Raw genomic sequence first — 144179 nt, 5'->3', positions numbered from 1 at the left:
CTTTATGTCTTGAAACTAGTCTGGAGTGAGCTCAGTGAAAAGATAGAGCACTACTGTAGAGGAGCAGCCAAGTGCCCCTGCAGGAAGTCCCGCACCCTTCACACCTACATGCTAGAAGCCAGAAATGATGCCATGCTTGACAACAGCGATTTTGACTATTCCACGTCGAAAGGTATCCACTAAGAAAACCCTATATAATGTATTCCCAAAGACATGACAATCTCTTGGAGGAGGTCCCTGAAGGAATATGAAAAAGAGAGAAAGAGAAGGTAGGTGATGTCACAAGAAACAAGCGTGATGCACTGAGAAGACTGGCTGAAACTTATGATGAAGTAAATAATAAACTTTCATATTCAAAAAGAATATTTCACGTGTGAAGCGCACTGGAGAAAATGCAAATCGTTCAATAGCTATACAGATGCAGTAAGGCAAGTAGACTAAGTGATCATAGAAGCTAGCTATATGTAGTGAATAGACTTTAGGCGGAGCCACCATTATATAGAAGCTGGACATCTGTGTCACAATTTTAGTAAGTTCAACGAATGAAGAAAAGGGCTGAGAGCTGTGTTGCAGCAGAGAATTAGCAGGGAACATGGAAGAATCGAGATGGGCTGTTTGACCTCGTGTCAAGGCTGAAGGCAACCAAGAACTGGGTATCTATTCTTGAAGGCGGTGAACATGAGACGCGGAATCATCATTTGTTAAGGTGCAAAGCAAGAACACCATGCGTGGCAAGTTTATTAATTTAATACAATCAAATGCTGCAAAATGGGCTGAATTGCGATTCCTGTCACGTGAGCCAAGGATGAAAATAGAGTGGGGCATGGACATCCTGAACTATGATAAGTGCATGCTGACCCTCCCATATATTCCTAGGAGAAAGAATACTTTGCAAGGCCACGTTCAAAGACAATCTTCATGGCAGAAGGCATGAGTGATGAGAGATGGTAGGTTAATTGGGTGGGGAGGTACAGTCCAGTCCACCTGCTGTCGCGGTTCATGCCCCCAAACATCAGGTGCAGACCAACCTGTCCAGGGCATTGGCATCCATGGGGGCCTTTAAGGCCCCAAAGGATCCCTTGGGGGCTTCCTGGAGTCGGTCCTGGCGCCGTTGGCGCCAAGCTCATGCTGCCATCACCAATATGGCAAGTTTCAAACAAAGTGAACCACGTGTAGACCAGTCTGAGGCAGGCTGAAGGGACTACTTACCTGGGGAACTATTTGCTAGGGTGTGGTTGCAGGGACTACTTTACCTGGGGACTACTTTCTAAAGGCTATATAAACCACGGCCTCAATACTGAACACGCTTCGCGTTATTCTGCACTCCTGCAGCGTAACGCTCACTGGCCCTCATTACGACCCTGGCGGAAATCGAAAAACGATGGCGGAAATGCAATACCGCCATCGAATAGCGCTCGGTGCGACTATGACCCGTCACCGCAAAGTACGAAGCCATTAGCGACACCGTAGTGAACGCCAACGCTAACTGCACCAAGCACGCGCGCGCGCGCCATGCCAAACCGCAAACACCACCATGGTGCAACGGTACGCCAATTCCGACCCTAGCGGACATGTACCTAACGCCATCAGGCATGGCGGAATGTACCATTCCGCCATGGCGAGAAGTACGGCATCGCGAATCAACCGTAAACGGCCCCACTGAGTGCCTGTACACCGCTCCCTGCCCACAAAGTACAACTCCCGGTAGGTGCAATGAAGTCACAATGCAACCATTGAAATGTACAAAGCACCCATGCATGCCAACGAACAAAAGCAACACAAGAGGGGCCAATGGGAGCTGCAGGTCACAGATGGCACCAATACAGAAGCCATCCCAATGGACATGACCACAGTCCCCCACCAAGAAACGCACGCAAACACAGGCACCTGTGCCCAGCAACATTCCGAAAATCACATCATTCCACCAGTCCACCTGGCTAACCGGCATCTGTCACACAAAACCCAATCCCCCGCCCCTGAGCATGACAACATTCAAACTGTCACATAGGCAGCCCCCATCCCTGACCCCACGGGCTTAGTAGGCAAACGCGCCCAGCACAGTACCACGGAACTAAACCCCGAAGCTGGAACCCAATGCAGATCTCCTCACAATACATCGCCCCCCAAATAGGCATATGCCACATCACTTGCAAAGAAAAACGCTACACGGGCCAAATCAGAATAGCAATTTATGCACATCAAAGACACCAAGCCCATACAGCCATCAGGCCATGAACTCCAAAACACTAACCACCATTGTGGGCTGCATCCGCAAGAAATGACCAGCCACTACTTGTGTGTCGCCCTGTACCCCCATGGTACACAGAGCCACATTCACGTACGAAAAGGCAACATGGAAGCGCACAGAACCGCAGGGCTGTCCCAATGGGGAGGCACTAGTCCAGCTGAAAGGCCGAAATGTTGCTCCGAGACACCAGTACTGCGTAAGGGCATGTGGGCCATTGGCGATCGTCCCATAAGATCGTAATGCTGCTCCACCGATTAACACGAAGCAGCAGGTGTCGGGAGTAAAATCCATCTGCAGGAGTGGCATACAGATGGCAGTGGCAAAAGGGGAGGAGATACCTGTCAACCAAAAGAAAAGAAAAAGAACAGAATGGCCATCAGAACTACATTCGAACAACTCACTCCAATGATCACACGAAATCCACAGCCATATGCATGCTAGCCCACTCAAAAGGATCATCACCACCCCAAAACCACTTGCGACTCATAACCATCTATATCGAGGTGCAAACACCATCACAAACGAGTGTACCTGTGCATGCGTCTGTCAAAACAGAATCCATCAGATGGGAATGTCAACGTGCATGGACACAAGTGTCTGAGGGCGCCTCGAGACAGGGAGGGCTCAACAAGGCCAGATAGACGATGGTCCCACTATGGCAGGCCTGCATCACATAGCGTAGGGGAGGCGGATAGATCCCAAGAAGCCCTGTACATGGCAAACTCTGTATCAAATCACCTGCCCATGCATCCATTCATCATTCCCTCATCCCGGGATCAAAACGCCTGAATATTTACTCACATGACATTAGAAACATCCATTGAGTCTGTGCGTTATGCAGCCTGCAAAATCCACAGTGCCCCAGCCCGTAATTCCAGTGTTGTGAAGTAACATGTATTTGGGAACGGCCGGCCTCATCGCCCACGTAGCTAATGCGCATCCCAAACTATTCATATCAATCATTGCTCCCTCGCCATGGGCCCTGTCTCAAGGACATTGAACAATAGAACGTTATATTTGCAGTCAGACCTGTGGGCATCTCCTCGCCGCCAGCTGATAACCGAAAGCGCCGCCCTTCGAATTCCTCATTTGCAACATCACGTCGAAAAGGCATCTGTGGCCGTTTGAAATCACTAATTATTCCATCGAGTGCGGCTGTGTGTGAAAATGGCAACTGCCTTCACCCACGAATGGGACGCCCCGCCCGTCGTTGCAACTCGGTACAGTGATGCATGAGGGCCCACCGTTACTCGAGTACTACGTTCCACTGACCCTTCACAAGTCTGTTCGCGACTGCACAGATAGAATGGGAAACAATGGGACCATAGCCGAATGAACATAACAACCAATCCAACACGCCCATCGGGTACAAATACATGATAGCAATAGCAAGATACCATTCCCCGAATTGCAGCGTTGTGCGCGTGACGTGCTCGGCCAAAGGGGAGAGCAGTTTGCACAGGTGGAATGAATCACCACAGGTGGAGGCCATACAGCCTGAAAACACATGAATTGCACAGCCAGTCTCCTCCCACAACCACACCGAAATGCTACCGGCAGGACTCGCGATGTTGGCCCTGGGGGACCTGATAGCACTGCAAGTGCTCCAACTCCAAGAGGAAGACGAACACCAACTACAACCGGCCGCACGGAGGAGACGCAGGAGGAGGAGGAGGGCAAGGCAGGGCCAGCAAGGCCCACCAGCACAGCCACTACCACCAAGCAGGCAGCCCGCAATCCCACGCCTCCGAGCACATCCGTTCAACCTCACTGATGAGCAGATCCACACCCTCTACCGTTTGGACCGGGACACCATAGCCGCCATTCTGGACATGACACAGGCTGACCTTGTCAGCATGATAGATAGCCCAACCGCCATCCCACCCCTACTGAAGGTGGTGTCTGTACTCCACTTCCTGGCCACAGGCACCTACCAGCACACAGTCGGACAGTTGCATGGCATTTCTCAGCCACTGTTCTCACGGACACTATTGCAAGTGCTCGATGCCCTCCTGCAGCACGCAGACGACTACATCTCCCTACCACGCTCGGAGCAGGAAATTACAAACACGAAAGTGGGATTCCATGCACTTGGCGGCATACCGGGTTGCATTGGTGCCATCGACTGCACCCATGTGGAATTGGTCGTCCCACATGCCATGGAGGCCCAGTACCGCAACCGAAAACAATTTCATTCCCTGAATGTACAAATGGTGTGTGACTCCAACAGGATCATTACACATTGTTGTGCCAGATTCCCTGGATCAACCCATGATTCTATGGTCTTGAGGAACTCTACAATACCACGCTACATGGAGCGACACGCAGGGAACAGATCCTGGCTACTCGGTGAGTCTCATTACATGCATGATGATGTGGGGTATGTGATGCGGCAATGACCTGGCAGGAAGGGGGGGGGTGTGCGTACGTAGCAATGGCATTCCACATCATACGTTTCTCGTCCACATACAGGTGATGCTGGATATCCACTGAAGAGATGGCTCCTCACACCAGTCCGGAACCCACGGGACCAGCATGAGGAGGACTACAACCATGCCCACTCACGTACCCGTGTAGTCATAGAACAGGCATTCGGCCTACTGAAGACTCGTTTCCGCTGCCTCAGCAGGTCTGGCGGGGCACTCCTGTACCGCCATGAGAAGGTTGCAAAGATGGTGATGGCATGTGTCATGCTCCACAACATGTGCGTACGTAGAAATGTGCCCATGCCCCCTGACGCAGAACTGCAAGCACCTGATGATGGTCATGATGAGGGTGGGGATGTGGCAGCACCTCATGGAGTCTGCGAGGCACCGGAGGCCCGTGACATTCGTCAGCATCTCATTGATGTATGCTTCTAGCACTCACGCCTGGTGGCTGATACATGGACACGGGACTCGTGGCACTGCGTGTGTCTGGGACATGCACAATATGGACTGTATGCCTATGATGGCCTAGTACACAAAGATCAATGTCCACACATCTCATTGGTTGATCGTGCACTTTTTATGGCATATGTGATGTCATGTTGAACACCCTATCGACCCGCCACCCAAGTGAGCCCAACACACCCCCTCCACCCCCCTACCTCCCCCCCGGACACCAGTGTCCAAAGATGCTCATTGTCAGTGGGCTGTCGCTATTGCAAGCCCCCTCTGCGGGTATCAGGGGCACCCCTGCCTGTGGAGCGCAGGTTCCTTCCAGATCTACGTTGGGGGCTGCCCTGGACGGAGCTTGCAACGGATGATGTGTCTGCCTGCTCACGTCCATGCATGTCCCTAAGGGTTTGCGAGAGCTCAGTGAGCACACGGCGCACTGCGGCAAGTTCGGCACATACGTCCTTGGCCGTCGCATGCAGTTCCCCCCTGAGGCTCTCGGTGCTTCTCTCCATTTGGACTCTCAGGCTCTCGGTGCTACTCTAGATTTGTGCCCTAAGTGTCTCAGTTGATGTTTCTATGTCTGCCTTAGTGCCCCCACATTCATCAGCATGGTCCTTGAGGAGCGTGGCCAGTTGCTGCTGTTGTTCGATCAACTGGTCGAGGGACTGTTGCCTCTGCTGGGCCAAGGCCATTTGCGGGGGTGTCACAGAGGGGCTGTTGTCCTCATGTTGCATTGCCACAGGGCTTGTGGGGGATGGCCAGTCGTCGTCTTGTGGGTGCCCCTGCGTGGTATCCTCATGTTGTACGGGATGGGACAGACAGGGGGATTGGGACAGGTCATGGATGGATCTGACTTCGGCATCCCCGTTTTCTGTGTCGGAGCATGCTGCCATCAATGGGGTGTCACCTATGGTGCTGCTGCCACCGGAGGCAGTGCCTTCTGTGGCATCCATTGGGGGGACCTGTGGTGGTGGTGTTGTGGGCATGCTGGCTGCTGGGGTGCCTGTTGATGTTCCCTCCTCTGTGCTGCCACCTGATTTGTGCTGCTGCCGTGTCTTGATGCGTGCAGCTGAGGTGGAGGGTCTCTGGCCGTTGGTCTTGGCCCTCTTTGCAGGTGTGCTGGTAGGGGTGTCCTGTAGCTCGTCGTTTGGATCGGAACCTGTGGTGGAGTAGAGGAGGGCGAGGGTTATTGGTGGGTCTGTGGGAATTGGAATTGCATTGTGTCACATGCATTGGGGTGGTACCTGAGGGTGATTTGGGCCGGGCCCTTGGAGGTGCTTTGATTTGTGTGTGGAGTGAGGGTGCAGTTGTTTGGCAGCCTGCAGTTAGGGTGTGCCTGCTGCACGTGTAGTGCGTGTATTAGGGGTTTTTAATTATTTATGTATTTATTGTGGGTTTTAACGTGCGCTATCAGGCCGATGTGTGTGGACGTTCTCCTGGACATGTGTTTCTGTTGCACTATGTGGACGCATGGTACTTCACATGGATGGACTGTGTGGATTTGGCATTGTTTTTCCTGGCCCACCTACCTGTATCTTCGGATGTCTGCACTCCTTTCTCCATCCCTCCGACTCCCTCTATGCTCTCCATTCCGATGGTGGAGGCACAGATTTCTTCCCAGGGGGTCAACTTGATGGGTGATTCAGGACCTCCCCCGGTGGCTGTGGCAATGTTGCGGTTGGCAGAGAGTATGCTGCGGACGCGTATCCGCAGGTCGTCCCATCGCTTGCGGCATTGCTGTGGGGTGCGGGGTGCGGTCCCCACCGCACTTACCCGCTGTGCCACCAGAGCCCATATGGCCTTCTTGTTTGCAAGTGCCGTCCTGGTCATTTGCGTGCAGAAGACGACGGCAGCATTCTCCTGGAGGGTCTCTGTTAGCACGGTGAGTTCCTCACGGGAGAAGTGGACCTGCCGCTTGCGGTCGCACGCTTTCTTCGCTGCTTTTCCCATTATTCTTGGTTTCGCTAGGGTGGTTGACGGGTTGGGGTGTGTTTCAGGGTAGTGATTTTAGTGGTTGTGTGGTTTTAGTGTATTTATAGGTGTACGCCGGGATGTTTCCCGTTCCGGGCCCATGTTTTAACTTCCGTTTCCGTATATTTCCGGCCACCGTACTTTCCGGTAGGCGCACACTGCGGTGACCGCTAAGAGGGGTGGCGGTATTGCACCTGGGGCGCCGTACGGCGGCGGTGTGGGCCGTTTTGGGGTCATTTCCGCCGTCGCGGACTTTGCACTTCCGCCATGCCGTGGTGCTCGTGCCCGATGGGTCGGAATGGGCCGCACTTTGCTCCTTCGTGCAATGGCGGAAACGCTATTTACGCTGTGGCGCTCCGGTCAGTCGCTTTCCGCCAGGGTCGTAATGAGGGCCACTGTGTCTGTTACCTTCAGGCCAGTCTTCAGCTACGTCCGTCCAGTTCTTCTCAAGCTACCTGCAAGGGAAGGAAGAGGAAGGTGAAGAAACAGAACTAGACTCTTTCCTGAAGCTCTGTGTCTTCGTCTGATGAGCTGAAAAGGAAAAGACATCAGGTTAGCTGCGCAGACCAAGAAATCCACATCGCTATCCTGCGCATTGTTAATATTTACCTGAAAGCTGCTCATTCCGGTGATCCAGCAAAGCACCATCACTCGACCGCCGCCATCATTCGCCCGCTGCTCCGGAGTCGCTGCACCTGTTGAACATAAGAAAAAACACCAGGTTAGCTGCGCATTGGGAAAAGCCCACATTGGACATTTAATTCTTATGCAGCGCAATTACTCACCTGAAGGCTGCTTTTCCTAGCGATTCCGCAAGACTTCACCACGCGATCCATCCCGGAGATACAACGCCTGCAAAATACAAAGAACAGCAGGTCAGTCGCGCAGAAGGACAATATCGCATATAAAGACTTATCACAGAACGCCGGTGTGAACTTACCTTGGAAAAACAACTCTGCGTTCTTCATACTTTCCCACCAAAGGGAAACCTACAGAAAAAAGGCACAGAAGTGAACTTGGCCAATTTGAACTCTACGGCGAACCATATCATTGGTATAAGACTTACCCAGTTGAGTAAATGTTGTCTGGAACTCTATAGGATCAGTGAAGTAACTAGATCCTTGAACTCTACGCACCCCTGCATACTGTTGCAGGATGGAGAGCCTGCCATTCATAAAACTAAGGTGAGGCATAGCAGAGGAGTGTATTAGAAGGCCACGAGAGGCAGGAGTAGGCCTTCCACCTAACAGTTGGGTAACATTTCATTTAACCTTTTAGGCGAACCTTTGTGACGGAAGCGGGATTCAGAGAGGGCACGTGAAACCACTTAACATCGGACCAGCCCGTCCCGTTCGGTGCCCCTGTGGAGACCAGGTGAGCATAACAGAATGCAAAGCCTTGCACAAATCTCTACCTGGGCGCCATAGAAACCTCAGAGATGGATCAACTAGCCCCGCTTTTGGGGGAACTCAGATCAGAGGTGCATTTGGCTCGACAAGAGACTAACGCTCTAAGAAGAGAACTAATTGTGGCAAAAGAGTGCACCGATGAGCTCGCCAGACAATTACTCCAAGCCCAGGCTGGCAACACGCCACTACCCGCGATGGGGGGGTCATTCCCAACTCAGTCAAGTAATCCAGTGCAGGTGGTCCTTCCAGGAGCCATACCCTTAGCTCCACCAAAACGCTTTGCGGGAGACCCTAAGCGGTTTGCGTTTTTTATGAACCAGTGCCGCCTAAACTTCCTATGCCGGCCAGGGGCCTTTCCGAATGATCAAGCGAAGGTGGCCTTTGTACTTTCACACCTCAGTGGCAGTTCTGCAGACTGGTCTATGCCACTAGTTAATCAGGACGATCCTCTTCTCAGAGGCTTCCAGGTGTTTCAGCAGAATATGGAAAAGCTGTTTGCCCGACACTCCCAAGGCCATGCTTTAGATAACAAACTGCTGTCTCTTTGCCAAGGGAACCAGGATCTTCTAACTTATATTGCAACCCTCAACAGATTAGTGGTAGAAACCGGTTGGCCAGAAGACAAAAGGATTACGATATTTCATCGTGGGCTGAGAAGCGAACTGAAGGACGTCTTGGCTCAAGTTGTGAATCCTCCCCGAGACTGTTTGGAATACATCGACCTTGTGGTACAATTAGACCACAGGCTGCAGAACCGGAAAGCTGACTGAGCTAGATTGGAAAACCGAGTGTTGGTGCGTCCAAAAGACATCACCCCCAAGATTACAGACACTTAAGAACCCATGAAAATCTGAGGTATTCGAGGGCCACTGTCTGAGAGAGATAAGAGGAGATCAAAACAACTGTGCTTATATTGCGGAACGGCCGGCCATTTCCTCCGAGACTGTCCTGTGAAACCTCCCAAGAAGGCAGTCGGGGTTGCCGACAAAGTCAGTGCAGAACCAGAGCTGGAAAACTACCCCTCCCCGCAAACGTAGAGGTCCTCTTGTCGAGCGAGAAGGAGGATTCCCAGACCTCACATCTAGCCTTACCAATAATCCTTATTAGTCACCAGCACCCGTCTCGTATGCCCGCATTGGACATTTAAATTCTTACACAGCGCAATTACTCACCTGAAGGCTGCTTTTCCCTAGAGGTCCTGCAAGACTTCACCACGCGATCCATCCCAGAGATACAGCGCCTGCAAAATACAAAGAACAGCAGGTCAATTGTGCAGAAGGACAATAGTGCATATAAAGACTTATCACAGAACGCCAGTGTGAACTTACCTTCGAAAACAACTCTGTGTTCTTCATATTTTCACACCAAAGACTTACCCATTTGAGTCAATGTTGTCTGGAACTCTACAGGATCAGTGAAGTAACTATATCCTTGAACTCTACTCACCCCTACATACTGTTGCAGGATGGAGAGCCTGCCATTCATAAAACTAAGGTGAGGCATATCAGAGGGGTGTTTTAGAAGGCCACGAGAGGCAGGAGTAGGCCTTCCACCTTACAGTTGGGTAACATTTCATTTAACCTTTTAGGCGCACCTTTGTGACGGAAGCGGGATTCAGAGGGGGCACTTGAAACCACTTAACATCGGACCAGCCAGTCCCGTTCGGCGCCCCTGTGGAGACCAGGTGAGCGTAACACCTGCTGCCACCTGGGGTATGAGCTTACATGTTGCTAGTGAGCTGAATGTTTCAGAGGAGCATGAGCGTGCCAACCAATTGTAGAGGGCCATACAACAAAGGGCCTTATAGTTTGAGAGCCAATGATGTACCTTGTAACTTATAACTGATGAAGATGAAATGCATGAGGGGTAGGCATGAGTTGTCCACCTGACTGTAGAGACCCAAACACAACCCAACACCTTATAGAAAGTATAGTTAGATGTTCCCCTTGAGCTAAGCACAACCCCCTGTAGGTTTCGCTTATTTGCCATGTAGTATGACATGACCTATGTCGAGTTTTTACTATGAAAGTATTATTTTTGATGAAATGCTTCAAGAGAATACTTTGCGACATCCGTTGATGTCCATTGTAACTGTGGATTAGACAATTGATAAAATAGTAAAAAAGAATTTGCCATCTTCCTGAGTTGGTGTGATTATTTGGTGTACAGAGTTACTCTGAATCCCATCTACTGCATGACACGCTACCCGCCAAAAGCCCAAAGTTCACTCCAAAGCACTCCAGAGTTGGCTAAAATGTGATTTCCCAGCATGCATGCCCATTGGGCCCTGCCAGGGGTGTTCTGCTGCCCCAGCCTTTCTGAGCCCTTTGGGGATTATGTTTGGTGAACTGCAGGCCTACATGTGCTTAGCGGGTGCTCCTACCCTCCCCACACATAAAGGTCTCCCTAGGGCAGTGTCGGGGGGGAAATTCTGCCGGGGTCGGCCGGGCCGTCCGCAGACCTCCGGGCAGGGAGGCCCCAACTCCTCCCGTATATCCCAAAAGAGATAGAGTATGAGACACACGCAAGAAGCAAGGTGACTCTGCTGTTTATTAGACAAAACGGCAGGGATGGGTCAAGGATCGTACGCGTCCGTCCTGACACACACACAATCGTGGGGCTCGCAGGCCCTTTTTACCTTAGTATGACGCGCTACTTGCGTCACCTTGGAAAGTTAGTCAAAAACCTATCGCCACTCTTAATTGGTTGCTCGAGTGGTAGTAGGGTTAGTATAGCATACGTATAGAGAACAGTGTTAGTGGTCAAGGGTTAGTCAGGTGATATACCTGGGTTGTCCCTACAATTAGATACATGAGAATTGTTACATGAAGACCCCTGATGATTGGTTAATGTTAATGGCGTCAGTGATAAGAGCCCCATGTTCTGATTGGTGCGCTCGCGAGCCTCCCAGTCTGGGACCATCGCTGTTCCCAGCTCGCGGTGCACCTGTCATTTGCAACAATGTTCCACTATGAGTACGTGCAGACAATGTGAGAACTTATTCATAAGCTGGAAGGCCGACTACTCCCACTGTCGCAGATGTCCATTGAGTCTTTTAATTGTATCTGCCTGTGTCTTGTAACGAGGGATCCAGATGCCTCCGTTCTTCTGGCCTTGGCCTCCTGTCAGTTTCGGCTTGGTCACGTGAGGTGGGACCGTGTTTGAGGCAGAATACTGCACAATTAATATTGTTTTTCCACTGTGTGCCTGGTTTAATTTGCAGGTGTGACTTTGACGTTGGTGTGCGGCGTGCGAGGTTGCAACATCGTGCCCTTGATTGTCTGCTTTCGGAATGTGGGTTTGCAACATTGCGACCTTGGCTGTCTGCTTTCGCCGGGCTCATTCTGCAGGATCAGCAACCTGACTCTTGTTCTTTTAATGTCCATGGAAGCTCTTGCTTGCGGCCTACTTAGGCCTGGTGTATAGGTGGAACCGTTTGGTGCACAGGCGCTTTAGGTTATAGTATCATATTGTCTTATCCCCAGTATCGTGTCTTCGTTATATTTCTCATTATGGCACCTGGTTTTAGGAGAAGCGTAAGCAAGCTCTTTAGATGAGTTCATGATGCGTCTTGCGTTTCTGCATTTTGAGAGCCTATGTGGAAAATAATAAAGATGCACGTCCGTGAGTATGTCTGTCGCCTACGTCATAGCACTGAGTATATTCTTCGTGTAGATTGGTGCGGGAGTGTCCGGTGTGTATATTTTGCACAGGTGTGCTGACCGTTGGCTAGGTCGTCATGGCATCTCTAACGACGTGTAGGTTTTAGTCTAGTTGATCCGTGCCGCAGGTGTCGGCATGGACAGGGCGGGCTGCTGGGCAGGCAGATGGACACATCCGTATGTTCCTGTACCAGGGTATTTGGTCGTCTGGTAGATGGGCAAACTCTTCTCGTGGCGGGTGCCTGGGCCGTGATCCTTTAGGCCAAGCGCGAGAGGGGAAGGTCGGGAGCCTGGTCTTCCATTCTCCCACTTCAGTCCCCCCTCTGGTCGACTTGTCGACCACAAACATATCCTTTTCGTTATCTCCTCTTACTCTCCATACCTTAGTTATTCATCCTAAATGTCCATAGTGGTTAACATGATCTTCAAATGACCAATACATATATTCACAGGTTCCTCCAGGAGTACAGTATACCCATTTCCCTATGTAGCTCCTGGGGTTTCTTGGGTTCTCGAGCTTCACAGATGGTGGGTCCAGGTGGTTGGTGATGATCTGGTTGCGCAACTTCTCTGTCTCTTGTATGATTGTGCCTGTGTGTTGGCCGTCATCTGCTGGCATCAAGGGGTGCATACCAGCCATTTCAAGCAACTCGTCTGTGGTGCGTGCCTTCCGGGCCTTCCAAAATCTTATTATGATCAGTGTAGCTCCAGCCAAAATAGTACAACCAACTATAATTTTCAGTCCATCTGACAGCCAATATGGCATCCATGACCATAATATTGAAAACCAGCTCTCATCCTTTTTCACACCTTTACTTTCATCCATCATTTTGGAGTGCATCTGGGCCAATTGTGAAACTGCTTCTGTCAGTGTACCATTGTCAGCATCGTTGGCAGGAATGAACGTGCAGCATGATTGTCCTATCTTTGCGCAGACTCCTCCTTCCATGGCTGTGAGGAGGTCCAATACATATCTGTTCTGAAGTGCTACCATCCTTACAGCTCGCAGCTCCTCTTTTATTGCGTTAAATCCATTTACTGTAGAATTGATGGTCATCATTAGTTCCCATCTAGTTATCTGGAGCTATTTTTTGCGTTTGCGTAAGCCTGCAGTCCCGGATGTATTATTGAGGAGAAGAACATTGCTGCTCTGCTGAATAATCTGTGTTCTAGCGGAATTGAAGTGAGTGCCGTTTCCGACCTTCCCCATAGGTAATTTCCTGTGAGAGGTTCTCCTTGTCTTTTCCTTCTATTTAGGACAGTATTATTGCCGTTGTTCCTGTTCTCTGGCCCCTTCTGAGGTTGTGCAGATCTCTTCTTCCTCTTGTCCCCTTCATCCATTTTGGGGAAGTTCACCACATTCACATGTTTCTGGGGTACCACTAGTGATGGTACATTGACGTGCACCATCGTGCATACACCATTCCACAGAGGGGGCAGTGTGTGGTATGCCTTTTCTCCACAGGCCCAGTAATGGTCCATTATCACTGCTGTTCTTGCTCCCCCCTCAGGTAACTCCATCACGCTTGCACAGTTGGTGTTGTATCCTACGTCCACCTCTCCTTTATGTTGGTAGCATACCTTAGGCGCAGTCAGTGGCAGTATCGTTATTGGGTCTTCATCCTTCTCTATCCACGTGAGCATGGGTACGTACCTGATCCAAGTCGTCCAACATCTGTGGTTGTGTGCATCGATAGTTGAAATAGTTTCTTTTGTTACCATGTTGCTGCCAACCACTCCTATCTCCCATTTGTTGTCCATGTACACCTTCCCCGTTATCGTCACCAGTGGCCTCTCCCAACATCCTGTTTTACCAGCAACTTCAGTGGCGTACCAATCACATGGTAAATACTGCAGTGTTACTTTCTTTGTTTCCCCTTTTTCAGGACCACTTGTTATGTATCTGAATGCTTCAGCATGTAAACTGCTCTTGTGGTAACTCAAATAAGTCTTGAGGAAGTTGTTTTCATATGGATATGTGCCTCGTGTTTTCCACACCAGTTGCACCACTGTCCCTTGAAATCTTCCTTTCGTTTGGAACAGTGCCAAGTATATTATGCATCGTGCTGTCTTTTCATCTATTTCTGTGGCAACGAATGTTCGAGAAGCGCTCATGGCGTATGGTATTAATGAGCAAACGTAGCAGCTGTCTTCTGTTGTCTGTTTACCGATGCGGGTCATGTGTTGGTACCATATGTTGTTTGAGATGTGTGCTGAATCTTGTATATAATTGTCAATACCTTTATTATCTGAGTATGTGCTGCGTTGAACTCTATTTTGCTTGTGTGCAATTTTACTAGTATCACCTGACGTAACACCTGTTGCAGCTGGGGGTGGGGGTGTATTAGGTTTGGGTACAGCAATAATATTGATAGCATAGCTGTACTGCCATACAGAGGCAGCCAAGAAACCGGTGATCATCAAAATCCCTATCATTTTTATTGCAAATGCTAACTTCACCGGCATTTTGCTCTTACCTTGCTGCAGTCCGGCAGCGTATTCTTGCGACGTTAAAGTTGCCCGCCTGGAAATTCTCAATATGCTGGTTATTAATGTTAGTTGTTGTTTTTTAAGCTCTCCCTATCAAATAGTCATTCAGTGCCCAGGCGAAGAGCTGTTCCCACGCTAATCTAAGCGATCTATCTCTTAGGACAGGCAAGTATGGGTGGAGGTGGGGCATTGAATATTCTATGGCCAAGAGGAATGCTGTGTAGTAGACACGTACCCTCCTTCTTTTCAGGTACGTTGGCCTTTTTATTTCATATACAAATTGGTGTGACAATTCTTCCGGGTAGTTATCGTCTGAGGGTACCATCTACTCCTGGGCAGTGAATTTGTTAGTTATCTATTTTCTTAGCAGTACAACAATACGCAGTTCCTGCATGTGCGAGAGAAAAGAAAAGAGAGCATTCACGTGTTTACATGTGTTCGTGTGCAAGACAATGTCCTTCAGTTCAGTTATTACTGCAGTGGGGGTAGGGGTCAATGGGCAGGGGGTTTGGGGCTCAACTGGCGCTCTTCTTCAGTTATTGTCTCTGGGGAATCTGGGGAGTGACAGGGTATGGAAACACTTAGGCCGTTAGCTGTGGTAGAACTCTCTTCCTCCGTTGGTGATGTTGTTGTTGTTCTCCCAATGGACCTGTCGGTGGCGCTGGGGCGGGTCTGGAGTTTGTAGATCTTTACGTCGTGTAGGTGGTTCCAGGCACGCTTGTCCTGTAGCTTTACTGCTCTCGTTGATACCTCCTCTACCAGATGGGGGCCAGTGAATCGTGGACTGTTCCACTTCCTGTTGAAATTGCGAAGTAGTACGTGGTCACCTTTAGCAACTTTACACAGTCTTTCCTTTTCCAATTCTTTATCCACGTCTTCTTGTTGATTGCTGTTAGACCCGCCCCGCGTGCGCTCGAGCTGTTGAGACACAAACACTACACTAGTAATCAAAGAAGACACATATTGGTACATTTCATCACCAAGAACACTTGCAGTACTCTCGTGGTCGGTAAATGCTCTTGATGTTGGCGTTAGGGGAAGGCGCATTTGACGTGCGGTAACCACCTCGTGAGGGGTGAGGTGGTGGTCGGACCCTGGTCTATTCCTTAGCTCAAATAGGGCTAATGGAAGGCAATATAACCAACTCTTCTTTGTTGTTTGCTGTATCTTTGCAATTGCCTCCTTTAATAGGCCATTCAGGCGTTCACATACACCGTTGGCCTGTGGGTGGTATGCACATGCAAATTTATGCTTGATGTTCAGCAAGGATGTGATGTGCTGGAACATTTCGTTTGCGAAATGTGGGCCATTGTCTGACCTTAACACCTCGCACACTCCCCACCTGGGGAAGACCTCCCTCATTAGGAATTTAGCTGCTCTAAATGCATCTGGGTGTGAACAGGGCCCTGCTTCAATCCACCTCGAGAATGGGCATACTACTACAATCATATACCTATTTCCTTGACATACGTTGATCATATCAACATAGTCAATATGGAGATGCCAGAAAGGTCCCTCTGGCCGGGGTATAGTACCTCTTATCACCTTCAGAGTGTGGCCGGCCGTAAACTGTTGACATGTGAGACAATTGCTGATAAAATTTGACACATGAGAATTTAACTCGGGGAAGAACCAGTCTTCCCTAATTCGTGCTGCAATTACTTCCTTGCCTGTGTGGGCTGGGTAATGTAGTTGGCTCAGGGCGGTGTTCAAAAGTGCCAATGGTATTACAACCTTTCCAGTGTCACCCTGGCGCCATAGTGCGTCGGTTGGTGACATTGTGCATCCTCTTTTTACCCATATTTCTTTTTCGGCCATTGGTGCAGCCGCTTGTAGCTCCATAATCTGTGTGGCTGGGAGATGGGTGTACCCTTCTCTTATCAACATCTCCTTAGCCATTCCCCTCCCTCTCCCTCTCTGTGACTCTGGGGGGTTCCATATCTCACCAAAGTATGCAGCATACTTCGCATGTGCGTCTGCTGCTGCATTCCCTTTTGAGATGTGGTCTTCACCATGGGTGTGTGCGGTGCATTTTACTAAAGCTAATTCTTGGGGGTCATTTATTACTTCAATTAGTTCAGCCAATAGGAGGGCATGTTGCACTGGAGTGCCATCAGCTCTCCTAAACCCTCTTCTTCTCCATTTCGACAGCCCTGAGTGGACAGTGGATGTAACATACGCGCTATCGGAGTATATGGTCACTCGTTTGTCAAAGCTTTCCTTCAACGCCAAGATCAGTGCAACTAATTCCGCTGCTTGAGCGGAGTAATGCTGTGGTAATTGTACACATTTCATGGCCACACACACCGGTACCTCCATCATTTTTACCACTGCTGCCCCAGTCCTCCTTATACCATCCCTTTGGTGTATAGTTGATGACCCATCAATGAACAGGAGCTCACCTCCCTCTAGTGCGTTTTCTTCAACCTTTCTAGTACATGAGTACATTTCAGTTATTTGCGTACAATCGTGGGCATAATCTCCTTCCTCAAGTACTTCTGCCAGGAACCTTGCAGGGTTGACCGTGCTACATCTAACAATTGATAGTTCAGCTCTGGATAGGATGATCTCATAACCTGATGCCCTCTGCGTGGTTAGGGTGGACTTAGGTTTATTCAATATTGCAAATAGTGCATGCTCCACAAACAGTGTAGTTGGGCACCCCATGGTTATTGCTGATGCTTTTTCTACCGCAAAAGCAGCTGCGGCGAGACCTTGTTCGCAAGGGAAATAACCTAACATCACAGGATCTAAGTGGCCACTGTAAAATGCTACTGGTTTGTAGCCCATGCTTCTTTTTTGAGCCAACACTGCTTTCATTACTGCTGAGTCGCAATGTGAAAATATAAAAAATTGTCGCTCATAGTCTGGGGATGCCAGTACCGGAGCAGTTGATATCACATCTTTCAATTCATCAAAAGCCTCTTTCATTTCCATCGTCCACCCCAGTTTTTTCTCCCCTTTATTAGCTTCCCTTAACGCCTCAAGCAGGGGTCCTATGTATGAACTGTAATCAAATACCCATGCTCTACAGTAGTTGCACAGCCCCAGGAACTGCTGCAGTTCCCTCACTGTTTGTGGCATTGGAGTGTTTGAAATGGCCTGTGCTCTTTGTGGTGCAATCTTCCTTCCATGTTGGGATATAAGCTGACCAATGTAAATTACCTGTTCTTGACAGTACTGTAGCTTTTCCATGTCTACCTTGTAACCTTTCTCAGCCAATATTGTCAACATCTTTAAGGAGTCCTCTCTGCATGTTCTTTCGTTTGTACTGCAAATTATTATGTCATCCACATACTGCAACACTGTGCTTTCCACTTCAATGTTACCCAAATCCATCTGTATTACTCTGTTGAAAATTGAGGGTGATTCGCAATACCCTTGTGGCAATCTGGTGTGCTTCCACTTTGTGTTTCTGTAAGTGAAGCTTGTCAGATCTTGTGAGTCTGGGTGCAATGGTATTGAGAAAAAAGCATTTTTAAGGTCGATCACTGTAAATCGCGATGCTTCTGCTGGAATGCCACACAATATTGTGGCCGGGTTTGCTGCTATGGGATATTCTGCTTCTACTATGTTGTTCAAGGGCCTGAGATCCTGTATGAAGCGCCAAGACCCCCCTTTAGCCTTGCGCACTGGGTATACAGCCGTGTTACATGTTGATTCTGAGGGGACCAATATGCCATTATTTATAAGGGCGTTATGGTTTCATATATGCCCTCATCTGCCTCTTTTGATAGTGGGTACTGTTTCACTCTGGGGAGTATTGCACCTTTTTTCAATTTTATCCTTACTCCCCCTATACTTTTTATGCACCCCACGTCATAGGGGCTAGTAGTCCACAATGATGTGGGTACCTTTGACATATCCTCCTTAAAGAAGGGGACTGGGGTGCATGCGGGTGCCTCAAGTGCCATTGCAATTTTCTGTGCTACTTGTTTGTAAGCCACTCTTAGCCATATTTCTACACTCATCATAAACACCATTTCACCTTCCTCCTTTTCTTCTGAGAACAGCTCCTCATCTGACACCTGGGTGAGCCTACATCCTTCTGCTAGTGCTATCACTGCCCTCCATGCTCTTCCTTCTCTGTCTTGGGCATGTACAGCAATGTAATCAGCTGTTTCAATAATGCTCTCAATGTCCACTGGAACCACCTTTCCTTCTTGTTCATTAACAGGTGTTTCTGGTCTGAACAGATAGGCTGCTGGCCTCCTCCATATTTTTCCTTCTATCCCTGGCATCCATGCAAATGCCATATCTGTCCCATACTGGAATAGTTCGCCATCTACTGGCTCCGCCCTAATCGCTGTCTGTCCGCAGTATGCTTGCATAATCTGTCGTGCTGTGAGCATGTTAATCCCTGGAGTAGAGCAAATTATGCCGTCCTCAGTAAAGGAGATCGTCATATTCAAACTGTTCATTATGTCTCTCCCCAGTATATTTACTGGTGAGGCACTATAATATAGAAGTGGAACTGACAGGTCATAATCTCCAATAGATAAGGGAATGTTATCAGTAAAAGGAACCAACCCTCTAGCCCCAGAGAATCCTTGGGTGTTCATGGCTTCGCCTGACATCTTAAATTTACCTTCCCTTATGCAAGACCGGGTCGCCCCGGTGTCAACAAGGAATGATAATTTTTTGTCACCTATCGTTACCTCTATGCGTGGTTCCTCCGCACTATTAGGTGTTACTGACAGGATGGGACACACCACGGCCGTCTGTGGGCTGTCCTATTGAGGGTACAACGATTGGCCATTTCCTGTGTAAGGGTTGTGTCCCAAGACCGTCACCCTACCCAGTTGTGTTTGTTGTGCTTGGGGTTGTTGTGTTATCGCTACCTGTTGTTGTGGCAGTGAATATGTCTGTGGCTGTTGTTGTGTTATCAGTTGTTGTTGTTCATTTCCCTGTTGCAACGTCTGCTGTTGCTGTATGCCCTGCTGTTCCTGTGAGGGCCTTGGTTGTCCCTGTTCACTCCATGATGGTGTTCCTGGTCTAACTCTACACGTGCGTGACATGTGCCCTAATAATCCACAACTCCAACACACCGGTGGTTCCCTACTCTGCCATGGAAAGCTCCCTGTGTTGTCCTGGTATACTGGTTGCCCTGTGGGGTAGGAATTTCTAAGTCCTCCCACCTGCTGTTGGGTGTTATATCCGTATCCTCTCCCTCTCATAATTCCTCCTCTCCCCCTGTTATAATTATAATACCCAGCTCCTGGCATTGGGTGTCCTCCTCCCATGTTGGTCGTGTATGGTTGGAGTGGCGGCACCTGTTGTGTTATAGTCTGTGAAGGTGGTATTTGGGAGGAATCTTGTGCAGCCACTACTTGTGTGGGGCTTTGGGTCATTGTTGCAGGCGTAGTTATTAGTGCCCCTTCCATTGTGTATTTAGTAAGCTTTTTCTGTACTAGTTTAGCCTCTTCCGTTTTCCTGTCCTCTTCCTTTTGTTTCATTTTTCCTTGCCATGTCCTGCAATGATGCACTATAGTCAGTTGTATTTCTGGCCATGCTTTTGCTTCCATTCCCACTACTTTCTTTAGTTGTTTCTGAACTCCTTCTGGGAGCCCTTGTACTAGTATATGATAAAATATTGCTGGTGTTTTATCCCATTGTTCTCTAGTTTCCATGCGCCACTTCTCTTGGATTTCCTGGATATAATCAACAGGATCTTCGTTCTCACGCATCTTGCGGGAGGTAATTGCTCCTATGTCTGATGTGTCTGGGTACTGTACCCTCAGTGCCTGCCATAGTGCATGTCTGCAGTTTGCGAATGGTGCCCCATCATGCGACGTGTTTGTTATTGTTACCCCAGGGAATCCCGCTCTCTTCCAAATGTCATCCGCTGTATCCCCTAATATCGATATTAGAAGGCCCTTTACATCTCCTACTGCCAGTTTCTGTCCTGCGGTGTGTTTTTCCATTTCATATATCCACTTACCCGCACCTCCACTTAATGATGGGAGCCTGCATTTTATATTTTCTTTGTCTGTATGCTTCCAAGGGACATACTGTGGTCTAATCCCTCCTCTCTCCAAAAGTGGCATTAAGTTATGTCTCGTTTTACCCTTTGTGTTCCATAAGATCGAGTCCTCACACCCTTCCTCCTCTTCCCTTTCTTCTACATCGTCAATTTCATCCGTATTTCCCCTGCTCGTAACTCTTTCTTCTCCATCTTTTCCCCTTCTTCCATCATTTCCTGTATTTAATGTGGGCATGTGTATTCGTCTTTCCTGCCTGCGTCTAGGGAGGTCCCTAAGCCGACATGCATAGGGTGTCAGTTCGTCTGTGAAGGGCGCAAGTTTTATTGTGCGTAACGAGCGTGAGGTGGTTGAGCATGTAGGGTGCGATGGGAGAGGGCGTGATGGGGACGGTGCGGCCTCATGTGTCTGTCTTTCCGCTATTCCTTGCTCTCCCTCCTCACTTCTCTCCAGCTCATCCTTTCTCCTACGGATCCATGGTGAGTCTGTGTTGGTCCGGGTGATGTATAGTTTATCTAGGCTTTCCCTTTCACTGTTTCTTCCTTCCTTCTCCACTCCTTCTTCTTCCTCACTACAAAAGTCAGTCATAAATGGCACCCCCCACTCGGTCTTTTTCCCCTTGATTGTTACTGTTTGTAAGTCTATTAGGTCCAGTTCTCCTTTTTCTCCTTTATCAACCGCTCCCCTTTGTGCTGATGTTGTTGCTACTTCTGTGTCTCTATATACATCCCCCCATACTTCACTCTCCCTTCTCCTATCTTCTCTTTCTCCTTCATTTCGCTCCTCCATCTCCCTACCATTTTCCTCCCTTTTCCTTTTTAATTCCTCCATTACTTCACTACTCATCTGTTCCATTATTCTTTCATCCTCTTTCTTCCTTTCCCGTTTCACCCTTTCCCTTTCTAATATACTCTCCATCCCTTCTTCGTATTTCTTAGTCGTTTCTGATAGTAATCTCCTCTTCCACATTGCCATTTCTCTTTCTTTCTCTTCTTCTTCCCTTTTCTTTTCTCGCAGCACTACTCTTGATACTCTTTCTGCTGCTGCTTTTACCCTTTCAGCTTCTCTCCTTTGCTCCTCAGTTCGTTCCCTTATTTGTTCCAATTCGTTCTTACCTTCTTTGCTTTTCCTCGGTCTCTCTCGTTCCACCCTCTCGAGCTGTTATATCAATTCATTCTGCTCATCCCTTAACTCTGCTAGTCGTTCCTCCAAAATCTCTTCCTTTTGTCGTAACAGCTCTTCCCCCCTCATTTCACTCTCCCTGGTATTATCCTCGTCTGTTTTCTTTACTACCTCCTTCTCTTCTCCTGTTAATGAACCTCGTAATTTTAATAGTATCTGTGGAGCTACCCACTCATCATTTCCTACTTCCACAGTTTGTTCTTCTCCAGTCCTCCCCTCCCCTGCTGGCATCTTCCTATGAGCCACATATGGTGGAGGGCTGTATGCCGGGTTCGAGTACCCCTCAGCCGCCCTTAACTGACCTCTTCCTATCTCTCCTAACTCCCTTAAAGGGTACAACCCCCATCCCTCTGTTTTCACTCCCTTTGCCAGGGCTATATCGTTGCTCCGTTCCTTTTTTATTTCATCTGATGTATTATTCTTTTCTCCTCCCTCTTGTCCGTTCCCCGTGTTCTTTGGGTCTCACTCTCCTTTTTCCCATCCTCTCCTTCCTCCTTAATCTCTTTTTCTTCCGGTATTTCCCCCACAGTGAACATTCCATTTGGTCCTGGTCGGGACCCTTGGAACATCCTCCATAAGTTAAACACCTCCACGTGGTTTGCCAACTTCTTCCCTTTGTATGTATTGTGCAGATGGTTTAATAGTGAATGTTGGGCATATGGATCGAAGCTACCATTAGGCGGCCACGGTGTTATCATTTTGTTATCCGTCCCCTGGGTCCATTCTATGCTATACTTAATCAGTTTCTCCCTATGGGGTGGCAGTGTTGTACATATGTGTATGTAGTGGGGTAGTGAGGGTGTTCCCCCACCCTCCCGATCCTGTCCCGTATGACATAGTAGCGCTCCACTTGTTACCCTTCCCCTATCTGGTAGCGGTTATCTCACTAGCAGTTTACAATATACAGCCTTATATCGTTACCTGGCCCCGTAAGTTTGGGGACTTGCGATAGTCCGCTAAGGAAAATTATAAAAATATAGTATTTTACATTTGTATATTTTCTTCTGTCTTTCTCTCTTTACACAACACCCTTACGGCCCCCTGCGGCCCAGGCGCACGTAGCCCCCTGTGGCTGCGTACCCCTTATGACGTTCTTATACAGTCGTCCTATTTTCACTTGCTCCTCCTCCTTCTTCTACACTTGCCGTGGCCGGCGTTCTCCGTGCGCAGCCACGTCCCCCGTTTCACCTTTCCCCGATCAACTCATTTACCGTTTATCTCCGTTTCCACTCCCTTACCACAGTTCTCTTCCCCACCACTCTCAGAAAGGAAGATGCCTTGTGCTCGGGATATCCTATGAAAGCCCTACTGGTGACGTCACCGATCTCTTCGAGCTACTGGTAAGTTCTTCATATATTCTTTAAGTTCAAAATACACGTGCAATCTACCCCCGTTAACCTTACAGCTGTCTTCCTGTCACTCCTGGAACAAGGTAATCAATAATATAATCCGACTGCGCACCCTGCGTCGCCTCGCGTGTGATACGCCCCTCGACAGGAGGGCTTAACCAGCCAATTATCTTCTGTATTGGGCAACTAACTAGCTACCGCCTACAGGGAAACGTCATCTACCTATCGAGTTTCTTGCTCGAACAATAGGGATCCTCATCTACTCATTGATCAATAAATGCCAAATCGTAGGAAACCACACACACACCCACCCTTACACGTAGTCGCGACCTAGGCCAATCAGTGTCTACGAGCGGCCGCATGTGATGTTTTCGTGCTCCACCCCCCCTCTCTCGCGCAACGTAGCCGACTGTTCTCGCACTTGTTCGGCTACCATTCATTCCATTGCCAACACTAAATTGCCGAACCTTCGCTGCGCACCTGTGCAACACCTCCCACCTCCCGTATTTAATTCCTCCCCCCTCCCTCACAATCTCACATTGCTTGTTGTGCGTGGCATGCTCACCAAGTTCTCTTGATGCGGGGCCGCTCGACTGCGTGCACCCCTCCAAGCGGCTCGCCACCTCCCCTCGTCTGGACCACGTCTGGACACTCGCCAACCGCGAGCGGGATACTTCTCAACCGGCTCCCGAGGGCCAATATCCGGATTGCGCTGTCCGGTCTTCTCGCAGCTCCGCGATGGTCCTGTAGTCCTCAGAAGGGGGCAACGGCAGAGGGGGCCGCGCCGCCGGGCCTCCTCGCAACGCGATTACCTGGAAAAAGTAAAAATAAAAAAGCAGATCTTAAACAGATCTCAGCAGTGCCTCCAACTTGTCGGGGGGGGGAATTCTGCCGGGGTCGGCCGGGCCGTCCGCAGACCTCCGGGCAGGGAGGCCCCAACTCCTCCCGTATATCCCAAAAGAGATAGAGTATGAGACACACACAAGAAGCAAGGTGACTCTGCTGTTTATTAGACAAAACGGCAGGGATGGGTCAAGGATCGTACGCGTCCGTCCTGACACACACACAATCGTGGGGCTCGCAGGCCCTTTTTACCTTAGTATGACGAGCTACTTGCGTCACCTTGGAAAGTTAGTCAAAAACCTATCGCCACTCTTAATTGGTTGCTCGAGTGGTAGGGTTAGTATAGCATACATATAGAGAACAGTGTTAGTGGTCAAGGGTTAGTCAGGTGATATACCTGGGTTGTCCCTACAATTAGATACATGAGAATTGTTACATGAAGACCCCTGATGATTGGTTAATGTTAATGGCGTCAGTGATAAGAGCCCCATGTTCTGATTGGTGTGCTCGCGAGCCTCCCAGTCTGGGACCATCGCTGTTCCCAGCTCACGGTGCACCTGTCATTTGCAACAATGTTCCACTATGAGTACGTGCAGACAATGTGAGGACTTATTCATAAGCTGGAAGGCCGACTACTCCCACTGTCGCAGATGTCCATTGAGCCTTTTAATTGTATATGCCTGTGTCTTGTAACGAGGGATCCAGACACCTCCGTTCTTCTGGCCTTGGCATCCTGTCAGGTTCGGCTTGGTCACGTGAGGTGGGACCGTGTTTGAGGCAGAATTCTGCACAATTAATATTGTTTTTCCACTGTGTGCCTGCTTTAATTTGCAGGTGTGACTTTGATGTTGGTGTGCGGCGTGCGAGGTTGCAACATCGTGCCCTTGATTGTCTGCTTTCGGAATGTGGGTTTGCAACATTGCGACCTTGGCTGTCTGCTTTCCCCGGGCTCATTCTGCAGGATCAGCAACCTGACTCTTGTTCTTTTAATGTCCATGGAAGCTCTTGCTTGCGGCCTACTTAGGCCTGGTGTATAGGTGGAACCGTTTGGTGCACAGGCGCTTTAGGTTATAGTATCATATTGTCTTATCCCCAGTATCGTGTCTTTGTTATATTTCTCATTATGGCACCTGGTTTTAGGAGAAGTGTAAGCAAGCTCTTTAGATGAGTTCATGATGCGTCTTGCGTTTCTGCATTTTGAGAGCCTATGTGGAAAATAATAAAGATGCACGTCCGTGAGTATGTCTGTCGCCTACGTCATAGCACTGAGTATATTCTTCGTGTACATTGGTGCGGGAGTGTCCGGTGTGTATATTTTGCACAGGTGTGCTGACCGTTGGCTAGGTCGTCATGGCATCTCTAACGACGTGTAGGTTTTAGTCTAGTTGATCCGTGCCGCAGGTGTCGGCATGGACAGGGTGGGCTGCTGGGCAGGCAGATGGACACATCCGTATGTTCCTGTACCAGGGTATTTGTTCGTCTGGTAGATGGGCAAACTCTTCTCGTGGCGGGTGCCTGGGCCGTGATCCTTTAGGCCAAGCGCGAGAGGGGAAGGTCGGGAGCCTGGTCTTCCATTCTCCCACTTCAGCAGCATCAAGGAGGTCCGTCAGCTACACCATGAATGCCCTCAGGAAGCAAGAGGGTATCTCTGCTTCCTGATTCCTATGAAATGTTTCACAGGAGTCGGTGGCTATTGTGACGGTCGGGATGCATGTCAGAAAAGCAAATGTATATACTGATATATAGTTGTTTGTATCCATGTATGTGTGCATGCATGGATTCAAGTGTTTGAGCCTAGAAGTGTGCAAAAGTGAATGAGAGAGTGTCTGTTGTATGTGTGCACAATAGAATGAGAAAAATGAATGGATGTATGAATGCGTGTGTAAACGAGAGAAATAAATGGATGTATGAATGCATGTGTGTTGGAGAAATGACCTTTATTTGTGTGAAGCAGTTCCAGGGCATGATTCTCTTATTGTGGCTTGGCATTTTTTACAGGGACTCAAAGGTAAAGCAAACATGATGCGTTATTAGTTGGCTAGACTGGCCTACATCTAAAGCACTAGTCTAGACATATTTCTGTACTATAATATGACATTTTATTTTACTAGAAATCAAGGGTGAGGCAAACATGACAAGTGTTATTACATGGCTGGACTGGTCTACATTAGTGGCACCAGTCTGACCATAAAGTTTAACTGTGGTATGCATTTGTTATTGGGAGTCAATGGAAAATCAAATGTGATAAATTGTATTACTTTGCCAGACTTGCCTATTGGGTGGTGCCAGGCTGCCCATAAATGCTTACCTTTGCATAACATTTTTGACTGGGAATAAGAATAAAGCAAACATGAACTATGTATTATATGGGTTTCTCTGTGCTTTCCTTGCGGTTAAACGTGGTTCAAAATGTTGTGAGTGACGTTGATCCAGGAGATGAGCCCTCATTGAGTCTGCGTCGAAAAACATGACTCTGTGGGGCTCATGATCCATGGCCGACGTTATCCCATCAGACCACACACATAGGTTGGAGAAGGCTGTGCTAACGAGCACCTATGGCCATGCAAACTTTGTACTCAGGGAAGGCGCATACTCTGGGCATGGCACACAATCGCTGCTCCCAAATGTTCAGGTACACGTTTCTGCTGTGGTGGATCAAGGGTAGTGTGAGGACCTTCTAGAAATCTTTGTGAAGGAAATCATGTTGACCTTTGATATTTCCTTGGACATTATGAGAGGTGTTGCCTTAGGTGAAGTCTCGTGAACTCTGCCAGAAGGAATTATGGGATAAGACCATGGCTGGTGGAGGCCTCCATAAAGGCCATCTTGTTGTGGCTGCCCTTACTGGGACAGAAAATCTTCGACTCCCAAATTAACGAGCTGGTCAATAAATCCAAGGAGGAAAATGCCCAGCCTCAATCCAAGTCTAAGGAGGCCTACGCATCCTACAAGTACCAATCCAGGGCCAGTTAAAGAGTCTGGAGGGGTTCTATGCATGAGAGGGGTCTAAGCCCATCAAGCCCAAGGCAAACTGTTTGACAGCACCTAGGAACAACCCCACATGCCACCTCCTGTGTGGGGGCCTCATCCAGCTATCCAACAATGTTTGGGAAGTGGAGGAATCAAGTCGACTTTGAGGGCATCTGGAAACTCCTGGTTAAAACCCTGTGGGGTATCTAGCTTGGACCCCCATCTTGGGTCAGACTCCTTGTTTGGCTCCTTCTAGTCTTTGCTGATAACGTCCCGAATACTCTGTAGCACATGCAGGCCAGTCTTAGGTTCCGGAACATATCGACTGTGAGAGTCAGGGATACCCTCAGGGGACAATGTTGCTTTAGCATCTTGTGTGTCTAGGTTATGCAGGAGATGTGTGGCCTCATTCATAATCTCCTTCTTCATGAGCTTACTTTGTTCCCTCATCTGTTGGTCAGTAACAATATCCAGCAGATGAGGGTCCTGGGGAGTTACAAAAGGTGTGGGCATCGGAGTAAGTGGAGGTTGAGGAAAGGGCAGCCTTGCCTCGATGGCTGCATTGACTGCAGGGTTGAACTGGGAACCAAAAGAGGCCGTGGAAATAATGTTCAAAGTGGAGGAAAGGGCAGCCTTACCTCGATGGCTGCATTGACTGCAGGGGTGAACTGGGAACCAAAAGAGGCCCTGGAAATAATTTTCATAGTGGCCCCATAATACATATTTTCAGCAAACCGAACCCTTTTTTAATGAAAGAAATGTGGAAATGAAATGGGTACCACACAAAAGAGGCCCAGGATGCAGAGGCCTACTGGGAAAAATCCAGAGTTCTCCATGGGCCATTCCATTCCTGATTGACTGTATCCACAATCATGCCCTGAGCTGTGGTACTGATGCGCGGATTGATAAATCAAGCTCTGTTGGCATAAGCCCAGACATGGGGGAGCCTCCGCCCACATAGGCTTCTCCTGTGAAAAGGGGTTCTGGAGCGATATCCCATGCTCCTGCAACTTCCTTCCTGCCCTCTGGAGAGGGAGTGGGCATGTGACCTGTGCCAACTTATTACAGGGGTTATATAGTGCCTCTGCCCCGTAGAAGGGCTGAGAATTCCTGAAAGAGTATGACAAGCACCCCCATCCCATGCTCCTTATCTGATCTTCACGGCACCTTTGGAATGAACCCAGTGTATGCTCCTCCTCCAGCCTCGATCTGACGCAGTTCCATCGCTGACCGCCCCGTCCAGGGAACAGGGAAGAAGTGGTCCCGCAACTGCAACCACCAAGCAGGGCATCTAACCGTGACACCATAGGGATCAAGATCCCGCCCCAATCATCCTGATCAGGCCAAAAGCTGGTCGGGGTTAGGGGGTTCCTCTGCCGGAACTGCATGCAAAGCGTTCCGGTATATATCTTTAAAGGTGTATACCTCTGACAAGCGCTCTGTTGCTTCTCGAAGCTAGGTCCGTGCTCGATAAATACAACAATAATAATAATAATAATAATAATAATAATAATAATAATAATAATAATAATAATAATAATAGGCAAAGGACAAACAAATTGATTAGAAAATGTACTGGAAGTCCGCCTGCCAGAGACAGAACAAAACAGAGCAATGATTGGTAGGGTGATTTTTATCCGCTTCCCTCACCAGGGGGGGCAGGGTCACTACATTCAGGGGGATCTGATTGGTTAGAAATTCTGGAGGTTCTTTTCTCATGAGGCATGGAAGCCACGGGCTGTAAATACTGGGGCAGTGAAGAGGGAGGAAATACACAGTCCTCATAGAGAGAAAACAACAATTTAAGACTGGGCTTTTCTATTGATGCCCAATTGATAGAGTTTGCGCTGCCCTGCTGGCAACGTCACCTAGCAACAGGTTTAAACATACTTGCCTAGTGTACACCGGTCGCATAATTGACCTACACAGGAGTGCACTTGAAATTGTAAAACACAATACCCTTCAGCTTGCATAGTGAGATTGATTGCTGCCTAATGCTTCTGCCACTCCTTTCACACAGACGGAACTTAAAAGCATGTAATGGGAGAGCAGACGAAATCCATTAAAAAAGAGGATGCAGGTGATTTGCCGCGAAACCACTTTAGCCCTTCTTCATATTGAGTAACTTTATCCTGCAAATAACTTGCCACTTAACTTCAAATAAACACGTTCTGAACTAAAGGCCCCCACCACTGCAACACACTGTTCTCTGAGCATCATATCCTGGAACCATTACTCTCCCGTCTGTGATCAAAAGCAAAATACGTCTACACAGTTTTGGTGCTGAAGTGTGCACCTCTGGTGGATATATATGAGTTTAAAGGTCCGCAGGGGCCCTTCCTAGGCCAAAGAAGGTCCCCCTATTGGAACCGATAGAAAGTATCCTGGACAAACTAAGGCTGAGATGCCATAAACTATGTGTTCTTTGCTGCGCCACACGCATTGGTTGGGCCTCCCCTCACGCCATTACACTGGCGACGAGGCAGGTAGCCTTCCGGAGTGAAGGTGACTACGAAGCGGCGAGGCCGCTCGAGTGTGGCGGCAGAATGCCCTGATGAGCATCTGTTCCACGTGCGGCAGAAAAGCACATCGGACCACTGAAAGGGTGCGCAGCACCTGGTAAGGACGCTCGTGGACGGCGTGGGAGCGCCGAAGGAGCGTTGGAGGCTCCACATGGGTGGAGAAGTGAAAGAAGTGCAGCGGGAACACGCTGCTGGCCACCCGGGGTCGCGAAGGGTGAAAAGGCAGAACAAAGAAACACGGAAGGAGGCAATCTGTGCCCTGCACTCCAAAGACACTGTGAGAGCGCACATCCAGGCACTTCATGAGGTAGGAGGGGCAGAAACTTTGTCAGTCATGGATGATGCTCTTGCCCACTAGAGGCGGCCATCCAGGTCCCCAAAGAGTAGAGGGACATTTCCTTGAGACCCCAATCTACGCAGATGGTGCTCGTGCCCAAGGAGGCGGCCATCAATAGTAAAGGAACACCGGAGGTGTTTGACACAAGCTGATTGCAGAACCCAGAACAGCAGGAAGTTCAGGACAATGTCAGGCCAGGACAAGGACCAAGGTGCCGAGGCACAGGCCCACGGACTGCAGGGGCCAAGGACCAAGGTGCGCAAGCACAGGCCCAGTGACTGCAAGGGCAGGGCCCTCAAATGGTGGATCAGACGCCGTACAGGCTCCCGGACATACTAGCGGCACAAATGCCAGGGGCTTTTGATGTCTCTGACACGAGCAACATGGGTCCCAGGTAGACCAAATGGATCAGGGAGTTTGAATTGTATATGGGGGCGACAGAGCCCATAGAGGATGCACGTCAGAAATTCCTGTTGAAGTTGGCAGTGGGCTTCTCGACAAGGAACATCATCGACAAGTTGCCCCTGGACTCCATTGACTCCCTTCAAGAACTAAAAGATGCACTAGCCGCTTATTTCACTCCCCACACCAACGTGGACTACGAGAGGCATCTCTTCCACAGTACTAAACAGATCAAGGGCGGGACCATGGATGCCTATGTCATGCGGCTCCGTACCAAAATGAAACACTGTGACTTTGCAAATTACTCTAACATGGAGGCACTCTGATCCCAAATAATAGTGGGGTGCGAGTCGCAGACATTTCGCAGGAAACTGCTCCAGAAACAACGCATACAGGGCTGAAAGGGCCATAGACTCACAAGTAGAGAGTTTCAATAGCTCGACTACAGGGGAGAACATCCACAGGCTGCAGCAAGAGAGAAGATCGAAGGAACACTTCTGCTACAAATGCAGGTTTGAATACCCTCATGAAGGGACCTCCCCAGCTGTCGGTCAGCGCTGTGACACGAGTGGTGAAGAGGGCCACTTTAAGTCCGTGTGCAGGCTCTTCCGAGACAAAGGGAGAGAAAGGACCAGGGAGGCACCATCCCGACCCAGGCCAAAAGCCAGCTCATCTGCTCGGACCACCCCACCGCCGTTCCCAAGGGCCAAGGCAACAAGCTACCCCAGACACCAAGGAAAGAGATTTGGGGGAAGACAGACAAAGGAGAGAGAGGAGAGATAGAAGGAGATACGTGTTGCGCACGAGGCCTGAGTGCAGTTCAAGAAGTCACGTGCGCTACCTTGTCGAACAATCCCCGTGTGACTCTGACCCCAGCTCATCAGGGAGTGATCAAAAGAGAAAGGCCTATGTATATGCCCTGGGGAACCCCACCGTGACAGCACACAGCCCCACCCTAATCATTAAACTGAATGAGCAGCCTACAGAGTTCCTCATCGACACTGGGGCCACAGTCAATGTCATCAGTGAAACCGTCCTCAAGGACCTGCCCACACCTCCAAAACTGTGCCCGGCTACAGTAGACATCTACGCGTACGGGGCCAAGACACCCCTCAAGTGCTTAGGGCAGTTTGAGGGCATTTGCAGACACAAAGGCCATGAAAAAAAAATCCCCATTCACGTCTTAGCAACAGAATCTGATAGTGGATGCGTGCTAGGTTTCAAGGCAGCTGCTGATATGGGACTCATTCATATCATAGATAACATCATGGTCCACAAATACATCGACCCGGTGAACGTGATCAACAACCTCTACCCACGAATATTCAGGGACATCGGGAAGCTGAAGAACCGACCCATCAAGTTGCACATTGACAACTCCATCCGCCCCGTAGCACAACACTATCGGGGAATCCCAGTCAACATCCAGAAGAAGGTTGAGGATGAACTCGACAAACTGCTCGAGCAAGACATCATCGAGCCAACCACCAGCACCACCACCAGGGTGTCCTCTATAGTGCTAGTGCCGAAGAAGGGGTCAGAAGCCATTCGATTGTGTGTCGACATGAGACACCCCAATCAAGCCATACGAAGAGAAAGACACCTAGCTCCACGCATTTCGGACATGATTCATCTTCTAAATGGGGCTAAGGTGTTCTCCAAGTTGCAGAAAAGATACCACCAACTGGTCCTGAGTCCAGAGAGCCAGAACATCACCACCTTCGTCATGCATCTAGTCCTTTTTCGCTATAAAAGGCTGAGTTTCGGCATGTCCTCAGCCGCCGAAATCTTTCAGGCCGAGGTACACAATGTCATCAAACACATTCCGAACTGACTCAGCTATAGCAATGACATCCTGGTCTTTGGCTCAGACATTAATAAACATGATAAGGCTCTCAAGAAAGTATGCAAAGCGCTAGAGGTGGCCAATCTCACACTCAACAAGTGTGAGTTCCGGAAAAGCACATTTAAGTTCTACGGTCACATATTTTCTGAGGCCAGCATCACCCCAGATCCGGACAAGGTCGCTGCCCTTAATGACACCGCACCCCCAGCCAAAGTCTCAGAGTTACAGTCTTTTCTGGGCCTCGCCAGCTACTGCACCAGGTACATCAAAGACTTTGCCACAGTAAGCAAACCCCTAAAACTTCTCACAAGACAGGATGGCACGTTCGGCTGGACGGAGGAGTGCCAAAGGGCTTTCGAGATCATCCGGGAAAGGGTCGCCAGGGCAGAGAACATGTCATATTATGACCCAAACCGCCAAACGGAACTGACAGTGGACGCCAGTCCTGTAGGTTTGGGGGCCATTCTGGCTCAGGTGGACCTGAGAGATCCCACAAGAAGGTAAGTCATTGCATATGCCAGAAGCAGCCTCTCCACCACCAAAAAAGCTTACCTGCAGGCAGAGAAGGAAGGGCTTGCTGTGGTGTGGGCCTGTGAACACTTTCACCTGTTCCTGTATGGCAAGCCATTCTGCGTCATCACGGACCACCAGGCCTTGCTGTTCCTATATGGGAACCCTCAAGTGAAAATGCCCCCGAGGATAGCCTGACTGGGGCTGCGGCTGCAAGACTATGCATTCAAAATTGTGCATCGACCATGGAAAGGAGAGAATCCGGCAGACTTTCTGTCCAGAAGGCCTCGGGAGGGGTGCACACCAGAACCATCAGTGGCCGACAGATACCTCCGATACCTCATTCACCAGACCACTCCCGAAGGGATCGATATCGGGACCATCGCCCAGGAGACAGAAAATGACTCAGCGTGTCAAATCATTTGTGAAGGCCTCGAATTGGGCATTTGTAGGAGAGCCAAAGAGAGAGGGCGAGCAGCGGGGGACCCAGTGGAACGTGAAGTGGATTGACTAAGCCAGGTGAAGGATGAACTAGCCCTGTTGGATGACCACCTCCTTCTGAAGGACTGCAGGCTGGTGATCCCGTCCTCCCTACGGGCCAAAGTCATCAAGACCATCCCATGAGAACCACCGAGGGATGGTGTCCATCAAACGCATGCTGCACAAAAAGGTGTGGTTTCCAGGCATGGACTCCCCAGTGGAGGAAACCTTAAAATCCTTTCCCACATGCAGCCTCATCACACCCAACCAGCATCTGGAACCCTTGAGAATGTCAGAGCTTCGACAAGGAATGTGGGAGGCTATCACTGCCGACTTCTTTGGGCCTGTGGAAGGAGGGAGATATGTGCTGGCGGTGATGGACGAGTACTCCCACTAGCCGGAAATACAAATCATATCCTTCACAGCCGCTCATCATGTGGTGCCGGCTTTGGATCGTACATTCTCTGCTTACGGCATCCCAAGAGTGCTCAAGACAGACAATGGGCATCAGTTTGCGCAATTCGCAAACTATCTTGGTTTCCGCCATAGGGAGATAACTCCCCTTTGGCCACAAGTGAATGGCATGATAGTACGCTTTATGCCAATCTCAAGCGGGCCCTCCAAATTGCCAAACTCACGAAGCAACTATTTGAGCAAGTCCTAAATCAGCTTATACGGGACTACCGGGGCACTCCACATAGCACCACGGGGAAAACGCCTGCTATGGTCATGTTTGGGAGAGACATTCAGACCCGGACCCTGCAGGCCACTTGGTGAGGACCCCTGGCGGACCGTGACCGGGACTTGAGGGACAGAGATGGCGCTGCCAAGGAGCGCATGAAGGAGTATTCTGATCAACGGAGAGGGGCGAAATAACCCCAGTTTGCAGTGGGGGACGTTGTCGCTGTGAACCAATCTCAGACTCATAAACACACTTCAGTCTTCCGTGAAGAGCCGTTGTTAGTCATACAGAAGAAGGGCTCCATGATCACGGCCCAGGGTGTGGAAGGGTCTGTCACCCGAAACTCTTCACACTTCAAGGGAATTCCCTCCTTGGGATCTAGCTGCCTAAGTGGCAGAGGAGTCGCTCCTCTTGATTACGAGCCAGGTGATCCTTATCTAGGGGACCAAGGAGAACGGAGGTGTCGGACATTGAAGGAAGCCCTGAGGTGGAGGTTAGTGGAAGCCCGCCAGGGTCTACAAGGGCCTGGCCTCAAAGGGCTCGGAACAAGCCCGCCGATGGGTCGAGGAAATGGGTTAGCAAATCTCGTCATCTGCTCCCCTGTTGTGAGGGACCTGTTAATGTTTAAAAAGGGTGGAGATGTCATGTTGACGTTCCAGTGTTTGGCCGGGGGGGGTGTGTGTTCAGGGAAGGAAGTGACGGGTGGTGGGAGGCGGGATCAGTTCAGTTCATCCGTGTTAAAGAATAAAGTAGAAGTATGCATCCACGCTCCGTCTCTGGGTGTTCTTTGCTGCGCCACGTGCGTTGGTTGGGCCTCCCCTCACGCCATTACAAGAAGGCAAATCTGGAGAATATTCCTTTTCTCTGGCCATAATAACTAGACACGATGACATCAATGGCAGCGTGACCCGTCCCGGATTCTGCAGCATGATCCATTTACGGAACACCACTTTGGTAACTTACAATAATGCATGCACAACTGCCCTTCCATGCAGTCCTATTGTGTAGAGTTGTTTAAAGAGCTTCACCAGGTCAACCTCGCCTGCAATTGAGTGAGCCCTAATCAGCTGGCTCCCAGGTTTGATCTGCACACCATTGCTACATGTAATGCATCATCAATGCATATATATATATATACATATATGTTACACGGGTAGCATGTATTGAGTATGTATGTATTGTTTTAATTTCTGTTTGACTCTCATGATTTGTTCATTTATTGACATGTGTTCTGTGTTTTGGGTGATGGAAATAAGCACCAGAAGTAAGTGCTCAACACCTAGGCTATCATGTTGCCCCCAGCATGCCACCTACCACGCCAGGCGCTGTCTGCCCCTCTGCTCCCCGCCACCCTGTACAGCTGTACCTCTCTCCTTTGTGATCCTCGGAATCCTACCCCTGCTGTATATCGGTACTGTTGTTACCTCTGAAAAGTGCTCTGTTATACACTGGTACTATTGTGTACCTCTGTAAGGCGTTCCATTGTGTATCTGAATTGATGGTTACCTCTGTAAAGCGCTCTGTTATGCACCGGTACTATTGTGTACCTCTCTAAAGCGCTCCATTGTGTATCTGAATTGATGGATACTTCTGTAAAGCGCTCTGTTGCTTCTCGAAGCTAGGTCCGCACTCAATATAATAATAAGAATTTGAATAACAACAGTAATGATAATAATAATTATAATACTAAAAATAACAACAATACTGATAATGATAATAATAATCATAATAATAAAAGTGCTGTTGAATGTGTGCAGTATATATGGAGGTCATGGGGAATATGTGGAGGTACTAGTGTACATACAACTCAAACAGGAATAATCAAATGTGCAGTAATCTTCACAGTGGACCCAGTACTCCACTTTATTACATTTATTTACTTTCATTTATAAAGCACTCACACAGCCCATGTGCAATGAATAACTGCAAGGTCCACCCAGAACCAGGTCCCTTAAATCAGATAGGAAGGCAGGGGGCACGATACCGTACAGTGTTAAGTAGAACCATCAAGCCACTTATTCACGGCCTATTGGCATGTTCAGCCAGGGCAGACAGCAGCTACCAATGTGAGCAGGTGGCAGCACTTAGCAGGTGACCAGAGCTGATCGAAGGCATTGCAGGAACGTAACTTCTCAATGTGTGGGGGGGGGCATCCTCAGCCCACCTCAATGGGCATAGGAAAGCAAGAACACTTACTGGAAGAAGAGTTCTTCTTAGAGTATTTTAACTCAAAGGTGTATCCATGAACATAAATGCAGCGTTGAATGCAAGAGGTTTCGAACTTGTGCGTCTACAACGCTACAACACGCGCAGTGCCTGGGATTAAACACATTGACCATTGAACGGCCTTGGCCAGTTAAGGATAATGTATCCATGACTGACACACACAAGAAGGATTAATGCAACCACATCAGAGAAACTGAACATTAGCGATCTATTGACCCTCTCAAAATAGCAACTCCGATGCATGGGCACCACCAGAGGCGTTGCTAAGAGGGGGGGGGCTAAGGTGCTATACCCCATGGTCTTTTGGTTGTAGCCCTGGATAGATTCTCAGGAGCTACAACCAAAAGGCTAGCTATCCCCCAATCCTGACAGTTCCAACATCAGTTTATCCCCGTGTCTTTTCCAGACCTAGCAACACCCCTGGGTATCACAACTATGAACAATTGCCTTGATAACGACCAAGTGTCGAAGCACGTGTTGGCTGACCATATGGAAATTAAACTAGCCTGCATAACTCTAATGAACAATTTGCGATCATTTCTTATTGTATTGAGGAGAGTTCAATTTTTGGCAGAGCGCGGGTTACCAGCACTAACTTGCAGTCTAATGTGCCTCTGTAACAGCAGTACCCAGGGGACGCGTGCCCTGCCTTTGCGGTAGAGAGCAGTGACATTATATACATATCCTTTTCAACCCACAATGCATCCTTTCACAGCTGGTAGAGGAACTGGGGAACCTATGATTGGTGGGTCCAAGCATTTGCAAGCATAAAGTGGTAACCGATATGTATAATGAATGAACTTTAATGCAGCCTTAACTTTGGCACACTCCAACACAATATTCCAAAAACATTAAATGAGTCATCCCTTTCCTTTTGAATATTGCTGTACTCGGCCGGGTTCTGCAACCCCCATCTCTCTAGATATTTTGGACTATGTCTCCCATGATCCCTCATCATTGATTATGCTGGCTCGGGCTGATGGGAATTGTAGTCCAAAACATCTGGAGAGGAAAGGTTGCATCATCTAGTCTAAGAAGTGGATCTTTTTGCATTTCCCATGTGTACGATGCTCTTTCCAGGCTCTTTCCAGGTGTTAAATATGTAGACGCTGTGTACATATCATTTTTTAAGAAAGTTGGGTTCGAGAACATTGCATTTGCTGGGCTGGATCTAAGGTCTATCATCTTTGTTTAACAAGAGACCAGCCTGTTAAATATATTTAACTCCACTACAACTGGTGACAGCCATTTCCTATGCAGCACCTATGATGGAGGTTAGAGCACAGCTACAAGCAGGGCTCCATGTAAGATTATGAAGGGGGAGTATTATACTCTGCATTTTTTTATATTGGGAGTAATATGCATTTTTTAAAGTAAAAAGGACATTCCCACTCCCGATTGTCATCTTTAGGCAAGTGAAAATATATGTTAACTCTAAAACAGATATCTTTCTGTAACCCATACTTGCTTGGAGCTGGTAATTGACGCCAATTAAACGATGCATCCTTCCCTTAATTCCTCTTCAGAGCAGGCCGTAATAATATTAGAGCCCCCTCCTGTAGCACTGCTCTGATAGGGCCACTGATGTAAACATAACAGCAGATCATTGTGTGTGTAAGGGGGGGGGCTGACTCCTATGTGTTGTTGTTTCCTATTTTTTTGAGTTTTTTCACACCTTTTTCATTTTTGTTATGATATGATATGATAAGGCATTTATAATGCACCTATACACACGTGTTTCAAGGCGCGACAAGTCAAGGGAGGGTGAACAGAGGGAAGACAGACAACGATCCTACTAGGCCAGGTGTCATTCAGATCACGCAAATGCATGGAAGGGGAGGGGACAGTGCAGAACATGGGATAATAGAATAAATAACAATAAATAAAGTACGGCCAGCAGGTGGCAAGTGCAAGGGTAAGCGAAGACAACAGGTGTCAAGTGCTGGTAGTGGGACTGTAGGGATACAGAAACAGCACCAAAGTGCAGGGGTTGCCAGGAAGGCAGTGCAGGTGTGCGACTGGCGGGGTGGGACCTGGGCCCGAGATCAGAAGGTGGCCAGGTAACCAGTGTAGTTTCAGGTTCAGCCAGGATGTCAGCAGGGGAGAGCACTTTTTGGGGAGTGCACGTGACTGCCATGAGGTTTACCTGTACCGCTCGCTGCATAATACATATGATTACACATAAGCAGCATGCTGACACTCTAAATCTGAAACAGGCTGAAAGGCCCAGTTTGTTACACCTCACCAATCATTGCCTAGACTTGATTTTCTTCTGAAATGAGACCAGTATTTATAAACGTTTCTTTGATAGATGTCGACAAACAAAAGAGACAAAGAGTACCTCACACAGTTGTGCAGTACTGGCATTGTTGTGTTTGTTTGTGTTCGGGGGACCTGTTTTTTTTGTTGTTTTTTTGTCCCTGGCTTTTCTTGTTTTCTTTTCAGCGGGATGTGAGTGCGCCTGTTCTTGGAGCCGACTGAATCCATCCAAACCAATTTCCTGCGCGCCTTGTTATTACCGACAGCGGTGACTTCCGCCTGCAGCCTTTCAAGCAGAACAATTGCGCCCATTCTCACGTTCATATCGATTGCCTGATTGATAGCTGGAGTTGTCAAATTTTTTTTTTTTTTTACAGCTTCACAACCTGGGAAAAAATGAAAAATGATCGTCCAGTTGGGATATGCTTCACTGTTTGGATTCACGCGTCACTTAAACTTGAATGCCCGTTCGCCGAAGAGAACATGCAGGCATTCTGGCAGGCGCAAACACCCGAAGCACAAGTTCCTAAGGGCCTCATTACGACCCAGGCGGTAAGTTACCGCCTGGGCCGTGACTTTACCACCATGGCGTAAACTACGTTTACGCCATGGTGGTTGGCGGACTTACCGCCCCATTCCGACCTTGGCGGGGCGGTAAGTCCCCAATCCCCATTTACCCTTCCCCATTCCCATTTTTGCCCCATAGGGCATAATGGGAGTGGGGAAGGCGTTAATTACGCCACCGTAAATTACGGTGGCGTAATTAACTCCATGGTCCCTTAGCGCCATGGATTTTAACACCTGCTAAAAGCAGGTGTTAAAAGCGCCATGGCGCTAAGGGACCTCGTACTCAGGCGGTAAGGGTCGGCGCTGTTAACGCTGCCGTAAACCCCTTACCGCCTGGGTCGTAATGAGGCCCTAAATCAGCTCTGAATATCTAGAAATATTTTTAAGATTATATTTGAGTGCCACATCTTTCTGAAAAACCTAAGTGCCAAACGCCCACCCTGTCCGCTTAGCAGACGGGTCTGCAAACTGCGGTTCTCCACACGTTTCGAACTACAACTCCCATGATTTCTCACCATAGGCTATGCTGACTAGGTCTGTTGAGAATTGTAGTTCAGAACATCCTGGATTCCAAGGTTAATTTAAGCAAACGACAGACTGTGTTGGAGGCATTACGTATTCCACCACCATTATTCACAACCATCAAATCCCTTGTAGGACATGCTACACCGGTAACCATGGGGCATGGGTGGGAAAGGGTATCTAGTCATTCCATCGAATGTAATGAACCCCCCACCCCAACATACAAAAAAAACATTTAAACGTTGCTAGGAGCTCCATGTGACGTTTTAACGTTACAAAAAAATGCATTGAAATGTTATCTTTTACATGTAAAAGTGCATTTCCATTGAAACCAGTCCATTTATATTTTCGATGGACTAGTTTAGATGGAAAAGCACGAGCCTGTCAATGCATTGGAAAACAATGCTTTGGTTTCGATGCTGTGGCATTTCGATGCTGCAGTTTCGATGAAATGACTAGGAAACGTGGGAAAATGACAGCCCTACTTCTCATGACAAGCCCGTTTGCCAAGACTGCTTCTTGCCTCGCCTGCTGTTGCTGCTACAAATAAAGGGAAACACCCCACATGTGTGTACCCTGCCTGCTATCACCCTGAGTTTAAATGGAGACAATGGGGGTCGGGGGGTGTACTGTTTGCAGAGAGTACTGCTTTAATATTGAGGACCCCACTGCGGCCCCAGCTTCTAAGGAATGAACTCAATAAACTCATCCGAGCCAAGGGATTCGCTATAAATAAGAAGAAAACAAATTCCTGCACAAATAGTCCAAATCAAACGTTTGTATTGTGTTGAAAGAGTACTTCTGGGCATCAGGTGTGTGCTAGGATGAGGACACCATTTTAGCAATCCTCTCGCAAGACTCTAGTCTCTTTTATGCTTCTATCCACCGGTCCCTCTGACCCTTCTCATAATGCCAGCACCTCCCGCACCACAAACAAGCCTTCCTCTCCACACATAGTGAGCATTCAGCACTTCCTAAGCCATGTGTTATGGTATGTGATGTTTTTTGTTATTTGTATAGTGCCTACTGCCACTGTTATGGCTTCCAAGAGCTGTGGGGTGGAAGGCCCTTTGGAAGACTGCAGTATGCCAAAGCATGGGTATCAAAAAACCGTTACATTGCATTAGAATACTAAATAGAAAGAAGTGACCATTCACTTACTAGCAGAGATGACTGGTTTAAAATATTTTAGAAATCATGCAGAGGGTTGTGTTCAGGTGTATGGATGGCTGCTATGTGAGTGACTAAGTGACAGCTGTACCACATATGTTGTGGGACTCAGCTGTATTCTATGGATTGGAGAACGGGTATTATAAGTAGGCTATCCAATGCTAGGGCAACTGTCTACATTTGAGGGCTCCACTATACTTTACATGCGCAAGTCATGCACACTGAATAACATGCAGTTAAGGCAACACAAACTGCAAACGTGCACGCCATAGGTCTCATCATTTCTCCGCGGGGGGAGCCCTTTTCTATGAGGACAGGGAGGTGAGGCTGCTACCCAATAGTCCCCTAGGAATGGTTATATGTAGGAGGATCTCATAGAGAGGGATATCCATCCTGGGGAAAAGGACATCCACCTGGGGAAGAGCCTCTCAAAAACCCTGTCATATAACACCCTACACCCATTCATCCCACCATTGTTTGTGAATCCATGTGTTATTGCAAATCCACAACTGTGACAAATGTACAACATACAGGGATTAAGAAGAACATGAGAAGCATATGGAATAACCACATGCACAGACAGCCAAGTACTGTAACGAGGTGGCCCCTGGAAAGCATGAAGAATACTAACGAGACTTTAGTGAATGGCGTTCACGTTACACAATGGCAGAATCAACAATATCAAGCAGAAAGCAAGAAAGCATCAAGGGAGACTCATTGCAGAAGTCTGCAGTATGCAAACCAAACCCAGGAAGTTCAAACTGGGAATAACAAAGGCGAAGCAGGCACATCTCACCATGACAGGATGCTGCCAAATCGTCCTGTGAGCGGGCAGGGAACCGACTCACTTGGCGGTGGTGGACCGCAGAGAGGTGGACTTTTGGGTCTGTTAAAGACACTGAAATCACAAGCCTGTGAGCCCTAAACTCTGTCACTTAACACCCTACCCTCATGGTCACCCATTTCTCCCACTTTTGAGAGTGCAACCATGTGCTATTATAAAGCCATGACTGTGACAAGTGTAAAACATAATGGGATGAAGAAGAACATGTGAAGCATTTGGAATAACCACATGCAAAGCCAGCCAAGTACTGCAACGAGGTGCCCCTGGGAAGCATGAAGAATATTAAAGAGACTTTAGTAAATGGTGTTGATGTTACACATGGGCGGACTCAACAATATCAAGCAGAAAGCAAAAAAAGGAGCAAGAGAGTTTAATCGCAGAAGCCTGCAGTACGAAAACTAAACCCAGGAAGTTAAAACTGGAAAGACCGAAGGTGAAGAAGAAGCATCTCGCCAGAATGACAGGATGCTGCTGAGTCATCCTGGGAGCTGGCAGGGAGCCGACTCACTTGGTTGTGTTGTGACCGTAGAGAGGTGGACTGTTGGGTCTGGAAATGATGCCAAAATAACCAACTTGCTGTCCCAAAACCCTGTCACATAAAACCCTACCCTTATGGTCGCCAATTCCGCACACTATTGATAGTCTAACCATATGTCATTGTAAAGCCATGACTGTGACAAATAAAAAAATAATGGGATGAAGAAGATCATGAGAAGCATATGGCATAACCACATGCAAAGACAGCCAAGTACTGTAACGAGGTGGCCCCTGTGAAGCACGAAGAATACTAAAGAGTCTTTAGTGACTGGTGTTGACGTTACACAAAGGCAGAATCAACAATATCAAGCAGAAAGCAAGAAAGAACCAAGAGAGCCTCATTGTGGAAAACCTGCAGTACGCAAACCAAACCCAGGAAGTTCAAACTGGGAAGACGGAAGGCAAAGCAGAAGCAGAAGCATCTCACCATAATGACAGGGCACTGCTGAATGGTCCTGGGAGCCAGCAGGGACCTGACTCACTTGGTGGTGGCGTGACCACAGAGACGTGGACCATAGGGTCTGAAAATGATCCCGAAGTCACCAGCCTGCCAAGGAGCCAGACAGGAAGTAGGAAGAAGGAATAGAGGCTCCAGCGACCCTGTGAAGAGCTGGGGCTGTGTCGCAAGGATACCGCAGATATCGGGAATGATGGGAGGTTCAGATGGGGTCTGGGAAGTTGCCGGCATAGAAAAAATTGCAGCAGCAGTCATCTCCCTCGGTGCAGTGGCCTCACAAATACCACTGATAAAACAGAGTACATCAGGAGGCATCTCCCTTGTCTCAGTGGTCTACATAGCACCACTGTTCCAACAGAGTGCCTCAGGAGTAATCTCCCTCGTCACAGTGGTTCATCTAATGCCACTAATAAGACTGAGTGTAATGGGAGCCCTCTCTCTCATGGTACTGGGACATTAAATACAGCTGGAAAACCAGAGTGCTTCGGGAGACATCTCTCGCATCAAGTTACTACTTTTGGAGAAACCCGTTAGGAGACCTATGGGAGAAATACAGAGAACTCTGGGAATAATATCCCTCACCAGAAGGTCAAGAGTAAAACCAAATAAGTCTGTGAGCTTCAAAACATTTTAGCAGGAATAAAAGAGACTAAGTCAAGTTTCTACTCAGGTGCTTAAAGAACACTGTGTGGAGCTTTTACACAAGGAACAGAAGAAGAGAGTCATTCCCCTGGTCCACTGTAGTGGAAGATTGAAGGAATTATTCCTACATTGCTATACAACTGAAGTGTTAACCAAAAGAAGGGAGTCGGTCTCCTGAGGAAGGAAAAATTAACATTATTTTAGTTAAAAGCGTGTGTTTCTAGTGTTAGGTTGATGTTGGATGGTTTTCTGATTGAAGACGGGAAGAGCATTTATTTTGACAGACATTTTGAGGGATCACTATGTTTTCTTAGGTTGAGTCAGTTTAAGCTCCTTAGACATAGGGGCAGGTAGATTTCTTTATTGATATAGGTTTATAGTCCACACCATAACCCCTCCTTGTCAGTTTCCTTCTTCTACATCCCCACATAGGTGTCAGGAGTTTGATGCTGGCAACCCGAAAAAGAGTTGTCCCACATAACCTTTTCTACCAGCCTACTATCCCCTCTAGAAGCCAGGACCATTCCAAACCACTTCCTAACAGATCTAGGACCCCAAAGCCACAATCAGGCAAAACCCTGTGAGCCAATCAGCAACCATGGCACTAGAATAAGACTCACCTTCCTCCCACTAACATCCCAGGCAATTCTTCTGGTTAGGAAGAATGTGGAGAGGAACAACTACCAGTGTTTTAGTCCTCGTGATCGCTGGATACCTGGCAGCAGAGATAAGGCAGTAATTTCCTTAGACATGCAGGTGGCCGTCCTTACCAGAGCAGTTACATATGTAACCCCTCCCGAAAAACCTTGGAAGAAGAAGTGTTTGAAGATGTTACCCCTGTTGACTTGTAGGAAAGAGATGAAGATTATTTGATTGAGTTTCTGTTAAAGTTAAAAGGGACGAGTTGGAGGGGCACCTAATATATGAAGCTCCATAGGAAAAGACCCCACCTAAAGAAAACAGAGAAAGACACATAAAGGGCCCATAGAAACAGCCTATTAAGGAACAGACCCAAGAGATTTTTTTTTTGATTGCCCTAAGTTTGGGAGTGAGTTTAACTCTGACATTGAGAAGAATGAAAAAGGGAGTGTCATGTATTCGGAATATATGGACCATTTCCTTAGCACCCCAGTAAATCTCCTCCCCCATGGAGACAGAAAACCCTGAAGATCCTGAGTCACGCACCAGGATAGTATTTCTGTAGAAACTTAGGGTCACAAGGGTAATCCAGACATGGAACCCTTGCTCACTGTTCTACGAAAGGCACAGCTCCACCGCACTGACGAGGCCCAAACAGGCTGAAACGCGTGTCTGGGGTTGCTGTTGGTACTTTTGTTCAGAAGAGAATTTCCAGGCATTTTGGTGCTGGACAGCCCTTGGGAAGGACAAAGACTGATATGTAGTGAACATTCTCTTCTGTGAACGGATGGTGAGCTAAAGACTCTGGTTGAGACTCTAACCCGGGATATAGGCCAGTAGTAGAGAAACTCCCAGAACCCCCCTTGTTTTTGCATGTTAAGTAACTTTGGGTTTTCACTCTAAGTTACAAGGGTAATCCAGACGTGGAACCCTTGCTCACTGTTCTTAGAGAGGCTCAGCTCCACCTCACTGATGAGGCCCAATCAGGCCGAAACACGTGTCAGGGGTTGCTGTAGGTACTCTTGTTCAGAAGAGAATTGCCAGGCATTTCGGTGCTGGACTGCCCTTGGGCAGGACAAAGACTGATATGTAGTGGAAACTTCTCTTCTGTGAACGGATGGTGAGACTCTAACCCGGGATATAGGCCGGTAGTAGAGAGACTGCCAGAACCCCCCCTTGTTTTTGTAGTATTTCTGTAGAACATGTAATGGAGGAAGAACACCTTAACTCAGAGAATACCATAAACTGATTAGAGGGGATCAAGACCTCTGAACAGCTAGAGGAGATAGAACCACCAGAAATTCCTACTCATAGTGATGTCACCTCCCCGATAGAGGAGGAGACAGAGCCATAAAGTATAGAGAACTTTGCACATGGTTCAGAGAAGTTTGAGACGTCCGAGTCCTTCGGGGAAGTAGAGCCACAAGAGATTCTCGGAAGTAGTCAATTATCTGCTCTCAAGGGAGACATCCAGGAAGAGCAGATGATATTGTTGCTATCCCTATCGTCCCCTGAAGGAAAGACATGCTATTTCGTGTAGAGCAATAGGGCATTCCACAACAAACTGCCCTTTAAATTTAAAATCTTCATCCCCATCACCATTTAAGCAAAATATCAAAACTGCCCAAGATGTTCAGACAAAAGGTCCTCAGATACCGTTTTATACTACCCTCTATGCCCAAACATCAGCTAAGAATTCAGATTCCGGAAAAGAGCAATCACATTTTCTCTTCACAAAGAGAAGACAAATTAAAAGAAAGACAAATAAAAACACTTTTCTCTATGTAGGGAACAAAATAATTTATAGAATGCCTGCTACAATTTAAGGGAAAAGAGCATAGGCCCAATTGGTAGTGGATGTAAGGGGTGTGCTAAAAGACCTGAGCTAATACCCTGGGACTGGAAAGAAAAACAAAGGGAAGACGTCTCCAGTACCTACGGTCATCTCGAACCGTACGCCTCTGTACAAATACCAGTTTCCATCCTGGGGAAGGAGGTATGGATCAAAGTGGCAGTACTTACTAAACTACCTGCACAATTAATCATCGTTAGTAACGTACCTCAATTCTAACAATGGAAGTCCCAGATTTCCCAAATAGACCTCAAAATAAAATCCTAAAAGAGAGAGACATCAGGAATAACGAAAATAAACAGTTCCTCTCTAAGTTATTCTCCTTTTATCATCTGGGAAATGGGGGCTTTAAAGTAAAATCCCCAATTTGGGTTTGGGACAGAGTTGAACAAATATTCCCCATCAAGATTCCGGGCATAAAACACCACCACTAACTCTAGCTGGAAAATGCACCTCTATTAGAGGAAGGGTATGTGACTATTTGCCAAGTCTTGTCACTTCTTCCCAGGGGGAGCACTTTCCTATGAGGCTAGGGAGGTGAGGACGCTATCCAATAGTAACCCGTGGGGGTGGTAATATGCTGAAGGACCTTATCTGGAGGATCTACCATCCTGGGGATCAGGACGTGGACCTGGGGGAAAGCCTCCCTAAAACCTGTCATATAACACCCTACCTTCGTGGTCACCCTTTTTTTTCCCACCATTGATAGTGGAACCATGTGCTACTGTAAAGCCATGACTGGGACAAATGTAAAACATACTGGGATGAAGAAGAACATGAGATATGGAACATATGAAATAACCACATGCAAAGTCAACCAAGTACTGTAACAGGTATGAAGGCATGAAGAATATTAAAGAGACTTTAGTAAAAGGTGTTGAAGGCAAGGCAGTCTCAACAATATAAAGCAGAACGCATGTAAGGACCAAGAGAGTCTCCTTGCAGAAGCCTGCCGTATGTGAAACAGACCTGAGAGGTTCAAATTGGGAAGACTGAAGGCAAAGCAGCAGCATCTCGCCAGAACAACAGCACTCGGCTGAATCCTCCTGGGAGCCGGCAGGGAACCAACCCACTTGGTGGTGACATGAATGCAGAAAGGTGGACTGTTGGGTTTGGAAATTACACTGAGACCATCAGCCTGCCGAGGGGCCATACAGGATGAAGGAAGAGAGTTGTCCGCGACCCCGTGAAGGACCACAGCCATGTCCCAAGGATACGGCAGGTAACAGGAACAGTGGGAAAACCGGGTGGGGTCCAGGATGGGAACCAAATAGAACAAATTGCAGTAGGAGTCATCTCCCTCAGTGCAGTTGTCCAAAAAATACCACTTTGAAAACAGAGGGCCTCATTACGAGATGGCCGGTAAGGGATTACCAGCACCAGTAAGGGCACTGGTGCCGGTAATCCCTTACCAACCTAATACGAGGTCCCTTAGCGGGTCCCTTCCTTAACGTCTGGTTTTACCAGGCATTATGAAAGGGACCCATTAAGGGACTTCGGAGCTAATAACGGTACAGGGCCTGTCTTGGGCAGGGTATGAAGGTGTTTGTCAGGTGGTCATTGGGCATTGGCTGGCCAAGGGCTAGTATCCCTGCTTGTTTCCTCATAGGTTTACTTTGCTGTCTCCCTCAAGCTCCAAACATGTCTCACACAGTTCACAGTGAAAATCACCCCTCCTCCACCACCACCAACACACAATAGCTCACCAGGTTTTGATATGGCAACATCTATTAGGTAGCAGTGATGCTGCAACCTTGCAGGGGATTCTTCATAATGAAACACAGAGCAGAAAAGATGGAGAGTGAGATGTGGATTCCTCAAAAATGTGCTGCACCATGGTCTAAAAAAGGTGATGGAGATGGAGAGGAACAGAAGCTACTGTGTAAGCTTGGATCTAAGGTCATTGAATGCTGTTGTAAGAGCTCCTTAAATCTATTGTGACACTTGTATAGGCATGCACTTGCACGTGCACACACACACATGCACACACACACATTTTTGAGACACTGACATATCATTGTGTATTTGCACCCTTTTCCGGCTGTTTGCTATGTCACGGCTAGGTCCGAACGGTGCTGCTTTGCAAGTGTCTATTCTTTGATTCCTAGCTGCTGCTATCATGTAGTAATGTCAAAGTTTGCATTCTACATGACCTGCCCGTGTTATTTGTGAGCTGTCTTCTGAGATTGAATGCCTCAACAGTGCATGTACATGAGTTTCTGTTTTAATTAAAATAATCCAAGTGTGTACCCTTACACATGTTCCTTGCACTTGAGTCCTGTTAAAAACAAGTGCTAACAAGGCCAAAAGTGTTGGCATTTGTACAGGTAACATTCAATGTAAATGGTCTTGTATGGAGCACAGCTGACACTATTGGTGGCCTTTCTGTGATTGGCTCAGGTTTTGACGTAGCACCAGGACTATGGTATCAGTGATGCTGCAAACTTGCATGGGATTCTTCATGATGCAACACAGACCAGAAAAGATGGAGTGTGGGGTGTTGATTCCTCAAACATATTTTGCACCCTGGTGTAAAATAAGGGGATGGAGAGGTATGTAAGCCACATGATTGTGAAGAGCTGTGTGTTGTGATAGAAACCAAAGGGTGTCTCACCTGATAGCCGCCAGGGATCTCTCTCTCAGTTAGCCAGGGCACAGCCATCGCCTTTGGATCTAGACATTGGGGGTGGACCAGTGCGGGAGGATCATCTGGGTGAGGGGTCTTTTGGGGAGTTGGGTTGAGGCAACTGATGGTGAGACACATTATTCCCATCTTTCCCATGACCAATCCTATTTTGTAGGATTATCCAATGTCCCAAACCCATCCCGCTTTCTGCACAAACACTGGGCTGAGGAAGAGGCTGACTGTGAGTAAAGAGGCTAACTGTTACATATCTCATCACACTTGACTTTAATCACATACATGTGATACCCAGTAGTTCTCCCCACATGGATAAAAGACAGAACATAGAGACACACTGAGCAAGGTGGAAAACGAGAAAGAGCGGATCTTCCGGGGCAAAGGCAAACCCACTGGAGCAGAACGACCAATCGAGGGATGGGAGATTAGTGCAGGGAAACCCAGCAGATCCCTGCAGGAGGTCATTGCCTCTGAGGAGCCATGAAAGATATGTGGAGAAGGCCAAATCCCAGACAAGAAGACTGCATTGTGTATCAAGGATGCCAGAAACCCTCCGGGGTGAATGATAGAGTTGGGAGGCGAGGCCAAACCTGTGGTATTAACCTTGACTCGTGAATTAAAGCTGCAAATACAAAAAAGGAATGCACTCACCCGATGACTTAGTGGACAATATGAAAGTCTGGTGTGTGTTAAGGAAAGACTGAAGTGGCAACAGTATGGGGGTCATTACGAGGTAGGTGGTAATGGATTACCAGCACTGGAAAGGGGACTGGTGCCGGTAATCCCTTACCACCCTATTCCGAGGTCCCTTAGCGGGTCCCTTCCCTAACGCCTGGTTTTACCAGGTGTTATGGAAGGGACCCGTTAAGGGACTTCAGAGCTAATAACGGGCCCGCTAATAGCGGGTCCGTTATTAGCTCCATCCCCATTCCCATTCAGCCCTATGGGGGTTCAAATGGGAATAGGGAATGGTTCCCGGGATGGGGACTTACCGGGTCCTCCAAGGTCGGGCTGACCCGGTAAGTCCCTATCCCGGGAACACAGACCCGGAATGCGGTAAGGGGGTAGCCATGGCACTAATAGCGCCATGGCTACCCCCAACCTCGTAATGACCCCCTATATCTCACGATAAAAAGCAGTTGTCCATGTGCTGATGAGATGTGTAGGAAGGTAGATCTGTGGTGAACTTTAAATTACGGATAACTGTGAAACCAGTGATACAAAGTAGTGGAGTGGTCAGGCGACAGGAAATAGCCCACTCGAATGTCCCCGCATAATATGTGATATCTTGTTATGAAGCAGAAAAGTGAACTAACTACTTTAAGAGAAAGATTTGTATGAACATGTGTGCTTATGATATTGAACTACCAAGACTAAGAGACACTGGGCAAATAACGCAAGAGTGTGAACTGAAGAGAAAGTTGAAGTGGTCCTGCGGAGGTCCATAGTAAAACCCTTGCACATTCAAAAGTCGTTTACATCCAACAAAAGTCTGAGCTCGACTGAGGAAGATCGGAAGTGTGAAAAGTTAGGGGAAGGGAACCCCTAATGAATGTGAAAAAAGCGTGGGTCAGGGAACCCCTGCAAGTGCTGTGACTGCGAGGTCCGAGCCCAGCTGAGGGAGATGTACATTAAATCAGATACTTTTTGCTTGAGAGGTCCGAACCCAACGAGGGAAACCTACATGAACATTTGCTTTGAGAGGTCCGAGCCCGACCGACGGAGACCTGTGTGAACTTTTGTTGAACTGTGAAAGAACTTTTAAAAGCAGGAATCCGTGACTTTAACGTGAAAGGCCACGTGGGCCTCGATCCACGTTTTAAAGTGCCTTTGTTTTGAGAACCTGAGCCAGAGTGTGTCATCCTGTTTACAGGGGCTGCTTTCTTCGTGCTCTCCAATGTGGCAAGGAGAGCTGACTAAGCCACATTGATTCTTTATGTTATACCACTGATTTTCCTTTGCATACATATTCCCCTTTACACAATTCTTTTATAAGAGCTAGGGCAGGTAACAGATTGTGTAAGTATACACCATTTTGATTTGACATAGACTGAATAGGACTGTATTTTTTTAATTATTTTATAGTAGAGTCTTCTCCCATCTTAGCTATAGGGCCAAGTAGGAATTTATCCAACTTAAAAAAGATAATAAAGGTTTTGAAACTTTTTGAAATGTCTAACTTTTTTGTCTTGTGTTGGTGTCTTACTTGTGATACCATGCCCTTATAGTTGGCAATGACATACTGGGGTTATGGGGCTTTCGCTCCCATGCCACACAGTCTCTCCTTATTTTTTCAGCTGCCCAAAGCATCCCTTCCAGACTTGGACAAGGGCAAAAGTGGTTTGAACCTGTTCTGGTCAACAACGGCTTACCCCTTAGCCTGCACACACGACACTGCCACATGTCTCACGTCCGCCACTGATTCCACTTTCTCCTCACTTGCTGGTAATTGTAGACATCCACACCACTGACACATGGACTGCACATCATGGCTAAAAAAGTGTCACACTGCTATACAGCCAGACTGGATGGTTCACACCAACACCCCAACCCATCACACTGGCATGACGTCAAACGACCACGGAAGCAATCATCCATCTGCTGTGTTCTTCCCAGGACTTCCCTACAGAATCTCTTCAGTAGACTAATGACTGTCGGCACATGTAAGTCACAAATGACTCAAACAGTGAACCTTGTCAAAAAAATGTTATACTAAAGCAACTAATCCTGATAGGTGGGGGCATTACTGGCTCAGGTAATGCCCTGGGGCTGAGTAATAGGCCAGAGCGAAGAGAGTGCCTTAACGTTAGCCCATGGGGCATTGCCAGACCTAATAAAACTCTCTACCGGAGGGGTTGATTGCTATTAACATCCTGGCCTATTTTACTGGGATGGTAATAGTTTTTTTCCAAGTCTTGAACCAGCATGTTTGCCAAAATTGGCAGCATTATCACTGCCTTAAATTCCAGCGAAATCCTGATGGAGCCCTATGAACTCCAAACAATTGGGACTTACACCCTCTACCACCACTTGTAATCCTGCAGTAAATCCGCAGCTCCATGTGGCAATACGGGTACACCCTTGTGGTCGTATTTCCGAAAGATTGAGTCAGTTATTGCATTTAGTTCTGTACTGGTTGTTTGAGCCACAACCTCTGCCATATGCAGCTGTGTGACAGGCAGTGTTCACACTTCAGCTGCCTCTGGATCTGGCCTTCATCCTAGACTTAACAACTACAGGAAGAATTCACTATGCCTGGAATGGTTTAATCACCAGTCTTTCATCATCTTTTTAATTGATCACACCATTCCAAGCCCACCCAGTAATTTATGGTATGCACATAGTGTCCCTTCTATTGCTTGTAAAATGCACATTCCAGAGATTGCTAAGTACATCACTGGGGGGAATTCTATCAGGAAACCTTTAAGGATGTAGATGCTGGCCTTGTTTAATAATTCAGAGTTGTAAAGTGGCTGAATAGCTGAATACAGTTATAGCCCATGCTGTATTTTTTTTTTGTTGTTTCTGCGTGCTGCATCGGAAAAAATAGCACTTCAAATTCCAGACGCGGTTGGTCATTCGGGTAACATCATAACATTTTGAAAAGGGCTTAAAATCTTGCCAGGGATTACATCAGATAATCGATGCAACCAACCGCTTTAAAAGTTAACAACAGTCAACAAGAAGCGGGATAAAATTGGCAAGCAGTATACACTTCTTTCTCATTTTAAATTTCTTTCCTCCTTTTTTCCCTGCTCAAGTCATATTACTAAGTGTTTATTATCGGTATTCCACCATGACACCCTTAGGCCCAGTTCTTCAAAGCCCATTACATCAATGCCTTTTAACACATTTCACTGTATATCAATGTAGATAGTGGTTGGGTTAGGGTATTAATTAAGGTGGGGGGATGCAGATGGCGAGGGCTGCTGGGGTCTCCCCCTGAATGGATGTGTGGTAACATTTGTTTAAAAAAAAGAATCAATGAAATGGGCTTCGAAGAAGTATTCTCAGGCAAATCACGTAAATCTGTATTATCCAGGTCCCCAGGGGTCTCCAGTGAGTCTGTCTATTGTGACTCCTGTGTCTTTCGAGCACGATCATGTGCTCACACTAACAATAGAAAAGAAACATGTATAGTGCAATCCATTTCTGGCATGAAAGTCGTCTGTGCCTTTATTTCTTTTTTTTTTTTATATATATCCAGCACCATCTTGTACTTCAAATCACATTTTTCCTAGCTATTACGTAGAACCCCTGTGTATGAATGTATACTTTTTAATGTCTTACATTAGAAGTATACATTCAGTGGTCAGACCGTGCACTAGAAAGAGGATATCCAGTGTGAGGCCTCCTACAACAGAACATGATTTTGTAATATGTAATGTAAAGTGGTCTTGTATAGCGCTCTTCTGCCAAAAATGTTGGCCTTGCTGCGCATGGCTCTGTAAGAAAGGAGGGCCGGGTGTGATAATCGGAGAGCAGGAAGGCAGGTGCAGAAACCTTTTGTGTTGATGGATACCCGTTCCCTATGTGTGTATATATGAACATCTTTGTGTTGTTTGTGGTTGGTACCGACTGGGCAGGTTTGCTATTTGGGCATCCCCTAGATTGTGGAGATCAAACATTGCAGCATAGTGTTGATAGAAGATGGCTAGGGTCTGAATCTGTAAAGTACCCCAGACGTAGGAGGTCATCTGCAGGAGTGTGGGAGGTGAAAGGATGCAAGATTTTAGTAGTGAGGAGTTAGTTGAGGGATGAGGAGGTGCAGAGTGGGGACGTGGGTGTTTTCACTTCCTTGCTCTTGGTGGTAGATTTCACTGAGAATAAAAATTTGGACCAGTACTACGCAGGAGGGGTTTCATGTGTCAGCTTGGTATTCGCAACAACGTGAGCAGGAGGTTTCAGGGCGCTTCACCACCCGTGCATAGAACAACCATTCACACGGAAAGGGTAGAGGATTCCAAATAGTGCACACAACGCTGCCATTTCAACCAAGAAGGCATATAATCCGATGCCCTCTATATAGCCCTGAGGAATGTGGCCTAGCTACCTTGCACCACAGAAACCGATCAGCGTAAAGAATAACCTGATCTAGTGCCCAACATATACTGCACAGAGTCAGCTTGTTCCTGATAAGGATCCTTCTTTGAAATTAAATCTGAGGATCCAGCAATACTAACAAATTCTAAGAGAGGAACCCACTGAAGAATCCTCTCTTCCCTGTTTTTATACACATCTGCACCTGCCTGATGGAGAAAACCCAAGCTTTATTCATTTAATATCATTAAATGCAAAGAAAGGAGCTCAAACACGGTCTCCTGTCACGTGGGATAGATGGAAATAGAAAATGGGCAAGATGCATTGAGACTTGATGATAAGAACGTGCTCACACTCCCTTCTATTCTCAGGAGCAGTGATAATTTGCAAGGCCGAGTTCAAAGACAATTCAATGGCAGGCTGCATGAGTGATGATGGATGTAGGACTAATTGGGTATGGAGGCATAGTAAAGTCCACCCACAAGAACCTGGGGCAGTTAGCGAGTCAAATGTTCAATAAGGTTACAAGCATGACAACCAATTATAGATGGCCATGTATTGAAGAGCCCTATAGTTTGAGATCCAATGGTGTGTATATCTAACAAATATTGAGGATGACTTGCACAAGGGGCGGGTATAAGGTATCCACCTGACTATATAATCCAATCCCCAACAGCAAGTATACCTAGATGTTCCCCGTAGACCTATCACAATCCCAAATAAGTTTTCTTAGTTTGCCATGTCGTATGACATCATTTATAATGAGTTTTTTTCTATATAAGGATGTTTTTTCATATGATGCTCCGAGATTATGCTGTGAGACCTCTGTTGCACTCCCTGTTTTACACAATTGAAAATAAAACAGTTTTTGTTTGCTAACTACCTGAGTCGGTTTGGTTATTGATGTGGGAGATATTCTGCACCCCCCATCCATGTAGTTGCACGCTTCCTCATTTAGAAATGACCTAACGGGTAAGGTGCTAGCATGTCGGATGGTTACTGGCCCAGAATTACTCCAGATTTTCAAACAATCGAGCACCCTTCACTATCTAGCCAGGAGTACACAGGGTTCTGAAGTGGGACAATGGAAGACCAGGCTCCCGTCCTTCACCTCTCGCGCTTGGCCTAAAGGGTCACGACCCAGACACCCGCCACGAGAAGAGTTTGTGCATTTACCAGACGACCAGATGCCCTGGTACAGGAACATACGGATGTGTCCATCTGCCTGCCCAGCAGCCCGCACTGGCCATGCCGACACCTGCGGCACGGACCAACTAGACTAAAATCTACACGTCGCTAGAGATGCCATGACGACTTAGACAACGGTAAGAACACCTGTGCAAATATACATACTGGACATTCCCGCACCAATCTACACGAAGAATATACTCAGTGCTATGACGTAGGCGACAGGCATACTCACGGACGTGCATCTTTATTATTTTTACATAGGCTTTCAGAATGCAGAAACGCAAGACGCGTCATGAACTCATCTACAAGGCTTGCTCACGCTTCTCTTAAAACCAGTTACCACCATGAGAAATATAATGAAGACACGATACTGGTCACGAAACTATATGGTACTGTAACCCAAAGCACCTGTGCACCAGACGGACCCACTTATACACCAGGCCTAAGTAGGCCTCAAACAAGAGCTCCCGTGGACATTAACAAATAGAGTCAGGTTGCTGATCCTGCAGAATGAGCCCGGCGAAGCAACCAGCCAAGGTCGCAATGTTGCAAACCCACATTCCAAGAACAAATCATCAAGGGCACGATGTTGCAACCCCGCACTCCGCGCACCAACGTTAAGGTCACACCTGCAAATTAAACCAGACACACAGTGGAAAAGCAATATTAATTGTGCGGAATTCTGCCTCAAACACGGTCCCACCTCACGTGACCAAGCCGAAACCTGACGAGATGCCAAGCTCAGGAGACAAGAGGCGTCTGGATCTCTCGCTACGAGACACAGGCAGATACACTTGAAAGGCTCAATGGACATCTGCAACAGTGGGAGCGGTCAGCCTTCCAGCTATGAATAAATCCTCACATTGTCTGCACGTACCCATAGTGAAACATTGTTGTAAATTGCAGGTACACCGAGAGCTGGGAACAGCGGTGGTCCCAGGCTGGGAAGCTCACGGGCGCACCAATCAGAACATGGGGCTCTTATCACTGACGCCAGTAATATTAACCAATCCCTAGGAGTCTTCATGTAACAATTCTCATGTATCTAATTGTAGGGACAACCCAGATATATCACCTGACTACCCCTCGACCACTAACATTGTTTTCTATACGTGTGCTATACTAACCCTACCACTCGAGCAACCAATTAAGAGTGGCGATAGGTTTTTTGTTAACTTTCTGAAGTGACGCAGTTAGCGCGTAATAATACAGTAAAAAGGGCCTGCGAGCCCCACGATTGTGTGTGTGTGTCAGGACGGACGCGTACGCTCCTTGACCCATCCCTGCCGTTTTGTCTAATAAACAGCAGAGTCACCTTGCTTCTTGCGTGTGTCTCATACTCTATCTCATCTGGGATATACGGGAGAAGTTGGGGCCTCCCTGCCCGGAGGTCTGCGGACGGCCCGGCCGACCCCGGCAGAATTTCCCCCCGACAAGTTGGAGGCACTGCTGAGATCTGTTTAAGGTCCACCTTTTTATTTTTACTTTTTCCAGGCACTCCCGTTGCGAGGAGGCCCGGCGGCGCGGCCCCCTCTGCCGTTGCCCCCTTCTGAGGACTACAGGACCATCGCGGAGCTGCGAGAAGACCGGACAGCGCAATCCGGATATTGGCCCTCGGGAGCCGGTTGAGAAGTATCCCGCCCGCGGTTGGCGAGTGTCCAGACGTGGTCCAGACGAGGGGAGGTGGCGAGCCGCTTGGAGGGGTGCACGCAGTCGAGCGGCCCTGCATCGAGAGAACTTGGTGAGCATGACACGCACAACAAGCAATGTGAAATTGTGAGGGAGGGGGGCGGAAGTAAATAAGGGAGGAGGGAGGTGTTGCACAGGTGCGCGAAGGGTTAACAACTTAGTGTTGCCAATGGAATGAATGGTAGCGAAACGAGTGCGAGAGCAGTCGGCTACGTCACGCGAAAGAGGGGGGCGGAGCACGAAAACATCACATGCGGCCGCTCATAGACACTGATTGGCCTAAGTCGCGACTACGTGTAAGGGTGGGTGTGTGTGGTTTCCTACGATTTGGCATTTATTGATCAATGAGTAGATGAGGATCCCTATTGTTCGAGCAAGAAACTCGATAGGTAGATGACGTTTCCCTGTAGGCGGTAGCTAGTTGCCTAGTTGCCCAATACGGAAGATAATTGGCTGGTTAAGCCCTCCTGTTGAGGGGCGTATCACACGCGAGGCGACGCAGTGTGCGCAGTCCGATTATATTATTGATTTGATTACCTTGTTCCAGGAGTGACAGGAAGACAGCTGTAGGGTTAACGGGGGTAGATTGCAAGTGTATTTTGAACTTAAAAAACATATGAAGAACGTACCAGTAGCTCGAAGAGATCGGTGACGTCACCAGTAGGGATTTAATAGGATATCGCGAGCACAAGGAACCTTGGTTTTGAGAGTGGTGGGGAAGAGAAATATGATAAGGGAGCGGACACGGAGATAAACGGTAAACGAGTGGATTGGGGGAAAGGAGAAGGGGAGAGGGGCGTGGCTGCGCACGGAGAACGCCGGCCACGGCAAGTGTAAAAGGGGGAGGAGAACGGGGAAACAGGACGACTGTATAAGAGCATCGTAAGGGGTACGCAGCCGCAGGGGGCTGCGTGCGCTTCGGCCGCAGGGGGCCGTAAGGGTGTTGTATAAAGAAAGAAAGACAGAAGGGAATATACAAATGTAAAACCCCATATATATATATTTTTTTTTTTAAAAAACATTTTTAATTTTTTTTTTTTTATTGCATAATTTGTCAAAGGATTGTCGTAAGTCCCCAAACTTACGGGGCCAGGTAAACAATATAAGGTTGTATATTGTAAACGGCTAGTGAGATACACTGCTACCAGATAGGGGAAGGGTAGCAAGGGGGGCGCTAGTATGTCATACGGGACAGGGTCGGGAGGGTGGGGGAACACCCTCACTACCCCACTACAACACATATGCACCACACTGCCACCCCATAGGGAGAAACTAATTAAGTACAGCATAGAATGGACCCAGGGGACGGATAACAAAATGCTAACACCATGGCCGCCTAATGGTAGTTTCGATCCATATGCCCAACATTCACTGCTAAACCATCTGCACAATACATACAAGGGGAAGAAGTTGGCAAACCATGTGGAGGTGTTTAACTTATGGAGGATGTTCCAGGAATCCCGACCAGGACCAAATGGAATGTTCACTATGGGGGAAACACCGGAAGAAAAAGAGATTAAGAAAGAAGGAGAGGATGGGAAAAAGGGGAGTAAAAGCACAAAGAATACGGGGTACGGAGGAGAGGGAGGAGAAAAGGTTGATAAATCAGATGACATAAAAAAGGAACCAAGCAACGAGATACCCATAACACCGGGAGTGAAAACAGAGGGAGGAGGGTTGTACCCTTTAAGAGAATTAGGAGAAATAGAAGGAGGACAGTTAAGGGCGGCTGAAGGATACTCGAACCCGGCATACAGCCCTCCACCATATGTGGCTCATAGGAAGATGCCAGTGGGGGAGGGGAGGATTGGAGAAGAGCAGACTGTAGAGATAGGAAATGATGAGTGGGTAGCTGCACAGATATTATTAAAATTACGAGGTTCACTAACTGGAGAAGAGAGGGAGGTAGTAAAGAGGACAGACGAGGATAGTGCCAGAGAGAGTGAAATGAGGGGGGAGGAGCTAGTACGGCAAAAGGAAGAGATTTTGGAGGAAAGATTAGCAAAGCTAAGGGATGAGCAGAATGAATTGATGAAACAGCTCGAGAGGGAGGAAAGAGAGAGAGTGAGGAAAAGGAAAGAAGGTAAGAACGAATTGGAAAAATTAAGGGAACGAAATGAGGAGCAAAGGAGAGAAGCTGAAAGGGTAAAAGCAGCAGCAGACAGGGTATCAAGAGTAGTGCTGAGAGAGAAGAAGAGGGAAGAAGAAGAAAAAGGAAATGGCAATATGGAGGAGGAGGTTACTATCAGAGACAGCTAAGAAATATGAAGAGGGGAAGGTAATAGAGAGTATAGTAGAAAGAGAAAGGGTGAAATGGGAAAGGAAGAAAGAGGATGAAAGAATATTGGAACAGATGAGCAATGAAGTGATGGAGGAATTGAAAAGGAAAAGGGAGGAAAATAGTAGGGAGATGGAGGAGAGAAGTGAAGGGGGAAGAGAAGAGAGGAGTAGGGAGAGTGAAAAATGGGGGGATGTATATAGAAGTAGAGAAGTAGCGACAACATCAGCACTAGGGGGAGCAGTTGGTAACGAAGAAAAAGGAGAAATAGACCTAATAGACTTACAAACAGTAACAATAAAAGGGAAAAAGACAGAGTGGGGGATGCCATTTATGAATGATTTTTGCAGTGAGGAGGAAGAAGGAGTGGAGAGGGGAGGAAGAAAAAGTGAAAGGGAAAGCTTAGATAAGCTATACCTCACTCGAACAAACATAGACTCGCCATGGATCAGTAGGAGAAAGGAGGAGCTGGAGAGAAGTGAGGAGGGAGAGCAAGGACTAGTGGAAAGACAAACCCATGAAACCACACCATCTCCATCTCCATCACGCCCTCCCCCATCGCACCCTACATGCTCAACCACCTCACGCTCGCTGCGCAGAATAAAGCTCGCGCCCTTCATGGACGAACTGACACCCTATGCATGTCGGCTTAGAGACCTCCCTAGTCGCAGGCAGTACAGACGAATAAACATGCCCACATTAGATACAGGAAATGACGGAAGGAGGGGAAAGGATGGAGAAGAAGGAGTTAGGAGCAGGGGTAATAAGGACGAAATTGAAGAGGTAAAAGAAACGGAAGAAGAGGAGGGGTGTGAGGACTCGATATTATGGAACGTAAAGGGTGACACAAGACACAACTTAATGCCACTGTTGGAGAGAGGAGGGGTTAGACCACAGTACGTCCCTTGGAAGCATACGGATAAAGAAAATATAAAATGTAGGCTTCCATCACTAAGTGGAGGTGCGGGTAAGTGGATATATGAAATGGAAAAACACACCGCAGGACAGAAACTAGCAGTAGGAGATGTAAAGGGCCTGTTAATATCAATATTAGGGGATAGAGCGGATGACATTTGGAAGAGAGCGGGATTCCATGGGGTAACAATAACAAACACATCGCATGATGGGGCACCATTTGCAAACTGCAGACATGCGCTATGGCAGGCACTGAGAGTACAGTACCCAGACACATCAGACATAGGAGCAATTACTTCCCGTAAGATGCGTGAGAATGAGGATCCTGTTGATTATATCCAGGATATCCAAGAGAAGTGGCGCATGGAAACTAGAGAACAATGGGATAAAACACCAGCAATATTTTATCATATACTAGTACAAGGGCTCCCAGAAGGAGTTCAGAAACAACTAAAGAAAGTAGTGGGAATGGAAGCAAAACCATGGCCAGAAATACAACTGACTATAGTACATCACTGCAGGACATGGCAAGGAAAAATGAAACAAAAGGAAGAGGACAGGAAAACAGAAGAGGCTAAACTAGTACAGAAAAAACTTAATAAATACACAATGGAAGGGGCACTAATAACTACGCCCACACCAATGGCCCAAAGCCCCACACAAGTAGTGGCTGCACAAGATCCCGCCCAAATAGCACCTTCACAGACTATAACACAACAAGGGCCGCCACTGCAATTACACGCACCAAACATGGGAGGAGGGTACCCAATGCAAGGAGCTGGGTATTATAGTTATAACAGGGGGAGAGGAGGATTTATGAGAGGGAGAGGATACGGATATAACACCCAACAGCAGGTGGGAGGACTTAGAAATTCCTACCCCACAGGGCAACCAGTATACCAGGACAACACAGGGAGCTTCCCATGGCAAAGCAGGGAACCACCCGTGTGTTGAAGTTGTGGATTATTAGGACACATGTCACGCACGTGTAGGGGCAGGCCAGGAACACCAGCATGGAATGAACAGGTACAACCTAGGACCTCACAAGAACAGCAGGGCATACAACAACAGCAAACGTTGCAACAAGGAAGTGAACCACAACAACAAATAACACAACAACAGCCACAAACATATTCACTGCCACAACAACAAGTAGCGATAACACAACAACCCCAAAAGCAACAAACGCAATTGGGTAGGGTGACGGTCTTGGGACACAACCCTTACACAGGGAATGGCCAATCATTGTACCCCCAATAGGACAGCCCACAGACGGCCTTGGTGTGTCCCATCCTGTCACTAACACCTAATAGTGCGGAGGAGCCACGCATAGAGGTAACGATAGGTGACAAAAAATTATCATTCCTTGTTGACACCAGGGCAACCCGGTCTTGCATAAGGGAAGGTAAATTTAAGATGTCAGGCAAAGCCATGAACACCCAAGGATTCTCTGGGGCTAAAGGGTTGGTTCCCTTTACTGATAACGTTCCCTTATCTATTGGAGATTATGATCTGTCAGTTCCACTTTTATATTATAGTGCCTCACCAGTAAATATACTGGGGAGGGACATAATGAACAGGTTGAATATGACGATCTCCTTTACAGAGGATGGCATAATTTGCTCTACTCCAGGGATTAACATGCTCACAGCACGACAGATTATGCAAGCATACTGTGGACAGACAGCGATTAGGGCGGAGCCAGTAGATGGCGAGCTATTCCAGTATGGAACAGACATGGCATTTGCATGGATGCCAGGGATAGAAGGGAAAATATGGAGGAGGCCGGCAGCCTATCTGTTCCGACCAGAAACACCTGTTAATGAACCAGAAGGAAAGGTGATTGTAATGGACATTGAGAGCATTATTGCAAAAGCTGATTATATTGCTGTGCACGCCCAAGATAAAGAAGGGAGAGCATGGAGGGCAGTGATAGCACTAGCAGAAGGATGTAGGCTGACCCAGGTGTCAGATGAGGAGCTGTTCTCAGAAGAAAAGGAGGAAGGTGAAATGGTGTTCATGATGAGTGTAGAAATATAGCTAAGAGTGGCTCACAAACAAGTAGCACAGAAAATTGCAATGGCACTTGAGGCACCCGCATGCACCCCAGTCCCCTTCTTTAAGGAGGATATGTCAAAGGTGCCCAAATCATTGTGGACTATTAGCCCTTATGACATGGGATGCATAAAAAGCATAGGGGGAGTAAGGATAAAATTGAAAAAAGGTGCCATACTACCAAGAGTGAAACAGTACCCACTATCAAAAGAGGCAGATGAGGGCATATATGAAACCATAACGGCCCTTATAAACAATGGCATATTGGTCCCCTCAGAATCACCATGTAACACGGCTATGTACCCAGTGCGCAAGGCTAAAGGGGGGTCTTGGCGCTTCATACAGGACCTCAGGCCCTTGAACAACATAGTAGAAGCAGAGTATCCAGTAACAGCAAACCCGGCCACAATATTGTGTGGCATTCCAGCGGAAGCATCACGATTTACAGTGATCGACCTTAAAAATGCTTTTTTCTCAATACCATTACACCCAGACTCACAAGATTTGACAAGCTTCACTTATCGAAATACAAAATGGAAACATACCAGATTGCCACAGGGATATTGCGAATCACCCTCAATTTTCAATAGAGTAATACAGATGGATTTGGGTAACGTTGAAGTGGAAAGCACAGTGTTACAGTATGTGGATGACATAATAATTTGCAGTACAAACTAAAGTAAATGCAGAGAGGACTCCTTAAAGATGTTGACGATATTGGCTGAAAAAGGGTACAAGGTAGACATGGAAAAGATACAATACTGTCAGGAACAGGTACTTTACATTGGCCAACTGATATCCCAACATGGAAGAAAGATTGCACCACAAGGAGCACAGGCCATTTCAAGCACTCCAATGCCACAGACTGTGAGAGAACTGCAGCAATTCCTGGGGCTGTGCAACTACTGTAGAGCATGGGTATTTGATTACAGTTCATACATAGGACCCCTGCTTGAGGGTTTGAGGGAAGCTAATAAAGGGGAGAAAAAGTTGGGGTGGACTATGGAAATGAGGGAGGCCTTTGATGAATTGAAAGATGCGATATCAACTGCTCCAGTACTGGCATCCCCAGACTATGAGCGACGATTTTTTATATTCTCACATTGCGACTCAGCAGTGATGAAAGCAGTATTGGCCCAAAAAACGAGCATGGGCTATAAACCAGTAGCATTTTACAGCGGTCACTTAGACCCTGTGATGTAAGGTCACTTCCCTTGCGAACAAGGTCTCGCTGCAGCTGCTTTTGCAGTGGAAAAAGCATCAGCAATAACCATGGGGTGTCCAACTACACTGTTTGTGGAACATGCACTATTTGCAATATTGAATAAACCTAAGTCCACCCTAACCACGCAGAGGGCATCGGGTTATGAGATCATTTTGTCTAGAGCTGAACTAGCAATTGTTAGATGTAGCACGGTTAACCCTGCAAGGTTCCTAGCAGAAGTAATTGAGGAGGGAGATTATGCCCATGACTGTACACAAATAACTGAAATGTACTCATGTACTAGAAAAGTTGAAGAAAACGCACTAGAGGGAGGTGAGCTTTTGTTTATTGATGGGTCATCAACTATCGATCAAGGAGATGGGATACGGAGGACTGGGGCAGCAGTGGTAAAAATGATGGAGGCGCCGGTGTGTGTGGCTATGAAATGTGTACAATTACCACAGCATTACTCTGCTCAAGCCGCGGAACTGGTTGCACTAATATTGGCATTGAAGGAAAGTTTTGACAAACGAGTAACCATATACTCCGACAGTGCATATGTTACATCCACTGTCCACTCAGGGCTATCAAAATGGAGAAGAAGAGGGTTTAGGAGAGCTGATGGCACTCCAGTACAACATGCCCTCTTATTGGCTGAACTAATTGAAGTAATAAACGACCCCCAAGAACTAGCCCTAGTAAAATGCACCGCACACACCAATGGTGAAGACAACGTCTCAAAAGGGAATGCAGCAGCAGACGCACATGCGAAATATGCTGCATACTTTGGTGAGATATGGAACCCCACAGAATCACAGAGAGGGAGAGGGAGGGGAATGGCTAAGGAGATGTTGATAAGAGAAGGGTACACCCATCTCCCAGCCACGCAGATTATGGAGCTACAAGCGGCTGCACCAATGGCCGAAAAAGAAATATGGGTAAAAAGAGGATGTACAATGTCACCAACCGACGCACTATGGCGCCAGGGTGGCACTGGAAAAGTTGTAATACCATTGGCACTTTTAAACACTGCCCTGAGCCAACTACATCACCCAGCCCATACAGGCAAGGAAATAATTGCAGCACGAATTAGAGAAGATTGGTTCTGCCCCGAGTTAAATTCTCATGTGTCGAATTTTATCAGCAATTGTCTCACATGTCAACAGTTTACGGCCGGTCATACCCTAAAAGTGATAAGAGGTACTATACCCCGGCCAGAGGGACCTTTTCGGCACCTTCACATTGACTATGTTGATATGATCAACATATGTCAAGGTAATAGGTATATGATTGTAGTAGTATGCCCATTCTCTAGGTGGATTGAAGCAGGGCCCTGTTCACACCCAGATGCATTTAGAGCAGCCAAATTCCTAGTAAGGGAGGTCTTCCCCAGGTGGGGAGTGTGCGAGGTGTTAAGGTCAGACAATGGCCCGCATTTCGCAAACGAAATGTTCCAGCATATCACATCCTTGCTGAGCATAAAACACAAATTCGCATGTGCATACCACCCACAGGCTAACGGTGTATGTGAACGCCTGAATGGCCTATTAAAGGAGGCAATTGCAAAAATACAACAAACAACAAAGAAAAGCTGGTTGTATTGCCTTCCATTAGCCCTATTTGAATTGAGAAATAGGCCAGGGTCCGACCACCACCTCACCCCTCACGAGGTGGTTACCGGACGTCAGATGCGCCTTCCCCTAACGCCAACGTCAAGGGCATTCACTGATCACGAAAGTACAGCGAGTGTGTTAGGTGATGAAATGTACCAATATGTGTCTTCTTTGATTACTAGTGTTGTGTTTGTGTCTCAACAGCTCGAGCGCACACGGGGCGGGTCTACCAGCAATAAAGAAGAAGGCGCCAATACAGAATTGGAAAAGGAGAATCTGTGCAAACTTCCTAAAGGTGACCACGTGCTACTTCGCAATTTCAATAGGAAGTGGAACGATAAGAGATTTATTGGCCCCCATCTGGTAGAGGACGTATCAACAAGAGCAGTAAAACTAAAGGACAAGCGTGCCTGGAACCACCTAAATGATGTAAAGATCTACAAACTGCAGACCCGCCCCAGCGCCAACGACAGGTCCATTGGAAGAACAGCAACAACATCCCCAACAGCAGAAGGAAGTTCTACCACAGACAACGACCCAATTGTTCCCTTACCGTGTCACTAACCAGCTTCCCCGGAGACAATAACTGACGAAGAAAGGGGTGATCCCCATACTGCCCACCCCATGGTCACACGCTCAAAGAGTAAAAATACTCCCGCCAACTGAGCCCAAACCCCCGCCCATTGACCCCCAAGTATAGTAATAACTGAACTGAAGGACATTGCCTGCACAAATACACATGTAAACACGTGAATGATCTCTTTTTCTCTTCTCTCGCACATAAAGGAACTGCGTATTATTGTATTGTTAAGAAAATAGCTAACTAACAAGTTCACTGCCCAGGCGTAGATGGTACTCCCAGACGATAACTACCCAGAAGAATTGTCACACCAATTTGTATATGAAATAAAAAGGCCAACGTACCTAAAAAGGAGAAGGGTATGTGTCTACTACACAGCATTCCTCTTGGCCATAGAATATTCCATGCCCCACCTCCGCCCTTACTTGCCGGTCCTAAGAGATAGATCACTTAGAGTAGCGTGGGAACAGCTCTTCGCCTGGGCACTGAATGACTATTTGATAGGGAGAGCTTAAAGGAAACCAACAACTAACATTTAATAACAAGCATTTTGAGAATTTTTAGGCGGGCAACTTTAACGTCGCAAGAATACGCTGCCAGGACTGCAGCAAGGTAAGAGCAAAATGCCGGTGAGATTAGCATATGTAATAAAAATAATAGGGATTTTGATGATCACCGGGTTCTTGGGTGCCTCTGTATGGCAGTACAGCTATGCTATTAAATTTATTGCTGCACCCAAACCTAATACACCCCCGTCCCCTGCTGCAACAGGTGTTACGTCAGGTGATAGTAGTAACATTGCACCCAAGCAAAATAGAGTTAAACGCAGCACATACTCAGACAATAAAGGTATTGATAATTATATACAAGATTCAGCACACGTCTCAAACAACATATGGTACCAACACATGACCCGCATTGTTAAGCAGACAACTGAGTACAGCTGCTACGTTTGCTCATTAATACCATACGCCATGAGTGCTTCACGAACATTTGTTGCCACAGAAATAGATGAAAAGACAGCACAGTGCATAATATACTTGGCACTGTTCCAAACGAAAGGAAGATTTCAAGGAACAGTGGTACATATGACATGGAAAACACGAGACTCATACCCATATGAAAACAACTTCCTCAAGACCTATTTGAGTTACCACAAGAGCAGTTTACATGCTGAAGCATTCAGATACATAACAAGTGGTCCTGCAAAAGGAGAAACAAAGAAAGTAACACTGCAGTATCTACCATGTGATTGGTACGCCACTGAAGTTCCGGGTAAACAAGGATGTTGGGAAAGGCCGCTGGTGACGATAACAGGGAAGGTGTACCTGGACAACAGCTGGGAGATAGGAGTGATTGGCAGCAACATGGTAACAAAAGAAACTATCTCAACTATCGAGGCACACAACCACCGATGTTGGACGACGTGGATCAAGTATGTACCAATGCTCACGTGGGTAGAAACGGATGAAGACCCAATAACAATACTACCGCTGACTGCGCCCAAGGTATGCTACCAGCATAAAGGAGAGGTGGACGTAGGATATAACACCAACTGTGCAAGTGTGATGGAGTTACCTGAGGGGGGAGCAGGAACAGCAGTAATAATGGACCATTATTGGGCCTGTGGAGAAAAGGCATACCATACACTGCCTCCCGTGTGGAATGGTGTGTGCACAATGGTGCACGTCAATGTACCATCACTAGTGGTACCCAAGAAGCATGTCAATGTGGCGAACTTTCCCAGAATGGATGAAGGGGACAAGAGAAAAAAGAGATCTGCACCACTTCAGGAGGAGCAAGGGAACAGGACCAACAGCAATGATACTGTCCTAAATAGAAGGAAAAGACAAGGAGAAGCACTGACAGGAAATTACCTGTGGGGAAGGTCGGAAACGGCACTAACTTCAATACCGCCAGAACACAGACTATTCAGCAGAGCAGCAATGTTCTTCTCCTCAATAATACACCCGGGACTGCAGGCTTACGCAAACGCAAAATGGCTCCAGATAACTAGATGGGAACTAATGATGACCATCAATTCTACAGTAAATGGATTTAACGCAATAAAAGAGGAGCTGCGAGCTATAAGGATGGTAGCACTGCAGAACAGATATGTATTGGACCTTCTCACAGCAATGGAAGGAGGAGTTTGTGCAAAGATAGGACAATCATGCTGCACGTTCACACCTGCCAACGATGCTGACAATGGTACACTGACAGAAGCAGTTTCACAATTGGCCCAGATGCACTCCAAAATGGTGGATGAAAGTAACGGTGTAAACAAGGATAAGAGCTGGTTTTCACTATTATGGTCATGGATGCCATCCTGGCTGTCAGATGGACTGAAAATCATAGTGGGTTGTAGTATTTTGGCTGGAGCTACACTGATCATAATTAGATTTTGGAAGGCCCGGAAGGCACGTACCACTGACGAGTTGCTCGAAATGGTGGGAATGCACCCCTTGATGCCAGCAGATGACGGCCAACATACAGGTGTGATAATACAGGAGAGGGAGAAGTTGCGCAACCAAATAATCACCAACCATCTAGACCCACCATCAGTGAAGATCGAGAACCCAAGAAACCCCAGGAGCTACATAGGGAAATGGGTATACTGTACTCCTGGAGGAACCTGTGAATATATGTATTGGTCATTTGAAGATCATGTAAACCACTATGGACATCTAGGAGGAATAACTAAGATATGGCGAGTAAGAGGAGATAACGAGAAGGATATGTTTGTGGTCGACAAGTCGACCAGAGGGGGGACTGAAGTGGGACAATGGAAGACCAGGCTCCCGTCCTTCACCTCTCGCGCTTGGCCTAAAGGGTCACGACCCAGACACCCGCCACGAGAAGAGTTTGTCCATTTACCAGACGACCAGATACCCTGGTACAGGAACATACGGATGTGTCCATCTGCCTGCCCAGCAGCCCGCACTGGCCATGCCGACACCTGCGGCACGGACCAACTAGACTAAAATCTACACGTCGCTAGAGATGCCATGACGACCTAGACAACGGTAAGCACACCTGTGCAAATATACATACTGGACATTCCCGCACCAATCTACACGAAGAATATACTCAGTGCTATGACGTAGGCGAGAGGCATACTCACGGACGTGCATCTTTAGATATTTTTACATAGGCTTTCAGAATGCAGAAACGCAAGACGCGTCATGAACTCATCTACAAGGCTTGCTCACGCTTCTCTTAAAACCAGTTACCACCATGAGAAATATAATGAAGACACGATACTGGTCACGAAACTATATGGTACTGTAACCCAAAGCACCTGTGCACCAGACGGACCCACTTATACACCAGGCCTAAGTAGGCCTCAAACAAGAGCTCCCGTGGACATTAACAAAACAAGAGTCAGGTTGCTGATCCTGCAGAATGAGCCCGGCGAAGCAACCAGCCAAGGTCGCAATGTTGCAAACCCACATTCCAAGAACAAATCATCAAGGGCACGATGTTGCAACCCCGCACTCCGCGCACCAACGTTAAGGTCACACCTGCAAATTAAACCAGACACACAGTGGAAAAGCAATATTAATTGTGCAGAATTCTGCCTCAAACACGGTCCCACCTCACGTGACCAAGCCGAAACCTGACGAGATGCCAAGCTCAGGAGACAAGAGGCGTCTGGATCTCTCGCTACGAGACACAGGCAGATACACTTGAAAGGCTCAATGGACATCTGCGACAGTGGGAGCGGTCAGCCTTCCAGCTATGAATAAATCCTCACATTGTCTGCACGTACCCATAGTGAAACATTGTTGCAAATTGCAGGTACACCGAGAGCTGGGAACAGCGGTGGTCCCAGGCTGGGAAGCTCACGGGCGCACCAATCAGAACATGGGGCTCTTATCACTGACGCCAGTAATATTAACCAATCCCTAGGAGACTTCATGTAACAATTCTCATGTATCTAATTGTAGGGACAACCCAGATATATCACCTGACTACCCCTCGACCACTAACATTGTTTTCTATACGTGTGCTATACTAACCCTACCACTCGAGCAACCAATTAAGAGTGGCGATAGGTTTTTTGTTAACTTTCTGAAGTGACGCAGGTAGCGCGTCATAATACAGTAAAAAGGGCCTGCGAGCCCCACGATTGTATGTATGTCAGGACGGACGCGTACGCTCCTTGACCCATCCCTGCTGTTTTGTCTAATAAACAGCAGAGTCACCTTGCTTCTTGCGTGTGTCTCATACTCTATCTCATCTGGGATATACGGGAGGAGTTGGGGCCTCCCTGCCCGGAGGTCTGCGGACGGCCCGGCCGACCCCGGCAGAATTTCCCCCCGACAGTTCCCTGTGGGGAGCGGCGGATATAAAATTCTTGCAAGAAAATATATACAGGTGGGACGGCCCCTATTTGACGACATCCCTCCTGGTTTCCACAGGCGCTTTGCAGACAGAAGGCGAAAGTGGTCAATTGGAGAGGGGAGCCGATACTGAAGGCCTCGAGCAGAATGAGCTAATGTTGAGTAGACTGAGGGGAATGGCAAACTGTAGGGATGGGCTTGTGGTAGTTAGAAAAGTAACACCGTTGATCATAAAAGTGTAAACGAAGAGTGTTTTAAAGTGTAAATGAAGAGTGTTTTAAAGAGAAAACAAAGAGCGTTTAAGAGATGAGGCCCGGCATTCCTAACTCAAGGAGTTTTAGAAGAATTTGTCTCACACCCCAGTCGGGTGAAAACTAGGCGGCGCATAAAAAGGTTTAGGTTAGGAGATGAGTTAACTCTAGTAAGAGTATTTTTAGGGGCAAGATGGAGAAAAGGTGTACCATGAAGTAAATGTAAAAGGGTTGACTAATCTGTCTGCCTGTGTATGTGTTTGTTTCAAAAAGGTTTCGAAGAGCGACAAGAATAAGTTGAGTAAAAATTTAAGTGGAGATCAAAAGTTATTGTCTATTTTAAGGTTGTTGTCGGCGCTGACCAAACAGTAGGTTGAGGTTATTGATAAACAGAGGTTTTGAGCGGCAAGCATTGGAGCGTGCTCATATTTGTTGTTTTTATAAACGTATTTGTGTAAACGCTGGTAAGTATTGACAGTCAATTAAGACTTGTCACAATGGGAGATATTACTCCACTGATGCATCTGTGTATAACTCTGCCAGAACACATGCCTAAGCTCAAACAGTACAGTGTGGAGTGAGTAAAGGGCACAGCAGGCAAATGTTCATGCCTTGGCAAATTACGGATCGCTGTCAAAAGCGGTATTGCAACACATGACCACATACCTGCACACTGCGTACAGAGGGAAAACATTGGAAAAGAGGTTAGCTATTTTAGAGCACTGGAAAATGTACCAATAGGAGAGAGAAGATCCACTGCCTGAGGAGTGGATTCTTACTCAGTGTAGGGAGGAAGGTGTTGAGCCTTCTGCTCCCCTTACCTTGTCTGAAGTGAATGTCGATATTACAGAAGATGTAGGACTGTATCCGTTGAAGCAACTGAAGGTGGCGACGGGGTATAGTAATCCCATATATGAATGAACTTCCTGCTTATAGCAGTGACTATAGTCCAGAAAAGACCAAAAGAAAGGAGGAGATCATTAAGATCATGGAAAACAAAGAGGAAAAAGGAGCGATCGAATATGACTACAGACAAAGAACAAGAGATTAAGAGATGGAAAGCAGAGAAGGATAAGGCTGATGAGGTAATGCTTGTAAAGAACAAATGGATGGGAGGATAGATATTGCTCTAGCTCGATAGGAAAAGTATCGAGGCGGTCAGGCAAAGGGAAGATCAAGACGAACAGGACAGAAAAGACAGGGAATGAGAAAAGAGATTGAAAGAGGATGAACATAAAATAAAGAGCAGACAGAGGTGAGAACAGATGTATCAGGAAGACCAACAAAAGAAAGAAGACAGGGCAGAGTAGCAAAGGAAGCATGACAACAAGCAAAGAGCAATCGAAAAACAAGATAGGCAAGAAAGGAAAAGAGAAGAAGAAGAAGCACAGAAATTAAGAGATAAATGGATATAAAGATGAAGGGAAGAGGAAGAGAGTAGAGCGAACAAAAGAAGAGAGGAGAAAAGACAATAATAGGAAAGAGATTGATGGGAAGTGAGAAAGCAAAGAGAATTAGACGAAGAATCGGAACAAAAAAGGAGACAGCGGGAGAACGATATTGATTGCATTCAGAAGCAGTTAATGGAACCGAGTCCAGTAATATCAAGGAGTAATATAGAGGAGTTTTTTACATTAACGGAGGCAATACCAGGGCCATCTAGTCAAGCCCTAGAAGAGAATTTTGACATAGAAAGAGGAACATTCCACTGCTACTGCAAATATCTTTTAAATGTTCACATTGTCTCTTTGCTTCTGCCTATCGCGGCCCTAGTAGATGGCTATGTTATTTCTATCGTGTGCATTTATTGACTGCTCTAACAGACCTATGCTGCAAATATCCTTAAGCGTTTACTTTGCCCTGTCTGTAAGTGTTTACTTTGCCACACTGCGCCTCGTCTACTGCGGCCCTAGTGATACTTATGCGTGCACTTATTGCTTGCATCTACAGTCTGCTCATACTGTCCGATGCCTTTACCCACTGAGGCCCTAGCGGCGCCTGTATACCTCTCATTGTGAACACTCTTTGCCCTGCAGGTGTCTATGTTTACTGTTACTGCAATGCTCATTTAAGTGTCCACATTGCCCTGCGCCTATTGCAACCTGAGTAGGTGCCTATGTTCGCTGTTATTGCAATGCTCAATTACGTGTCCACATTGCGCTCCGCCTATTGCAACCTGAGTAGGTGCCTATGTTTACTGTTACTGCAAACTTGAACTGACTGCATAAATTACCTCTCAACTCGCTAAACCTTTGCTGCCACCCACTGCCACAACCACCCAGAGCCAAACCTCCCATGATGGCCACACTTATAGGTGCCACATTAACCATGGCAATGCTCCTCCCTTTACTCCACAATATCTCACCCCAGAACTGCACCAACACAACCTCGCCACTTTACCCAGACTCACTATACCCAGTGGACTGGATAAACAGATTCGCTCAACCACCTACACCCTTCACACCCTGCCCTACACCTCTCAGAAACACAAGACTAGGCTCTCACCTCCTTCTATCTACTACCACCTTCCTGAATGCAGCCCCACTGACTAAGATTAGAAACGCAAGACTCAGCCAACGCACTAGTCTTGACCTAAAACTCGCTAGAATGCTCACCAACCAGACTAAGAACCATGCGCAGCAAACTGCGAACACCGACCCCTCATCTAGTCATAATCCCATAACACCCTACACTCCACCACACACGAAAGTCAACCTTTCATCCACCTCCATTAAGGGTGCTCTTATCAACACCCGCTCACTGGTAGCCCATGCCACTGATGTCGCCGACATTATCTCTGCCAACCACCTTGACTTTATCACTATCACTGAGACGTGGCTCCACTTAGCAGCAGGTCCCACGCTAGCTTTAGCCATCCCGGATAACTACCACATTATCGGAGCTGACAGAAAAAACTGAATAGGAGGAGGTGTAGCAATTATTGCCAAATGCATCCTAAACATCAGAGAAGTAACTAACACAACCCTACCCTCAGCAGAACGCCTATCGATCAAACCGCCATTATCTAACACCCAAACCATACTCCTACACATTATATACAGACCCCCAGGTCCCCTTTCCACCTTTGAAGAGGATATCTCTCTCCTACTCACTACAAACACTAAACCTAAATCACAAATCATCATCATAGGTGATTTCAACGTGGGACTTAATAACCCTAATGACAATCACGCCACCTCTCACAATGACACCATTACTCATTTAGGCCTCACTTGACACATTAATAAACCTACACACACAAAAGGAAGATCCCTTGACTAGCTTGCAGATGCCAACTGCAACCTTTCACTGACTGACATCATTCCTTGTGTTTGGACTGACGATCACCTTATCACCTTCTGTCTACCCAGAACCATACCCATAACCACACCACCCTCCAGGACACCACAAATAATCTCCAGAAACAATCGCAACATCACTATAGAGAACCTTAGACCACTCCTCATGAATATCAATAAAGCCAACCTTCCTACTCAGAATGACAACCCATCAGCCCTTGTAGACATATACAACAACACTCTGGAACTAGCTCTCAACCAGATAGCTCCACTTAAACATCGAAAAGCCAAACCCATTGCCCACTCCAACAAATGGTTCTCAGCAGAACTAAAGGCTCGCCGCAACATCAAAAGAACTGCGGAAACCAGCTGGAGAAAAGCCCCATCTCTCTCCACTAAAGACAAATTTGTCTCAGCCGCCTCAACCTACAAATCTGCCATCTTAAACGCTAAAAAATAGATTTATAACACGAGAATACTCAACGCCAAATCTGGTACTAAAGAATTATTCTCTATATTAAGGGAACTGGAATCACCACTGCCACCTACAGAGGACTGCACCAAGGACAAGGCCTGGTGCAATAATATCCAGCTTGCCCTCGCCAACAAAATTGCTCTCGTACAAGCAAAGATAGAAGCCAAAAAGGCTAACCTTGCCGCCAAAGATAACCTCAACAGTAAAAAAGAGCAGAGCATCCGCAACTGCCCCCCCTTCCACTTCTCAACAGTCACAGAGGAGGAAGTAGTTAAGATAATCGCCAGCCTCCAACTATCCAATTGCAAAGGTGACTTATGCCCTGCTTCTGTCATCAAAGATGGAGCTAATGAGCTAGCCACCTTCATCACCTCATTGATCGACTCGTCCTTCAAAAACTGAATGGTCCCCAACAACCTCAAAGAAGCGTGGGTCCTCACCCTGCTCAAAAAACCCAACCTAGACCCCAACATCCCCACGAATTATAGACCCATCACCACGGTCCCTTTTCTCCTCAAAATTTTGGACAGAGTAGCCTACCTCCAAATACAACAACATTTGGAAGACAACAACCTCCTAGGCTTGCGACAATCCAGCTTTAGACCCAGGCATGGGACCGAAACGGCCCTCCTGGATCTAAAAATCCAAATGGATAATGCCAAAGACAAGGGCAAACTGGCCATTTTGCTTCTGTTGGACCTCTCTGCTGCCTTCGATCTGGTTGACCACCAGATCCAAACACAACACCTCTCCTCGGCTGCTGCATTCTCACAGAATGCCACCAATTGGATTCAGTCATTTCTGTCTGACAGGTCGACTAGGGTCTTTGCCCCCTCCGCAGCTGCTGACCCCATCCCAATCCAATGTGGAGTTCCTCAAGGCTCCTACGTTTCTCCCACACTTTACAACATCTTCACTAAGCTCCTCTTTGACTGTCTTGATGAACTGGGTGTCAGCTACACTAATTACGGAGATGACACCCAGGACCTCATCACTCTCACTGGTTGCTATGAAGAAGATGTTGCAAAGCTTAATGAAATCTACCTAGAAATTCAAGCCTGGATGGCCACACATAGTCTTTGCCTCAATGACGATAAGACGGAACTGCTTATCATAGGTTCCCAGGCCCGCCTCAATAAATTGGACCCCAGGTACCAATCTTTTACCATTAATGGCAACATCATAAAAGTCTCCAAAGAGGTCAAAACATCAGGTGTGTACCTCGACTCCACCCTGTGGCTAAAAAAACAAATAAACACCACCATTTCAACCACCACCTACACCAATAAACTGATCAATGCCTGTAGGCATTTTCTTTCCCCCTCCAGTTGCCTCACCCTATCTAGAGCGCTGATATTGTCTAAATTAGACTACTGCAACACACTCTACCTAGGCACCACCACAAAAAATCTGAACAGACTCCAGATTCTTCAAAATAATGCCTTAAGATGTGCCCTTAACCTCCCGTGCATCGCTCACATACCTAAGGCCAGCAAAGAAATCCACTGGCTCCCTATCTGGGACAGAATTAAGCTAAGAAACCTTATTATCACACATAAGTGCCTGTCACTCACTCCCCCACGCTACCTTTCGGACAAATTCATTAGACACTGATCCAATTGACCCACAAGAACTCCCTACCTGCACCAACTAAAGGTTCCCTACTACAACCTAAAAACAGCAGGAGGATCCAGCTTCCCAGTTCTCGCAGCACAATGCTAGAATTCTCTACCTCTTGCAATCAGTTTGGAAACTTCTTTCTGGCCATTCAGAGCCATGGGGAAATCATGGCTCTCAGCCTAAACACTGTGCCATTTACTTACACACATTCCTAGCATCTTCTCTCCATCTACAAATGTGTGTCCTATTTAAATCCTGAGCCTGACACTTTGTAACTTGGTCCTCACTTTCCGCTGTAATTATTTAGTATTTTTGTATTTTGTAACTGTTCAGATTTTGTATAAATGTATGTACACTTTTTTATTCCTGTATTTGTGTAACAATATGTAACTATGCTGTGCACATGATTATGCGCCCAGCTACCTGAGGGTTCGGACGCGCTCTATACATAAACAAACTAAACTAAACAAACTAAACTAAATGAAAGCATCGGTGATAGGATTGATAAGGCCTACCAAGACTTTAGAGAATTTAGCAAATCGGGAAGCTGAGGGAAGGGAGATCGATCCCTGGTCTTCAATCATGAAACAAAGAAAGAAACCTGTTTAGTCCCGAGCACAGAGCCTTGTCCTTAGACAGGCTGATTTTAGATAAGGGTGAAGGGGACAAGAGCCATACCAGCTAGGGGCTAGATATGTCAGACGATAAGGGAGAAACCTTCTGTGGGGAAGAGGGAGGAGGTGCATGCAGCCTGAGGGATGTCTGCAGATAGACAAGTAAGTGAGATGGTCTGCTTTAGAGCAACCTAAGGTTAGGACAGCAGATCCTGTAGCACATCCAGAGCATCCTAGAAGATGATTGTGTAGTGAGAAAGGAGTGTCACTGCCATATGTGAGCAGGCTGAGATCATTGCCAGCTAGAAGGCGATCAGGAACTATTGTCCCCACTATGAATAGGCAGATGATGGGAGCCGATTGCGGGTTGGGATTCATGCAGTTCTCTTTATTGGAGAAAGGAGAGGCCACACTGCAGTACATTCCTTGACCACAAATGGATAAGGATAATTTAAGGTGCAAACTTCCAAGTTTGATGGCGGGTGCGGGAAAATGGATTTATGAATTAGAGAAAATGACAGGGGGAAATTCATTGGCAATAGGGGACATTAAGGGTCCCCTAGCAGCCATCCTTGGGGAAAGAGCTGATGACATTTGGATGACAGTAGGCTATACAAGTGTCACGGCACAGAACACAGCACACGATGGAGCACCATTAAATACTTGTATAGCATATGTCTGGAGAGCTCATAGAATGCAGTATCCTGACACATCAGATATGGGTGCAATTATGACACGTATGATGAAAGAAGATGGGGAGTTTCTTGCTTACATTCAGGACATTCAGAAACAGTGGACTCTTGAAACTCGAGAGCCGTGGGGAAAAACAGTGACAGTATTTTACCACATTTTATGTTAGGGGTTGCCCGATCAGGTAAAGAGGCAACTCAAGAAACAAGTGGGAATGGAAGCAGAGCTGTGCGCAGAGATACAGTTGACTCTAGTGCATCACTGTTGGCTGTTACAGAAGAAGAATATGAAGAAGGAAGATGCTAATAAACTTGAGGAAGCTAAGTTAGTTCAGAAGAAATTGTCAAAATATGCCATAGAATGGGCAGTATTGACAGGTGGAGAGGGGCTGGGAATACAGCAAGCAGTGGGCACATCACAGGCAAACAGTCAATGCCAAATAGATCAAGGCGGGAATGGGTTGTGCCACAAGGCAGAGGAGTGGGCTACAGAGGAAGGGGTGGTTTGAAAAATAACCAAGGGGTTTTTCAGAATATGCAGAATGATAATCAGAATGTGCAAGGAGGATTTAACCAAGGGGGACTAGTCAGAAGAGCTCCTCCTGTATGTTGGACTTGTGGGATGACAGGGCACTTTGCACGCACATGCGAAAACCAAGGGTATGTACAAAATGGGCAATTCTCAAGATGGGGGACAGCTTATCCTCCAGCATATAGCTCGCAAGCCAAGGATGGGTTCACCCAAGATCAGACAGTTTATCAGGCACAAGCATCGCAAATACAACAAGCATTGCAGCCACAGCAAGCACCATTGAACCCACCGCAAGGGCAGTCGCAGCATGCACCCATGTAGATACAGCAGAACGTAAACACGGGACAATTACTGACACCTAGAATAGGGGGTGTCACTGTGGTGGGAGGAAGAACTTTCACAGGTACAGGGGTATGAATATATCCACAGCAGGACAGCTCATAAGGCGACTTGATGTGTTCAGTACTATCAGTGACACCCAACACCCGAGAGGAACAAAGGGTAGATGTGACGATAGGAGGCAAATCCTTTTCTTTTCTAGTAGACACTGGGGCTACTTGTTCATGTATATGAGAGGGAAAATACCCAATGTCAGGGATTGCCATGAATGCTCTGGGATTCTCTGGAGCTACGAGTCAGGTTCATTTTACTGATAAATTACCAGTCTCCATAGGAGAGTGTGAAATGTCTGTTCCATTATTGTAGCCAAGGCAGACACCAGTTAATATTCTAGGGGCCTCATTAGGACCCCTCGTTAAGGGGTTAACGGTGCCGTAAAAGGTGTTGGTGCCGTTAAACCCTTAACGCCTTACCATGAGGTCCCTTTGCGGGACCCGACCTTAACGGCTGGTCTAGACCAGCCGTTAACGTAGGGGCCTGCAAAGGGACTCTCGAGGTAAGTACGGTATCGCAATTTGCGGTACCGTACTTACCGCCTTCCCCATTCCCATTATGCCCTATGGGGCAAAAATGGGAATGGGGAAGGGCCATGGTGGCATGGGGAATTACCGCCCCGCCAACCTTGGAATGGGGTCGCAATTCCCCATTTCGCCATGGCGGACTCCGGCATCGACCATGGTGCTAATAGCACCATGGTTTTCCACCGGAGTCCTAATGAGGGCCTAGGACATGATTTACTGACGAAGCTTAACATGATGATTTCTTTCACTGATGAAGGCATAGTGTGCTCTACTCCATGGATACATTATATGAATGTGGACAAATTTATATTGGTACTTACAGGGCAATTAGCGCTGCGAGGAATGCCACTAGAGCCAGAAGTCTTACTTCATGGGGTATGCATTCTGTTGACATGGCTACCCGGCTTAGTGGGAAAGATCATGAGAATACCTGATGAGTTCTTGTTCAGGCCACAGATATCTATGTATAAAGAGGGTGGAACAGACCCTTCCCCAAGAGTTAAATGCAGCCATAGTATGAGGCGAAATGGCAATGCACGAAGGAACCGATGACAAAGGCAGGCAATGGAGAACAGTGATTGCAATTGGGGAAGGGTGTTGACTGACTGACGTTGCTGATGATGATATGTTTAGGGATGATATGACAGACGATGAAGTAATATTCGAGATGAGTATTACATATCGGATTAGAATAGAGAAAGAGAGATCCCACAGTGAATGGTGATAGTGTGGCAGCGCCCAGCATTTTTTGATGACGACTTGGAGAAGGTGCCAAGTGCTTTATGGACTACAGGCCCCTATGATGTAGGCCTATTTAAGGGGATAGGGGAGGTTAAGATAAAGTTGAAAAAAGGAACAATGTTAACTCGAGCAAGACAGTACCCCATGTCGCCAGAGGCAGATGAAGGGATTTTTAAGACTATTTCAGCACTGATAGAACAAAGTATTCTGGTACCGTCTGACTCATCATGCAAGACCGTGGTGTATACTATCAAGAAATCAAAGGGGGGGGGGGTCATGGAGATTCATACACGATAAGAGAACAATTAACCAGATTGTAGAGAAAGAGTTTACTTTAGTTCCAATCCAGCAAAGATATTAGGCAATATCCTAGTAGAGGTGTACTATTTTAAAGTGATTGACTTGAAAAATGCATTTTTTTCTCAATACAGTTGCACAAGGCCTCACAAGACTTGACTTCCTTTTAATTCTGGCAGACTCGTCTGACACATACTAGGCTCCCCAAGGGTACTGTGAGTATCCATCGACCTTTAATAGGATCCTCCAGATGGACCTAGGCAATATTGATTTGAAGAGCGTTGTGATACAGTACGTAGATGACATTCTGATTTGTTGCACTAGAGAATACGATTGCAGGCAAGACTCGATTCAGTCAATGACTATCCTAGCAGACAAAGGATATAAGGTAGACAAAGAAAAGTTACAGTATTGTCAAGAAGAGATGGTGTACATAGGCCAGTTGATCTCACATTACGGAAAGAAGGTCACACCTGAGAGAGCTGAGGCGATTATTAAAACAGCAAATCCGCACATAGTAAAGAAAATGCAGCAGTTTGTGGGACTATGCAATTATGCCAGAGCATGGGTGTTTGATTATAGTTCATACACAAGACCTCTTTTGCAAGCTCTAAAAGAAGCACAGGTAAACAATGAGAAAATTATATGGGGCCTCATCACAAGTTTGGCGGTAACCCTTAAATCCGGCGGTCGCGCTTTTTCTGCCAGATTTAACGGTCCGCCAAATCAGGGCTTTGACGGATTTCTCCCCAGCTCTGAGCTGGGGGGAAATCCACAGAAAATTTGTGCTATTACCGTCGGCGGGAAATCTGACAGCGGTAAGAGCGTGAAAATTCCCCATTGAGCCCAATGGGGAATGGGGCATTCCCGAATGGGCTCAGTGGGGAATGGGGAATTCCATTACCGCCAAACCCGTGATCCTGCGCTAATAGCACTGGGGGGTTTGGCGGTAGGGCTAATACCGCTGGCGGTATTACTGCCGGCGTTACCGCCCAACTCGTGATGAGGCCCTTGGTCTGAAGAAATTGATAGTTTGAAGAATTGAAGAACGCAATTGGTACAGCTTCAGTTTTAGGAATTCCCAATTATGATGAGGAGTTCTTTTTATTTTCACATTTGAATGGGATAGTTATGACAGACATACTTACACAGATGACTATTTTGGGTTATAAACCTTTGGCATATTACAGCGGGATTTTGGATCCAGTTATGAAGGGGCACTATCCTTGCGAACAATCACTGGCTGCAGCCGTGTTCACAATTGAGAAGTCTACCAGTATTGTGACGGGTTGTTCTATGACACTCTTTGTGGAGCATGCATTGCTTGCCATTTTGGAAAAACCTAAGGATACATTGACATCTCAGAGAGCTTCAGCATATGAGATGATCATATCAAATCCAGGGATTAAAATAGTCAGATGTAAAATAGTGAACCCTGCCACATTTGTAGCTGAGCCTGTGGCAGAGGGCCAGCATGTGCATGATTGCGTAAAATATGAAGAATTCTACTATGACATGCCATGCGTAAAGGAAAATGCGTTAGTAGGGTGTAGGTTCTCTTTATTGATGGTTCTGTGTAAATTGATCAAACTAGTGGAGAAAGGCATTCTTGCATAGCTGTGGTGAGACATACAGCAAATGGTGGATTTGAGGTTGTAGCAAGTGCAAGACTACCATCTCACTTTTAAGCGCAAGTAGCAGAATTAGTGGCGCTTATTGTTGCACTCGGAAATCATGCATGGCAGGAAGTGACGGTGTGCAATGACTACGTCTATGTGAAGTCAACCGTGCATGAAGGATCAACACGTTGGAAAAGGACGGACTATATCAGAGCAGATGGCACACCAGTGCAGCACGTAGCGTTATTGAACAGGCCTATTATGGCACTACAAATCCCAGTAGCCATAGTGATAGTTAAATGTGCAGCACATGCTAAGCAAACTGACTTTATTTCTCGCTGGAATGAAGCCACAGATGTAGAGGCCAAAGGGTTTGCATATTCACCAGAAATGTCATGCTTTTATATACCCGATGTAAAGGAGAAAGTAGTCACAATTATGGTAGTCAATGAAGGGTTTAATCATTTATCGAGAACACAGTTTATGGAAATTCAGGGCAGTGCACCCCAGGAAGAGCAAGAGTTATGGAAACAAAGGGGGTGTTAATTATCCTCCTCCGAAACATTATGGGTACAAAACAGCACTAGAAAGCCAGTGATGCCAGTAGCATTATTCAAGGGAGTGCTTGAACAGCTGCACTACCCATCACATGTAACTAGGGATAGCCTTGCAGCAACAATTGCAGAGGACTGGTTCGTACCAAACCTGTTAGGACACGTTTCATTTTATGTAGTAAATTGCATTGCATGTCAAAAGGTTACTGCTGGGCACACACTGCGAACGATTAGAGGAGTGAAGTGATTCCTCGACTGAATGGTCCTTTTCAGCATTTACATATTGACTATGTTGATATGCTGCAAGTATAGAGTGGATACAGGTATATGATAGTGGTGGTGTGTCCCTTTTCCAGGTGGATTGAAGCAGGTCCTTGTACACACCCTGATGCTACTTGTATAGCAAAGTTTTTAGCACGAGAAGTATTTCCTAGATGGGGAGTGTGTGAGGTGCTGAGATCTGATAACGGTCCCCATTCTGTCAATGAAGTATTTGAACCGATTAGCCTATTATTGAATATTAAGCACACGTTTTTTTTCTGCTTATCACCTGCAAGCCAACGGCATATGTGAGAGACTCAACAGTCTCCTTCAGGAAAGAACTGTAAAATTTAAATTGACACAGAAGAAGTGATGAATATTTTGACTAACCCTAGCCCTGTATGCATTAAGGAATCAGCCTGGGTCAGACAACCACCTCACACCCCATGAATTAATGACAGGGAGGCAAATGGGAATTCCTTTGTCTCCTCCATCGAGGAGCAGAAGTGATGCCCAGAAGACTGCAGAAATGTTGGGAAATTAGTTATGTGCATATTTCACATGTACGACCACTAGTATCGCTCTTATTTCAGATCAACTCAAGCGCCAGGGGAGTCGGTCACAGAAGACAGATGAAGACCATTCAGCAACCTGAATTTCCGAATTACTACCTGTACCTAAACTTTTCATTGGAGATGAGATATTAATTTGGAACTTTACCAGAAAGTGGCATGAGCCACGATTACTGGACCTTGCCTAGTGGAGGATGTTACTCCCTCAGCAGTGAAAGTCCAAGGAAGATGGGCTTGGATTCATTTGAATGACATAAAACTATATGCTGGCGAGGCCGACACACCCCTAATGATTGATTCGGAAGCAAGACAAGGAGAAGAAGTTCAGCACGTACAGATTTCGGAAGCAAGACAAGGAGAAGAAGTTCGGCACATGCAGACCCTATCGATGATGAGGAAGACGGGCGCTAAGGTTGATGATTAAATAAATGCAAGTGTGCATTTGGACTGTGGCTCGCCCCAGACACTCTTTATAGATATTTTAGCAGGAGTGTAAACTCAGTTCTTGAGCCACAGCAATCTTTTGAAAATTGAACTTTAGAAAATGTCGACATATTGTGGATATGTTTGAGAGACGTCCACCTGATAAGAGACTGGAAGCTTCAACAATACGCTGTTTCTTTTCATACAATGCAATTGTTTGGTTGATTCTATGGTCTTGACAAATGCTGATGCCCATAGGTTCCTTATCACTGTTTTCATCTTTATTCTTAGAGCTTATCCTGATCTTGTTCGGCATAGTGTCAACATAGCTACTTTTCTGCATGTTCCTAAAAAGGCCCTGCGATAAAGAGGCTACTTTTGGCAATAGTTAAACAGATCCTGCAGCTACCTTATTTACCACAAATGCCTGATTAAAAAGTTTTTTTCCTTACTTAAAGTAGTAAACAGGCACAATGAGGAATTTTGAAAATGGTACAGTTTTAGAAAGTGAGCAAGCCCAACGACGTGCGGAGAATTGTAAATGGTGGTGATTAATGTATTGGTGTATAATATATGCATGTTCAGCATTTATCCTGGTTTTCCTGTTTCTTTCGATCATGGTTCTTTTGATCCATACTGTTTACTTCATTGGTCCAAGCAAAGTAGAAGTTCCTTTGATTCTTCCCAATCCAGTGACTCATACAGAATGATCTATTACTGAAAGACCATGACCATTTGTGATTTTCCCCACACCAGTAGCTCGTGTAGGGTTGCCTATTGCTAAAACAAATGTTCATATGGTTTCCCCTGTAGGAAGGACCATTACTGATATGCTTCTTGAGTATTATGCAAGTACTCACTTTGCGAGAGAGAGACACAAGAAAAGCACAAGGGAAGATGATAATGAATTAAATAATTATCTAAACAGTACAACAAATTTGGGTAATAACATGTGGTATCAACACATAAAAAAGGTAGGAGAAAGAACATCTAAAGAGAGTTGCTATGTTTGTGCTCTCATACCTTATGCTATGGGGACTTCTAAGATATTCATAGCTATAGAGGTAGCAGTCCAAAAAGCGCATTGCCTGACGCACCTTTAACTCCTCCAGACGAGAGGTCAGTTCCAGGGTCGAACAGCATCCTTAATATGGGTGACTGAGAGGACGTCTCCAAGATAAGATGAATATGTGCAGGATTTAAAAACAAGAAAGAAATCAGAGACAAGGAATCAAGTGATCAGATATGAACAGCCTGAAATAAATGGATCAGGAATCAGAAGAGAAGAAAACAAAATGCTCAATTGTCAAGGAAACAACCACAAAGAAATACGAAGATGCAAGGACAGAGGTCAGCTGCAAATCAAGGGAAATGTGCTGATTCCAGAAGGATGGGCTAAAGCCCTAATTTTATGTAAGGCATTAGCACTAACAGGATATTATGAACCAGTCATAGATACTGCAGAGAATGAATGCAAGTATCATTGGTGGGAAATTGTGAAATTGTTGACATGGGTTGATGATAAAGGAGGACCTTTGCAGATAGCACCTTTAGCCAGTGCATCCCTGTGTTTCAGAAACAATGGCACAAGAAAGGTTGGAATGAATCAGCAGTGTGGCCGAATTTTCAATGTACTAGGAATGAAGGATGGAACAGTGGTGTTATTGGACCACTACTGGGCCTGTGGATCCAAAACCTAAATGAAGTTGCCCAGAGTTTAGGGAGGGCTGTGTTCCAGCATTGGTAGTTCCAAAGAGTGACCTAAACATTGGAAAGATTCTAACAGCAGATGCTCACATGAGGAAGAGGAGATCATTTGGATTGCTCAATCAGACAAGGACAGATACTTACTTTTCAGCTAAATCAATAGAAGCCTTTGATTCTATTCCATATGAACATAGGTTGTTGAGTCAGACTGCTGCAGGATCCACAACTATCTTTATGGCAGATGATGGTGAATGCAAAGTGGTTGCAAATCACTTGCAGGGAGCTTCTGCAGACGATCAACACTGCCATAAAAGGGTTCAACGAAATCAAGGAAGAATTAAGAGCCATAAGACTGATGACTCTCCAGAATAGGTATGTCCTGGATATGATTTAGGCAATGGATGGAGGTGTTTGTACCAAAATCGGGGAATCATGTTGCACATTCATACCTTCTCACAATGATGAGAATGGGACCTTGACAGAGGCCATAACGTTGCTAAAAACATGCAAATTAAGATGGAAGATGAGAAAGAAGATATAGCAGATGATGGTTGGTTTGCATCAATCTTCTCATGGGTTCCACAATGGATGTCGAATAGATTCTTGGAGCACTTCTGGTGATGATCATGTTTGGATCCTGTGTGATCAGGATACAAATCGCACAGTGTAAGTAGACAGAAAAGAAAAGAGTAGGAATGGTGATCATGATTGATGTGGAGTCTGGGTTTGGACCCAATGAGCTGGCAGATGAAGAAATCCAAAAATATATAGAAGCAAGCATTCTAGCACCTGAGGGAACAAAGTTCCTGTATCCGAGAAACCACAAGAAGTATGTGGAACGATGGATTTATTGTAGTCCGAATGGACAATGTAGCCACATGATCTGGAGTGTTGATGATCATGCAAAGTAAGCAGGATCTCTGAAACAAGTAATGAAGATCTGGGGCCTCATTACAAGGTTGGCAGAATGTGTTTATCGGCACCGGTAATGGTGCCGGTAAACCCATTCTGCCCTACTACGAGGTTCCCTCGGGGGACCACGGAGCTAATAACAGGCCCGTTCGTAATGGGCCCATTATTAGCTCCATCCCCATTCCCATTGAGCTCTATGGGGGGCTCGAATGGGAATGGGGAATGGTTTTGTGAATGAGGAATTACCGGGTCCTCCAAGGTTGGAATGACCCGGTAATTCCTCATTCACAGACTCCGGACACGATTTTGGAGGCAGCCATGGCGCTAATAGCACCATGGCAACCTCGAAATTCGTAATGAGGCCCATGGACTGCAAAGAAACACTGTTTCAGACGAGGATGTCTAGATGTGAAGACTGATGGGAGAGTGGTCGATGAATCAAACCGAGGGGGGAGTCTAGAGGAGGAGCCAAATGCCTTGATCAGAAGTCCTGCCCTAATTCTGCCTATATGTTGGAAGCCAGACATTGCGACATGCACAACACCGATAATGATACCTATACGTGAAAAAGCTTCAAAACAAGGTATCCATTGAGAAAGCCTTATAAGATGTACCTGCAGAGAGATGACAGCCTCTATGGGGAGATCCCTGAAGAAGTGTGAAGCGGTGAACGCAAAAGGTTGGTGACGTCACAAGAAATGTGAGTGATGCACTTAGAAGGATGATCAGAGAAGAGAATGCATAGACCTTATGGAAACTGATGACAAAATAAGGAATTGAGTAACAGTTTATCAGGGTAATTCATAGAATTTCGCACAAAAGTGGAGCACGCGGCTGGCGCACAGTGTGCACGTGCGAATGTCTGCGCCAGCCACATGTGCTAAAATCGATTTCCGCGCACAGCGTATTCATGGATTTTAGCCTCCAAAACCAGCCGTGGTGCAGAGTGGCGCAGAGACCCTGCAGCAGCGCCAGTTACGCCCCCAAGAATGCCCTCGCGCAAGGAAAAGCCATCAAGATTCCCAATTCAGCGCAAAGGGCTGCGCTAACCCTGGACCAGTTTACAGGGCTGCCAAACAGCAAACGCCAAGCGGGGAACGTGTATTATTGGGGTGCGCATGAAGTTTCACATGCGAAAGGGCCTGTGCGAGTGGGGTACGTGTATTACTGGGGTTCGCGGGAAGTTTCACACGCGATTTCAGCAGGGTACGTGTATTACGGGGTTCGTGGGAACTTTCACATGCGAAAGGGCCTGTGCGAGTGGGGTATGTGTATTACGGGGGTGCGCGGGAAGTTTCACACGCGATTGGGCTGGGTACGTGTATCTCAGGGGTGCGCGGGAAGTTTCACACGCGATTGGGCTTGGAACGTGTATTTCAGGGGTCCGCGGGAAGTTTCACACGCGATTGGCCTGGGTATGTGTAATTCAGGGGTGTGCGGGAAGTTTCACATGTGATTGGGCTGGGTACGTGTATTTCAGGGGTGCGCAGGAAGTTTCACACGCGATTGGCTTGGGTACGTGTATATCAGGGGTGCGCGGGAAGTTTCACACGCGATTGGCCTGGCTACGTGTATTTCAGGGTTGCGCAGGAAGTTTCACACACGATTGGCTTAGGTACGTGTATTTCAGGGGTGCGCGGTAAGTTTCACACGCGATTGGAGTAGGGTACGTGTATTACCGGGCTGCACATGAAGTTTCACACGCGATTTTGCTGTCAGAGCGGGGAACGCGTATTTCGGGGGTGCGCGGGGAGTCCTACATGTGAATTGGCAGTGTGGGTCCTCCCCGGTGTCCCCTCTACCCCCTCCACGGCCCCTGAAGGCAGCCCACACCACAGGGGACTACCCCGCACCCCTGGTCATGTCCCGCAGGCAGCACATCCACCATGGGCATGCCCCCCAGCCAAGCCACATGCCACATTGCAATATGATCACCAACTCAAGTCTCCCAGCACCCCCACCCCCCAGCAGTGCAGGGCACCTGCCAGCAGGCCCCCACACATGTCCCACTCATGTCCCCTTGCACCCCCACCCCCCAGCAGTGCAGGGCACCTGCCAGCAGGCCCCCACTCATGTCCCACTCATGTCCCCCAGCACCCCCACCCGCAGCAGCCAGGGGCACCTGCCGGCAGGCCAACACACATGTCCCACTCATGTCCCCTTGCACCCCCACACCCCAGCAGTGCAGGGCACCTGCCAGCAGGCCCCCACTCATGTCCCACTCATGTCCCCTTGCACCCCAACCCCCAGCAGTGCAGTGCACCTGCCAGCAGGCCCCCACTCATGTCCCCTTGCACCCCCACCCCCCAGCAGTGCAGGGCACCTGACAGCAGGCCCCCACTCATGTCCCCCAGCACCCCCATCCCCCAGCAGTGCAGGGCACCTGCAAGCAGGCCCCCACACATGTCCCACTCATGTCCCCTTGCACCCCCACCCCTCAGCAGTGCAGGGCACCTGCCAGCAGTCCCCCACTCATGTCCCACTCATGTCCCCTTGGACCCCCACCCCCCAGCAGTGCAGGGCACCTGCCAGCATGCCCCCACTCATGTCCCCTTGCACCCCCAACCCCCAGCAGTGCAGGACACCTGCCAGCAGGTCCCCACTCATGTCCCACTCATGTCTCCCAGCACCCCCACCCCCCAGCAGTGCAGGGCACCTGCCAGAAGGCCCCACACATGTCCCCCAGCACCCCCACCCCCCAGCAGGGCACCTGCCAGCAGGCCCCCACACATGTCCCACTCATGTCTCCTTGCACCCCCACCCCCCAGCAGTGCAGGGCACCTGCCAGCAGGCCCCCACGCATTTGCCCTTGCACCCCCACCCCCCAGCAGTGCAGGGCACCTGCCAGCAGGCCCCCACTCCTGTCCCACTCATGTGCCCTTGCAACCCCACACCCCAGCAGTGCAGGGCACCTGCCAGCAGGCCCCCCCTCATGTCCCACTCATGTCCCCTTGCACCCCCACCCCCCAGCAGTGCAGGGCACCTGCCAGCAGGCCCCCACTCATGTCCCACTCATGTCCCCCAGCACCCCCACCCCCCAGCAGTGCAGGGCACCTATCAGCAGGCCCCCACACATGTCCCCCAGCACCCCCACCCCCCAGCAGTGCAGGGCACCTGCCAGCAGGCCCCCACTCATGTCCCACTCATGTCCCCCAGCACCCCCACCCCCCAGCAGTCAGGGGCACCTGCCAGCAGGCCCCCACTCATGTCCCACTCATGTCCCCTTGCACCCCCACCCCCCCCAGCAGTGCAGGGCACCTGCCAGCAGGTCCCCACACATGTCCCACACATGTCCCCCTGCACCCCCACCCACCATCATTGACAGGTACTGCCAGCAGGCCTTGACACATGTCCCCCAGCCAACACGTCATCACAATCCAGATCCCTGGCTTTTATGGCCACACAAATCCCACACCACAGCACCCAAGTCCAAACAACCAACCAAGCTTTACATTCACTCCAAATAGAAATCCCCATTACATGATAGATCACAAATAAGCAGTATGCGCACGAGTACAAGTCTGTCCGACCCACTCAATGGCAACACATGACTGAGAAAACCCACATTGTGACATGCATGAAACCAATGAGAGAAGACCACACATTGAAGTAAGAAACAAAAATGTAATCAAGTCAAAATGAAGGGAATGAAATAAAACACACAATAATGCCAATAATAATGAAAATGCAGCATGTCCCAAAAAATGATTAATCAAAAAAAAGAGAATCCAAATTAATCCAAATGAAAATGTGTCCAAAGTCACCGTCCAACAAAGCAAATCCAAAGTGAAAGAAAAGCGTAATATCCATTGCTCCATGGTGAAGAAAAATAAAGATGAAGGAGAAAATTCCACTGTAAAACTATGTAAAAATAGCAAATCCATGGTCCATGAGCCCAACGACATAAATGAAACCTACAATGAAACCTACCAAATTACTAACTATATACAAAAATGTAGGGCATAGTCCATGCACCCCAAATGAAAGAAAAAAGAAATGAAACTTAACACTAATGAACTATGTACAATGGCGGCAGGCAAGTCCAATGGCTCACTTGTTGATGTCATAGGCCAGGGCATCATCGAACTCCTGTTCAATGTCTTGGAGGCGGGCCTGTTCTCTGGCCCCGAGGTCTCGCAGGGATAACGCCATGTCCACCTCCAACTCCCTGCGAATTCCCTCGAGGCACTCAGCCCGCCTCAGCACCCTGCGCATGGAGTTCTCCGCCCTGACCATCGTGAGCAGTTCCTCCTCCGCTCTGCTGGCCCAACCGCTGCCACACGGAAGACACTCCCATTCCAGGGTCCTCCTGCCCTCCGGCCGATGCCTGCCCCTCTGATGTAGATTGCCCCGAGCCATGATGCCTCCCACGTTGAGCTTGCCGCTGCCTCCGACGCAACTGCCTCTGCCAGCACGACGGCATCCAGGCTGATGGAATCCACCAACGGCGTTGTGCACGTGCCCTGCTCGATGATGCCGGCACATCCTCCATCTGCTGGGGTCCAGTTGCTGTGGTGTTCACCTCTGCTGGACCTCCGACTCCCAACTGTGGCAGGGATGGGATCCCCACCGAGCTGGCTGTGTTGGTCTGGGCCGGTCCACAGGGGGCCCTGGTGGCATCTGGGCCGGAAGACGGCATGGGGAATGACTGACGCATAGTCTCCACAGAGAAGGAGAGGGCCGCCAGAGTGGCCGACACATGTACAAAACCCCTCTACCACGGACACTCCCAACTGGGCCACATTGACACGCTGCTCTTCGTGATGACGTGTGTGCTACCCCCGGGAAGCACGCACGTCATCACGAATGTCACGCGTGCGCAACACAACACCAATCAGGACCTTCTCCATACGGCCAGCGGTCCCCTCGTCTGCAGGTAGAGGAGTGTCAGATGACATGGAGATCCCCTCTACCTGCGGACGAGCCTGGCATGGGGAATCCCTGCTGGTGCATGGTGGTGCAGTCACAGGGTCAGGGACAGCGACAAGCACAGGCCCCTCCGCAGTGACCTGTGCTGCCTCCTGCCCCTGGCCCTGGACTGCACCACTTGCACCAGTGGTACCACCCCCACCAGGCCCCATGTGCGGCTCAGTAGCGGCCTCCTCCTCCTCTGTGGAAACCACTAACCTTGATGGCTCCACACCATCTTCCGCCATTGCAAGCCCCTGTGGGGGCTCACCCACCCCTTCAGCTGCAGCCATAGTGGCAGACGCAGCACCAGTGCCCTCACTCCCCGACGATGGTAAATTCTGGGAGGGTGACTGGGCCTTGCGTCGCCGGGCGGTGGTGGCATCCCCGCCGCTTTGCTCCACAGCGCCGTCTCCGCCCTCTTCATCACTTGCCGCTGTGTAGAGGGAGACATAGAACACAAGCATCAGGGTACTGTCCAATGGTCCCCTAGACAGGAAGCAATAGCAGATGAGTGTCACTTCCATCATGTCCCTCCACAACACATGGGTCAGTGCAAGCAAAACACATGCAGTAACAGGCATGGTGCATGCTATGAACATTAGCATACATGTCCAAGGGACTCTTCAAACATACAATGCTGGTTTGAAACTCACATGCATCATGGGTCATGCCCATCACATGCACACACTTCACCCAAGTTTCATCCATCTGGCCTCGTACACCCCAGACACAGTGGATACAAGGATGAGTAGGCTGCATCAGTGAATCTGAACATTGTCACAGACATGTGTCATCCATCCATGGCATTTCCAAGTCACAGACACGCAAGTCAGACACACAGACATGGACACCATACATGTCCATGACAGCAGCACTCATCTCTCACACCCCATCCATGTCCAATAACAGAGACAGCCATGCATTAATGTGTACATTCCCCATGCTGCTCTGCATGTTGCATTGTAACACATGCATCAACCATGTAGTTCACACATTACTAGTCTCACATGCATGACCATGATGTCCCTGCACACACACATACTTACATGGGCTATGTCACACATACAGGCAAGTATCAGACAACCAGCACCCTGCAACATGCCCTGTCTCACACAGCAATGCTTGGCCACTTACCGCTCAACTCCGGATGGGTCTGCCTCCGAAGGATCTGGGCATGGAGCACTGGGCCTACGCGTTCCAGGACCCTCATCTGGATGGTACTCATGCTGCCCCGGCCCCCCTCCACGAGGCGCCGGGCCTTTACGAGGGTCCTGGACCTGAAGTCCTCCCAGCGCTTCTTGACATGATGCAATTCGCGGACTGCCACCCCCTCCGGGTTGATGGCAGTCACGATGTCCGTCCAGATCCTGATCCGTCCTTCCTTGTTGGTGCGTGACCTTCGGAAGAGGGCATCATAATGCCCCAGGACATGCTCCACCAGGACACCAACTTCGGTGGCAGTGAAGCTGGTGGCCCTCTGCCTCTCTGGCTGGGGGTTGCCAGTGGTGCCAGATGAAGATGTGCCCGACATGGCAACCCCAGAGGCAGGAGTGGGTGGGCAACTGGGTCCTGGGGCTTGGCTGTGGAGCGATGGAATCCCAGTCGGGAGTCTTCTGTTCCAGCAGGGGTGGACACAGCAACTGCACCCCTGTAGATGGGTGACGTGCAGGCACCAAATAGCAGGGCACGTGGGCAGCAGGCAGGCAGGCAGCAGCAGATGGCTGGTGGGAGAATGCTCGGGGCTATTGGGGGCAGGAAAATGGCCTTCAGGGCAGGAGCGTGGTCTTCTGTGTGTGTACGCGTGGCCAGCTTGATACGGAGTGATTTGGCATGTGAAAATCTTACACGTCAGCGTGTAATTCGAGGAAATGCCCTTAGCGCATAAGTGCGTCAGCACACGTACGCAATATCATTGGACCAAAGGCCCTTAGCGCGTAGGCGCGTCTGTGACGTATTGTGCACGGGCATTGCCCTTTCGCATGTAAAACCTGCCGCGCACCCCTGAAATACACATACTCCGCTCGAACAGGGCCCTTTTGCATGTGAAACTTCACGTGAAACCCGTAATACACATACCATGCTGAAATCACGGGTGAAACTTCCCGCGAACCCCAGGAATACACGTACCCTGCTGAAATTGCGGGTGAAACTTCCCACGACCCCCAGGAATACACGTACTCCGCTCAACAGGGCCCTTTCACATGTAAAACTTCACGCTGTACCCCAGAACTACATGTACCCCGCTCGCTCGCACAGGGCCAATATTTCTGGGCTTCGCGGGAAGTTTCACATGTGGTTCCAGCAGGGTACGTGTATTTCTAGGTGTCGCGGGAAGTTTCACACGCGATTCCAGCAGGGTACGTGTATTTCTGGGGTTCGCAGGAAGTTTCACACACGATTCCAGCAGGGTATGTGTATTTCTGGGGTTCGCGGGAAGTTTCACACGTGATAGGCCCTGTGCGAGTGGGGTACGTGTATTTCTGGGGTGCGTGGGAAGTTTCACACACGATTCCAGCAGGGTACGTGTATTTTTTGGGTTCGCGGGAAGTTTCACACGCGATAGGCCCTGTGCGAGTGGGGTATGTGTATTTCTGGGGTGCGCGGGAAGTTTCACATGCGATTCCAGCAGGGTACGTGTATTTCTGGGGTTCGCTGGAAGTTTCACACGCAATAGGCCCTGTGCCAGTGGGGTACATGTATTTCGGGGGTGCAGGGAAGTCCTACATGTGAATTTGCAATGTGGGTCCTCCCAGGTGTTCCCTCTACACCCTCCACGACCCCTGCAGGCAGCCCACACCACAGGGGACTACTCTGCACCCCTTGTCATGTCCTGCAGGCAGCCCATCCACCATGAGCATGCCCCCAGCCAAGCCACATGTCATCTTGCACTAGTGATCACCAACGCATTACCCCCTTGCACCCCCACCCCCCAGCAGTGCAGGGCACCTGCCAGCAGGCCCCCACTCATGTCCCCCTGCCCAAAGGTCCTGACGATCCTCAATCATGGCCCTTATGGCCAGCCTCCCCAGCCCAAAGACCCAACCAAGTATTGCATCCACCCACATAGAAAAGGCAATTACATGATACAACCCCAATGGCAAGTATGTAAATGAAAACATGTCCGTCACACACACACAATGGTTGCAAGTGAATATGAAAACCCATATCATGACATGCATGAAACCAATGAGATAATACCACACATCAAAGTATGAAGAAAAAAATGTATTAAAAGCAACATGAATGGAATTTAAATCAAACAAACAACAATGGGAATAAAAAAAGAAAAGCTGCATGTCCGTAAAATAATGAAAAACAAGAAATAATAATCCAAAGGAAAGGTGTCCAAAGTCACAGTCCAACAAAGCAAATCCAAGTGAAAAACAAAAGTGAAAACCATTGCTGCATGGGGAAATCCAAAAAAAAAGAGATGAATCCAATATTGAACTATATACAGATGAACAATCCAGGGTCCATGATCCCAACTGAAGAAATGAAACCTATCAAAAATACTACCTAATGAAAAACTATATACAGAAACGTGTTGCATTGTCCAAGCGCAACCAAAATAAAGAAGGAAACCTAACACTATCTAACTATTTACAAGAGCAGCGGGCAAGTCAGACGGCTCACTTTTGGATGTCCCGGGCAAGGGCATCATCGAACTCCTGCTCAATGTCCCGGAGGCGGTCCTTTTCCATGGCCCCGAGGGTTCACAGGGACAACGACATGTTCTCTTCCAACTCCCTGTGAATTGCCTCGAGGCACTCGGCCCACCTGAGGGCCCTCCGCATGGAGTTCTCAGCCCTGACCATCGTGAGCCGTGCCTCTTCTGCCCGCTGCCGCTCCGCATCTATGGCATGACCTAACCTCTGCCACACGGAAAACACTTCCCGTCCACGGGAAGTGTGCCCTCTGGCCGATGCCTGCCCCTCCGATGACGAAGGCCCCGAGCCATCATGGCTCCCACCTTGTTGCTGCTGCTGCTGTGCCTCTGCCCGTGCCCCGGCTCTTGCTGCCTGCAGATCTTCCTCCGCCTGGGGTGCAGTTGTTGAGGTGGCCACCCCTGCTGGACGTCCGACTCCTGACTGTGGCAGGGATGTGTCCTCCACCAGCCTGGCTGCAGGGTCAGAGGCAGCTCCACAGGGCATCCAGGTGACACATGGGTGGGAAGATGGCACGGAGTACGACTGGCGCATAGTGGGTTCAGTTGAGGAGGGGGTCGGAACAAGGCCCAGCAAACAGAGAAATCTGGCCCTGGTGACCTGTCCCATTAGGTCGACGTGGTCAACAAGCCATTCGAGACGACATGCAGTCTCCCCATGAAAAGACTGCATTTTGCCTCGCATGGCCCGTTGACGCAATGCCACACCACCCAGGACAGGCTCAACCCGGTCCCGGATAGTCACGTCTGCAGACAGAGGAAGGCCAGTTGTCGTAAGCTCACCCCCTGCCTGAAAACGGGTCTGGACGTAGGTATCCCTGCTGGTGCAAGATGATGCAGTCACAGGATCGGGGACAGGATTACACACAGGCACCTACGCGGCGGCCTGTGCTGCCTCCTGTCCCTGCCCCTGCACTGCACCACTAGCACCATTGGAATCCCCACCTCCAGACCCCGTCTCTGTCCCTTGCACGGCCTCCTCCTCCACCAAACCCCCCACCAACCTGGATGACTCCATGCCATCTTCCTCCGTTGGGCCCTGTGGGGTCTCAGCTGCCCCTTCGGCTGCCGAGAAGTCCAACTCCGACCTCCGCCTCTTGGACCTCCCCTCGGCAGCTGCGACCAGGGACGCGGCACCGGACTCCTCACTCCCCAACGAGATGACAACCTGGGAGGGGAGCTGGGCCTTGCGTCTCCGGCTGGCGGTGCGATCCCTGCCGCTGTGCTCCACAGCATCCTCTCAGCCCTCTTCATCAATCGACGCTGCAGATGGAGGGATAGGACACAGGCATCAGGGCACTGTACAATGGACTCATACACACATGACAGTTGCACATGCGTGGCATTGTCAAACTTCAGACATGGCATCACAATCCCCAACACACATGTCATTTCAAATCACACAGCCATATCGCAACAGCCAGCACCATCCATACACATACGACAGCATGAGCAGGCAAAGGTGAGCCAGACAAAACATGAGACACAGGGAGTGCACTAGACATGCACACACGCCACCACACTTACATGCATGTGCACACCTCAACCAAGTGTCGCAGTGATGAGATCGGCATCCATGTCACATCTGGCAATCAGTCTTCTACATATCAGTCTCACATGCATCCATGTTGCATGACAGTTGTACACTTGTCAGATACACATACATGCACATGTACACAGTGCAGATACATGCAGCTGGAACCAACATCCATGTGTGACACCACAACCTTGACAACTGACATACACAGTCATTCAAACATGTGTGGTCACACATCTGCATTTAGCCTGCATGCTTACCCACAAATACACCATCCATATGTCTCACACATGAAAGGACAAGCATGTGTCAGCCTCACAGCCCTGTACATACACAGCCATACATGGCCCTACAAAACCACCTGTGCAACCTGCACACTACTGGCACACCACCACCCGCACAGCTTCCAATCAGTATGCATGTACACTTACCGCTCGACTCCAGACGGGTCTGCCTCTCAAGGACCTGGACGTGGAGCGTTGGGCATACGCATTCCAGGACCCTCATTAGGTCTTCCGACAGGTGTCCCCGGCGCCCCTTAGCATCCGCTGCCTTCAAGAGGCGCCGGGCCTTGTAGAGGGTCCTGGACCTGAAGTCCTCCCAGCGCTTCTTGACATGATGGAATTCGCGGACTGCCACCCCCTCCGCGTTGATTGCAGTCACGATGTCCGTCCAGATCCTGGTCCGTCCTTCCTTGTCGGCACGCAACCTTCCGAAGAGGGCATCATACTGCCCCAGGACTTGCTCCACCAGGACACCAACTTCAGTGGCAGTGAAGCTGGTGGCCCTCTGCCTCTCTGGCTGGGGGTTGCCAGTGCCGCCAGATGCTGTAGTGCTGGACATGGCAACCCCAGAGGTAGGAGTGGGTGGGCAATTGGGTCCTGGGGCTGGGCTGTGGAGCGATGGAATCCCAGTCAGGAGTCTTCGGTTCCAGCATGGGTGGTCACAGCAACAGCACCCCTGGCTGACGTGCAGGCAGCAAATGGCAGGGCACATGGGCAGCAGGCAATCAGGCAGCAGCAGATGGCAGGTGGGAGCGTGCTCAGGGCTCTGGGGGGCAGTAATTCGGCCTTCTGGGCAGGAGCGTGGTCTTCCGTGTGTGAAAGCATGGCCAGCTTGATACGGAGTGATTTGGCACGTGAAAATCTTGCACGTCAGCGTGTAATTCGAGGAAAGGCCCTTAGCGCGTAAGTGCGTCAGCGCACGTACGCGATTTCATTGGACCAAAGGCCCTTAGCGTGTAATCGTGTCTGTGACGTGACGTGCGCGGGTGTTTCCCTCATAGCACGTGATGACAGAGCACACGTGGAAAAACTGCACGTCCGAGTGTCAGCGCGTGTAATTGGAGGAAAGGGCGCGTACACGCGTAAGTGACGTGTAGGTGTGGGCCGGTTTAAAAGATATGTGTAGGACGCCATTTCCTTGTATGTGCTTTTTGTGGAGAGCGAGTGGGTTGATTCTGTACTTCTTGTCGGTTCACACACGATTACTTCACAGCGTTTCAAGTTCGTACTCCCTGTTACCTCTGACAGCTTTCATTGTTCTACTTTTTTTGGGCCTGTTTCCTCAAACAGTGTTCACTTCTCCTTTTGTCCTGTCTCCTCAGACAGCGTACAATTCTTCTTTTGGCGGGTGTGTTGCCAACGCACACACACGCGTATTTTTCACATTCTTTTTCCAGGCAGACGGTGAGTTCCGCATGTACTTAGCAACTGTGCTTGCTCCGTGTGTCGCGTGTTGGGTGTCCTGACCCACGTTTAAGCTATCATGCTGCAACATTTGGTGCTGTGGGCTTAGAAAATTCAAGATGGCGGAAAACCCACATGTGCGCTGAAATCCAGGAAAGCTGCGCAGTTTGTGCGCCCACTAAAATGGTTGCCTCACTTGCCACCCACCAGTGCGAGAATGAAAGGCTGGGTTGCCATGAGGGAAATGGGTTGCCAAAGGAAAAACAGTAGCGCCGGTTAGCTTCAAAGCGCTTTAAAACCACCATTGGACTACCCGCACAGTAGTCTGAAACCATTGGGAGTGGCAATGCTGATTGCCAAAAGCAAACCCATAACTGTTGGGAATTCATTTTCTTAAATCCCAAAAATGGGTGCAGTACCAGTACTCACCACTATCCAAAAGCCGGCAGTTTAAAACCACCCTGTGTTTCTCTGAAGGCAGGCTCAAACTGTCTATTTTAAACATTGCAACACATCTAAAAACTCACTGGACACCAGCAGACATTTGGTAGAATGGAGTGTTGTGTGCCTACAAAATCTGGGAAATGAAGAGCCCAAAACAATGCTTATAACAAAACTGCTATGGAGTCAGCAGTTTAAGTTGCACTGGATTTAAAGACACTAAAATCGAAAATGTTTAGATTAAATGAGTGAGCTATGTTTGGTGTCACATGCCTTTGTAACTGTTTAAATGTCATAGTTTTAAACTTAGAATCAGCCTTCTAGCTGCATATGTAAAAATGTTTAGTTTTATTTGAATGCAGAAACTGGGGAACAAAAAGTGACATTTTATCTGAAACCCGGCTTAAGGAACTGAATTCTGCCTGGCAACTACCCCATCAGGAGGGAAACTTGAGTCACCACTGTGTTCCCAGGCCAACCTTCCTTTTGCTGCCCACACTAAGGATATGCCATCTATCTGATAATTGAATTATCTGTGCTCTGCAGGAGAGTGAACAAAGCCCTCTTCACTCAGGCAAAGGTTTTTATTACCGCAGTCGTAAAATGTAGCTTCCTCTTGGCAAGAGCTGGGAGGGGCACTGCCTGTGAGAGCAAGCTGGCTTGGCAGAAACTGGAAAGACTGGTTTCTATACCATGTGACCTGGGAAACCACACCCCTTTGGAGCCAGAACATAACTTTAAAAAGATGAATAACTCATAGAGCGGACATGTGAAAATTTTATAAATGATACCATAATTCTTGTGATTTTTCTGCCCACATTTTAAGAGGTTTTTCGACCCGGTGGCGTGTTCAGGGGGGTTTTAGCGGAAAAGTGGATATAACTCTAAATGTATGCATGTTAAAAATCTGAAACTTCATCAGTTAATGTCCGTACTCCCTGCACACATGTATGTAAAGTTGGGTCAATGTCAGAAATTGCAAAATCAGTTAAAAAGTGAAATATGTGCCAGTTCTGAATGCAAGCTCCCAGGAAGAGCAGAGTTTGAACAGGGTATACCTCCTGTAATGCATGATGGGTGCATATGATTTTAAAACAATATGTACCTCTGCAAATATGTATTTGTTTCAAATCTAGATTTGTGTGTAAGTTGACAGGAGGAGTGGACTTTCTGCAGGCTGTAAAATGACATCACTCTGACTCACAGTTCATTCCCCAATCAAATGATAAATGGAAGTTTGACCAATTAGAAGCTGAGAGAGAGGTAGGGTCAGTGATGCTAGAACACACCCACATTCTAAACACATAAAAGCAGACAGACAGGACAGATAGGGACCTTCAAAATCCATCTGCAGCGGGACGCTCTGCCGGAAAAATCCATACTTACCTCCATCAACCTCCAGAAAGCCAAACTAGAGACTTCAATCTATCCAGAACTAAGAGACCAGACCAGAGAGAAAGCAGTGCTGTACCCAGAGAGACCCAGACCAGCAGAGAGAGCTGACCCAGATCACTGTGAAGTGCAGAGGCCAGACCAGACCAGACCCGAGCCCAGTCCAAAACCCTGACCAGATCCATGGCGAGGCCCATTTCACTCAAGAATATAGTGTGAGTACCTAGAAAACTGTGCAGAACCAATCTCTTAGTTAAAATAATATAATTCAATCCTATTTTAATCTAAGTAGAACTGTCTCCTAACTGTCACCTGTCACTTGTAAAGCTGTCACCTGTGATTTGCTAGTTGCAAGCTGCACTTGTCATTTTGAGCTTTTGAAATTTGCAAACCCAAAAACGACCTTTATTAAATCGCTCATATCTCCGCGACCGTTTGGGCTAGAGACTTGCAGTAACTTTCCTCTGATAGCTTAGAATCGTAGCTTTGAATCGCACCAAGAACCGCATTCCTACCCCTTATAGTTTTACCGCAATCGCGGAACACGCATCCGCGAATTTTACCGCGATTTGCAATTTCTTCACATGTAAAAACTGCTGCTGCTTGCCTTCCATTTGCCAGAAATTCGTTTTAACCTGCTAACTATCCCTGCATCATTGCTAGTGTGAGCCTGGACTAATATTAACTAGATACCACTCACCCTGAACCTCTGAAAGGGAATTAAAAAGCATTTCCAGCATATTTCTCATCCATTGCTAGCACATATCAAAGCATTTGGGCCTGTGTTTTCAAAACTCCTATCTGTGTTTTCAAACTTCTGTAGTCTAAGCTTGCTGGGGTGAACTGAATCACATTTGATCGCATTTCTGAGAACTGTGTGCTTCCTTCCATTTCCTTGCCTTGCATCAAGGGGGGGAGGGAATTGCCAGAGAAAAGTGATTACATTGTTTTGTTGAAATCATATTGAGTATTTCTATACTGCATTTCATTCATTCAACCTTGCATCCATTTGAACTCTATAAAGCATTTTGTACCACCTTCTTCTTTTGTTCCTATTTACCAGTGTGCTACCTTATCCATTTCATGTCAACTCATTAGTGATTATAAGAAGTGTGCTAGTGCCAGATTCTCCGTTGTTGATCTTTATCATATCAGATTAAGTGTGCTCTTCAATTATTAATTTATTATAAAGTGTCATATATATATCTATTGTTTAAATTATCAAATAAACCTTTTAAACTTGCAAAACAGAACTACTTCTTGGCTCAGTGGGGTCAGGGGGATTCCAAGAGAGGGGTGTTATATAGGGGTAGTCATCCAGAGCGCATGAACTGGACCTAAAGATATATCAATAAGGGTTTTCATTCAGTATTATAGACTAGGCGTTGACTTAGCTGTAGTGTTGAATTGAATCCTCTTACAAATTGGGGGCTCGAGCCGAGACGTTGGGTTAGATTTACCACTTGTGCAGCTTAATACAGGGTGCTAACGGACGGGATACATACATCCGGTCGGATCACCACGCTGCATTACGCTGTGAAGCATTCCTCAAAAGGGACACTCCAAGAAAAGTTCTGTTCTGCAAAAATAAAATACTAACTTCTGTAAGTCAGGTCAGAGACCAATCTCTAGAATGACGACCTTAGTAGACATGAAAATAGCCAGAGAGCACCTCTTGCATAAGCTATTTGTGAGAGGTGAATGGACCGAACAGGGCCAGGATGTGTGGTTGCAGGCCATCACACAACAGGTCACTGAAACAGGGTCAGATATATATAGAGATCAGGGTCCCTTACATGTGGCCCTGAGTGAACTATATATGGCTCCTAAAGCCAAAGAGGAACACAATAAGATTGCCAGGATAGCAGCATACCTGTACCTATATATGGGAGACATGCAGGATAGATGTGCTGAAAGCCAAAATCTGGCAAATAGGCAACAGATGGCATTACAGAAGGCCCAATCTGATCTGGACTCTTCTGAGCAGAGGCTGCAGAGGAGCCAGGAGGCAGAAAATAATAGTAGGCAATATATCATTAAAATAAAAGAGGATATGGGCATCCTACAACAGGAAAAGACAGACCAGGATACCCGATTTCTGGCCCTGCAGAAGGAGCACCAAGACAGTTTGGACTCCTTACTGCAGAACCAGAAAAAGCTGGAGCAACAATTAGACTTTAACAGGGCATGCACGGAGCAGGTAGCCACCCTGCAAAGTCATCTAGATAGAGTGAAGGTAGAGAGCAACAAGCTGATCTTGAAAGACCTGGATACCCAGGCAGAGTTTGAGGAGGAGCGCCAAAAAGCTGGTGCCCTTCAACGGCAAAGGGACGACCTGGCGGCACAAATGCAGGCTCTTAGTCAGGAAAGAGACGCCTTAGGCCAGGAAGTCTGCCATTTAAAAAGAAAAATGGAAGAAAATCACCTGGCCCACCAGGGACTGGGTGATCTCCATAAAGAACACCAGAACTTGTTAGAGCACACCAGGAGGGTGGAGGATGCTCTAGCAAGAAAGGAGCAGGCCAATAGGGACACAGCTCAGGAGGTAACCCTCCTGCAGCAAAGACTGGCCCAGTTCTCCAGGACCAACCAGGAAGCACAGAGGGAAAACGAGGCCCTCTGTGAACACAATGATAGGCTCCAACAACAGGTAGCGATGCAGGAGAGACTGATAGAGTCCAGTAAGGCCTTAACTGAAGAACTGAAGGCACAAATGCAGGCTCTTGCATTGCAACAGGGAGCAGGGGCGGATAGAGATGAGGTTCGCTGGGAAAGGGAAACTCCGGAGCATAACCTCAGGAGCGCTAGTACCAGAGGCCCTCATACCTCTCAGTCCCTGGACTCTGCCACCCCCATGTTCCCTGGCGCACATGAGCACAGGGCCACAGGGATGGCAGATTACTATCCAGCTAAGAGTATGGGGCTCATAGGCCAGAACCACTCAGGAATGGAGGGGTGGGCATCCGGGTATGGGCACCCAAGTACAGTACAGTTCAATGGGGAACCCCAGGAGAGTAGGCCCATTAAGGGCATCCTGAAAACCTCTGCCCAGTTAGGTCAGTGGAGGGGGTACCCATCAAATCCTGGCAGCAAGGAGGAATCTGAAGACTCCTCTGAACTGCGCAGGACACAGGAGACCAGGTCCCCACATTCTGCCAGCCATTCCCAGGCTCGCAGAATCCGGGAAAACCTGGAAGAACAGACGGGGACCTCTGGGAGCAGTGCCTCTGAGTCCGAGGAAGAATGGACAAGGGTTACCCGAACCAAAAAGGCCAATAAGGCAAAAAGGGCCTTGCTTAAGGACCCCTTAAAGCAGATTAAGGCGATCAGGAGCGTCATCACGCCTTACCATAAGAACGCTAAGTATTCTGTTTGGGAGCACTTAGAGTTGTTTGAACAAATGATGGAGACTTTCCATTTGAAGGACAGCCAAAGCTGTATTCAATATGTAAAGTGGACCTTCTCCCCGGAATACTCCAGTTTCTTTGCAGGGCTGGAGGACCAAAATCATTTAAGATGGTCCACCTATAAGGCGGCCATCTTGAAACATTTTTCTGTTCACAGAAATCCTCAAGAGGCTCGCAAGGCAGCCTACAATTTGCAATGTGGGGAGGATCAGGCCCCACAAGAATTTGTGCAGGAGTTAAAGCGTGCTTTTGCGCAGACCACCAGAAGGGTGCGCACAGACAGTCGAGAATTCGTTAATACATTTTTTCATGCCTTGCCCAAATATATCATGACCCAGCTCGTGAGGGATTTTCACGAGAAAAGATCTTTAGACTGGGTCATTGAACAGGCTACCCGGATCTATGAGGTGCAGAAACCGGTAGATAGCAAAAGTAATGCCCAGAAAAACCCCAAAGCCAACACCACCCCTGCTGCTGCCAAGGTGGCAGAGGTAAAGGTCACCCCCGTTTTAGATTTGGAGATGGGGGGGCCTAAAAACCTACCTGCACCTAATAATGCTAGGCCCAGAAGGTCCTCGGGCCAGTCACAGACAGGGAGCCAGGGAGGCAGCCCCACAAATGGGGTCCCTCGCTCTCCTGATTATGTAAGTCCCCGTTACAAGGGAAATCGACCCATCCTGGGTTATGTGTGGACTCCTCCAGCCCAAGGGGGGGGATCCAGCCAAGCACCTAACCCAGGGAACTTCCCTCCAAACTTCCCACAGGAGGGCAGAAATTTACCAAACCCTGGGCAGAACTTTTTCCCCAGATATCCACCCGACTTTCAGCCCCAAAACCATCCATCCGTCTTTCCCCAATTCCCTGAGCCCAGACCACTGAATCCGGGAGAGGGGAGGCCAAGGGTGGAGGGGTACCCAAATCTTCCCAACCAGGGGTACTACCAAAGAAGGGATAGCTACCCTTCCCGGGATCAGCCCAGGGGAGAAAACAGGGCCCCGTATCAGCCTGAGCGGGTTTCCCAGTTAGAGCGCCAGGTCCAAAATATGGCACGGGATCTGGGTCAAATACTGAGGGCGCAGCAGAACCCCCAGATGGGCATGCCGGCGCAGAACGCACCCAACTCTGGACCTGGTGCTCCAGAACAATGACGGGGGCAGCACCCCGATAACTCACCGGTTCACAGGGAGGAGGCACAAGGGGAAGGGGGGTGTAAAGCCTTGGAGGAAGCTTCCTTCCTCACTTGTAAACAGCCCCTGGAAACCCAGGAACCGGAAACAAAATCTCTTGCCCCTGAAAGTCTGCCTCCTAAGGAGCAGAGGGGGGGTAGGAGAAACAAAAGACCCAAACAGACTCAGTTTGAGGAGGAGGTACAGATCTTCCAATTTGAGGGAGAGGGATCCTCAGAGGATCCTGGGAAAAGGATCTTCTCCTTCAGAGAGGGGGGAACTCCTCCCAAAGAAAAATGGGTCCCTAGGGATGCAAATCCAGACTGGGGAGATGTGGAGACTGAGCTACCGCCGCCCACCATCTCATCCCAGAACCAACAGCAAGAAAATCCCCTGGTTCAAACCCATCCTGGGGACTGCCTCCAAAAAGCGGGGGGCAGCCCAGAACCGGAACCAGGGGAACCCACAATGGCTCTGATCTCCAGTTGCCAACTTTTTCTTTCAGATTCCCAAGGCTCTCCACAGAATTCTGCCCAAATCTCTTCTCTTGCAATGTCCAAAACCAGAAAATTAGCCCACCAGTTGTCCAAAAATGTACATTATCTGTGCCCCCTTGAGGAGAAGGAGGGAAGATACTATGCCCCGGTACAAGTACAGGGGCAGGGTACAATCTCGGCACTGGTGGACACTGGATCTCAAGCTACCCTTCTGTCCAGAAGGGCCTTTGATGAACTGAATGCAGGAAGGGGAGAGGATTACCAAATTCCTCTCACCTCTCTTCCGGGACAACTACAGAACTTTGACGGGAAGGAAATTCCCGTTGAGGGGACTGCAGACTTGGACATTAAAATTGGGCGACATAAGTTGAAACACCCGGTCATAGTTGTGACCCCAGAGGGCACCCCTTGTTTACTAGGGAATGACCTCCTGAGAAGGTTGTCACCCCTAATAGATTGTGTAAACAAGGTCCTCTGGACCCAGACTAGCCGACCAATAAAATTAAAACAGAGTGTTAACCATGTTAGTTTAAACGGCACCTGCCACATGGTTGAACAAAAATCTGACCAAGTAGAATTTCACTTCCAGAACAACCAGATTCCAGACGTGACAGTAATAGCGGTAGGACAACAGACTGGTGATGGGGGGTCCTCTCTATTTCTGAAAATCAACCTTCCTTCCAATTTAAGGTGGTATTCCACGCTGGAAGGAAACACTCTGAGATTCTATACTAATCCACAATCAGAAACTCACACTCCTATAGTCCAGAAAGATGTGAAATCAGCTCAGAGCCTGGCTGATATTCAGCAAATTGAAGAGCAGTTGTTCATCCCTGTTCAGTTAAATGATGGGAAGGACTCTGTTCTCGCTCGAGTGTGTGTGAACAACGGTAAGAGCTTCATCAGCGAAGCCATGTTTCGCCAACTCCCAAAAGATCCAGCCATTCCCACCTTCAAACTGATAGACAAATGGGAAATGGACCTGGAAGCACCTAATTCCAAACATCTCCTGCCAAGCAGGTGTATGCTCAAAATCTCCATTGGCAACAAGAGCATAGTCCACAATTGTTGGGTCGTGCGAGACGTCCCTGCCGCCTTTTACTTAGGCAGTGACATTCTCAATCGCTTTGCCATTAGTTTGGACCTAATAAACTTCAAAGCTTGGTCCCGATTAGCGGATAATCCCATGGGCTTTGATGATCCAGAAAAAGCATTTAGGTCAGCTCAATTACTACCTTATGCAGTTGAAATTCAGATTAAAGAGGAAGTCACCATCCCAGAAAGGACCCGACAATTCTCCCTGGAAGTGAAAGTTAAAAGGGGACAAGAGTTGAAAAACCCTGATGCTTACATACATCTAAATGCTTCTCTCCAACAGCAAGGGTTGGGGGTAAACCCAACACCATTAGTCAACATAGAACATGACACCATTCCAATAGAGGTGGATAACAGCGACTTAAAGAGTATTACTCTAGCCGCAGGCACCATTATTGGAATGGCGGTTGATGACCGACATTTCTCCATTGATCTTGTAAATGAACTGTTAGGACCAATCCCCAAGGACTGTTTTGACAGTGACAGTGATGACAATACAACACCAGACAGGATCTTTACCCGGCATGGGGGGAACTTCCTGGTGTACACTTCCTGCCCCTATGGTAAGGAAGATGTGACTTGTGACTTCAGGAGGGATGAGGTGATTTTCCAGGTCCATGAGGGCTGCCTTTCCCACCTGAAGCCTCCGGTCCAAATCAGCACTCTGACCAGGGACTTCTCCACCCAGCTGGAGGAGGCCGCTGAAATAGCCAAACCAGAAGTCTTTCCAGGCTTCAGGCAGATGGTGGAAGTGAGAGTCAACCTAGCTGATGCCTGTGTGACTCTGGAACAAAAGCAAAAGTTGAAACAAGTTTTCTTGGATTTCCAAGATCTCTTTGCGGTAGACTCATATGACTGTGGTCGCACTGACATCCACACAACAACAATCCCCACGGACCCTGGCATGACTCCTGTGTTTGTGAAGCAATATCGCTTGCCTCTCGCATCAATGGAGTCCCTTACCGAAATAATTAAGAACCTTGAGTACCGGGGAATAATCCGTCCCGTCCACAGCACCTTCAATAATCCGGTGCTGGGAATATTGAAGCCAAACGGCCAGTGGAGACTCTGCGCCGACCTCAGGGAGCTCAACAAACGGGTCCATACTTCCCGATGGCCACTGCCCTACATTGACCAAGGGCTGGCCCAGATCCAGGGGTCACAGGTATTCACTGCAATAGACCTGACCAATGGGTACTGGACCGTGCCTGTCAGTAGGGAGGACCAATACAAACTGGCTTTTACCTTTGGGGGCCAGCAGTACACATGGACCCGGACTCCCTTCGGATACCTTAACTCCGGTAATGAGTTCAATATTTTCCTACATAAGGCCATGCCCGACCTGGGTGCGAGGGGTAACCTGGCTTATGTAGATGATGTCCTCATTAAAAGTTCATCTGTGGGGGAACATATAGCGGAGATCCGTTATGTTCTGACACAGTTGAGGGCCGCCGGAGCAAAACTTTCCTTTCAGAAAGCACAGTGGTGTAGAACCCGTGTTAATTTCTTGGGCCATGAGATTACTCCTCAGGGTCTCTGTCCCCAGGAAAAGAAAGTGGAAGCACTTCAGAAACTGAAAGACCCCACAACTCTGCGGGAACTAAGGAGCCTCCTTGGACTGACTAATTACAGCAGAAAGTTCATTGAGGGCTACGCAGAGATCACCAGACCCCTGATTCATCTCCTGAAAGGGGGGGGTCAAGTGGGAATGGGGTCCAGAACAAGCCGAGGCAGTAAAACAACTCAAAAGAAGCCTCTCACAAGCGCCCTGCCTAGCTTACCCTGTCAGAAACAAGGAGTTCTTCCTGGAGACGGGGTTCTCTAATACGTGCTTGACGGCAGTATTATACCAAAAGCATGACAAGGTCAATAAAGTAATCTCCTATGCGAGCAAAACTTTATCCTCTGTGGAGGAAAAATTCAACGATTGTGAGAAGGCACTCCTGGCAACGGTGTGGGCATTGAAGAATTACCGCCCGTTTATCCAGGGGGAACACATCATAGTGGAGACTCCACACCAGCCTCTGCAATATCTCCAAAGTGACAGAATCCGGGCCGGAAATGTGAGTAATTCCCGAATTACTTCCTGGATTCTGTCAATGCAAGGCTTTCCTGTGGAGGTCAGATATGGCCAAAACAAGAAGAGTCCCCTCGCGCAAGGTCTGGCTGACTTGCATGATTGTGCCAGAGAAAACTGTCTCGAGGACGAAAGTCTAAAAATCAAGGACAACATGGAGGCATACCTTAATTCCCCCCACAAAGTCTTTGAAGAGGACAAGTGTGAGGGAATGCCCACTGTCTATGTGGATGGATGCTCTTACCATGTTGACAACGACGGGGAGAAAGAACTGGTGGCTGGCGTAGGGAATGCATGGGTGAATGAGTCCCCAGAACCCTCCGCTGGATACAAAATTGGTCCCCGAAGTAGTCAGGTGGCAGAATTGATGGCTGTGCATCATGCCATCCTCACTGCTGTCCAGCATCAACTCCACGAACTGGTCATAATCACAGATTCGGATTATGTACGGAACGGGTTCGTGGAGCACCTGGTTAATTGGAAAACCAGAGGCATGTTATGTGCTAACAACAAACCCTTGAAACATGGGAAGTTGATCCAAAACATTGATGATCTGGTCACATCGAATGGGATGACCATCTATTGGAAAAAGATCAAGGGTCATTCCAAAGTAGAGGGACCAGACAAAACTGGAAATGACTTAGCTGATCAGCTGGCCAAAACCGGGGCCATCCAAGGGGATCTAATTGAGATTGAGTCCCTATTGGGGGAAATCCAGGTCACTGCTATCACTAGGTCCCAGACCAATGCTCACAACGACCTTTCAATTGCACAATGGAGTAAGGAGACCCCTGATGCTGATTTGATTACCGCTCAGAAGGGGGATCCAATTATTGGTAAATTTTACCAGCACCTTGAGGACCCTGAGAACTTTCCCCTGACGGATACCGATTACATTGGGAAAGAGGACCTAAGAGTGTTGATGAAATGTCCAAAAATGTTCCGAATCCAAGACGGTTTGCTGGTAAGGAAATCCAAAGCTGGCCACGATCAGTGGGTGGTTCCTACCTCATTCCGAAGCCTGATGTTAAGTCACGCCCATGATGCGGCCACCGCCGGTCATAGGGGGTTTCACACAACATTGGAAATCTTAAGAGAGGTTGCATACTGGCCACACATGGGCCAGGACCTCAACCAATATTTGAAGGGTTGTCTTGTGTGTGCACAATTTCAGCCGACATCCCTCACACACCGGGCGCCTTTACAAAAGAGGGGAATGACACTGCCATGGTCAGATTTACAAATCGACTTTGTAGGCCCTGTGATTCGCTCGGCTAGGGGGAATAAGTACATGTTGACTGTGACATGCTTGTTTACCAAGTGGGTGGAATGTCTCCCAGCCCCAAATTGCAAGGCAGAAACTGCAGCTGCCTTGATGATTAACCACATCTTTTCCCGTTTTGGTCTACCTCAAAGGATTGAGTCAGACAGAGGTAGCCACTTCACCAGTGAAGTAATGACAAAGATGTGGGAGATACTGGGGGTCAAGAGAAAGCTGCATATTGCTTATAGACCAGCTTCTTCTGGGGCAGTAGAGAGATATAACCGGACAATTGTGAGCATATTAAAGAAGTTTGTGGCAGATTCTGGGCCAAGTTGGGATATCCGATTACCTCTGGTCCTAATGGCCATCAGATCTACCCCTTCATCTGCAACCAAAATGTCACCATTTGAGTTGATGACTGGACGCAAGATGGTGCTTCCTCAGCATTTGCTCTACAGGACCCAAGAGCAGACACTGATAAATGCCTCCACTACTCATGAGTATGTAGAGAATTTAAGGAAACACCTCCAACATGCTTTTGCTTATGCTCAGCGGAATCTAGAAAGATCGGCTGATAGCATGAAGACCCATTATGACCTGAAAACTTCCAGGAAGGAATATCAGGTGGGAGACCGGGTCTATCTATACAACTTCCAAAGGAACCAGGCCAAGCAGCGCAAATTTTTGCCTACATGGAAAGGACCCTTTGAGATCGTCGATAAGATCTCCCCTGTGGCCTACAAGATCCGCATCCCGAAAGGCGGTTCGGCAGAGGGGGAAGACAAGTGGGTCCACATAAACCAGTTGAAGTGTTGCCATCCCAGGCACACTCTGCAACAACTGGAGGAATCCTCTGGAATCCTAGCGGGTACTGTCTTAGACTAATTCAGTTCCAATCATAAAACATACCACATCTAGTCTCTAAAATATTGTGATTTGCATGAAACTGTCTCTTAGTTATACTGTTTTTTTTTTTATCAAAGTAAGAATGTAATGTTTCGTCATGATGAAATGCATATGCTGTCCCACCATCTCAACAGTGGTGGAAAAACGTCTATGAGTAGGTATTGCCGCTCTTCCTTTGTCGTCCTAGGAGAAAGAAGACCTTGAGACTGGCCAAGGAGGATGATCCGGAGACCGGGAACGAAGATCCAATGGGCCCAGTGGACCGCCCAATACTCCCATCAGGACTGGCGAGGAGAACCGATCGATCAGTACCGGATGGAGAAGAAGATGCTGAACTGTGCCATCTACAGAAGAGGAAGAAGATTATGCGGACAGACCGGTGCGTGGGTCAAAACCCATGGGCACGCGACTCCCCATCGACTCAAATTCAAAGTGCAGTCGCGTGGGGGGGCTTGTTGGGTGTCCTGACCCACGTTTAAGCTATCATGCTGCAACATTTGGTGCTGTGGGCTTAGAAAATTCAAGATGGCGGAAAACCCACATGTGCGCTGAAATCCAGGAAAGCTGCGCAGTTTGTGCGCCCACTAAAATGGTTGCCTCACTTGCCACCCACCAGTGCGAGAATGAAAGGCTGGGTTGCCATGAGGGAAATGGGTTGCCAAAGGAAAAACAGTAGCGCCGGTTAGCTTCAAAGCGCTTTAAAACCACCATTGGACTACCCGCACAGTAGTCTGAAACCATTGGGAGTGGCAATGCTGATTGCCAAAAGCAAACCCATAACTGTTGGGAATTCATTTTCTTAAATCCCAAAAATGGGTGCAGTACCAGTACTCACCACTATCCAAAAGCCGGCAGTTTAAAACCACCCTGTGTTTCTCTGAAGGCAGGCTCAAACTGTCTATTTTAAACATTGCAACACATCTAAAAACTCACTGGACACCAGCAGACATTTGGTAGAATGGAGTGTTGTGTGCCTACAAAATCTGGGAAATGAAGAGCCCAAAACAATGCTTATAACAAAACTGCTATGGAGTCAGCAGTTTAAGTTGCACTGGATTTAAAGACACTAAAATCGAAAATGTTTAGATTAAATGAGTGAGCTATGTTTGGTGTCACATGCCTTTGTAACTGTTTAAATGTCATAGTTTTAAACTTAGAATCAGCCTTCTAGCTGCATATGTAAAAATGTTTAGTTTTATTTGAATGCAGAAACTGGGGAACAAAAAGTGACATTTTATCTGAAACCCGGCTTAAGGAACTGAATTCTGCCTGGCAACTACCCCATCAGGAGGGAAACTTGAGTCACCACTGTGTTCCCAGGCCAACCTTCCTTTTGCTGCCCACACTAAGGATATGCCATCTATCTGATAATTGAATTATCTGTGCTCTGCAGGAGAGTGAACAAAGCCCTCTTCACTCAGGCAAAGGTTTTTATTACCGCAGTCGTAAAATGTAGCTTCCTCTTGGCAAGAGCTGGGAGGGGCACTGCCTGTGAGAGCAAGCTGGCTTGGCAGAAACTGGAAAGACTGGTTTCTATACCATGTGACCTGGGAAACCACACCCCTTTGGAGCCAGAACATAACTTTAAAAAGATGAATAACTCATAGAGCGGACATGTGAAAATTTTATAAATGATACCATAATTCTTGTGATTTTTCTGCCCACATTTTAAGAGGTTTTTCGACCCGGTGGCGTGTTCAGGGGGGTTTTAGCGGAAAAGTGGATATAACTCTAAATGTATGCATGTTAAAAATCTGAAACTTCATCAGTTAATGTCCGTACTCCCTGCACACATGTATGTAAAGTTGGGTCAATGTCAGAAATTGCAAAATCAGTTAAAAAGTGAAATATGTGCCAGTTCTGAATGCAAGCTCCCAGGAAGAGCAGAGTTTGAACAGGGGATACCTCCTGTAATGCATGATGGGTGCATATGATTTTAAAACAATATGTACCTCTGCAAATATGTATTTGTTTCAAATCTAGATTTGTGTGTAAGTTGACAGGAGGAGTGGACTTTCTGCAGGCTGTAAAATGACATCACTCTGACTCACAGTTCATTCCCCAATCAAATGATAAATGGAAGTTTGACCAATTAGAAGCTGAGAGAGAGGTAGGGTCAGTGATGCTAGAACACACCCACATTCTAAACACATAAAAGCAGACAGACAGGACAGATAGGGACCTTCAAAATCCATCTGCAGCGGGACGCTCTGCCGGAAAAATCCATACTTACCTCCATCAACCTCCAGAAAGCCAAACTAGAGACTTCAATCTATCCAGAACTAAGAGACCAGACCAGAGAGAAAGCAGTGCTGTACCCAGAGAGACCCAGACCAGCAGAGAGAGCTGACCCAGATCACTGTGAAGTGCAGAGGCCAGACCAGACCAGACCCGAGCCCAGTCCAAAACCCTGACCAGATCCATGGCGAGGCCCATTTCACTCAAGAATATAGTGTGAGTACCTAGAAAACTGTGCAGAACCAATCTCTTAGTTAAAATAATATAATTCAATCCTATTTTAATCTAAGTAGAACTGTCTCCTAACTGTCACCTGTCACTTGTAAAGCTGTCACCTGTGATTTGCTAGTTGCAAGCTGCACTTGTCATTTTGAGCTTTTGAAATTTGCAAACCCAAAAACGACCTTTATTAAATCGCTCATATCTCCGCGACCGTTTGGGCTAGAGACTTGCAGTAACTTTCCTCTGATAGCTTAGAATCGTAGCTTTGAATCGCACCAAGAACCCCTTATAGTTTTACCGCAATCGCGGAACACGCATCCGCGAATTTTACCGCGATTTGCAATTTCTTCACATGTAAAAACTGCTGCTGCTTGCCTTCCATTTGCCAGAAATTCGTTTTAACCTGCTAACTATCCCTGCATCATTGCTAGTGTGAGCCTGGACTAATATTAACTAGATACCACTCACCCTGAACCTCTGAAAGGGAATTAAAAAGCATTTCCAGCATATTTCTCATCCATTGCTAGCACATATCAAAGCATTTGGGCCTGTGTTTTCAAAACTCCTATCTGTGTTTTCAAACTTCTGTAGTCTAAGCTTGCTGGGGTGAACTGAATCACATTTGATCGCATTTCTGAGAACTGTGTGCTTCCTTCCATTTCCTTGCCTTGCATCAAGGGGGGGAGGGAATTGCCAGAGAAAAGTGATTACATTGTTTTGTTGAAATCATATTGAGTATTTCTATACTGCATTTCATTCATTCAACCTTGCATCCATTTGAACTCTATAAAGCATTTTGTACCACCTTCTTCTTTTGTTCCTATTTACCAGTGTGCTACCTTATCCATTTCATGTCAACTCATTAGTGATTATAAGAAGTGTGGTAGTGCCAGATTCTCCGTTGTTGATCTTTATCATATCAGATTAAGTGTGCTCTTCAATTATTAATTTATTATAAAGTGTCATATATATATCTATTGTTTAAATTATCAAATAAACCTTTTAAACTTGCAAAACAGAACTACTTCTTGGCTCAGTGGGGTCAGGGGGATTCCAAGAGAGGGGTGTTATATAGGGGTAGTCATCCAGAACGCATGAACTGGACCTAAAGATATATCAATAAGGGTTTTCATTCAGTATTATAGACTAGGCGTTGACTTAGCTGTAGTGTTGAATTGAATCCTCTTACACGCGTATCCCTTCAGAGGTCATTGTAGGCTGCGTGTATCATGCGTACGTTTCTGGGTGTCAGAGCGTAGTGCGGGTTCATTTTTCCACGCACGTGGTGCATGAGGGGTGGCGTGCACGTTTATTTTTGTTTTTAGGTTGCCTGTGCGTTGCGTGACCCGTCATCTTCCCCCAGGTGTCACAGACAGCCTTGTTAGAGCACTAGGGTACGAATTACATCTAGTATCCTACCCCTTTGACCCCAAATTGCCCAAGAAAATAGTTTACTGCTCCTCCCATACGCACAACAACATCAGTGCCATGGTTGGGAGGTGACCAAGCGGTAAGGGAGGCAAAGGTGACTGACCTTCAAAAGGTGGATGTGGTGGGCGCGGTAGGGGATATGGCCAGGATTTGCAGGGTGCCCCTAGACCCCCATGTGTGGAGGACCAATCAGGGACACCCATGCCCCCCCCCATGGTTGAGGGAAACGTGGCTGAGACCATCCCAGCTCAGCCCCTGTTGGACCAGTCCATTGTGGCACCTGACCTGGCACAGGATGACTTCCTGGCTGACTCCCAGGTCAGCAAGTCTAGGCCACGTGTGGTGGTGCAAGTTGTCACCAAGGCACGTGGATCTGGGGCAGCTATGTCATCTGCTGCCCAAAGTATGCAGGGTGGTGAGGCTGCAGGTGCAGCTGCAGCTCCATCCGCCCCAGCTCTGACTCTCCCAGCCAGGACAGTGTCGGTCCTGGTCCATCATACTGATGTTCCCCCTGCCAACATCACACTTCAGACAATGCCTGCACCAAGTCCTATGGTCAATGTGCATTCGTAAACTCCAACAACCCAGTCCACTGGTGATTCTGCCCCTACTGACCAGAGCAGAGTTAGCCACTCTGGCTCCGCTCCACCTTCTAAAAAGAGGAATAAGGGTGCTCTGGCATGACAGGCTGAGACCCCAGGCATGGCCACACACTCCGACACAACAAAGAAGCCTTGCTTTAATGACGCAGAGCTTAATGCACTTGTGAGCTATGTGTTGCAACATAGCCACGAAATGGTGGTGACTGCAGGGTCCAAGACCACATCGGGTCAATGTAAGGCACACTGGCAGACCATCGCCAACCACAGAAGTGCCCTTGGATTTGTGAGGCGCTCAGCTGACGATTGCTACAAGCGGTGGAACGACCTGAAACGCAGAGCAAAGGACAAGCTGGCCTCAAGTCATGCCGCTACTCTGGTGACTAGCGGTGGGTCTCCACAAGAGGACAACAAACTCACTGAACATGAGTCTGATGCTGGGTCTTTCGTCACAGAGGAACAGATCCGAGGTGTGGGAGAACTACCAGATTATGACACATTGTCTGGTGAGTGCCCATGCATGTGTGTGTAATGCATGTGTATGTTGTTTGGGTGACGGGTTCTGATTGAGTGCAAGGTGAGGGTGTGTGTGACTGAGTAGTATGGGTCACCCATGCGCTTCATCCAAAACATTCTGCGGCCTTGAATTTGGGTGTGACACTATCCCTTCTGCCCACAGTAGTAATTTAGCGCAACATTACGGCAGTTGCCCTTGAGGTGGCATCATGCAACAACATTGTTTGTATTTTTCAGTGTTCTTTCAGGCTGATTGTTTCAATTCTCCCACTTTTGCAACACATTCCTCAGCCCTATTGTCACATATCTGACATGCTTCTGTCAGTGAAGAACCTCACATAGGCCCACATGTGTCACCTTGGTAGTTGAAAGATTTGACCATTCAGGCTGAATGAGTATTGTCCTAATTACATGATGTTTTTGGGCCTGTTTGAATGTGGAACATGCTAGTTATTTCATGTCATGTTGAAGTGCACAACCATTGATGTGTACATGGCCCTGCAATCACTGTATTTTTGTACACTGGATCTGTTGCAGTGTGTGGCACATGGCGTATCTTTTCACACTATGTGGCATTTTTCATCTCTTCATGCCCATCTCACATGGATGGGTGACAGTACTCATTCACTGACATATGGATGTACTTGTGGAATGTACCATGGCTACGGTACATGCCATCTGTGTGATGCATGTGTCATTTATGTGTATAGGACATGCCACTCACAGGCCAATGTGTGATGGCAGTGCTACCCAGCATGCAGCAAATGTGTTGCTCTTCCATCTTGGTGTCATCAGTGTCAGACTTTGCCTCCCCTTCCAACTCTGTGACAGTGCATGCATGGGAGGGTTATAGTCATGTGGGACATTTGTAAATCATGTACTGGTTCTGTAGCTTGTCAGGCCTATTTGTGTGCTATGGTGCTAATGCCAGTTTCCATTTTGTGTCTTTCATGTTTTTGCAGGGGATGACGCACTTGATGCTGGTGAGGTTGAGGAGATGGTGCAGACCCAGGAGGAACCTGAGGCACAACCAGCCACCAGTGGGGGACCTGGTGTGGTGGTGGGTGAGAACCCACTCTTGTTTCAGACGATTCTGTCGAGGGGTGTCTCTGGGTGCACCTCCCCAGACCTCTATTCAGGTGTTGATTTGGATGATGAGACCGATGTGCGTCACAGGTAAGTGTTTCTGGAAGGGGTTCTGTTCTGTCCAACCCACCTGCACCAGGGGTAGAACCCTCTATGGGGATGTCAGTGCTGGTTAGTCAGCCTTTGGCGGTTACGGGTGCAGGGTCACACTCCACAACATCTGATCCTGTTCCTGGGCCAGCAGATCAGAGGGGGAATGCAGACCTGCAGCCTCAGGCAGTGCCGGCACAGCAAGGCATAGATCGCCTTTCCCCAAACAGGTGTGGTGCCCGCCGACGCGGTGGCCGTACACCACCAGGCAATACCACATGGGAACAATCAATTTACGGTATGGCAACCCAACATGCAGCATTAGTTGAGATGATGGCTCAAGCAATGGAGAGGGTGGCCACTTCCACTGTCCCCCCTGAAAGGCAGATGGAGCTACTACAGCAGGCAACAGACTCCATTTGCCAATCACACAGGAAGGCCATGTTGGCGTCCAACAGGGACAGATGGGCGGCACTGGAGACTCTATGCCAATCGATATCAGTAGAGTCCCAGGGCCACAGGGAAGCCCTGAGGGTAGAACTCAATCACCTCAGGGAGACTCTTGTTGACCTTGAGACTTCCACTAACTTGAGGACAGAACAGAAGCTGGAGCGGCTCACACGTTCGCTCTCAGCTGAGATGTAGGCAACTCGGGAGGAGATTCAGGCATCACGTTAGGTGCTGCATGGGGATCTCCGCACTATAGGCCTCCAGAACGAGACCTTCCACACTGCATGCTTGCTGTCATGGAGGACCATACCAGGGCTTTGCGTGGGCTGCCTCCCATAGCACCACCACCTCCTGTGGCAGCAGCAAAGGGTAATGAGAACGACAGCAGCAGTTCTCCCACATTGGCATATCCGTGCAGGTCATGAGCCCATGGAGGTGTTTTTTTTTTCCCAACATCCACACAGGCGGCTGTTGGTGCGCACCCTGTCCTCGGACCTCCTGGGTGCCCCCCCCCCAACCCCCACATGGCCATTTTTTATTTTTGCTTTTTTGAATTTTGATTTTTGCTTTTTTGATTTTTTATTTTTTATTTTTTATTATTTTTTAACAGTGTGTTGCCTTGTGTGGCTCCCGTGGGCATCCACTTTATTCCGGCTGGGCACATGCAGGCTTGTCCTGAGTTTGGGTTCGATGCTTGGGTTCGTGAGACACACACCCCTCCTGCTTCCCGTTTCCTTGGGCTTGCAAAGGGTTTGACCAAGTGACAGTGATGTACACAGTGATGTTGGGCTCCCATGAGCTGTGTGGGCAGTCTGTAGTCAATACTGTGTAGACATTCCTTGTGTATATTGTTGTTGTATTGTACACTGCATGTTGGAATTATGTATGCTTCTGTTTAAATGTCTCCCTCTGAATTTTCAGGTTCATTCCTCATGTCTTCACAAGGCTGTCTACTTTGGAGATGGAGTTCATGTTGCATGCAGTACACAGACAGGTTTTGAAGCCTGCAAGACTACAGTTGGAAGGGGGCGATGTGGTGGCATATTCAGGTTGTAAGACTACGACTACTTTAACTTAGTACTGACATGTTTTAGTTATGTTTGAGCTTGTGTAGCTGAATTGTATTGTTGGTAAGTATTTGGTCATGTGTGTTGTTAGTTCAACATTACTGGGAGCATATTGTGTGTGGCCAGTTTCCATTAGGGACACTGTACTTTGTGACACTTGTGTCAGGTTTTCGGGATTGCTTTGTTTGCTCTCACATAGCATGACATGCCATGGTGTGTTGGGTGGTGGTGCTGGGGAGGGGTTGGGTGACATGGCACTGTTCTCATGTTGTATTTTGAAAGGGGGTAATGTATTTAGCAGCATATGCGTATTTTGATGACACAGCATTGGTGGTGTTTCTGTAGGTAGGGATACACACATTGTGACACTTCCAGGTGACCAATCTCAGGCTGGTATGGTTGTGACAGTTCACTGTCCCTTGTGTCATCATCGATTGTTAGCTGGTATGTGGCAGGGCTGTGTGCACTCCACAGGGGTGTGATTCTAAGTGAGGTAATTAGCCACAAGCTGCGTTTGGGCTGCCTCACCCCGTGCCCTTTCCCCTCCCATGCGCAGCGGGCGTGCATGTGGTTGGGGATGTGGGGGCACCACCATGTCCACCGGCAGGCCCCGGCGTGTTGCAACGTTGTGCAGGACACATGCTGCCACTATGATCCTACACACTACTGGGAAGCGTATAACAGCTGACCGCCAGAACGGTCAAGGGAGAGAAAGCGTGACTTGAGCACTCCGAATGTGCGCTCCACTATGCCCCGGGTTGCAATATGGGCTGTGTTGTATCTTACCTCGGGTGGCGTGGTGGGGTTCTGAATTGGCGTCATCATGTGGGTGCTCAGAGGGTAGGCACTGTTCCCTAAGGAGGTGGTGATGGGTATCATTAGTAGGGTTGTGACATTACTCAGTATCTGGCATGCATGCATGTGCTGTGGCATTTATAATCACCGAGCAGCCATGTATTGCCATGCCGCCCAGCTTCTATGTCCCGGTTTAGGGTTGACATTCTGTAAATGAAACTGTTGTGGGTGGACCCTGGATAATTGGCATATAATGAGGTGATGATTCCCTTGGCATCACATACTACCTGGACACTGATGGAATGCCAGTACTTGCAGTTTCTATAGATGTGCTCTGATGCCCTGGGGGGACGTAGAGCCACATGGGTGCAATCAATGGCACCTAGGACTTTGGGGAATCGTGCCACCTCGTAGAAATCCTGGACGGCAGCCTGCCTTTCTGCAGGTGTTCTGGGCAGGTATATGTGCCTGCGGACTGATGGGCGTGCAGTCATGATGGCCAAGACCTGGTGTAGGCAGCGTGACTGCGTGGCCTGTGACACCGCCCCCATTATGGCACTTGTCCGCTGAAATGATCTGGTGGCCAAAAAGTGCAGTACATTGAGGACCTTCTCCAGGGGGCTGAGTGCTTGGGAGCAGAGGGTGGGTTATGTGAGGTCATCCTCCCACTCACTGACCAGGTCGAGTATTATGTGAGGTGGAAACCTGTACCTCCCATACACCTGGTCATCAGGCATGCCAAAAAGGCTGGTTCTGGGTGTGAAAATTCTGGGCCTGACTATCCTCCTCCTCCTCCTGCGGTATCCCACGACCACTGCTGCTAGGAACGGTATGTTCATCCTGGCATCTGAGCTTGCTTGTTGTTTGCGCACACTTTTATGCTGCACGGGTCCACGTATGCCTGCTTCCTGCTGGCGTACGTGTTTACGGATTAGTGCATTTTTTTTGGCGCGTGCATGTGGGCATTCCGCGCATTTGCCTCATTTACTTCCCTGCCCACCCCAATAATACACGTACCATGCTCGCCCAGGCCCAATCGCGTGTAAAACTTCCCACGAGCCCCTGAAGTACACGTACCCCGCTCACCCAGGCACAATCGCGTGTAAAACTTCCAGCGAGCCCCTGAAGTACACGTACCCCGCTCGCCCAGGCACAATCGCGTGTGAAACTTCCCGCGCACCCGCGCAATACATGCTATTTTTGACACAGCGGCTGTCCGTGTTTGTCGCGTACCCCTTTGCACGTCATTTGTCCTAGAGGGCCACAGTATGGGACATTCATCAGAGCTGTATATATGGGCTTTTTGTTAGAGCAGGGACACTACCGCCTGCCTTCATGTGGCGGACATGTGTTGATGTACATAGTTGACTTTTGGTTTGTGTCATGAGATCGCCATTTCACTGCTGGGGGGTTAGGGTGCAAGGGGACATGAGTGGGACATGAGTGGGGACCTGCTGGCAGGTGCCCTGCACTGCTGGGGGGTGGGGGTGCAAGGGGACATGAGTGGGACATGAGTGGGGGCCTGCTGGCAGGTGCCCCTCAGTGCTGAGGGGTGGGGGTGCAAGGGGACATGAGTGGGGGCCTGCTGGCAGGTGCCCTGCACTGCTGGGGGGTGGGGTGCAAGGGTACATGAGGGGGCCTGTTGGCAGGTGCCCCTCAGTGCTGGGGGGTGGGTGTGCAAGGGGACATAAGTGGGGGCCTGCTGGCAGGTGCCCTGCACTGCTGGAGGGTGGGGGTGCAAGGGGACATGAGTGGGGGCCTGCTGGCAGGTGCCCCTCAGTGCTGGGGGGTGGGGTGCAAGGGGACATGAGTGGGAGCCTGTTGGCAGGTACCCCTCAGTGCTGGGGGGTAGGGGTGCAAGGGGACATAAGTGGGACATGAGTGGGCACCTGCTGGCAGGTTCCCTGCACTGCTGGGGGGTGGGGGTGCAATGGGACATGAGTGGGGGCCTAGTGGCAGGTGCCCCTCAGTGCTGGGGGGTGGGTGTGCAAGGGGACATGAGTGGGACATGAGTGGGGGCCTGCTGGCAGGTGCCCTGCACTGCTGGGGGATGGGGGTGCAAGGTGACATGAGTGGGACATGAGTGGGGGCCTGCTGGCAGGTCCCCCTCAGTGCTGGGGGGTGGAGGTGCAGGGGGACATGAGTGGGACATGAGTGGGGGCCTGCTGGCAGGTGCCCCTCAGTGCTTGGGGTTGGGGGTGCAAGGGGACATGAGTGGGACATGAGTGGGGGCCTGCTGGCAGGTGCCCTGCACTGCTGGGGGTGGTGGTGCAAGGGGACATGAGTGGGACATGAGTGGGGGCCTGCTGGCAGGTCCCCCTCAGTGCTGGGGGGTGGGGGTGCAGGGGGACATGAGTGGGACATGAGTGGGGGCCTGCTGGCAGGTGCCCTGCACTGTTGTGGGGTGGGGGGTTCAAGGGGACATGAGTGGGGGCCTGCTGGCAGGTGCCCTGCACTGCTTGGGGGTGGGGGTGCAAGGGGACATGAGTGGGACATGAGTGGGGGCCTTCTGGCAGATGCCCTGCACTGCTGGGGGGTGGGCATGCAAGGGGACATGTGTGGGACATGAGTGGGGGCCTGCTGGCAGGTGCCCCTCAGTGCTGGGGAGTGGGGGTGCAAGGGGACATGAGTGGGGGCCTGCTGGCAGGTGCCCTGCACTGCTGGGAGGTGGGTGTGCAAGGGGACATGAGTGGGACATGAGTGGGGGCCTGCTGGCAGGTGCCCTGCACTGCTGGGGGGTGGGGGTGCAAGGTGACATGAGTGGGGGCCTGTTGGCAGGTGCCCCTCAGTGCTGGAGGGTGGGGGTGCAAGGGGACATGAGTGGGACATGAGTGGGGGCCTGCTGGCAGGTGCCCTGCACGCCTGGGGGTGGTGGTGCAAGGGGACATGAGTGGGACATGAGTGGGGGCCTGCTGGCAGGTGCCCCTCAGTGCTGGGTGTGGGGGTGCAAGGGGACATGAGTGGGACATGAGTGGGGGCCTGCTGGCAGGTGCCCTGCACTGTTGTGGGGTGGGGGTGCAAGGGGACATGAGTGGGGGCCTGCTGACAGGTGCCCTGCACTGCTTGGGGGTGGGGGTGCAAGGGGACATGAGTGGGACATGAGTGGGGGCCTTCTGGCAGGTGCCCTGCACTGCTGGGGGGTGGGCGTGCAAGGGGACATGTGTGGGACATGAGTGGGGGCCTGCTGGCAGGTGCCCCTCAGTGCTGGGAAGTGGGGGTGCAAGGGGACATGAGTGGGGGCCTGCTGGCAGGTGCCCTGCACTGCTTGGGGGTGGGGGTGCAAGGGGACATGAGTGGGACATGAGTGGGGGCCTTCTGGCAGGTGCCCTGCACTGCTGGGGGGTGGGGATGCAAGGGGACATGTGTGGGACATGAGTGGGGGCCTGCTGGCAGGTGCCCCTCAGTGCTGGGGAGTGGGGGTGCAAGGGGACATGAGTGGGGGCCTGCTGGCAGGTGCCCTGCACTGCTGGGGGGTGGGTGTGCAAGGGGACATGAGTGGGACATGAGTGGGGGCTTGCTGGCAGGTGCCCTGCACTGCTGGGGGGTGGGGGTGCAAGGTGACATGAGTGGGGGCCTGTTGGCAGGTGCCCCTCAGTGCTGGGGGGTGGGGGTGCAAGGGGACATGAGTGGGACATGAGTGGGGGCCTGCTGGCAGGTGCCCTGCACTGCTGGGGGTGGTGGTGCAAGGGGACATGAGTGGGACATGAGTGGGGGCATGCTGGCAGGTGCCCCTCAGTGCTGGGGGGTGGGGGTGCAAGGGCACATGAGTGGGACATGAGTGGGGGCCTGCTGGCAGGTGCCCTGCACTGTTGTGGGGTGGGGGTGCAAGGGGACATGAGTGGGGGCCTGCTGGCAGGTGGCCTGCACTGCTTGGGGGTGGGGGTGCAAGGGGACATGAGTGGGACATGAGTGGGGGCCTTCTGGCAGGTGCCCTGCACTGCTGAGGGGGGGGCGTGCAAGGGGACATGTGTTGGACATGAGTGGGGGCCTGCTGGCAGGTGCCCCTCAGTGCTGGGGAGTGGGGGTGCAAGGGGACATGAGTGGGGGCCTGCTGGCAGGTGCCCTGCACTGCTGGGGGGTGGGGGTGAAAGGGGACATGAGTGGGGGCCTGCTGGCAGGTGCCCCTCAGTGCTGGGGGGTGGGGGTGCAAGGGGACATGAGTGGGGGCCTGTTGGCAGGTGCCCCTCAGTGCTGGGGGGTGGGGGTGCAAGGGGAAATGAGTGGGGGCCTGCTGGCAGGTGCCCTGCACTGCTGGGGGGTGGGTGTGCAAGGGGACATGAGTGGGACATGAGTGGGGGCCTGCTGGCAGGTGCCCTGCACTGCTGGGGGTGGGGGTGCAAGGGGACATGAGTGGGGGCCTGTTGGCAGGTTCCCCTCAGTGCTGGGGGTGGGGGTTCAAGGGGACATGAGTGGGACATGAGTGGGGGCCTGCTGGCAGGTGCCCTGCACTTCTGGGGGGTGGGGGTGCAAGGAGACATGAGTGGGACATGTGTGGAGGCCTGCTTGCAGGTTCCCTGCCCTGCTGGGGGGTGGGGGTGCAAGGGTACATGAGTGGGACATCAGTGGGGGCCTACTGGCAGGTGCCCTGCACTGCTGGGGGGTGGGGGTGCAAGGGGACATGAGTAGGACATGAGTGAGGGCCTGCTGGCAGGTTCCCTTCACTTCTGGGGGGTGGGGGTGCAAGGGGACATGAGTGGGACATGAGTGGGGGCCTGCTGGCAGGTGCCCTGCACTGCTGGGGGGTGGGCGTGCAAGGGGACATGTGTGGGACATGAGTGGGGGCCTGCTGGCAGGTGCCCCTCAGTGCTGGGGAGTGGGGATGCAAGGGGACATGAGTGGGGGCCTGCTGGCAGGTGCCCTGCACTGCTGGGGGTGGGGGTGCAAGGGGACATGAGTGGAGGCCTGCTGGCAGGTGCCCCTCAGTGCTGGGGGGTGGGGGTGCAAGGGGACATGAGTGGGGGCCTGTTGGCAGGTGCCCCTCAGTGCTGGGGGTGGGGGTGCAAGGGGAAATGAGTGGGGGCCTGCTGGCAGGTACCCTGCACTGCTGGGGGGTGGGTGTGCAAGGGGACATGAGTGGGACATGAGTGGAGGCCTGCTGGCAGGTGCCCTGCACTGCTGGGGGGTGGGGGTGCAAGGGGACATGAGTGGGGGCCTGTTGGCAGGTGCCCCTCAGTGCTTGGGATGGGGGTTCAAGGGGACATGAGTGGGACATGAGTGGAGGCCTGCTGGCAGGTGCCCTGCACTGCTGGGGGGTGGGGGTGCAAGGGGACATGATTGGGACATGTGTGGAGGCCTTCTGGCAGGTGCCCTGCCCTGCTGGGGGGTGGGGGTGCAAGGCGACATGGGTGGGGGCCTGTTGGCAGGTGCCCCTGAGTGCTGGGGGGTGGATGTGCAAGGGGACATGAGTGGGGGCCTGCTGGCAGGTGCCCTGCACTGCTGGGAGGTGGGGGTGCAAGGGGACATGAGTGGGGGCCTGCTGGCAGGTGCCCCTCAGTGCTGGGGGGTGTGGGTGCAAGGGGACATGAGTGGGGGCCTGTTGGCAGGTACCCCTCAGTGCTGGGGGGTGGGGGTGCAAGGGGACATGAGTGGGACATGAGTGGGGGACTGCTGGCAGGTGCCCCTCAGTGCTGGGGGTGGGGGTTCAAGGGGACATGATTGGGACATGAATGGGGGCCTGCTGGCAGGTGCCCTGCACTGCTGGGGGTTGGGGGTGCAAGGGGACATGAGTGGGACATGTGTGGGGGCCTGCTGGCAGGTGCCCTGCCCTGCTGGGGGGTGGGGGTGCAAGGGGACATGAGTGGGGGCCTGCTGGCAGGTGCCCTGCACTTCTGGGGGGTGGGGGTGCAAGGGGACATGAGTGGGACATGAGTGGGGGCCTGCTGGTAGGTGCCCTGCACTGCTGGGGGGTGGGGGTGCAAGGGGACATGAGTGGGACATGAGTGGGGGCCTGCTGGCAGGTGCCCTTCACTTCTGGGGGGTGGGGGTGCAAGGGGACATGAGTGGGGGCCTGCTGGCAGGTGCCCTGCACTTCTGGGAGGTGGGGGTGCAAGGGGACATGAGTGGGACATGAATGGGGGGCTGCTGGTAGGTGCCCTGCACTGCTGGGGGGTGGGCGTGCAAGGGGACATGTGTGGGACATGAGTGGGGGCCTGCTGGCAGGTGCCTCTCAGTGCTGGGGAGTGGGGGTGCAAGGGGACATGAGTGGGGGCCTGCTGGCAGGTACCCTGCACTGCTGGGGGGTAGGGGTCCAAGGGGACATGAGTGGGGGCCTGCTGGCAGGTGCCCCTCAGTGCTGGGGGGTGGGGGTGCAAGGGGACATGAGTGGGGGCCTGTTGGCAGGTGCCCTGCACTGCTGGGGGGTGGGTGTGCAAGGGGACATGAGTGGGACATGAGTGGGGGCCTGCTGGCAGGTATCCTGCACTGCTGGGGGGTGGGTGTTTAAGGGGACATGAGTGGGACATGAGTGGAGGCTTGCTGGCAGGTGCCCTGCACTGCTGGGGGGTGGGGGTGCAAGGGGACATGAGTGGGGGCCTGTTGGCAGGTGCCCCTCAGTGCTGGGGGTGGGGGTTCAAGGGGACATGAGTGGGACATGAGTGGGGGCCTGCTGGCAGGTACCCTGCACTGCTGGGGGTTGGGTGTTTAAGGGGACATGAGTGGGATATGAGTGGAGGCCTGCTGGCAGGTGCCCTGCACTGCTGGGGGGTGGGGGTGCAAGGGGACATGAGTGGGACATGTGTGGAGGCCTGCTGGCAGGTGCCCTGCCCTGCTGGGGGGTGGGGGTGCAAGGCGACATGAGTGGGGGCCTGTTGGCAGGTGCCCCTCAGTGCTGGGGGGTGGATGTGCAAGGGGACATGAGTGGGGGCCTGCTGGCAGGTGCCCTGCACTTCTGGGGGGTGGGGGTGCAAGGGGACATGAGTGGGACATGAGTGGGGGCCTGCTGGTAGGTGCCCTGCACTGCTGGGGGGTGGGGGTGCAAGGGTACATGAGTGAGACATCAGTGGGGGCCTACTGGCAGGTGCCCTGCACTGCTGGGGGGTGGGGGTGCAAGGGGACATGAGTAGGACATGAGTGAGGGCCTGCTGGCAGGTGCCCTTCACTTCTGGGGGGTGGGGGTGCAAGGGGACATGAGTGGGACATGAGTGGGGGCCTGCTGGCAGGTGCCCTGCACTGCTGGGGGGTGGGCGTGCAAGGGGACATGTGTGGGACATGAGTGGGGGCCTGCTGGCAGGTGCCCCTCAGTGCTGGGGGGTGGGGGTGCATGGGGACATGAGTGGGGGCCTGTTGGCAGGTGCCCCTCAGTGCTGGGGTGTGGGGGTGCAAGGGGAAATGAGTGGGGGCCTGCTGGCAGGTACCCTGCACTGCTGGGGGGTGGGTGTTTAAGGGGACATGAGTGGGACATGAGTGGAGGCTTGCTGGCAGGTGCCCTGCACTGCTGGGGGGTGGGGGTGCAAGGGGACATGAGTGGGGTCCTGTTGGCAGGTGCCCCTCAGTGCTGGGGGTGGGGGTTCAAGGGGACATGAGTGGGACATGAGTGGAGGCCTGCTGGCAGGTGCCCTGCACTGCTGGGGGGTGGGGGTGCAAGGGGACATGAGTGGGACGTGTGTGGAGGCCTGCTGGCAGGTGCCCTGCCCTGCCGGGGGGTGGGGGTGCAAGGCGACATGAGTGGGGGCCTGTTGGCAGGTGCCCCTCAGTGCTGGGGGGTGGATGTGCAAGGGGACATGAGTGGGGGCCTGCTGGCAGGTGCCCTGCACTGCTGGGAGGTGGGGGTGCAAGGGGACATGAGTGGGGGCCTGCTGGCAGGTGCCCCTCAGTGCTGGGGGGTGTGGGTGCAAGGGGACATGAGTGGGGGCCTGTTGGCAGGTACCCCTCAGTGCTGGGCGGTGGGGGTGCAAGGGGACATGAGTGGGACATGAGTGGGGGCCTGCTGGCAGGTGCCCCTCAGTGCTCGGGGTGGGGGTTCAAGGGGACATGATTGGGACATGAGTGGGGGCCTGCTGGCAGGTGCCCTGCACTGCTGGGGGTTGGGGGTGCAAAGGGACATGAGTGGGACATGTGTGGGGGCCTGCTGGCAGGTGCCCTGCCCTGCTGGGGGGTGGGGGTGCAAGGGGACATGAGTGGGGGCCTGCTGGCAGGTGCCCTGCACTTCTGGGGGGTGGGGGTGCAAGGGGACATGAGTGGGACATGAGTGGGGGCCTGCTGGTAGGTGCCCTGCACTGCTGGGGGGTGGGGGTGCAAGGGGACATGAGTGGGACATGAGTGGGGGCCTGCTGGCAGGTGCCCTTCACTTCTGGGGGGTTGGGGTGCAAGGGGACATGAGTGGGGGCCTGCTGGCAGGTGCCCTGCACTTCTGGGAGGTGGGGGTGCAAGGGGACATGAGTGGGACATGAATGGGGGGCTGCTGGTAGGTGCCCTGCACTTTTGGGGGGTGGGGGTGCAAGGGGACATGAGTGGGACATGAGTGGGGGCCTGCTGGCAGGTGCCCTGCATTGCTGGTGCTGGGGGTGGGGGTGCAAGGGGACATTAGTGGGACATGAGTGGGGGCCTGCTGGCAGGTGCCCTGCACTGCTGGGGGGTGGGGGTGGAGGGGGTCATGCGTTGGTGATCAGTAGTTCAAGGTGACATGTGGCTTGGCTGGAGGGCATGCCCATTGTGGATGGGCTGCCTGCGGGACATGACCAGGTGTGCAGGGTAGTCCCCTGTGGTGTGGGCTGCCTGCAGTGGCCGTGGAGTTTGTAGAGGGAACACCTGGGAGGAGCCACACTGCCAATTCACATGTAGGACTCCCCTGCACCCCAGATATACACATACCCACTCGCACAGGGCCTGCCACGTGTGAAACTTCCCGCAACCCCAGATTTACACGCACCCCGCTCGCCCAAGGCCAATCGCGTGTGAAACTTCCCGCGCACCCCCGAAATACACGCAAACGCTATTTTTGACACAGCGGGTGTTCGTGTTCGTCACGTACCCCTTTGCACGTCATTTGTCCTAGAGGGCCACAGTATGGGACAATCATCAGAGCTGTATATACGTGCTTTTTGTTAGCACACATTTTTTTCATGCGCAGGGACGCTACCGCCTGCCTTCATGTGGCGTACGTGTTTACGCCTGTGCGCGTCTTCGCCGGTGCGCTGGTTTGCCCTACTCGATTCCATGAATACGTGTTGTAGGCGAGCGTGTGGGTGTTCCGCGCATTTGCCTCCTGTACTTCCCCCGTGACGCCCACATTTTCACGCGTTGTTCCCCATTCCGCGTGTCACGCCCCTTGTTACGCCTACTTTTGTTATGTGCGCCATGCAGATTTTCAGTGCACATCCCAGATTTTACTCGCGCACGGACTTCCATGAATCGATGTGTGCGGGTTTTGCTGCGATTATCGCACTTGCACTACGATTCGCACGGTTTCCGACGCTTGCGCAGGAATTTTCAGCGCACATTAATTCCATGAATCGGCCTGTATGTGTGAAGAGAAGGCTGTCTGGCCCAGTGTCAAGGGCTGGGGAAGCCAATAACTGGTTATCTATTCAAGGAGACACAAGGAACATGAGAAAGAAGGCAATATCCTGTTAAGCTGCGACGGAAATATTATGAGTGCCAAGTTTTATTCAATTAAAATCATTAAATGCAAAGAAAGGAGATCAAACACAGTCTCCTGTCTCGTGGGATGGATGGAAATAGAAAATGGATAAGCTGCATCGAGACTTGAAGATAAGAACATGCTTAGACTCCCTTCTATTCTCAGGAGCAGTGATACTTTACAAGGCCGAGTTCAAAGACACTTTGAATGGCAGACGGTATGACTGATGATCGATGTTGGGCTAATTGGGTGGGGTGGCATGGTCAAGTTCACCCACAACTATCTGGGGTACCAGCTTGCGTGCTGTTAGCGAGTCAAATGTTCTTGAAGCGTACAAGCGTGCCAACCAATTATAGAGGGCTAAATATTGAAGAGCCCTATATCTTGAGATCTAATGGTGTGTCGTGAATCTAACAAATAGTGAGGATGACTTGCAAAAGGGGCGGGCATACATTGTCCACCTGACTATAGAATCCAATCACTATCCAATCCCCTACAGAAAGTATACCTAGTTGTTCCCCGCAGACCTATCACAATCTCAAATAGGTTTTCGCAGTTTGCCACGTAGAATGGCATCACTTATGACGAGTCTTTGATATATAAGGATGCTTTTTCATCTTATGCTTCGAGATTATGCTGTGAGACGTCCATTGATGTCCGTTGTTTTAGACAATTGACAATAAAACAACTTTTATTTGCCAGCTTCCTAAATCGGTTTGATTATTGGTGTGAGAGCTATTCTGAACCCCCATCCATGTATTGACTCACTTCCTCAGTTAAAAAGGACCTAACGGTTCAAGAACATCAAGACAATGAGCCTCATTACAAGTTTGGTGGTATCTCAGCAGTACATATGGAGAGATACCACCAAAATGATTTAGATCCAAGTTCAATGAAAAACAGCCCTTTAACAAGAATGTTCTCCTGCTAATGAAGTGCTGAAGCGGTGCAGTTGTTTCTAGCATTTCTTCAACCTGTGGAGCTGCGTGCTGGACTCCTGTGACCACAATCACTGGTGGTGGCGACTGCGGGCTCATTGCCTTTGAGCCGCACACTTTTCTGATTATAAAATTAAAGCATGCTTTGAAGCTGCGCTTCAGCAGCTCTTCAACCGGGCTTCAGCGCCGCGGCAGCTTGTCGCCATCAGGCATGATGGCAGATGGAGCAGTGCTTATCGCTGAGGACAGAGGCGTTGCTAGGGGGGGGCTAAGGGGGCTATAGCCCCTGATCTTTTGGTTGTAGCCCTGGATAGAATCTCAGGAGCTACAACCAAAAGGCTAGCAAGCCCCCAGTCCTGACAGTTCCAACATCAGCATAGCCCTGGGTCTTTTCCAGACCTGGCAACACCCCTGGCTGAGGAAGTGGAGATCTGCTCTAATGTATTCGAATCACAGGATCTCTATACATCTAAGAACTACCCTGTGGTGAGTGACGAAAGTCTGTGTTCTTTTGACACTCGTATGTACCCTTTCAGACATTCACAGGTGTGTTGCCTAAAATAATCAAAGCTCTTCGCGGAATTAGTAAATCTGCATCAAGTGGTCAGACTAATAGGATTACTAACTTTGTTCCCACTTGCGAGGTCAGACGGAATAGAGAATTAAATCCCTTGGAGCTTGAACTTTAAGAAACGTAAGAATGTTTAGGCACTAAATTGACTGGAAGCATAATTAGTGCCATATCGCCAGAAGATACTCAACTGTCTATTTCGCATCCCTCCATTGAGGAATTGGAACCGCAACCAAGTATCGAACTAACGGGTGACATTGTCAATGAAGTATTTGATACACGGCTTAATGAGGATGTCAGCTGCCCCAGCCATGGTAGCTGTATGCTTCCGGTTGACCTAAAGTAAACCTGTGGTGTGGATGAGAGTAAACGGATAGACATCTCCCTATATGCAACACCTACATTACCACAGATTGCCCCATAATCTCCTTTGATAACTATTGAAGTTACATCTGCTAGTATTGAGGAGGATATACACAGTATGCTGGAGACTGAAAGCAGGTGGGAGATTATTTAATCAACGCGGCTATATTGAGCATTCAAACACATCCTAATGGTTATAATTAATACATGTGAGGCAATGGAAACTACCTCCTTGGCATTGCACAGTGCAGTATTAGGCTACATTTTGGATAAGGGTGTAAGTAGGGGATATAGATTGAATGTCACTGGCGTAACTGATTTGACTATTGAGGAGGCCAATTAGAGGCAGTGTCTGAGGTCCCCAATGTAGGCCATATAGGCAGCAATGCACTGTTCATTATGAGGAATGAGACATCCTATATGTGTGGTGCAAGACAAGTGCCCATAATTAATAGTCCAATCATACACAGTGACCATGCTAGCAATTCTGTACCTGCTGAGATTAGAAGTGGTGAGACCCAAGCATGGGCAGCTACTACAAAAAGTACACACAAAAAAGCAACAAAGAACAAACATCATCAGGCAATGATGTATAATAAACCCACAGTGAAACAATCTACTCTCCCCTTCTGTCCCTGGATCTGTAATTGTGGACCTTACTGTAGAGGAGCATGGTCGCTTTGATTTGGAGCCCAGGCTACTCTTCTGGCTCATCTGATCTCTGTGTTGATGGCCAGGAACTCTTTCAACTTTTTTTCTCCTTATACAAAGCCAGGGCCTCAGCCATTATTTTCCACTTTTCCTGGGCCAGAGCTCCTACCCTTTCTCTCTCCATTATATTTGCCCAGCACTTCAGCCTTTTGTTTTTCTGCCTTCCCATTTGCCTCAGGCTCCACCTCTACTTTTGCTTTCATTTCTGGAGCCAAAGTTATTACTCGACGAATGCCTCTGTCTTTCATCTCTGGGGATAAGGTGCCCAGCTCCTCTTCTTCTCTACTACCTTTTCAATGGCCAAAGAGTTTGTCTATTAAGTGGCTTTGATCTCTGTCTTCCTTTTCTGGGTATAATGTACCCCGCTTCCCTTCTTCAGCTCTTGGGGTAAGCTGCTCTGCTCACCCGTTTCTCATTTTGCTTTTGTCCTCTTTTTTCACCTTTCTCTGCTCTTTGGGTTTTCTCTTTTGCTCCACCATCATCAACTTTCTTCTTCCTCCTCTTTCCCTCCAACTTCTCTCATTCCCTAGGTTGTTTGCAGTCACTCTACTTTACTCTACCCTCCAGGTTTTCTCTTTCACTCCATCTTTCTCCACTTTCCAGGATTTCTTTTTCACTCCATTCCTGCCCCTACAGTTTTTTTTATTTCACTTCAGCTTGCTTCCTCCTCTTAGAATGCAAGCACAGAAGCAGCAGGATTCAACGGGCAGGTGGACACAGAAACTGTGGAAGGCTTGGTCTAGATGGAAATAGGCAAGGACTGAGTTAGCCCAGTTAGTTAGGGCTTTTATTAAACATACTGCTATTCCAAGATGGCCCCAGGGAATAGGCAGATGGAAAGAAAAGGTATGGCTGAGAATTATCCTACAGAACCCCACAGGGGTCCATGGCACCTGTAGTCTGTTTCCCCTAGAAGACATGTGGGTGTGAGGGCACAGCTGGGTCTGCTTTGTATCTCATAGTCTTATAGCCCTCACTAGAGAACATTTTTAATTTCAATAAGCCTTCATACGAACTTCTGAAAACGCACGCCCATCTGGTTGTACCATTTGTAAAATAACAACTTGGGTCCGGGGCGAGGCACACACTTGTTGGGCATTCCTCTCTCTGACTGGCACTATTTTGTTAGCAGGATTTGGCATGAGTGTCTTCCCAGGGAGTATTTTTAAGTGTTGCACATGCCACCCCCACCTTAGCACTTAGGTCAGCTAGCACCGGATGCCACAATGGGGATCAAACATTCAGAGTACATTTGAGTGCCTTGTGTGGGTGTGTCTCAGACAAGTCAGACCTTTGACCTCAGAGAAGGCTAGGACTCATACCAAGGATCACAGAACTCTGTTCTGCTTGGTAGCGAGAGCAGCCCTGCATCAAAACCTGTCCCCCAGATGAGTGTAGTCACCAAAGTCATCCTGCATCCCTCCTTGACAGCTAATTTATCCTAGTTAGTGCTTGGCTCCCGAGAGTTGTCTGTGACTCCAGCCATGGCTCACAGAACTCTTCTCTGGCCATGCATTGGTGGCCAGAGCCCAAGACCATTTTCAGTGACCGAAGTTTGATTGCAGCCCTGATGAAAATTGCACACTGTCCAGTCAGAGCTTGGCTTGCAGTAGTAGGCTGAGATTGCTCCCATAGGTTGTGGAATTTGGTAGGTGTCTGGGACCCAGACCCTGGGGTAGAGGAGCAGATGTATGCATCTGCTGGAGATGCTGCCCCCTACCCGCTTTGTATTGGGGACATGAAACCGTGACTTGTCTGACACCAGCTATCATACCAATCCTGCAGCAAGTGTTTGGAAGGAGATATCCATTGAGACAACCGTATCGAATGTACCCACGAGGTAATGACGGATTGCAGCAAGAGATCTGTGAAGAAATATAAGAACAAACTAAGAAGACGGACTGATGATGTCATAAGAAAGTGTGCACAATGTCCTGAGATACTGAATGAAGACAAAGAATTGATCCTAGAGAAGAAATAACAAAGGAAAGAATTAAGTGAACCTTAAAAGTATAAAGAAGAAAAGTACATGGTAGAAAAGTTCTGCAGAAATCAGAATCATAGAGAATGTAGAGACACTGAAACGCAAGATAGATCAAGTCATCATATAGGCTAGCTATAAGTACTAAATAGAATGCAGGCAAAGCCACCATTGTATAGAAACTGGACATTGGTCTCATGAAATAATAAGCCACAAACCATGAATGAAAATCGTGAAAATCAGCTGTAACCGCCGGCAGGCGGATCACGCCGGCGGCCAGCGCAAAGGCCACTCTAAGGCCTGTTGAGAGCCTGTTAGGAGCATCAGGAGCCAGGGGCCACGGACCCTGCCCTCACCATTCCGGCCGCAACAGCACACAACGGACTAGCCCCTGAGCCGAGGAGCATCTTCTGCCACACACGGTTCGGCCGTGCTTAGATCACCCTGCCTCATCGAACTCCCTCAAAGGCGAGGGTTGACATCTTTTCACAGCCAGGTATGCCCATCGTGCACACTCATTATTGCCAGCTGTACGGCGAGTTCTGAGGCGTAACGCTTCTTGAGTCTCGCCCGACCTCGTCAGATTCTTCCGCCTGGCCCAGCAATGGCGGGCGCATAGCGGCACCAGAGCGAGGCTCTGGCGCCCAGAGACCACTGTATTATTGCGTAGTGCCTTATGGTCGCCCAGAGACCACTGTATTATTGCGTAGTGCCTTATGGTCGCCCAGAGACCACTGTATTATTGCGTAGTGCCTTTTGGTCGCCCAGAGACCACTGTAGTATTGTGTAGTGCCTTTTGGTCGCCCAGAGACCACTGTAGTATTGTGTAGTGCCTTATGGTCGCCCAGAGACCACTGTATTATTGCGTAGTGCCTTATGGTCGCCCAGAGACCACTGTATTATTGCGTAGTGCCTTATGGTCGCCCAGAGACCACTGTATTATTGCGTAGTGCCTTTTGGTCGCCCAGAGACCACTGTAGTATTGTGTAGTGCCTTATGGTCGCCCAGAGACCACTGTATTATTGCGTAGTGCCTTATGGTCGCCCATAGACCACTGTATTATTGCGTAGTGCCTTTATGGTCGCCCAGAGACCACTATATTCTGACATCCTCTAGGCAACTAGCGCCTTGCACTACTAGAACCATCGCTGCTCAGTCTCGCCTCCCTCCACGTGCACTACAGAGTATTCCAGCATGCTACCAGGGCTGCACCACCAGATTAGCACACTACTACTCATAGGCGCTCTCCTCGCCAATGCAATATATGAACGACACTATCTACACTCGTGCTTACCTAGCCCCAGCATCATGATGCAGTCCAACACAAATTCGACACCTCACCCCAGCCCCAACACCGCGCATCCTCACACCTCTACACCTAATAGCTGCACCAGACTGTGCAGACTGAGGACACGCACACTACCTAGGTCCTTCTCATCGCAACACATCCCAGCATCACTCAGAAACTATAGATTAGGTTCTCGCACATCTGTCTCTCACAACTTTGTGGGTAGGATTCCCCACATCCCCACACCGTGTTCCAACCTCACACCCACCACTATACCATCCACCCCACCCAACTTCAAGCTGAAAAAACAAACGAAACAGCGGCCTCCCAACAGAAGTCAGGTAGCACCTACACTCAAATGCGCATTACTTAACACTCGATCGCTCACTGCCCATGCCTTAGAAATCAACGAGCTCATCTCCAGCTTCGACCTAGATCTGCTAGCCATCACAGAGACTTGGCTGCATGAAGCCTCAGGCCCCGCCATTACCCTAGCTGTACCAATAGGCTACTCCATCCTTAGACAAGACAGACCTACAAAATCAGGGGGAGGGGTTGCCATAATCTATAAAGACATCCACCATATCAGGCCCACACCCCACACATGGGAAGGGAATGCAGACATACTATCGGCCAAACTATCCCTCTCTCACAACAACACCATTAACATTCACGTCATCTACCGGCCTCCAGGACTCCCAACCGATTTTCAAGGGCAAATCACGCATATTCTCAGCGAAAACCTAAAAAAATCCCCCAAAACCTTACTCCTAGGTGATCTTAACCTAGGCTATAATGACCCAAAGGACAAAACAGCAACCTCCTTCCTCAAGGACCTCTCCAACCTAGACTTCACACAAAAAATCCTGTCACCCACCCACTCCAAAGGCAGAACTCTTGACTGGCTGGCCGACCATAACTGTAACTCCTCTATCACATCCAACACATTCCTCCCTTGGACAGATCACAGCTGCATACAATTCTCTATCCCTACGTTACCTACCAGAAAAACACCAGTACATAAATCCGCCACCCTAGCCAGAAGCTCCAAAAAGTTAACTGCAGACAATCTACTCCCCCTTCTCAACACCCCATGCCTCGCCCCTCCTTTCCCTCAAGATCCTAACATCCTAGCAGACATACTCAAGGATACGCTCACCAATGCTATAAACTCCATCGCTCCTCTAGAAGAGAAAAAAGAAAAAAAATCCTTCCACTCAAACGCATGGTTCACAGAGGACCTCCAAGCTCTGCGTGACAAAAAGCGCCAAGCACTTAAAAACTGGCAGGCCAACCCATGCGACATCACCAAAGACTTATTCAAAGTCACTGCAAAAAAATACAAAACCGCCATCTTCAATGCCAAATCTGAATCATACAACCGTCGAATACTAGACTCAAAGTGCCACTCAAGAGAACTCTTCTCTATCTTTAAAGAGCTCACAGTGCCTCCCACTTCCTCTGACGAGATCATCAAGGATGAAGGCTGGTGCAACAGTATCCAAGCCGCCATGCTCAACAAAATAGACCTCTTACAAAACAAAATCCGCGACCACTACAATACCTTGCCAAAACAGAGTCGACACTTAGATTCCCAATCCCATAGCAAAACCACTAACATTCCCAAATTTGCCTTTAAAGAAGTTTCAGAACTAGAAGTCCTGGACATACTGAAACATCTGAAACCATCGACTTGCAAAGCCGATACATGCCCCCCTAAATTAATCAAGGACTGCGCTGAACCACTTGCCCCAATCATTACCGCATTCATTAATGCCTCATTTAAGTCCTGCTCTGTCCCAGACAGTCTTAAAGAAGCCTGGGTGCGCCCACTTCTAAAAAAGCCCACTCTCGACCCCACGATGCCTAACAATTACAGACCTATAACAACTGTCCCCTTCCTTCTCAAGATTCTAGATAAAGTGGCACACAGCCAAATCCAACTATACCTCGAATCTAACTCCATCCTAGGCACCAGACAGTCAGGCTTCCGCAAAGGTCATGGAACAGAGACTGCTTTGCTGGACCTAAAAAACCAAATAACCAAGATATTGGACAAAGGTAAACCCGCCCTTTTACTTCTCCTCGACCTCTCTGCAGCATTCGACCTAGTGGACCACAAGACCCTCACCTCACACCTCTCCCACTCCGCACATTTCTCTGACCAAGCCACCTCCTGGATAACCTCATTTCTTGAAGGGAGGGCCATGAAAGTCTTTTCAAACATTTCGAGCGCAACACCATCCATAATACACTGCGGTGTCCCTCAAGGCTCCTGTACAGCACCTACGCTTTACAATCTATTCACTAAGCCCCTATTCGAGAAACTTGATGCACTTGGGATTGCCTACACCAACTACGCCGACGACACCCAAGTGCTCCTCCCTCTATCAGGCTCATACCACAAAGACGCCCTAGCTCTAAAACTCATATATGCCACCATTCAAGCCTGGATGGCCACTAACGGCCTATGTCTTAACGGGGATAAGACTGAAATCCTTATCCTCGGCCAAAAATCCACACTGGCCAGGCTAGACAGCTGCTATGCCAATTTCAACATCGACAACTGCACTATCCCAGTCCTATCCTCTGTGAAAACGCTAGGGGTCTACATTGATGCAACCCTGTCCATGGACAAACAAGTTAGTGCCATTGTCTCCGCATCTGCACTAAGCACTAAACTCATCAACGCCATTAAACCATTCCTTTCCAAAGAAAACTGCCTTTCAATAGCAAGAGCTACCATAGGCGCTAAACTTGACTATTGCAATGCACTTCTAGCCGGCACCTCTGAAAAAAACCTAAACAAACTCCAGGTCACCCAAAATAACGCTCTAAGAGCAGCATTAAACATCTCCAAAAGGGACCACATCTCACTGGCAAGGCAATCAGTTCACTGGCTCCCTGTCAAAGAACGCATCACCTTCAAGGTACTGACTACTACCCACAAATGTATCCACCACACTGCACCATCATATCTCTCAGACACCATTCTCAGACAGACCTCATCCAGACCTACCAGACTCTGCTACACTAACCAACTCACTGTACCACGCATCCACAAGATTACAGCCGGGGGGCTGGGTTTCCCCTACATAGCACCAAAACTTTGGAATAATCTCCCCCACGCTCTAAGAGCAGAAGGCTCCCTCACAGCGTTTAGAAAAAAACTCAAAACCTCTCTCTTTAACTAAAATTCCTCTACCTACTGCCATTCAGGCACACACTGCTAACTATTGCTACTGCCCAAACTGTATGCATGTATGCCTCTGTATGCTGTAACTAAGACGCGCTTTCCCTGTAACCAGCGCTATTCTGTAACCAGCGCCACGATGCCTCAGGGCTGATTCTGTGCGCTTAACAAATGCGAATAAATAAATAAATAAATAAATAAATGAATAGGGTGTGAAAAGCTGAGTCGCAGTGGAATAACAGTTTTCTGAAGCTGCATGGCGAGGCTGTCTAGCCTGAAGTCAAGGTCCTAGAAATCGAGGTCAGCTATGTATGCTGAAGAAGAACGAGTGTGCAGACGATGAATCCTCTCACGTCATGGTGCAAGAAAGAACACAAAGGATGCCCAGTTTTAATTAATTTAAAGCATTTAAAAGTCTGCAGAATGGACCAAATTGTGGTTGCTTGTCACGTGAGTCAAGGAAGGAAATAGAGTTTTAACTTGGAGTTCCAGACACGATAGCGAGTGCCCTCACTCCTGTGTATTACCAGAATGAGAATACTCTTCAAGGCTAAGTAATTTCATGGCATAAGACATGGGTGATGATAGATGCTGGGCTAATTGGGTGGTGAGGTAGCTTCATGTGCTATCTCCCTGCATCTGGGTCTTGGCGTACGTGCTGCTAAAATTAACTGAATGTTCCAGACACGGCACAAACATGCCAAACCAATTACATTAGTCCATATAACAAAGGACCTTTTACCTTGAGAGACCAATGAAACATGGTGTAACTGATTTGAATGAAAATGACAGATATGAAGAGGTAGGAATAAGTTATTCACCTGATTAAGGACAGACAATAACAATCCAAGCTCCTATATGATTGTATATCTAGATGTCTCCCTTAACCAATCACGACCATTGATAGGTTTTTCCCTACTGCCACATAGTATGATGTCACTCTGATGCATAATGAAGTATACAAATGTATTTTTGCGGAAATCATTGAGAGACTGAGCGTATGTCCGTTGATGTTCATACTAAGCTCCCTGTTTTAGCGAATTGTTAATAAAACAGTAACTTGCCACCATCTTGAGTTTGTCTGGTTATTTGGACCCAGAATGATTCTGGTGTAATCCCATCCAGTAACATATGCACGTTTCAAGGGCCATCAGCTCACATGGAGAGCAGCACAAGTTCCCCTCCGGCTCCATTGCGGAGCTACAGGATGAGTTGGAACTTTGCATTCAAGAGGAGTCTGGAATTCATCCCAGGGCACAGAGAATTCTTCCCTGCTTGGAAAACCCATCTATGGTACATTGTCAGAAGCCCAGAACCGAGGCAGTGGCACAAGTGCACCCACACCCTTCCTGGAAGGGGGAGTCAGAATCTAGTCCAAAGAGAAGACTGGGACTCCTCCCAGAGATTGTAAAACTCTGCTTTAGACATGGATAGAACTATCTCATCAGCAGACGATGGCTGGGCCCAAGAGTAATTCCATGATGGACCTTCATGGATTATTGGAGCTCAGATAGCTTTAAACCCCAGAAGTGACCTTGCCCACCAATGTATTCAACCTCCATCCAACCTCCATGTGGACCATGCTGGAATAAAATTCAAAATGAGCCTTCATGGAGATTTCCAAGGAGGTGCAGACATCTGGTCGTACCTTTCATTCCAATGGAAGCTCAGACCAAGGACCCAGTTAGCACTGCTTTGGGTTTACTTTATTGGAATGGAGCGAGCTCTTTGCATGGGATGGTCATGGGCATCACCTGGTGTCATCGTCAGCTTTGCCCATCACCCCATGGCCTAGGCCCTTAGATCAACTAGGGCAGGATGCTTCTGCGGGGCCCACACCTGGAAGTCCTGTGAAGGCCTCATAAATCCCTGACTCAGACTGTCCAGGGGTTTGGCTATCCTGACAGGGGCTGGGATAACTCATTTTGTATTTGTCTGGAGCCTTAAAGCCTAGATATCGGATATATGGGCACCTTGGAGCATTAACCTGTGCAAGTCAGTGCATTGCACCCTGCAGGAGGCTGACACTCCTCCCTAGGATCACAGAACTCACTGTGCATCAGTAGCTGGAGCCCCATTCCGGGCACTACAACAAAAGGTTCCTTCCAGACCACCTGGAGCACAATGTCAGAAATGAGAAGTGATTTGGGTCGGTTTAGGTTTCATTTCACACTTCCAATATTAATCCATAGGAAAATGACTGGGCTTCGCATTTGGGTGACATATTTAAATTTCTTGTGGTTTCCTGCTTCGGGGTGGGGACAACTCTCTACTGGAGATTGGGATGGGTGTGCAAATTGAGGGTCTTGGTCATTCTTCGACCTCCCCCCTCTGGGTCCAAGGACTTTGGGTAAGCTGGCACTGGACATAGATCTCCATGACTGCCTTGGGGAGGCGTGAATTATCCTTGAACTGGCCATCCAGCTTTTGGAATGCCTTGGTGTCTGCTGCTTCATATAGTCAGCCTTGTCTTCTGGTTAGGTATTGTTTAACCAGTTAGTGATGGCCACCTCCTCCAAGGGACTGACCCTGGATAACTCCGCCCACGTTGTAGAGCCCTAGATATGCATGGGACACTCTCCTGTCCCAGGTATGCCTGATTGTCTGTTGGTGCACTTGCTGAGCCCAGACTGATGCTTTGATACTTTGGGCTGTTCAAATAAGGCCTCTTCCTATGAGTGTGTACCCAGAGCAACCTGCATAATTTTGATGATTTGAAGTAGTTTTGCCTTCTGCTTAGGTACTTTGGTGTGTCAGCAATGATCATCTGCTGTGTGAGTTTGCATGCAGAGGTCTCTCCTCTCTTTGTGGAGCCAAGAATCTGCCTGGGACCTGTCCGCCTGTCCCTTTCAACTTAAGATTTGCCTGCCATCTTCCTGCAGCCCTGGATCATATACAGCAGAGACTTTACATTTCTGCACCATCCACCTCTCCATATGGAAGCTATTTTAGTATCTATTCAATCACCATATTGTGAGGTTTTACAGATGTCATCCAGAAGCAAATTCCGAAGTTAGTCATGAAGTTGGGCATCAGGACATTTTGTCCAAAAAGTCTGAATGAGTGCCAACCTGAAAAGATGCCGATGCATACTGGTACGCATGACCAGATAGTATTGATTTCTGCATTTTCTCAATCATGGTGACCAAGCCTCCTGGATCACCCACAAATAAGTCCCTGGGCCTCATTATGACTCTGGCGGCAGTCATTTTTTTACCGGTGCCCGGTAATGGGCAATTACCGGGGCATTACAGCCTCGGCAGACCCGGTAATTGCCCATTCCTGGGCGCCCGAAAATATTACCCCCATTCCCATTTGAGTCCCATTGGACTCAATGGTAATGGGGAGGTGCCTGTGCATCCAACATGGTCTCCTCTGGCCAACCTGGGGCTCTATTTTGGGTAAATCTAAGTGTGGCTCTGCAGAGGAGGCAGGGATTCCTTGCTGGGTTCACAGAACGTTGCATTGGGTATGTACAGTCGCTTTACATTGGTGTCTGGAGCCATGGACATTTGGCAGCGACTACAATGCGCCTCCAGCATGTTGTGGGTATGTTAATAAAGCACATAAAGGTATTTCATGGTTGCTTAGAACGTTTGAAAAATAAAGTCATCAATGCTCCGCTAGTAAAACATTCTGGAGAAACACAACACGGTTATGAAAATTTCAGCTGGACCGTTTTATTAATGGTACAAGGGAGAGATCATAATACAAAAAGCAGAATTCTGCTTGAAAAAGAACAGAGACTAATTTTTATAACAAAAAGTGATAAAATAGGACTTATTGGGCCTCATTCCGAGTATGGCGGTAAGGGATAGCGGCCACCGGTAATGAGACCGGTGGCGGTAATCCCTTACCGCCATACTCCGAGTTCCCTCTGCGCCCTCGCCCTTAACGCCTGCTTTGAGCAGGTGTTAAAGTCGAGGGCGCAAAGGGGCCTCCAAGCCAATAACGGTGACCATAATGAACGGTCACCGTTATTTGCATCTTCCCCATTCCCATTGAGCCCTATAGGGGCTAATTTGGGAATGGGGAAGAGCCTTGGTGAATGGGGAATTACCGCCCCGCCAACCTTGGAATGGGGCGGTGATTCCGCCATCCACCAAGGCGCTGCCGGTCCGGGTACGGCGTCAACCAAGGCGTTAATAGCGCCATTGGTTAGCGCCGTACTCGGAATGAGGCCTAATGAGTCTATAGATTGGTTAAAAATCTGACCGTCTCAATTTATAATCATTTTTCGTTCGTCAGTGGCAGAGGTAAAGGATTAAAAAGACTAGAGGTCCTTTAATTATAACAACATTAAAAAAGGACAACTAGAGAGCTATATTTAGACCTCCTAAAATGGCGGCCGAAACGTAGACAAGAACCATAACAAGTGCGAGCACCTATGAAGTAGGATCGTGCAGAAGGAGCCAATTGCAGCTCCTACAATACACCAGCTCACAGGGATACCATTTCACCCCTCAGCAGCACCATTGGGTATATCAAGAGACCAAGCAAGAGGTAAATCACTATACACGCAGTAACCCGCTCCGAATACTGAGCTAAATAGAAGTAAGATATAACACAGCATTTGATTTGCTAAATTTTAGCTTGAGAATAGCTGTGGAAAGGGTTGAACTGCAGCCTTTTTTGATCTGTTTGCAGTAACGGAAAAAAAGAATCCCTTTATAACTAATGGACATACTCCCTGTGGTTTGTTTTCAGAAACCACCTATAGAAGCCGCAAGACAGAAGCTAGAAAACTATTAGCATATCCGCAAAAACCCACGGCAAGGAAAACCACGAAGAGAGCTCTTTGGACTAAACCTAATGGTAAGCGGACAACACGCAACTTTTTCTAAGAGTTTATGCACAATGGAAATGCCACTAAGGTTTCGCCACAATGTTTAGAAATCTATATAAACGAGTACTTATCACTACTGAAAGGATACTACACCTCTTTTAACTAAATGACCCCTCAAAGGAACTACGACTACCAGAACGCATTGCGTTTTTTAACCTGAAGGCTGTAAGAAACTTTCTTGCAAATAAAACAAACATTTATTTGTTTGCAGATTCTGTTGGAAGATCCTTCCTCGTAAGAAAATAATGCCCAATCTATGTGGACAAATTTTCGCCTGCTAATCAAGAAAGCCCACGCACTAAGAAGACCAGGGAACCAATAGGACCCTGTAGTCTTCTTTGACACTTTTAAAATGTCGGAAGAAACATAAATTGATTCTTTTTAATCGTTTCTTTATCAACAGTTACTATCATCTCTAAGAGAAGGCCAGAGGATTCCGAACTTGGCCCAAGCCCACTTTTAACCCCTCACATTGACTACTCCTGGAGAAAGTCCCAAGACCCACATAGAGGACTGAAACATGTCGAGAATTTTTTGTCAGTCTAATTAATTAAACTGTCTGAGTGAATTGAATATTCCAGTGAAGGGATGTTCTAATCCTAATAATGGAATAGAATTAGAATAGAAGAATAGAAAAGATAACGAATCATAATCGTAACTCTGATCTAGAAGAACTACACAACAGGGATTTAATTAGAGATCAGTAACGTCAGTATCTCTAAGATTTTTTAGAATTGATTGTGCATGATGTTTGTCTTTGTTAATATGATACATATGTATCTTTTTAGAGGGTCTAATCATGTATTTAAGACAATTTTGTAATTTCTATTAAAATTTGTACTTTTTGAACTAATTCATGGCATTCAGATGAATGGATAACTGTTGATAAAGGACCAAGTCCTATCTTTTCGAGTCTTGTGTAGTTTTAAGTCCCAAAAACAAGATAGGACGCCACACTTGTGGAATTTGGGCTCTCTCCATTGTATTCCCTATGCTTAGAACGTGGAACCAAGAATTGTATGACAGATTAGAATGTAGGCCAGGAATGTTAGGTTTGTGATGTTTTGTAAGAAGGCAGTTAGATTTAATATAATAAAGAAGAAGTACGACATAAAAATGGTCACCGAATTATATATATAAAGAAACACAACATTTGGCGATGAGGAAAACAGTAACTTAGGCGTGTGAAGAGAAGACAAAAAGGCACATGAGAAATACAGAGACTTTGGAAAATACGGTATAAGCAACAATCAAAGGAAAAAGTCAAGAAAAGTCAAGTCAAGACACCAAAAGACACAAGAAAGAATAACCTGGATTAATAACTACGGCTGTGAATGGAATCCTAGTGGATGTCAAAATGAAAAACAAAGATACAAATGGCTAAGAGGCGTGGCGTAATTACAGTCAAGAAGCTTTTGGTACGGCAGCCATTGCACATAGACATTTATGTAATACAATGGTAACACAATCGACAGCAATACACATATTGCTAAAATAGATAAAGCATTTTTTAAAAATAGGAGTACAACTGAATGCGGTTTACCGGAGCGCGAGGCACACCACAACGCAAGGGAGGGAGCACTGTGATGTCAAAACGCTTAGAGGAAAGTACCTTAAAGCGTGAAACAACGTGCAACCATCTTCGCATTTGTTAATATAGCACAAGCGTATATGATTAAGGACATTAGAAAAAAGAACCTAGTAAAACATGAAAAAACGTGCGGCTGCCATTTTAAAATGTGGGTGTTACCAAGACAACCAATACAAAGTGTAGAAACAATGCCATGATAAGAAACACAATGTGGAATGGGAAAGGACAGCAATAAAACAAAGATTTAAGTCTATAGTGAGCTAAATAAATAAATAAATACAACTGTGCAGTCAAGATACATTAAAATTGAAAGCAGATTTATCTTACCACACAGTATATCAAAAGGGATTGTCATAGCACCAAAAATGAAGAAGATGAAACAAAATGTTCAATGAGAAGGCAGAAACTTGATGATTTAGTGGAATCACATTAAAAGCAACAGCATAAATAACTGAGTACATCTCTGCATAGATTTACAAAAGGATTCAGAGAATATACAGCGGTAATATTTCTTTAAATGAAATGTTTAGAATTTAAATTCACAAATACATTCAGATCATCAAAGTTAAACAAATAATTAAAGAAATACAACAATTGAACTGACAGATGCACACCATCCACCTATGAAAATAGGATACAAAGATGTCATGAAACAAGGTTGAGACTGATACCCACACAAACGAAAATATAAAGACATAAAACAAAATGTCTTCTGAAAATGCAAATGGGGATGCGAGCACAAATTCTACTCAAAGTGTGCCTGGAATGTTAATGCCCATGAATCCAGTCAGTTACTTAGGACCTCCAAATCCTTTCAGGTTAGAGCCTCACGAGGATCAAGGTCAAAGGGGGCAAGAGTGGTTAGATGGATTTGAACAGTTCTTGAGGGCAGTTGGAAATCAAAATGCCATAAACAAAGTGGACATATTTATAAATTTGGTTGGCCAAGAATTAACCAGTGTGATCCAAACAATACCTCCATAGGAGAAAGAAAAATATCAGCTCTTAAAAGCAGCAATTAACAGTCGACTGGTAATTCCACCGAACAAAGACTATGGGCCTCATTACGACCCTGGCGGAGTGGGTTTACGCCAGCGTTATTCGCGGCGGACCCGTCCGCCCTACTACGAGTTCCCGTAGCGCCATGGAACGTTTTCCGCCTGGTTTTTCCGGGCGGAAAAATCCATGGCGCTACGGGACCTTGTTGTTAATTACGCCACCGTATTTTACGGTGGCGCAATTAACGCCTTCCCCACTCCCATTATACCCTATGGGGCAAAAATGGGAATGGGGAAGGGTAAAATGGGGAATGGGGATTTACCGCCCCGCCAAGGTCGGCATGGGGCGGAAAATCCGCCAACCTCCATGGCGCTATCGGCAGCTTTCCGCCGTGCTCCGCGGTGCATTTAGCACCGCGATTTCCGCCAGGGTCGTAATGAGGCCCTATGAGAGGTACATAGTCAATCAATGTACACAAGGTTTGAATGAGACTATTGCACAATTTGCACTAAGGTTACAACAGAAAGCAAAAATATTTGTAATTTTGCAAATTACAATGACAATGAAGCCATAAGATCAAGAATTATCGAAGGATATGTGTCATCCCAATTCAGGAAACATTTACTAAAGAAACCGCTTCCATTGAAAGAAGTGCTAGAATTAGCAAAGTATTTGAGAGAGTGGATACTCAAGCAGCAAATATAGAAAATCCCAAAACACTGGATACTGTTGCAGCTATAGGACAAAATACACGAGCTCAGAGCTGGGGAGAAATCCACCGAAGCCCTGATTTGGCTGCCCCTTAAATCCAGCAGTAATAGCGCTACCGTCGGATTTAAGGGTTACCGCCAAACTCGTGATGAGGCCCAATGTGTCGAGAAAGAATGATGACACTTACTTATAGACCTAACACATCAATGGTAATGAACAGAAATTATAATGGACAGAGAGCTTTCAATGTAAGACCATTTCCAGAGAAAGAAGTAACAAGATCAAGTGGAATATCTGGATCGAATCAACAAGCTCAACAGCCAGGATTTGTTAGAGCAATAGATAATCTACAAAT

The sequence above is a fragment of the Ambystoma mexicanum genome, chromosome 9 (assembly GCF_040938575.1).
Source record: "Ambystoma mexicanum isolate Mex_15411 chromosome 9, UKY_AmexF1_1, whole genome shotgun sequence".
In the NCBI taxonomy this organism is placed as follows: Eukaryota; Metazoa; Chordata; class Amphibia; order Caudata; family Ambystomatidae; genus Ambystoma; species Ambystoma mexicanum.
Note: the sequence above shows the minus strand (reverse complement) of the source record.